The 138635-nt window shown below is 42.2% G+C and overlaps 7 protein-coding genes, 1 long non-coding RNA gene, 1 other non-coding gene and 1 pseudogene across 14 annotated transcripts; 5 read left to right on the forward strand and 5 right to left on the reverse strand.

Annotated features, from left to right (window-relative positions):
- Positions 1-21196: 21196 nt before the first annotated feature.
- Positions 21197-34213, reverse strand: Psmd4 (proteasome 26S subunit ubiquitin receptor, non-ATPase 4). The gene is made up of 10 exons (XM_027953894.2): positions 34113-34213; positions 25473-25613; positions 24610-24724; positions 24037-24123; positions 23742-23810; positions 23365-23580; positions 22855-22963; positions 22576-22707; positions 22426-22493; positions 21197-21481 (listed from the first exon to the last, which is right to left on the reverse strand). Exons 1-10 carry the CDS (start codon positions 34136-34138, stop codon positions 21311-21313), a joined length of 1134 nt encoding a protein of 377 aa, XP_027809695.1. The 5' UTR covers positions 34139-34213; the 3' UTR covers positions 21197-21310.
- On the forward strand, positions 29473-31755 carry LOC114106629 (DNA-binding protein inhibitor ID-2 pseudogene; annotated as a pseudogene).
- An 81-nt stretch (positions 34214-34294) lies between the features above and the next one.
- On the forward strand, positions 34295-49321 carry LOC114106751 (uncharacterized). Its single transcript, XR_003585244.2, has 2 exons — positions 34295-34385; positions 49054-49321. It is a non-coding gene; the product is annotated as an uncharacterized lncRNA (long non-coding RNA).
- On the reverse strand, positions 42180-90080 carry Pip5k1a (phosphatidylinositol-4-phosphate 5-kinase type 1 alpha). Of its 2 annotated transcripts, XM_071618442.1 has the most exons (16): positions 89660-90080; positions 78485-78523; positions 64666-64712; positions 62003-62083; positions 58897-59027; positions 58409-58526; positions 58083-58235; positions 56610-56909; positions 53132-53337; positions 52006-52089; positions 50765-50813; positions 50506-50590; positions 49006-49152; positions 48626-48755; positions 44284-44329; positions 42180-43794 (listed from the first exon to the last, which is right to left on the reverse strand). In XM_071618442.1, the coding sequence occupies exons 1-16, from the start codon at positions 89739-89741 to the stop codon at positions 43792-43794; spliced, it is 1701 nt and encodes a 566-aa protein (XP_071474543.1). In that variant the 5' UTR covers positions 89742-90080; the 3' UTR covers positions 42180-43791. The 2 variants fall into 2 exon arrangements, with proteins under 2 accessions (XP_071474543.1, XP_071474544.1); XM_071618443.1 differs by lacking the exon at positions 44284-44329.
- Positions 79449-79584, reverse strand: LOC114106757 (small nucleolar RNA SNORA2/SNORA34 family). Its single transcript, XR_003585250.1, has one exon. It is a non-coding gene; the product is annotated as a small nucleolar RNA SNORA2/SNORA34 family (small nucleolar RNA).
- A 4437-nt stretch (positions 90081-94517) lies between the features above and the next one.
- On the forward strand, positions 94518-108320 carry Vps72 (vacuolar protein sorting 72 homolog). Its single transcript, XM_027953679.2, has 6 exons — positions 94518-94699; positions 100896-101048; positions 101223-101337; positions 101747-101923; positions 107325-107469; positions 107747-108320. Exons 1-6 carry the CDS (start codon positions 94583-94585, stop codon positions 108132-108134), a joined length of 1095 nt encoding a protein of 364 aa, XP_027809480.1. The 5' UTR covers positions 94518-94582; the 3' UTR covers positions 108135-108320.
- Positions 108321-108396: 76 nt separating this feature from the next.
- On the forward strand, positions 108397-114547 carry Tmod4 (tropomodulin 4). Of its 3 annotated transcripts, XM_027953678.3 has the most exons (11): positions 108397-108538; positions 109353-109445; positions 110416-110578; positions 110779-110935; positions 111240-111356; positions 112036-112125; positions 112308-112438; positions 112533-112640; positions 113342-113485; positions 113737-113881; positions 114433-114547. In XM_027953678.3, exons 3-11 carry the CDS (start codon positions 110456-110458, stop codon positions 114453-114455), a joined length of 1038 nt encoding a protein of 345 aa, XP_027809479.1. In that variant the 5' UTR covers positions 108397-108538; positions 109353-109445; positions 110416-110455; the 3' UTR covers positions 114456-114547. The 3 variants fall into 3 exon arrangements, with proteins under 3 accessions (XP_027809479.1, XP_071474545.1, XP_027809478.2); XM_071618444.1 differs by having other exon boundaries at positions 108398-108538; positions 109353-110578; XM_027953677.3 differs by lacking the exon at positions 108397-108538 and having other exon boundaries at positions 109341-110578.
- A 520-nt stretch (positions 114548-115067) lies between these two features.
- On the reverse strand, positions 115068-118647 carry Scnm1 (sodium channel modifier 1). Of its 3 annotated transcripts, none has more exons than XM_027953671.3 (7): positions 118495-118647; positions 118082-118152; positions 117756-117844; positions 117484-117581; positions 117280-117368; positions 115797-115991; positions 115068-115227 (listed from the first exon to the last, which is right to left on the reverse strand). In XM_027953671.3, the coding sequence occupies exons 1-7, from the start codon at positions 118543-118545 to the stop codon at positions 115128-115130; spliced, it is 693 nt and encodes a 230-aa protein (XP_027809472.1). In that variant the 5' UTR covers positions 118546-118647; the 3' UTR covers positions 115068-115127. The 3 variants fall into 3 exon arrangements, with proteins under 3 accessions (XP_027809472.1, XP_071474547.1, XP_027809473.1); XM_071618446.1 differs by lacking the exon at positions 118495-118647 and adding an exon at positions 118313-118405; XM_027953672.3 differs by lacking the exon at positions 118082-118152 and having other exon boundaries at positions 118495-118589.
- A 144-nt stretch (positions 118648-118791) lies between these two features.
- Lysmd1 (LysM domain containing 1) lies at positions 118792-128821 on the forward strand. The gene is made up of 3 exons (XM_027953673.3): positions 118792-119585; positions 126916-127280; positions 127645-128821. Exons 1-3 carry the CDS (start codon positions 119406-119408, stop codon positions 127781-127783), a joined length of 684 nt encoding a protein of 227 aa, XP_027809474.2. The 5' UTR covers positions 118792-119405; the 3' UTR covers positions 127784-128821.
- Tnfaip8l2 (TNF alpha induced protein 8 like 2) lies at positions 128820-131900 on the reverse strand. The gene is made up of 2 exons (XM_027953674.2): positions 131791-131900; positions 128820-129901 (listed from the first exon to the last, which is right to left on the reverse strand). Exon 2 carries the CDS (start codon positions 129869-129871, stop codon positions 129317-129319), a length of 555 nt encoding a protein of 184 aa, XP_027809475.1. The 5' UTR covers positions 129872-129901; positions 131791-131900; the 3' UTR covers positions 128820-129316.
- Between the last annotated feature and the right edge of the window lie 6735 nt (positions 131901-138635).

Here is a 138635-nt window from a genome sequence, read left to right on the forward strand (position 1 = left end):
TACGTCATCTGGTTGACCATTGCCTCGCGCGCTTCCCACTGCCTACAGCGTTTCATGATCTGGATGGATGAGATCCTCACGCGGACCAGCTCCTGGGCGATGGCGTCACCCGCGCTCCTCCCTCTGCGGGAGGGCTTGGACCGGGCTTGGGCTTTGGAATGTGGAAGGAACTGGGATCTGGGGGCTGGGACGGGCTTGCGGACCGGAAGTGGGGGAGAGGTGACGTTGGGAGTGCTGGCGTGGCCTGGGCCGTGTCCCAAGAGATCTTAGGGTAGCATGCTGATAGGTCTCCTAAGCCCTGGAGGGAGGGACCCCAGAGCGCTTTCCCATTTAGGAGCTCTCTTGCCCCGCCCCCAGCACGAGGCGGGGGTGGGAACCAGGTTGAGCTTTCCCGCGCTCGCTTGCCCCGCCCCCGGAGGCGGGGCAGAGGGAGGAGTTGTGCGAGGACGAGCCGCTCGTGCGCCCTCGAGTAAACCCCGCTGCGGAGCGCGTCCGCCAGCCAAGCGCGCCGTGTGCGCGCCGGCCCTCCCGCCGGTCCTCCCGCGCACCTCCGCGCCCCGCCGCGCGGCAGCTGCTCCCGAGTGGCCGGTTTTTATGAGAGTCTGTTCCCGGACCGTGGGGGCCTGGGCACTGGGCCCCGCACTCTCAGGAGCTCCCTGGGAGTTCCCGTGGATATAAGGCTGCTTCGACGCGTGAATCGACCTGGAGGGAACTTGGGGCCCGCACTTCGCGCGCGGTGACGTCGGCAAGTCGATCGATCTCTCCGGAACTGTTTTCTCGTGGGTAAAGTTGCCACCTGGTAAAGTTGCCACCTGGTAGCCACCTGCCGAGATTATTTTTGTGAAGATGAAGAGTTTACAATGTACCGGTGATTTATAAAGTGATGACAGATGCGATTAACGCAGCCCCGACACACACGCGCGCGCGCGACCCTGGAGTCCCCTCTCTCTGGCTGCCGACAGTTGCCCCAGTTCACAGCGATCTTTCTTGGCTCAACAGCTAATTAGGGGTCCCTTACTGGATGCAACCAACCGGCATTCCTTCTCACCCTCTTTCTGAATCTCCCAGTAGGTGTAACAATCACTACTCATATTTGTGTACTATGCGTGATCTACGATTAGAATTTTATGCATATAAACTCATTGATCTTTATCACAACCCCGGAAGGAGGTACTACTGTGATTATAGCCGTTTTACTTAAAGAGGAAACTGAGGCACAGACAGGCTAGGTTAGGTGATTTATCCAAAGTCAAAGGCAATAGAGTTAATTGTAAGAGTACAGAAATCTGAACACTGAATTTTACAGACTCTCTTGCCATAAGGGTTCTAGATAGAAGTTTGTTCTTCAGTCCATACAGTATTCATTCATTTAGAAATATTTTGCCAGGCACCTTGGCGCTCACCTGTAATCCTGGCAAGTTCAGGCTGAGGCAAGAGGATCACAAGTTCAAGGCCAGCCTCAGCAACTTAGCAAGCCCCTGTCCTAAAATTAAAAAATAAATAAAAGATCGAGGGATGTGACTTAGTGGTAGAGCATCCCTGGGTTCAAACAAATGCCACAAAAATAAAACAACAACAAAAGACACTGGGGCCCGGGTGTAGATCAGTGGTAGAGTGCTTGCCTAGCATGCTTGAGGTCCCGGGTTTGATCTCCAGCACTGGGGGCAGGGGAGACGCAAGGGAAGGTGGTAGTGGGATGGTGGGATGTGAGAGAAAAAACTCAACTGTATGGGGACTGGGGAAACACAAGAATGATGTGCTGGGAAGTCTAAAGGAGAAGCAAGCGTCAGGGATTAGGCCAATAGCTCAATTTCAGTCATGTTGAGTTATTAAATATCCAAGTAGGGATTTGAGTATCATCAGCTTACATATGGTATTTAAAGCCCAAATTAGAGTAGATTAAATCATCAAGGGAGTGTGCATAGAAAGGAGAAAAAGTCCACAGACAGCCATGGTTTAAAGCCACAAATGAGAAGTGCAAGCAAAGGAGACTGAGAGGAAAGGGAGGAGGGAGGAAGCCAGAAGAGAGCCTAGACTTGAACACAAAGTCTTCAAGACAGAGGAAAGAATGATAAACTGCGAGATGCCACTAAGGTAACAAGTAGGATGCGAACTGCCCAATGGCTTAAAACAAAGTTGGGGGCTGAGGTTGTGGCTCAGTGGGAATGCTTGCCTAGCATATGTGAGGCGCTGGGTTTGATTCTCAGCTCAGGGAGTCTGAGGCAGGAGGATCTCAAGTTCAAAGCCAGCCTCAGCAAAAGTGAGGCACTAAACAACTCAGTGAGACCCTGTCTCTAAATAAAAGACAGAATAGGGCTGGGGATGTGGCTCAGTGATAGAGTGCCCCTAGATTCAATCCCCAATGCCAAGAAAAAAAAATTTTTTAAGGAAAGGGAGAAACAGAGAGGTAACTAGAAGGAAAAGAACTCTGATGAAAGGACTTGTATGTATGTGGTGCTGGGGATTGAACCCAAGGGCACTCTACCACTGAGCTATACCCCAGCCCTTTTATTTTTATTTTGAGACTGCTGAGGCTAGTCTTGCAATCCTCTTGCCTCAGCCGCCCAAGTAGCTGGGATTACAGGTGTGTGCCACCATGCTTCACTTAGCTTGTTTTTTTATTGCTATATCATATTGAATTTTATGAGTCAGCTACAATTTATCCATTGTACTATTGGTGGTCATTTCAGTTGTATGCAATTTGGGGTTATTATGAATGGAATTAATTATATACATATATATATAAAGTTCATATATGTAATATGAATTATATACTAATTCTGTATTATATAATAACGTATGTGATATAATATATTAGTTATACATAATTCATATATATAATATGAAATTTTATATATATATATATATATATATATATATATATATATATATATATATATATAAATTATTTTTGGTACCAGGGGTGCTTTACCCTTGAGCTACATCCCCAGCCCTTTTTATTTTTTTAATATATTTTTAATTTTTTTGGTACCAGGGTCACTCAGCCACTGAGCCATATCCCCAGCTCTTTTTTATATTTTATTAGAGATAGGGTCTCACTAAGTTGCTGAGGCTGGGTTTGAACTCATGATCCTCCTGCCTCAGCCTCCCAAGTGGCTGGGATTATAGGCATGCACCACTATGCCCCACACCTTTTTATATTTTTTATTTTGAGACAGAATCTTTCTAAGTTGTTTAGGGCCTCACTAAGTTGCTGAGGTTGGCCTCAAACTTGCTATCTTCTTGCCTCAGTGTCCTGGTACATTCTACCACTGAGCTAAGCCGAGATTCTGTTCTCGCTTCTAAAAGGCTCAGGGGTCACTCTAGATTATTGCCACTTACAGGAAAAGTGAGCCATCAAGACCACCATTACATGAGAAGAATAGAGTCTAGCCAAGCCCCTCAGCCTCCTGCTCCCCACTCCAGAACACTCTCATTCAGAGATACTCCCTCTTGAAAAATGGAAGTCCCATTAGCTGGGCAGATACATGTGGTCCTAGCTATTCAGGAGGCTGAGACAAGAGGATCTCTTGAGTCCAGGAGCCAGACTAGGCAACAAACTGAGACCCTGTCTGGGGAAGAGGGAAAAAAAAGAAAAAAACCCTGCAAGTTCTCACTCCTCGGGAACCCAGCATTCCCTCCTCAGTACACAGTTGCTCCCTGAGGTCGGACAACTCTGAATGTGTGTCACATGAGCCAGATCTCCCACCTGAGCCCCACGGGTCTGGAAATGTTACAGGTCTTCCAAGGCCCTGTGATGAGAACCAGATTCACTGTTTCTACTGTACACTCTCTTGTCACTGGCCCCCACACGGACACCCAGGAGTTGTCTCCTATCACCAGGGTGATCAATCAGACCTTTCGATTCCACCTCCTTAATATTTTTCAAATCCAAGTTCCCTGCCGCAGCCCAGGATCCTAACCCTTGTTCCAAGTCACCATCATGTCTAGCCTGACTGTTTAACACATTTCTAACCTTTGCCCTACCCTAATTGAGGATTTTTTTCTATAAAAGAAAACTAAACATGTATATGCTTAAACCTCTTTATGCTCTCGAGTCGCCTGCACCATGAAGCCCAAACTCCTTGGCATGTCATACCAGACACTCCATGAGCTGTGTCTCTTTTAGCCTCATACCCCACCACTCCCTGCACCCTGTACAGTACCAGACCACTTGGCAGATCCCAAAATATGCTGTTTGATACTTTTGCACTATAGTTCTGTCTCCCGATGGTTCACTTTACCTTTCTTTGTTTGCCTGGAAAATTCCTCTCTTCCTTAAAGCTGTGCTAGTGAGCTCAGGATGCGGCTCCGTGGTAGAGACACATGCCTAGCATGCACGGGGCCTGGTTCAATCCCTAACACCATGCATACAAAAAAAAAAGTTAATTTTGGGGGGGTACCGGGGACACTCATCCACTGAGCCACCCCCAGCCCTGTTTTGTATTTTATTTAGAGACAGGGTCTCACTGAGTTGCTTAGCGCCTTGCTTTTGCTGAGGCTGGCTTTGAACTCGGGTTCCTTCTGCCTTCACCTCCCCCAGCTGAGATTATAGGCATGTGCCACCAAGGCCTGGCTACAAAAAAAGTTAATTAAAGTCATGGTAGCACTATGCTGTATGCACAGCTCTGCTTCTGAACCTATCCTGACATTATGATTCATATTTAGTCATTTTCTTGCTCTCACTGGACTGAAGCATTCTCCTCCTCCCAGTAGTACTGGGGATTGAACCCCGGGTCTCTTACATGCTGAGCAAGCACTTTACCACTGAGCCACATCCTAGACCCTGCTTGTTTGTTTGTTTATTTATTTATTTTTATAATTTTTTTTTTTTTTTTTAGTTGTCAGTAGATCTTTTGTTTTATTTATTTGGTGCTGAGGATCAAACCCAGTGCCTCATGCATGCCAGGCAGGTGCTCTATACCACTGAGCCACAACTCCAGCCCTGGTTTAGTTTATTTTGAACAGGGTCTTGCTAAATTGCCCAGGTTGGCCTTGAAGTTGGGATGCTGCCTCAGCCTCCCAAGTAGCTGGGATTACACAAGTGCTTTGTCTCCCCTACACTCTAAAAAAGTAAATTTAGCTTTGACTGAGAAAGGAAGATTCTGCCAGGTGCTGTGGTGCATGCCTTTAATACCAGCTACTGAGAGGCTGAGGCAGGAGGATCACACACAGATTTGAAGCCAGCATGAGCAGTTCAGCAAACCCTGTCTCAAACAGGGCTAGGGATGGAGCTTAGTGGTAGAGTGGTAGAATGCCTAGCATGTGTGAGGCCCTGAGTTCAATTCTCAGTATGGGGGCAGAAGGGGAATCTGCCCTGCCATTTATCAAGCTGGGACTGAAACACACACACAACTACAAAGTTCACAGGAAGCAATATTTATCCCAACGTATGCAGTAATAAAGTTCATAACAAACCCTTTTATGTGACTACTGCTTTCTTACTAAGAAATTTGGGGGCTACAGTTGTGGCTCAGTGGTAGAGCGCTTGCCTAGCATGTGTGAGGCACTGGGTTCGATTCTCGGCACAACATATAAAAAAATAGATAAATAAAGGTCCATCAATAACAAAAACAATAAAAATATTTTTTTAAAAAAGAAATATAAATAAATAAAATTTTGTTCTCTAAAATCATAGTCTATAAGAAATATTGCCATTTGAAATCTTGTCAGTAAAAATGAATCATTCTACTCTTTGTAAAAATTTTTAAATTTATTATACATGCAGTAGAATGCATTTTGATACATCATACATAAGTGGAGTATAACTATTCATCTGTCTGGTTGTACACAATGTAGAGTTACACAGGTCTATGCACACAGGGTAATAATGTCTGATTCATTCTACTATCATTCCTACCCCCATGCCCCCTCCCCACCCTTCACTCCCCTCTGTCTAGTCCAAAATACCTCTATTCTGCCTCTCCTCATTGTGAATTAGCATCCACATATCAGAGAAAAAAATTGGCCTTTAGCTCTTTGGGATTGGCTTATTTTGCTTAGCATAATATTCTCCAGTTCCATCCATTTACTGGCAAATGCCATACTTTCATTCTTCTTTAAGGCTGAGTAATATTCCATTATGTATATACCATAGTTTCTTTATCCATTCATCTATTGAAGGGCACCTAGGTTGGTTCCATAGTTTAGCTATTGTGAATTAAGCTGCTACAAACATTGATGTGGCTGCATCACTGTAGTATGCTCATTTTAAGTCCTTTGGGTATAAACCTAGGAGTAGGATGACTGGGTCAAATGGTGGTTCCATTCCAAGTTTTCTTAGGAACGTCCATCCTGCTTTCCATAGTGGTTACAGTAATTTGCAGTCCCACTAACAATATATGAGTGTGCCTTTTCCCCCACATCCTCGCCAAGATTTATTGTTGTTTCTTGAATCATTCTACTCTTGCCTAAAGGACCCAAGTCAGGTTGTGACAGAAGCAGCCTTGATTTACCACCCAGGTGCAGAGCCACCAATAAAGGATTTCTGGACACAATATCCTACATCAATGCTACTTCACAATGCAAACATGCTGTCATCCTTTGTTTTTCTTTTTTGTTGTTGTTGTTGTTTTTTGTACAGAGGATTGAACTCCAAGGCACTCAACCTCTGAGCCCCACCCCCAGCCCTATTTTGTATTTTATTTAGAGACAGGGTCTCATTGAGTTGCTTAGTGCCTCACTTTTGCTGAGGCTGGCTTTGAACTAGTGATCCTCCTACCTCAGCCTCCCCAGCTGCTGGGATTACAAATATGCACCACCACACCTGGCTTTTTATTTATTTATTTATTGGTACTGGGGATTAAATTAAATCAAGGGACACTTTATTTTTTTATTGGTTGTTCAAAACATTACAAAGCTCTTGACATATCATATTTCATACATTAGATTCAAGTGGGTTATGAACTCCCATTTTTACCCCAATTACAGATTGCAGAATCACATCGGTTACACATCCACATTTTTACATGATGCCATATTCGTGACTGTGGTATTCTGCTACCTTTCTTATCCTCTACTATCCCCCCTCCCCTCCCCTCCCATCTTCTCTCTCTACCCCATCTACTGTAATTCATTTCTCTCCTTGTTTTTTTTCCCCTTTCCCCTCACATCCTCTTATATGTAGTTTTGTGTAACAATGAGGGTCTCCTTCCATTTCCATGCAATTTCCCTTTTCTCTCCTCAAGGGACACTTTAATACTGAGTGACATCCCCAGTCCCTTTTATTTATTTATTTATTTATTTATGTTTTGAGACAGAGTTTGGCTAACTTGCCCAAGCTGGCCTCACACTTGCTGAGGCTGGCCTCAGATTTGCCATCCTCCTGCCTTAGGCCCTCTAGTTGCTGGGATCATAGTCATGCACCATCATACAGGCTATCAACCGTTTTACACACACCCTTATTTCTTATAAGCCTATTAAAACACTGCTTCATTTAAATTCTACCTAGGCTTGAAATTTTTTCTCTCATGCTTTGTTTGAGGAGGTGCCCTGAAGTACTTTTGGTACAAGATATCCTTCACTTCAACTAGCCAGTCAGCCCATCATGGTGGTTGCCTGTTTGGGCTAAAATAAGCCTTCCAAGAAAAACTAAAGGCTTTGGTTCGGCAAAGTAAAAGAGTAAATCCAGAACGAAATTCGGTGGAATAGAGGAGATAGGATTCAACACAAGCAAAATCAGGGAGAGGGCTGGGGTTGAGGCTCAGTGCTAGAGCATGTGCCTAGCATATGCAAGGCACTGGGTTCAAATCAATCCTCAGCACCACTAAAAGTAAATAAATAAAATTAAGGTATTGTGCCTGGCACAGTGGTGCTTGCCTGTAATCCCAGCAGCTCAGGAGGCTGAAACAGGAGGATTGCGAGTTCAGAGCCAGCCTCAACAACAGCAAGATGCTGAGCAACTCAGTGAGACCCTGTCTCTAATAAAATACCAAATAGGGCTGGGGATGTGGCTCAGTGGTGGAGTGCCCCTGAGTTTAATAACCAGTACCCCCCCAAAGGTATTGTATTGTATCTATTTACAACTAAAATATATTAAAAAGAAAAAAACAAAAAATCAAGGCGAATCTATAGGATGAGATTCAAGAAAATTCACAGGGAAAATGGCAAAGATGATCGGGCCAGAGGCTCCAGGAAAGGTGGAGACTGACTAAATGCTTTCAGAGAAGAACCAGAAAGTTGTAGCAATGTTTTGAGGTAGTCAGTAATAGAAGACAAAAAGAATTTCAAGGAAGGAAAAATATAGTGACTCATCTGCAAAATAATGTAGTTATAATAATGTAATGCTTAAATAATCTTTTTAGCCAAAATTGTATCATATTTTATGAGGGTAAAAGGGGAGGGAGGGTGAATGTGCACAGAACTTGAGCCCTCGTTATTGGAAATGAATGCATCCTATCATAAAGGAAAACTATCAAGGAGCCTCAATGCAAGCACTGTAGTTAGAGACACGGAAAAAGGTCATTGACAAACATCAGGTACAAGATTTGAAAGTGGTTGCTCTTAAGTAAGGAGAGGATGAACTGGGTTGCACTGGGTTTTTTTTTTTTTTTATGTAAATAGACTATATTTAGTCATCCACTCTTCACTTGATGGTCATTTGGGGTTTTTCCACTTTGGGCTAATGTAAATAATGCTGCTATGAATATTCATTCATTTACAAGTTTTATGCACACAGTTACTAATTTCATACATAGGAGTACAATTGCTGAGTACAGTGTTCAACTTCATGTTTAACATTTTGAGGAGCTTTTAGACTGTTTTACTAAGTAGTTGCACCATTTTACATTCCCAACAGGAATATGTGAGAATTTCAATTTCTCTACATTCTCAACAACACTTTTATATGCTTTTTAACATTTATTATTACAATTCTCTTAAATGAAGTGAAGTGTTATCTCATTGTGGCTTTTGATTTATATTTTCATAATAGCTAATGACATCTAACATTGATTTTCTTTGGCTTATTGTTTATTTATATATCATTTTTGCAGAAATATTGGTTTAAATATCCTTTACCCATTTAAATTTTGGTTTATTTGTTTTTTCATTTTGGGGGTATACTTATAAATATTAAGTCTGTGACTATTTAACTCAAAATTATATGCATGTGTACATTAAAAACAAAACAAAACAAACAAAAACAACTCCCATCAGGATGTAGTGGAGCACACCTAATCCCAGCAGCTCAGGAGACTGAGAAAGGAGGATGGTAAGTTCAGAGCCAGCCTCAACAATTTAGTGAGACCCTGTCTCTAAATAAGATATAAAAAAGGCTGAGCAGGGGCTGGGATTGTGGCTCAGTGGCAGAGCGCTTGCCTTTCACATATGAGGCACTGGGTTCGGTCTTCAGCACCACGTAAAAATAAATAAATAAAATGAAGGTATTGTGTCCATCTATAACTAAAAAAATATTTTAAAAAAAAGGCTGAGGATATGGCTCAGTGGTTGTTAAGCACCCCTGGGTTCAATCCCTGGTCCCCAAAACAAACAAACAAACAGAAACTCCCAAACAAGAAAAGATAGAACTAAAATTCTGAATGTAAGTACCTATTATTTGGGAGAGGGTTTGATTAAAGTTGTTTTAATGTTTGGTATCGATTAATATTGATTGCTAAATTCAATGTTCATACTAAAAGTTTAAGTTTATATACTAATAGAAGTAGAATGAATAGTTTCTACACAAGTTGAGAGAAAATAGGAATGAGAGGGGGAGGGGGAAACCTCAAAGAGTACAGAAGGTAAGAAAGGAGAAAAAATAAACGAGATTTTAAAAATCTGGACAGGGGCTGGGGTTGTGGGTCAGTGGTAGAGAGCTTGCCTAGCATGTGTGAGGCGCTGGGTTCGATCCTCAGCACCACCTATAAATAAATAAATGAAAGTGCATTGACAATTAAAAACTATTTTTAAAAATCTGGACAAATTAAAAACACAAAAAAATTATAGATGTAAAACCAATGATATCATTAATCGTGATAATTTAAATAGAGTAAATTCTTCAGTTAATATGCAGGTTGTAAGAGTAAATAAAAATTAAGATACAGCTATACATTGGTTATAAGAAACATTTAAAACATAGTAAGTAGAGAAGTTAAGTACAGAAGCCAGGCACAGAGGCAAACAAACACCTGTAACTCTGAGGCAGAAGGATTACAAATTTGAGGCCAAATTAGGAAGACCCTCTCTCAAAATAAAAAAAAAGGGCTGGGGACATATCTCAGTGGTAGAGCACCCCCGGGTTCAGTCCCCAGTACCACACACACAAAAAAATCCCAGATAGGCCAGGCAAACACTAACTAAAAGAAAGCTACTGTAGCTACATTAATGTCAGAAAAAAATAAAATTTAAGGCTGAAAGTTTTCCCTATACAAAGAGATTCTACATTGATGTTTCAATTTACCAGGAAGATACAGTAACTCTTGACCTATTTACAATGATAAAGTTGACAGAACTTCCAGGGAAAAATTGATAAATCCCCTACAATTGTGAGAAAGTTTACCATATTTTCCTCAGTTAATTGATAGCAAGACTCTGTGTCAAATAAAAATGAACAGAGCCAGGGATATAGCTCTGTGAGAGAGCACTTGTGGGTTCAATCCCCAGTACATGTCCCCCCATGAGCTTTATAAGTCAGGTTCAGTGGCGCACGCCTATAATTCCAGTGGCTGGGGAGGTTCAGAGCCAGCCTCAGCAAAAGCACTAAGCAGTGAGACCCTGTCTCTAAATAAAATACAAAATAGGACTGGGGATGTGGCTCAGCGGTTGAGGGCCCCTGGGTTCAATTCCCGGTAAATGCCCACCCCCCAAAAAAATAGCTTTATAAAACCCTGTAGCAGATAACTGGAGGATAGATATTCTTTTCTCCTATACATGCAACATTTTAAACAACTTTATTGAGATATAACTGATATGCAATAAGTGAAATATCTTTTCCTTTGTGATCCTGGGGATTAAACTGTAGTGCTTTACCACTGAGCTATATCCCCAGAAGTTTTTTGTTTGTTGTTTTTGTGACAGGATCTGGCTAAATTGCCCAGGCTGGTCTTGAACTTGTAAGTTGCTGGGATTACAAGTGTGTGCCACTGCACTGGGCTAAACTGCACATTTTTAAGTCACAATTTTATTAGTTGACTTAGTATCCATCTATAAAACCATCACTAAGGATCAAGATAATGAACATATTCATCAATGTGGAAAGTTTACTCATCTTCCTTTTGTCTTGGGTGACAGGATAACCTGAATAAAGAGTATATTTTGGGGGCTAGGATTGTGGGTCAGCGGTAGAGTACTCACCTAGCACGTGAGAGGCCCTGGGTTCAATCCTCAGCACCACATATAAATAGATAAATAAAATAGGGGCTGGAGATATAACTCAGTTGGTAGAGTGCATGCCTCACATGCACAAAGCCCTGGGTTCAATCCCCAGCACTGCAAAATAATAATAATAATAATAATAACAACAACAATAAAATAAAATAAAAGTTTTGTGTCCAACTATAACTTTAAAAAATATATTTTTTAAAAAGAGTACGTTTTCCATTTCTTGCAGCTAGGTGTAAATATGTGACTGCACTCTAATTATATATGTAAACAAAGAAGATGTGAATGGTGTGTGCAGGATGAATCTTCTAGAAAAGCTCCTTAAAGAAGAGTCAGACAAGCTGGGCACATTGGTGCACACCTGGAATTCCAGTAACTCAGGAGGCTGAGGCAGAAGGATTATAAGTTTGAGGCTAGACTCAGCAATTTAGCGAGAACTTGGCTCAAAATAAAAAGGGCCATGGATGTAGCTCAGGGGTAGAGTTCCCTGGGTTCAGTCCCCACTACTTGCGGGGGAAAGTATCAGAGAGCTGGCATATACTGTCTTTATTTTATTTTTTGGGTGAGGTGAGGAGGTGATTCTAGGGATTGAACTCAAGGCTTTGTGCTCTACTACTGAGATCTATCCCAGCCCCATCCTCTTTAATTCTTTCAACCATCTTCTCCATCTCTCTTCTTCCTGTTTCCTCTCTAGAACACAGACATGATGTTTGAAGGATCTTGGTTTTTTTTTTTTTTAATGTACTGGGGATTGATCCCAGTGGTGCTCAACCACTGAGCCACATCCCTTTTTATGAGTTTTTATTTTGAGACAGCATCTTGCTAAATTGTTTAGGGCCTCACTAAATTGCTAAGGCTGGCTTTGAACTCATGAATCCTCCTGCCTCAGCCTCCCTAGTCACTGGGATTACAGACATGCGCCACTGTATCTGGCAGGATCTTATGATTTTAAGGCAAAGTAAGGATGGAAGCCCAGGGTAAGGATTGTAGAGCAGGAAAATAGAAGCAACCTGGAAATCTGTCTCTGAATTCTTGGGGATACTATATCAGCCCTGTGCTTCCTACAGCCAGACTTCATTACCTTGAGAGAAAAATAAACTTTTATTTTATTAACTTCTGTTATTTCCATTGCCTGTTACAAAAATAAGTACAATTTCAAGTTGATTCATAATTAGTATTGGAAGTGGTAGGGCAAACTACAGTATCTAAAATGTGCCATGCACACCTGTAATCCCAGCAGCTCAGGAAGCTGATGCAGGAGGATTGTGAGTTCAAACCCAGCTTCAGCAACTCAGCAAGATCCTGTCTCTAATAAAATATAAAAAAGAACAGGAGATGTGGCTTGGTGGTTAAGAGCCCCTGGGGTCAATCCCTAGTACCAAAATAATAGTAATAATAATAATAATAATAAATAATAATAGTGCCATTGTCTTAGAAGTAGATTGAAAGTTGTTAGGGAGGATTCTCCTAGGGCAGGCTGAAAAGTTGGTAGCCCTTAGGATCTTCAAATAATTGTCCATGCTACCTTAAATAGCAATTAAGTCAGGCACGGTGGTCACACCTGTAATCCCAGCAGCTCAGGTGGCTAAGACAGGAGGATCGCGAGTTCAAAGCCAACCTCAGCAATAACGAATACTAACCAACTCGGTGAGACCCTGTTTCTAAATAAAATACAAAATAGGGCTGGGGATGTGGCTCAGTGGTTAAGTGCCCCTGAGTTCAATGCCCGGTACCAAAAAAAAAAAAAAGAATGAATTGAAAGGGGCTGGGGTTGTAGCTCAGTGGTGGAGAACATATAAGGCCCTGGGTTCGATCCTCAGAACCACATAAAAATAAAATAAATAAAATAAAGGCATTGTATCCATCTACAACTAACTAAAAAATATTTTTTTAAAAAAAGCAATTGAGAAATTGGCTTTCTGCATAAGCCTAAATTCAAAGTCACCACCCCTTAGAGAGTCACTCATTCTCTGGATATCTTCCCTGTATACATAATACACACATATTAATAAACTTCTGTTTTTTTGTTTTGTTCCAGTTGCTTAGGGCCTCGCTAAATTGCTGAGGCTGGCTTTGAGTTCAAAGTTCAAAGCCAGCCTCAGCAAAAGTGAGGCACTAAGCAACTCAGTGAGACCCTGTCTCTAAATAAAATACAAAATGAGGCTGGGGATGTGGCTCAGTGGTTGAGTGCCCCTGAGTTCAATCCCCGATAGCCCCCCAAAAAAAGCAATTGAGAAAATCTGGGCCTAGCTGCACACTACAATCCCAGCAATTTGGGAGGCTGAGGCAGGAGGATCTCAAGTTCAAAGCCAGCCTCAGCAACTTAGCAAGACTTTGTCTCAAAATAAAAGATAAAAAGGGCTGGGGATGTGCTCAGTGGTTAAATACCCTTGGGTTTAAACCCCGTGCCAACAAAAATGCAATTGAGATTGAGACAAGTTACTGTGTGCTAGCTCTTTTGTGCTGCTGTTAGTAAAGCCTTACATTAGACACTTGAAATCAAGCTTGAGCTGATAAGTAGGCATAAAAATGGAAACAACACTCTATGAGAGAAAGCGTTGTCTGCTTAGGACAACACACAAACCAGGAATAGAAAAGATGATTGTAAGGCCCTAAATAACTTAGCGAGACTCTGTCTTAAAATTGAAAAAGTAAAATAAAATAAAAGGACTGGGGATGGGGCTCAGTGGTTAAGCACCCATGTGTTCAACTCCTGGTACAAAAAAAAAAAAAAAACTCAAAAAACAAAAACAAACCAAAGTGACTGTGAGTTTTATTATTTGTTTTGCCATCCTGGGAATCAAACCCAGAAGCTCCACATGCTAGGCAAGTGCTGTACCACTGAGCTCTACCCCAGCCCCAGATCATTGCTTCTCAGGTTTTGTGTTGTTCTTGGTGGTGCTGGTATTTGAACTCAGGGCCTTGTGCCAGCTAGGCAAGCCCTCTACTACTGAGACGTATCCCCAGCCCAAGCTAACCTCTCTAATCCAAACTAAAATGTCCTTAACATTGCTGCTGCTGGGTATGATGGTTCATGCCTCTCATCCCAGCAACTGGGGAGGTTGAAGAAGATCACAAGTTCAAGTTCAGCCTGGAAAACTTAGCAAGACCCTGTTTCAACATAGAATAAAAAGGATGGGGTGTAGCTTAGTGACAGAGCACCCCTGAGTTCAGTCCCCATTACTGAAATAAAATTAACAGTGTAGTCTTCAACTCCCCATGGGAGAGTTAGAGAGAATGGTCAGAACACAGAGGTCAATATGCAAAACATGAGCGCTTCTAGGCTTTGTATGATGAGGTAATATACACATGCTGAAGGATTTACTGAAAGCCTTCCAATTATTTCAGGAAAAATTGTACCAAAGCAAACTAACAAAAAGTCCACATTTGGTCCATAGCAGCCTGCCACAGCCTATGACCATAGGTTAAACATCTTGGACCCCAAACTTGTCCCTCTAGAAGTGGTTGCCAAACTAATGTAGCCCTTCGGAGGAGTATTATCTGCAGAAGCTTCCTCAGGTTGAGCACCAGGATAGAGGCAGAGTCGGAGGACATGGAGGAAGAGTAGTGATGATTGTCAGGATGCAGAACCTGGGAACCCAGGTAGACTGACCAAGTAACTTACTCCTCTGTGCAGACCATCCTGGCCTTAACCCCCATATTTGAATACATGTTGTTCTGATAATGCTAGGCAACACATCATCCCAAAATTGAGTAGCCTAAAATAACAATTATTTTTTTTATTTCCTAGTGTCTATGGATCTGAAGGGCTTGATTGGGCATTGGGCTCAGGGTATCTTATGATTGTGGACAGGCATGGGCTGAACCAGGAGCAGATGGGAGCTGATTGAGATCTTACTATCTTCATATATTCTGAGGTTTCTCAGTGGCTCTCTATATGGGCTAATTTGGGCCACAAGATGGTGGCTTTAGGGCAGTTGGAATGGTGAGGCCCACAATCCCAGCTGAAATTGCATTGCCTTTCAGGACCTAGCCTCTAGAGTTACGAAGTATCACTTTCCACCATGCTATATTGATCAACCAACCATACACAGGCACATCAAGGTTTAAGGGGCAGAAACAGAGCCTGCCTCTCAGTGGGCTATAGAACATTGGCTAGTGACTGCTGGGTATCTCCTGTGCTCTCCTTTCCCAAATGGGAATTTTGACTGTGGTTAACTTTTCTCATTCCATTATTGTATGTCAGATGTGTTGAGTGCTGATAAATTTGTCTTTGCTTTATAGGCTGCTGAACCACAAATAACCACATGAGGAATTAATAAATCATTGAGTAGCTGAAGGGATGTACAACTTCAGAGTCTAAAACCTATTCTCCTCTTCTTCCTCAGTAAAAGAACCCTTAGCCAGGTGTGGTGGCATACACCTGGAACCCCAGCTGCCCAGGAAGCTAAGGGAGGAGAATCACAACCGAGGCCAGCCTCAGCAACTTAGCAAGATCTTATCTCAAAAAGAGCTAGAAAACGGGCTGAGGTTGTGGCTCAGTGGTAGAGCGCTTGCTTAGCATGTGTGAGGCACTGGGTTTGAGTCTCAGTACCACATATAAATAAATGAATAATTGGGCTGGGGATGTGACTCAAGTGGTAGTGCGCTTGCCTGGCATGCGCGCGGCGCTGGGTTCGATCCTCAGCACCACATACAAACAAAGATGTTGTGTCCGCCGAAAACTAATAAATAAATAAATGAATAAAAGATTCATCAACATCTAAAACATATTTTTTAAAAAGAGCTGGAATGATGCTCAGTGATAGAGTACCCCTGGGTTCGGTCCCCAGTATGAAAAAAATTAAAAAGAACAATAAAATTTAACAGGCATGGTGGTATACACCTCTAATCTTAGCAACTCAGGAGGCTGAGGCAGGAGGATCACAAGTTCAAGGCCAGTGTCAGCAATTTAGCAAGGCCCTAAGCAACTTAGTAAGACCCTGTCTCAAAAGAAAAAAAAAAAAAACTGGAAATGCAGCTCAGTGGTAAAGCACAGCGGGGTTCAATCCCCAGTCCTAAAAGTAAAAAGAATAATAATAATAAAACTTGAATCTAAAACCACTGTAATTTTTGGTCTACATAATTGGCTTTATAATTGGCAGCCAAAATCAGCTGGGCACAGTGGCACATGCCTGTAATCCCAGCTGCTCTCAAGGCTGAGGCAGGAGGATCACAAGTTCAAGTCTAGCCTAGAAAATTTACTGAGGTCCTCTCTCAAAATAAAAAATAAAAAAGGCTGGGGATGTAGCTCAATGGTAAAGCACCCTTGGCTTCAATCCCAGTAACACACACACACATCACTCCTACCTTAAGACAGGTAGTAGGTTTTTCTCACTAGTTGTCCATGAAAGTAATTTTGCTTTTTTTGTGTGTGTGTGGTGGGGGCAGCATTGAGGATTGAACCCAAGGCCCTGTCCATATCAGGTAAGTGCTCTACCACTACTAATCATCATTTTTATCCCATGCAACCCATGTTGAGGGTAGGGTACTCAATAGAGGCTGGATGTATACCTCAATTGCAGAATGCTGCCTGGTACTTATAAGGCCCTGGGTTCAATTCCCAGCATGCAAAATACATAAATTCTTGGCCAGGTGCAGTGGTGCACGCCTGTAATCCCAGCAGCTTGGGAGGCTGAGACAGGAGGATCACGAGCTCCAAGCCAGCCTCAGCAATAGCAAAGTGCTAACCAACTCAGTGAGACCCTGTCTCTAATAAAATACAAAAATTGAGCTGGAGATGTGGCTCAGTGGTTGAGTGCCCCTGAGTTCAATCCCTGGTACCCTCCCCCCAAAATAAATTCTTGTTGCATAAATGTCTAGTACTTTAAATTGTGATTGGTTATTGAATTGTCTGGACTTGATAGAGTACAAAGAGGAGCAGTTCCCCACTCCCGTCAACATTGCCCTCAGTCCTGCTCTGCCACTCAGCCACATATCCAGCCCTTCTTACTTTTTTTTTTTTAGTATTTATTTTTTAGTTGTAGTTGAACACAGCACCTTTAGATATTTATTTTCATGTAGTGCTGAGGATTGAACCCAGGGCCTCGCGCATGCTAGGCAGGCGCTCTACTGCTGAGCCACAACCCCACCCCCTTTTTACTTTTTGAGATAACGTCTAAGTTGCTTAGGGCCTTGTTTACTTGCAATCCTCCTGCCTCAGCCTCCTAAATCACTGGGATTACAGGCATGTGCCACCACACCTAGCCAACAGTCAATTCTTAAAACTTTCATCTTATTGCCAATTCAAAGCCTCCCGTATCCCCCAGCCCTGGCTGCACCCACAGCACATAGACCTGCAGTGGCAAACAGGGAAGCCTTTGCTCTACTTTCACCCTCCCTCCACCTCCTACCTCTGGCTTCTCCAAAGGTGAAATGGTGGGAGAAAAGAAAGAGGTCAACTTTTATGACTGGGACCCTTAGAGTTCTCTGTGGACCTAAACACTGGTTTTCTCCTCAGGGAGTTTGAGGATCTTTAGGGACCCGTCACCTCACACTGTTTCTCACACCATGATCTCAATGTGTAGTGCATTATCTTGCTGATCTCTTGCACAGCACCCTGAGCTTTTTCCCCATAGCATTTATCATTGGGGTCTTCTTGCCCTGTAGGGACCCCTCTTGGGCGGTGACCATTCAGATAGCTAAGCCTGGGAACCTTCCAAGCTATCCTCAGTCCATGGGAAACTCCCACATGCTTACCTGCAGATGCTGGAAACGCAGGAATCCCACAGCACTGACGTTCCCAGTCCTGCTCCAGTCAGCTGCCAGCATGTACATTCTGTGTTCTGTGTTCGTATACCCTCCCCTAATGCCAGTAAATTCATGTCAGGTTCTCTCTCAGTGCTTCACACATACTCTCTGCCAACACTGGGACAAAAATTCTACCACCAGGAAACATCCAGTCAAGGTGTAAGATACCTACCTGTTTCTTGCAGGCATTCCCTGTCTGTATTCTTCTAACTTGGCCTGTGGTCTATGCTCCCGTCCCGAAGAATGAGGGAGGGAGAGTAACAGCACTCCAAAACAGATCATCGTCTCTCCATGACTCTCTTCATTTCCGTGTCAATATTTTTAACGGGTCTCACTATATAACCCAGGCGGGTTCCCCCGGTACTGGGGATTGAATCCAGAGGTGCTTTACCACCAAACCACAACCCCAAAGTCCTTTTTATTTTATTTTTGGACACAATACCTTTATTTCTTTTGTGGAACTGGGGATTGAACCCAGGGTCTTGTGCATGCAAGGCAAGCACTCTACCAACTGACCTATATCCCCAGCCCACATATCTTTATTTTTTATGTGGTATTGAGGATTGAACCCAGTTTGTAACCCGTGCTAGGCAAGTGCTCTACCACTGAGCCACAATCCCAGTCCTCCTTTTTATTTTGTGAGACTTTGTCTCACTGTTTCTTAGGGCCTTGCTAAATTGCTGAGGCTGGTCTTGAACTTGCAATCTTCCTGCCTCTGTCTCCTAAATCACTGGGATTATGGGCATTTGCTGCCATGCCCTATGTCCAGGTTGTTCTTTTCTTAGATCCAAAGGATCCATCTGACTCAGCCTCCCAAGTAGTAAGGATTACAGGCATGTGCCACCATGCTTGGCCTTTTTGTCAAATTTCTAATCTTGCTGCGAGTGATGGTCCACTCCATTGCAAGGTTGTTGTTTTTTTTTTTTTTTTTTTTTTTGGTCAATGGACCTATTTTATTTATTTTTATGCAGTGCTGAGGATTGAACCCAGTGCCTCACACATGCTCAGCACTCTACCACTGAGCCCTACAGCCCCAGCCCCCATTGCAAGTTTAAGGCCAGCCTGGACAACTTAACGAAACCCTGTTTCAGAGTAAAAAAGGCTGGGATGTATGCAGCTCAGTAGTGGAGCCTTGTCTGGCACATGCAAGGCCCTGGGTTCAATCCCCAATACTGAAAAAAAAAATTGACCTTATGTAGGCTGAGGATGATAAGAGGCCACAAATCTTTAGCTGTGCTCACTTGTGTGTTCAATGAAGCCTATCAACGTAAACAACAGGAAAAATCTCCTTTGACCTTCGGTTACACATACACCACCACGTTTAATTTTCACAACCACTTGCTGAGACAGAGAAATAAGGTAATGGAGACCTAAGGAAATAGGAGCTTCTGGTTGACTGACCACACACATTTCTCTCTGCTCCCCTGAGAAACCACACCAAAATGAGAGTACAAAATCACAGGGAGAGAGACTAACACAAATGAGATTTAATTTGAAAACCAGGAAACCAGAATATGAGGTAACTGACATAAGTTCGAAGATTTTCCATTCTACCCAAGAGGTGAGGAGTAGAGTCAAAAACGAACAAAATAATCAGACTTGAAACCTATAAAGACTCAAAACATTAACAGTCCTTATGTGTTCTGAAACGGACACAGTGGTACATGCCTGTAATTCTAGCTACTCCAATGGCTGAGGCAGGAGGACTGTAAGTTCAAGGCCAGCCTCGGCAACTTAGGGAGGCCTTAAGCAACTTAGTGAGATCCAGTCTCAAAATAATAAATAAAAAGGGCTGGAGTTGTAGCTTAATGGTAAAGTGCCACTGGATTCAACCCCTAGTCCTCCCCACAAAAATGTGATTGGGAGAAAGGGTGGTTGAGGGGATAACTCAGTGGTAGAGTACTTGCCTATTATACATAAGGTCCTGGGTTCAATATCCAGCACCCAGCATTCCAAAAAGAGAATACAATTTTTTGTTTTTGATACCAGGAGTGAACCCAGGGGTACTTAACCACTGAGCAACACCCTCAGCCCTTCTTTTTATTTTGAGACAGGGTCTCACTAAGTTACTCAGGGCCTCACTAAATTGCTGAGGCTGGCCTTAAACTTGTGACCCTCATGCCTCAGCTTTCGGAGTAACTGCCTGGCTATATAGTTTTATTGCTTCATCAAGGCCAACTTTTTGGGAGATTAGTATTTTTTAAATTAAATGTTACTTGTAAACTGATAATAATCCCAATGAGTAAAGAGGCAAGAAATGCTCCATTTCACTTAGAACTTGGGAGTCCTTTATGAGTACTGGTCATAAAAATATTAGTCGAGGGCTGGGATTATGGCTCAGCGGTAGATCTCTCGTCTAGCACCTGGGTTCGATCCTCAGCACCACATAAAAATAAACAAAATAAAGATATAAAAAATAAAACCTTAAAAAAAAAAAAAGTATTAGTCGATTCAGCTTTCCTGGGCCTGAATGTAGTTCCCTAAGCAAAGTCATGTTCTGGCAGAGCTGGGACCTGTGTCCCAGTCTTCTGGTTCTTTCCATGTGTTCAGTGATCATAAGGACAAAGAAACCTTCTTCTGAATTAAGCACTTCATGAAGACATATGTTTTATCCTTTGGCTTCACAGACTTAACCGTTAAAGTCAGGCCTAAAGGATTTCTGCTCCTTGGTGCCCTGGGCCAACTGCCAGCCAGTTTCTGAGCTCCTCAGTTCCTCAACTGTGCCTCCACATGCTGTCAGCACACACTGCTCCTGTGGACTGGAATCATCTCTATCTCTTCTTCATCTGCTGATGAACTTTTCACCCTTTTAGAGGGCCTATGGTCACCTCTAGGAGGGTGCCCAGAAGTCACAGCTGGGCTGCCCTAGAGCCATTATAGTTTTCTATTCGCCTCTTGGGCCCTGATTCCTAACTAAAAAGGGCTCTTAACAAACTTCTCTTAATGACAAAGCAAAATAGCCCCAGGGCAGTAGAGCCAGCAGAAGTGACAGGGAAGAGATGGGAGGAAGGTGTCAGGATAGGGAGTGAGTACAGAGAGCTCAAAGGGAAGTAGTTCCTCAGGCTCCTTCCCCTCAGCTCCTTCTTTCCCAAGTGCTAAGCTATCACTACTTGAAGCAAAAAAGGAAAAAATTTGCCAAGCTTTATTTAGTTTGTAATTGTTACAGATAACATATCTAACCCTATATCCCACCCCACCCTATACAGTCCCCTGGGCAGGCTAGCCACCCTTTCCCTCAGTCTCACTTCTTATCCTCCTCCTTCTTGTCTTTCTTGCCATCCTTGGTGGCCTGGGAGGCCAAAGAGCCCATGGCATTTCGAATGGCTTCATTATTAGGATCCACACCTGGAAGGTTCTCTAGGACACTCTGAAGGAACTCAGGGTCCTGCATCACGTCATAATCATCCTCCTCCTGAAAAAAAGGCAGTGTTAGCTCATGCAGTGTGTGGGCTAACAGGGAGCAAGCAGGTATAAGGGACAGGAGCACACAGCTGCTTCAGGCGTGCTCTTCTCTTGACTAGGGGCAGGGGCTAAGGAGCACCTCTAGCTAAGGGAAGGAAGGAGACTCAGTAAGATACAACGCCCCAGATGTCACGTACTCTGCCATGTCCTCCCCAACCCCGTGGTGTGCAGGTGGAACCCACAGGCTCCTGCATGCTAGGCTAGGTAAAGAGAGCCACATCACCAGTCCTCCTCTAGATGGTATGAATTCAAACTTGTTACTGACAAAAAACAGGAGAAGCTTGAGAACTTTGCTAATTGTAATCAGGAGGTAAAAACACTCATCACATGCAGGTTCCCTGTTATAAGACGCCCAGAACGCCTTTTTCTTTTCTTTTTCTTTTTTCACTCTGGGAGGGGGTGATATCCTATAGAACTGGGATTCCATAGGATAGTTAAAAATTTCCCATCAGCAAGGAATTTGAGAACAGTTGGACATTTCTCCAACCTAGACGAATAGCATTCTGTTGCCTTAAGCAAGGTTTACAAACAAGAAATCCATATCCACCAGTGTGATGGCACACGCCTATAATCTCAGCAGCTTGGGAGGCTGAAGCAGGAGGATGGTGAGTTCAAAGCCAGCCTCAGGAACTGTGAGCTGCTAAGCAATTCAGTGAGACCCTGTCTATAAATAAAATTCAAAATAGGACTGGAGATGGTTGAGTCCCCCTGAGTTCATTCAATCCCCGGTACCAAAGGGAAAAAGAAAATCCATATCCATGTGTTTCCTTCTGCTCTTCAAAGGACTCATTTATGAAATCCTGAGGGAAGAATGGCCTTGGGCCAAGAGAGCTGAAGATCTGACTGCAAGGGGAATTTATTCCTGATGGAGGCAGGAGGTATGGCTGCCCTCACCTTGGCTGGCTCAGATGTATCCATGGCTGAGTTGGCATCGAGGTCAGCTGATTCTGCCTGGCCAAACTCTGAGAAAAGGAAGGCAGTCTGATCAGTTCCATTTCCCCATCCCACCCACTGCCCATGCACTATCACCCTGCCCTGGCTTACCTGCTCCCTGCAGGGACATCTGCATGGCATAAGCAATCTGCTCTTCCTCAGTCATACTGCTTAGATCAGGGAGTCCTGTGCGGCCAAATTCCTGCTGACTGATAGTCATCTTCAGCAGAGCATCATCTGAGTCTGGGAAAAGGAAGAAAAGGTTGGGATGGAACTAGTGTCAGTTCCACACAGCCCACATCAGCCATTCCATCAGCACATTCCTTTCACAGATTCCCCTCCCTCCCAGACACTCTCCTGCAGTCAGGCTTCAGATTCCACCTCGCTCACCTTCGGTCCCAGCCGCAGCAATCCCAGCCTCAGCAGCAGAGGCTGCTGCTGCCCGCCGTGCCTCTTCCTCCTGCCTTTGCCGCTGCTCTTCCATGGAAACACGAAGAGCCTGCCAATGGGAAAGGAACGATCAGATGTCTGAAGCCTCGATCAGATGTCCGCAGCCTCGTTTAAAGTCAGCCGAGGATGCAGGAAAGGAGCCTAAATAGCAGCTAAAAGAGCAGCTTGCGGTTTGTCTTATGGGAAAGAGCCGGAAAGGTAAGAACTGGTATGGGGGAAAAGGAAGGACCTGGGGAAAGCATGGGGTTTAATTAGGAGACTGAATGAGATGGAATCTGATGTTGGTGTCCTACAGATAAGACAGAGTTATAGGAAAGAGAGAATAAAAAGGGGGTCTTGGAAAACAAGGGTTATGGGAATGCTTAGGACTGCTAAGCCCTATTATATAAATCAGTAAAGGAGAATAAAGGAAAAACCCCAGGGCTATATTTTGGGTCAACATTTACTTACCAGGGCCAGCTCAGGATCAGCACTGGGATCCACTCCAAATTCAAAGTCACTGGCACCAAGACCCAGCATGGCACCACCTTCACCAGCCAGAATCGGAGAACTGATGAGAGCATCAGCCAAGCTGGGCCCAGGAGGCACTGTCACCAGATGAGAACCAGTTCCATCTTTGCCATTCAATGTGTTTACAAAGGCCGTCAGCTTTTCTGTGTTTACCTCCTGTAGGAAAACATGTGACATTCTCCTTCACACCTTGCTCCTCCTCCTCTGTTACCACATCACTTGTCCATAGCTCCCCTCCCATTCTGGGCCGTTCTCTGGGTAAAATTTGGCCTGAACATAACCAAATCAAGTCAATGCCCCCCCTAGTTCCAGCTCACCTCTTCCCCAAAATTGATAATGTCAACATTCACTTTCTCTTTCTTGAGGCGTTTAGCCAGTTTAACCAACTAGGAAGAAAGGGAGAAAAATCAAGAAATCAATTTCTTTTGAGAGGAAAAAGACTTGCCTCATAGAAGTACACAAAAATCCACTGACTTCCCCAAGGCCCCCCAACAGAAACAGAATCCTGCATATTTACCTTCCCCCAAACCATAAGCTCAGTGCCTCTGCACTGAGCACTAAAAGACCTCATTCCCAAACAGGCTGCCCAAATGCACTATCTCTAGGACTCACATCCTTCTCATTATCTTCTACGGGGCTCCCCACAAAAGCAATGATCCGCATCTTGTGATTCTTGCCCTGTCGGTGCTTCAGAGCCAGCTAGCAAAGGAAGAGAAAGTCCTTAGGGTCAACCAACGAAACTCCCTCGCTCTTCCCTCTATTCTTTTTCTTCTTCACAGTTCCTATGTACTTCATATCTATCATTGTGCTCACACAAGATCTAACCTCTCCCATCTTGCTGTGCATTTCTGTGGATAAAGAAGAGGAAGGGGAATGAATTCTCAATTCAAGGGATCGTTCCCTTCATAATGTTCATTGATCCTGGGATTCATCCCACCATATCCTTTCCCTCCCCCCTTACTCTGGCTATTGTTCAAGATTCCAGAGAAGGTCTGGGATTGTAGCTCAGTGGCAGAGCACTTGCCTAGAACACTGGGTTCAGTTCTCAGCATCACGCAAAAATAAATAAAGGTATCGTGCCCATCTACAACTAAAAAAAAAAGAAGATTCCAGAGGGGAAATGAGTGATGTTTAAGGCAAAACCCAAGCAGGAAGGGAAAACTAAAGGGACCCAGTAGGACTCACATGGGCTACGCGGATGCCAGTGCAGAAGGTGATCTTGCCCTTGGGTTGAACGGTGTGGAGCTTGGAGAGGATGCGGCCGGTGTCAGGGGTGAGTGTGGTCAGCACTTCACAGTCACTGGATGTGGGGAAGAGCATCTTAGTGAGTTCAGGTAAGCACAAGGAGATCCTAACTTGTTTGTAACTCATCTTTTCTTTAAAAACCTCGATAATAACTACAATCTCTTTCCAAATCAAACTAATATTTAATAGACACCAAGCACAAAAACACACGGGTTGGTTTGAAAGAATCTGCCCTTTGTCTTCCAATGTTTTACCCTAACTCTTCTCATCCTATTTTGCTCTCAGGGCCTTGAAAATCTGCCACAAAAATTACATGCTACTTTGTATCTTACCACCCTCTCCATTTCTAGACTCACTTTTCAGCTAAGAGTATGTATATTGAAATGGAAAGTTATTCATTTGATAATTACCAGTCCTGAAACAAGTCATTTTTGGGATAACAGAATGTGTGATGATGTATGCCCAGGAGCTCTGATCACCAAATAATTTTTTATTTATTTTATTTTTCCCCCCTCTTTTTTGAAGCGCTGGAGATTGAACCCAGGGCCTCACAAATGCTAGGCAAATGCTCTACCACTAAGCAATACCCCCAGCCTGACTTTATATCAAATAATTTAAATATCAAAAAGGAGTTACTACTGGCATTTATACTGAATAGTGAAGAACACAGCTGAAGAAGGTAATGGGCAAAAGTAGCCTAAGGGAATCCATGAAAGGGCAGTCATCTCAGATATGACATGCAACATTGTAACATGGGAAGAAAAGCCACCCATCTACCAAGTCCCTCCTCCTGTCTCACATACTTGGCTAGTGTGATGAGGCCCACGTTGTTCTCAGGGTTGCTTCGGGTCTTTGAGTGACATACTATGTTGACAGCATCCTGTTGGGCCTGTAGCCGGGTGGGTAAGAAGTCTCCATTCCGCATATACTCACTGTTGTCCACACTGTCAGATTGGGGTGAAGGAGGAGAAAGAAGTATTTTAGGATCTTTCTGAAACATTCTCTTCAGTTCTGGGGCTCCCTTCAGCATCTTTCATGTGAGATACACTGTGTTATGGCAGTGGATCTCAGCCTTGGTGGAATAGAAAATTAACTGTAAATTTTTTTAAAAATATAGTATATATATGACCAAGTCTTATCATAGACTGACTGACTCAAAATGACCAGAGGAGGAAAATTTTTTTAACATTCCACAATTCTGATGAGCATCAAAGGCTTATGTACTAGTGTTATTAAGCTTTGTCATAGGTGATTTAAAATCTATCATAAAGGGTGTACTCAAAATATAGGAAATGAAGAAAACTTTTAATCCAGCCTTCCACCAGCAGCCAGGAACTATCCCATGTCCTTGGTCACCAGCACATACAGCTCCAGCTGAATGATAGCTAATTGAAAACCTCTTTGGGTTCATTTTTGCTGTTTTGTTTCTTTCTTTGTTTTTTTAAATAATGATATTCAGAAAAGTCTGAGGTTCAAAATGTGTTATTTTGAAATTTGTTCATTAAGCTTTTAAAATCTGGGTGCAGTGGCACACACCTATAATCCCAGCGGCTTGGGAGACTGGGGGGCAGGAGAATCAAGAGTTCAAAGCCAGGGGCTGGGGATATAGCTCAGTTGGTAAAGTGCTTGCCTCGCATGCACAAGGCCCTGGGTTCAAACCCCAGCACCACAAAAAGAAAAAAAAAAAAAGAGTTCAAAGCCAGCCTCAGCAATGGGGAGGGGCTAAGCAACTCAGTGAGATCCTGTCTCTAAATAGGGCTGGGGATGTGGATCAGTGGTTGAGTGCCCCTGGTACAATCTCCAGTACCAACCAACCAACCAAATAAAACATGAAGAGCAATCTTTTTTTTTTTTTTTTTTAAGTTGCCAATGGACCTTTATTTTATTTATCTACATGTGGTGCTGAGAATCAAACTCTGTGCTTCACACATGCTAGGCAAGTGCTCTACAACTGAGCCACAATCCCAGCCCTACAGTAGGATGTTTTAATGGCCTGGGAACTATGTTCATTCCTGACCTAGCTTCACTACATATTCAAAGAGGAGTGTGGTGAAGAATCCTGGGAGATCCAGAAGGCTAAGGATTATTATCCAGACTGGGGTTTTTGGTAGAACAGTCTTTTATTGCAATATGCTAATCCCATTTACAAAGAAAGAATATAAAAGTTACATTGAAAACTTGAGTTTTCTCAGGGAAAAAAAATAGCATCCTGTCTCTCCCCCCCCCTTTTTTTTTTTTGTACTAGGGATATAACCCAGGGGGCAATTCACCACTAAGCTACATCCCTGGCACCCCCGCCTCCCCTTTTAAAAATAACTTTATGTAGTGCTGAAGATCAAACCCCATGCCTCACATGTGCTAGGCAAGCACTCTATCTCTGAGCCACAATTCCAGCAACTGGCCCTTTTATGTATGTATGCATGCATGTATGTATGTTTTGAGAAAATTTCACCAAGTTGTTTAGGGCCTTGCTAAACTGCTGAGGCTGGCCTTGAACTTGTGATCCTTCTGTCTCAGCCTCCTGAGCTGCTGGAATTATAGGCTTGCACCACCGTGCATAGCTCTCCTGCTTTTTACTTTCACATGGATATCAAAGCAGTAGGCTGGGAGCTAGCTGTAGAGCACAGCTAAGACTTCTCACCAAGGTAATGTGCCAGTTGTCTGTAGCAGTGCAATTTCTCTTAGAAGCAGAAACGCTTTTTATGAGCACCTCCAAATCTCAGTGATAAGTTCCAGAACTACCCATTTCCATTTTTATGTAATTTATGAAGAAAGATTGGAGCCATGTTGACTCTTTCACAGCCATTGGAGCTGACTGACCCTTCATTGTGTCACTCTTCCCCAGAGTGAATTAAGTAGAACACAGAGGTTTGATTGTCTAGCTGTCCAGTTTTTATGCCATCATTGTCTTAGATCATTTAAGAATATAACTTTCCCTTTAGTTTGTTGGAGGATATAAATTATTCTCAGGAAGAACATAATAAACTCTATAGTTACTCTGACCTATTAAAAAGGTGTTACCAGGAAAAAAAAAAATTAAAGTACTTACAAATTAGCATATACTAGGCACAATGTAATCATTGTGGTTAAATGTTTAATAGCTTTGGAAGTTGGACTGAACGGCAAAAATTAGGTTTCATTGATTTTGGATCTCAACACTTCTATCGCTATAATTTTTTTTTTTAGTTGTAGAAGAACATACAGTTATCTTTATTTATTTTTATGTGGTGCTGAGGATCAAACCCAGTGCCTCAGACATGCGAGGCAGGAACTTTACCACTGAGCCCCAGTCCTATCCCTATGAATTTTGACAATCTAAAAGAATTCAGTCTGGTATGCTGGTGCCCACCTATAACACTAGCTACTCAAGTGGCTGAGGCAGGAGGATCACAAATTCAAAGCCAGCCCTGGCAACTTAGCAAGACCCTGTCTCAAAATAAAAAAGGGCTGGGGATGTAGTTCCATGATAAAGTGCACCTGGGTTCAATCCCCAATACTGCAAAATAGAAATAATAAATTTCTTTAAAAAAGAGGAAAGAGAGGGCTGGGGATGTGGCTCAGCAGTAGAGCGCACGCCTAGCACAGACAAGGCCCTGGGTTCCATTCTCAGCACCACACAAAAAAAATTAATTAAAGATAATTAATCCAACTACAATTAAAAAATAAATATTAAAAAGAGGAAATAATCCAGATAATACAAAACACAAGTTCCAGTTTTCCAGCGATCAAAAGCAGTTAAATGAGGTTGTTACTTAAGTCCCTGTAGATGATGAATTCTTTTTTTTTTTTTTTATGTTTTTAAGTCATTGATGGACCTTTATTTTAATTTATTTATTTGTATGTGGTGCTGAGAATTGAACCCAGGGCCTCACACATGCCAGGCAAACACTCTACCGCTTAGCTACAACCTCAGTCCCGATGATGAATTCTTTTTTTTTTTTTAATTGGTTGTTCAAAACATTACAAAGCCCTTGACATATCATATTTCATACATTAGATTCAAGTGGGTTATGAACTCCCATTTTTACCCCGTATACAGATTGCAGTATCACATCGGTTACACATCCACGTTTTTATATATTGCCATACTAGTGACTGTTGTATTCTGCTACCTTTCCTATCCTCTACTATCCCCCCTCCCCTCCCCTCCCCTCCCAACGATCATGAATTCTTGATGACCCCTTAGGTCCCTGTAAGCGAGCTCCAACAGTGGATGATTCTCTCTGTGCTAATGGAAGAAAGCAGTGCCCTAGATGATATACTTCATTTCTATTGGCAAGAAAAATACTGGTTTAGGGGCAATTTTTTTTTCTTTAGAATACGCTGTCTAGTAATAAACACACACCAAAAATGGTAAAGAGAGATAATTAAGAAGTTACTGGAAAATAAGCATAGAAAAGAATGTAGGATAGTGTTCAGGCCCAGGTTCAAATTCCCACTCTACTTCTTAGGATCATAACTGTATAATCCTAAGAAAGTTACTTAATTTCTCTGAGATTATTACATCACCTGTAAAATGGATTTTATTGTACCCAATCCTGTGGGATTGCTATATGGGTTAAATACACAGAAAGTACTTAGCAAAGTGCCTGATACTTAGAAGCATAAAACAAAAACTAATCCAGAGTAGGAACTCAACCACACACCTCTAAACAAACTATGTAAAGAAGCTCAAGGTCTAACTTTACTGACCATACCTTATATTTTCCCCCTGATAAATTGTTTCTGATTATTCTCCCAGCAGGGAAGTAACTGCCTCTCAAACTCTTACAATAAAAGTGCCAAGTCCAAACATAAAACACAATGGAGGCCTTGAGTATAGTCCAGATGGAATAGCTACTAAGATTAAGGATTGTGGGCAAGACCAGCAGGTGGATAAGGCTGGGGAGAAAATGGTGACAGGAGAGACCATGAGAACTGACTCTGGAGAACAACGCAGCAGTTTTCATACTTTGCCAGAACCAGTAGGGGGAAGGCTATTGGAGGCAAAAACAGATGCCTTACCACCCATATATGCATTCCTAAGAAACATATTGTTTAGTTTTCTCAATCTTAAACTTGATATGTAAGGAACACTTTTTTTTTTTTTTTTGAGACAAGGTTTTGCTTAGTTGCCAGGTTGGTCTCCTGCCATTCTCCTGACTCGGCCTCCCAAGTTACTGGGATTATAGGTGTGTGCTGCCCACCATGCCTATCCCTAGGCCTTTTACTTTGAAACAGGGTTTTACTAAGTTGCCTCTGCTAGTCTCAAACTTTTGATCCTCCTGCCTTAGCTTCAAGAGTTGCTGGGATTACAGGCAAAACAATATTCTTTCTTTCTTTTCTTTTCTTTTTTTTTTTTTTTGAGGGGGATTGGGGTGGGTGGGAAGGATTAGGAATTGAACACAGGATTGCTTAACCACTGAACACTTTTATTATATTTTAAGGCAGGATCTCACTAAGTCCTTACAGCCTCACTAAGTTGCTGAGGCTGGTCTCAAATCTGCATCCTCATGCCTCTGCCTCCCAAACTGCTGGGATTACAGGCACATGCCACCACACCTGGCATAGAACAATATTCTTAAATGCCATTTTGTATACAGGTCTGCTCCCATGACCCTTAGAACTTTCCTTCTTTCTTTCTTAAGAATTTAACTTTTATTTCTATGTGGTGCTGAGGATTGAACCCAGTGCCTCATCCCTGCTAGGCAAATGCTCTACCACTGAGCTACAACCCCAGCCCCAGTCCTTTGTTTTTTCTTTCTTTCTTTCTTTTTTTTTAGTTGTAGATGGACCCAATACCTTTATTTAATTAATTTAAATAATTAATTAAATAAAGGTGGTGCTGAGGATCAAACCCAGTGCCTTGCATGTGCTAGGCAAGTGCTCTACCACTGAGCCCCAACTCAAGCCCCAGAACTTTCTTAATAATCCTCAATGGAAGGGTACAAGACAAAGTTCAATCACCTCAATTTAGCCAGGCACAGTGGTGCATACCTGTAATCCTAGCACTAGGGAGGTTGAGGTAGGAGGATCCCAGCTAAATGAAGCCCTAAGCAACTTAGTGAGACCCTGTCTCTAAATAAGAATTAAAAATGGATGGGAGCCAGGCAGGCACAGTGGCACATGCCTATAATCCCAGCAGTTCAGGAGGCTGAGGCAGAAGGATTGCGAGTTCAAAGCCAGCCTCAGCAAAAGCAAGGTGCTTAGCAACTCAGTGAGATCCTGTCTCTAAATGAAATAGAAAGTAGGGCTGGATTGTGGTGCAGTGGTTGACTGCCCCTGAGTTCAATCCCCAGTAGGCCCCCCACCAATAAAAAGAAAAAAAAGTAGACTGCGGATGTGGCTCAGAGGGTTCAATCCCCAGTACTTAAAAAGTCTTTTTAATAAATAAAAATCTCCTCAGCTTGATGTTCACAGTATTCTACTTGATTCCATCTACCTTTAAAAAAGAAAAAGAAACAAGTACAGTGTATGTCTGTAATCACAACACTCCAAGAGGCTGAGACAGGAGGATTACAAATTTGAGTCCCTCCTCAGCAATTTAGTGAGGCCATAAGAAACTTAATGAAACACCACCTCAAAAATAAATGAGATTCTGAGCAGATCCTGGTGCCAAGCACAGCCAGCTGGGCAGGCGGCAGCCTGAGCTCCAGGGTAGCCTGCTCCCTTCCTGTCTCTCCTTCCACTGCGGTCAGCATGAAAAGCCTTCAGTCAGTCTGGTGAGGTGCATTAGGAAAAACAGTCTGTCAGACCACAGCCTGGGCATCTCCTGGAACAGACCCTGATGGATGACCCGATGAGCCTGCTGTACAACACAAACAACTGTTACTCCAAGCTCAAGGAGCTGGGCCAAGCATCTCCCAAAACAAGAAGGTGAGCAAGATGGAAATCCTGCAGCACACCATAGACTGCATCTTGGACCTGCAGATCGCCCAGAACTCACACCCCAGTATTGTTAGCCTGCGCCACTAGAGACCAGGACAGAACCAGGTGTCCAGGACACCGCTGACCACCCTAAACATGGACATCAGAATCCCATCCTTGCAGACTTCTGAATTCCCTTCTGAGTTAATGTCAAATGACAGCAAAGCACTCTGTGGTTGAATAAATAATGTTCATGACTTTTTTTTTTCCTTTTTCTTTTTTTCTTTCTTTCTTTCTTTCTTTTTGCACAACACCAACAACAAATCCACAGGATCTTTTAAGGCGCTGAACTTATTTTTCAACCATTTCACCAGGACAAATTGAACAGACCTTTTTAAAAAGAAAAACAAATGGAAGGAAAACTAAGAATGACCATCTTCCCACGGTGTTCTCTGTCCTGGACTGTGATATTTGTTATCTATGAAAAAGACTTTTAAATGCCCTTTCTGCAGTTGGAAGGTTTTCTTTAAATACTATTCCCACCATGGGGAGCGAAAACATTCTAATTACAAGGAATTGCCCAATCGAAGCAGACTTTGCTTTTTTTGTTTTTTTTAATGTTGATGAACCTTTATTTTATTCATTTATTTCTATGTGGTGAACCCAGTGCCTCACACATTCTAGGCAAGTGGTCTACCACTGGGCCACAACTGCAGCCTCCAGACTTTGCCTTTTTTCAAAATCCAGAAGGATTCAGTATTCACTTACTTAAATGAAATCTTTTGGTCAGAAATTACCTTTTTGACTCAAGCCTACTAAATGCTGTGTGTATATGTATATATACAGAGAGAGAGAGAGAGAGAGAGAGAGAGAGAGAGAGAGCGCGCACGCGCATGAGCCCCCCGTTGTGAACTCCTTTAATTAAAGAGTTTTCTTGTATAGTGGCAGAGATGTATATTTCTGCATAAAGTGTAATGATATACTTATTCATGCTAAGTTTTTATAATAGTTGTAAACTTTACCTTTTTTTTTTTTTTTTTTTTTTTTAAATGTTTATTTTTTAATTTTAGATGAACACAATATTTTACATTTATGTGGTGCTGAGGATCGAACCTGGTGCCTCTTGCATGCTAGGCAAGCACTCTACCATTGAGCCACAACCCCAGCTCCAACTTTACCTTTTTATACAAAATAAATCAAGTGTGTTTACTGAAAAAAATATATAATTAAATTAAAAAATAAAGGGCTGTGGATGCAGTGCAGGGATTGAACCCAGGGACGTTTAACCACTGAATCACATCCCCAGTCCTTTTTATTTTATATTTTGAGACAAGGTCTAAGTTGCTTAGAGCCTCACTAAGTTGCTGAGCCTGCTGATTCCCAATCCTCCTACCTCAGCCTCCTGAGCTGCTGGGATTACAGTCTTGTGCCACCACTCCATACAAATAGACATCTTTTATACTAAAAATTACTTACTGTTTGTCTGAAATTCAATTTTGGGGAATAATGGAAATTGAACCCAAGGATACTCCACCACTGAGCTGCATCTCCAGTTTTTAAAATTTATTTTGAGACAGGGTCTAGGTAAATTGCTGAGCTGGCTTTTAACTTGGAATCCTCCTGCCTGGGCCTCCTGAGTTGCTAGGATTACAGGCTTGTGCTACCATGCCTGGTTCTGAAATTCAAATTTAACTGAGTATGCTGTAGCACAATTTTCCACCAGAGAAAAGGAGAAATCTCATAGGTATCTGTTCCTCCTAACTGGAGACCTGTGTACATTTGTGTAACTGTTCTTTATTATATTCTAGGTTCATATTTAGAAGGAACATTCTTGCCTTTGTGGTGCTGGGGATCCAACCCAGGACCTCACACAAGCGAGGCAAGACCTCTGCCACTGAACCATATCCCCAGCCCTAAAAAAGAACTTGAAACCCTGCAAAAGTTTGTTGTCAGCTTCTAATCTGCTTCAGTCCATGCCTGAGACTGATGAAGAGTCTCACTGGATTAAAAAAAAAAAAAAAAAGCTTTATGTAGTCCTGAGTCTGATATCTTGGCGCCACCGCTTAACTAGCTGTGTGACTTAGAATCGCTGAGCCTCATCTGTAACATGGAGAAATATTTCCTCTGAAGTGTTGCTGGGAGGTTTAAGTGAAATGAAGTAATATACCTGCCACGTAGGAAACAATCTGCAAGTGTAACTTTAAAGACGACACAGGCCAACGAATGGGACATCTAATAACAATAATCACCAACATCTTTACCACCATCCTCTCTCTTCCTAATATCCATTACTTTGAGGAAAGGAGGGCAAAGTCGGAGAAGCAGCCTGAGACAGTTCTGGGCTGGTAAGGAGCAGATGATGCTGAAACAAAGCGAGACAGCCAGGATCCCCGGCTCGGAGCTAGAGGGCATACCCGGGCCTGCCGCTCTGGGGCCCTGGGATGACTCAGGGAGTCGACCCGGCTCCTCCTCTCTAGACCCCAAGGCCGCGTCTTGACCTACAAGCCCCGCGGCCCCACCCGGGGCCCAGCCGGCCTGGACGCTGCGCGCACCCCCGACCCAGTCACGCCCCCACGGGCCCCAAGGTAGTTCCTCACCAAACCATAGTGCTCTCCAACACCATCTTGCCACCTTCCTCCCTCCCGGCCGGTCTAGGGACTGCCTTGCAACAGCTCCTCTGATTGGCCCTCTGGTAACCACCAATCACACGCCTGGACTCCACGCACTGGTCCCGCCCCCATCCGCCGCGTTGAGTCCTGGGAGTTGTAGGCGATGCTACGTGAAGGGACGCCTGGGGTGGTGGCGTGGAGATGGTTACCCAGGTAACAGAAGCGCTTCCCCGATGCCTTCCCTGCCGTGCTAGCTTTCAGGTGGGTTTCCCCTCTGGCCGAGCTCCGAGAAACTGTGGAGGAACATTGGAAGTGGTAGGAATGTCAGTTCCAGCGTCATCTCCCCCACCTTTTTCTTTTTCCGGTACCGAGGATCGGACTGGGCACGCACTAGTGAATTACACTCCCAGCCACCGACCACCCACCTTTGCGTTTTTGTGTTTTTAAAATTTTATTTTGAAACAGGGTCTTGCTAAATTGCCCAGGCTAGCCTTGAACTTTGAATCCTCCTACCCTCAACCTACCGGACTACCTGGAAGGACGGGACTACACCACCGCGCAGGCGCAGCAATGTCTGTCTTATTTATTAATTTACTTGTTTGTTTGTTTATTTTACTGGGAGTTGAATCCGGGGGCGTTCTACTACTGAGCTACACTCCTATCCCCGCCCACCTTTTTTGGGGTATGGGGTGGACAGAGGCTCACTAAATTGCCCAGGCTCCTCCGGAATTTGCGCTTCTCCTGCCTCAGTCTCTAGAGTCACTGAAATCACTGGTGTTTGCTACCACGCCCAGCAGCGTTGTCATTTTTAAAGAGGGGCGGATCTCCAGGCTGAGCCAGTCTCAGCAATTTGGCTAGACCTTGTCGCAAAATTTAGAAAAGGTTTTGGAGATGTGGCTCAGTGGTTAAAAAAAAAAAAAGTGGCGCGGGAGCTGTAAGGACCTTTTAGCTACCACCTCTGGTCCCCATAGCACTTCATCCATCTACTATAAACCCTTATACCCCTGAATTGAATTTGTTTACATATCTGTTTTCCCCATATAACTAAGGGGAGGAAAGGTTTCTAAATCATTGCAGTTCTTTTTTTTTTTTTAATTTTTTTATTAGTTGCTCAAAACATTACAATGATCTTGACATATCATACATTTGATTCAAATGGGGTACATAATCTTATTTTTCCACGTGTACAGATTGCAGGATCACTTTGGTTATAGAGCCATGTTTATACATAGGGCGATACTAGTGTCTATTGTATTGTGCTACCAATCATTGCAGTTCTTGAGCCCATTAGTAAACCTGACACACGGTAGGAGTTTAGAAAAGGTTTGACCAAACAATAATTTAATCTTCCAAAGAATGGGAGACAAACTAATACGATTTGGGTTAATAAGAATATTCGAAGTCTGGTGCAGTGGAGCATGCCCATAATCCTAACGACTCCTCAGGTTGAGGTAGTAAGATCTCCACATCCAAAAGCCAGCATAGGCTACTTAGGAAGACCCTGTCTCAAAATAAAAAATAAAAAGGGGACTAAGTGGTAAAGTGTCCCTGCATTCAATCCCCAGTACCAAAAATAAATAATATTCAAAAATGCTTTGTTCAAGAATTATAGGTAACCATTGCAACTTACATACGAGTAAAATTTTCATATCTCTAAAGGAAAAAAGGGGAGGGGGGCTAGGGTTGCAGCTCAGTAGTTAAGTGCCCCTGGATTTAATCCCTGGTACCAAAAAAAAAAAAGCATATGCAAAATTAGTGAGTAGAAGGTGCTGAGGATTGAACCCAGAGCCTTGTGCATGCTTAGTACCCTTTCTACCACTGAGCTGTACCCCAGACCCCCAAATGCTTTTTTAAAAAACATGAAAATTATGTAAAGAATAAAAGCAAGGGCTGGGGATGTGGCTCAAGCGGTAGCGCGCTCGCCTGGCATGCATGCGGCCCGGGTTGGATCCTCAGCACCACATACAAACAAAGATGTTGTGTCTGCTGAAAACTAAAAAAGAATAAATAAATATTAAAAAAAAAAAAAAAAAAAAGCAAAAGCCTGCCAGACACGGTAGTTCATTCCTGTAATCTCAGTGGCTTGGGAGGCTGAGGCAGGAGGATAGCAAGTTCAAAGTCAACCTCAACAACTTAGGGAGGCCCTGAGCAACTTAGGGAGAGCCTATCTCAAAATAATAAAAAATAAAAGGGCTGGGGATGTGGGACAGTGTTTAAGCCTCCTTGGGTTTAATCCCTAATACCAAAAAAAAAAAAAAAAGTGAACAAAAACCACACAAGCCACATAATGTAAATACAACTAAGTGACCATAAAAATTGAAAATAAAGATTAAAAAATCTGCTAATAATAATAAAATTTTAGAAAGCATGTATAGCTGTATTACTATTTTACAATAAGGCTGGGAATGTAGTGCAGTGGTAGAGCACTTGTCTAGCATGTTCAAGGCTATGAGTTGAATCCCTAGCACAGCATAAACTAAAATTTAAAAAATCTAGGGAAGCCAGGCTCAGTGGTGCAAGTCTATAGTTCCAGCAGGAAGGCTGAGGTGGGAAGACCACTTAAATGCAGAAGTTTGAGACCAAGTAGGCAACATAAGGAGAACACTCTCAAAAACAAAACAACAGGGCTGGGGATATAGCTCAGTTGGTAGAGTGCTTGCCTTGTACAAGGCCCTGGGTTCAATCCCTAGCACACACACACACACACACAAAAAAAAAAACCTTTCAAAAACAAAACAACAAATGAACACATTCCCTAGGAAATGAATGTAGGTTAAGAAGGGAAGACTGAACCCTGGGATACTTTGATATTTAGATGAGTGAGGGAGCAACCCTTGATAAAAACAACCAGGAGAAAGTAGTATCCCAGAAGCCTAGTGAAGAAAATGTTTCAGAGAGGAAGTAAACTCAGCTGCTGTTGACATCAAGAAAGATGAAGACTGATATATTTAGCAAAATGAGAGGGCATTAATGACCTTAACAAAAGACACTGTGGGTAGGAGAAAAACCTTGGGAGTTCAAGAGAAATTTGTGGGGCCAAAAAAAAAAAAAAATCCAAAACAAACAAACAATTTGTAGGCACAGTGGTGCACACCTGCAGTTTCAGCAACTCAGGAGATTGATTCCCAAGTTCAGAGCCAGCCAAACCAATTTAGAAAGACCCTGTCCTAAAAAAAAAAAAAAAAAAATGGATTGGAGAAGCACCCCAGGGTTCAATGTCTAGTACTAAAGAAAAACAAAAAGAAACAGAAAATTATTTGTAAAAATTCATTTGTTGGGGCTGGGGATGTGGCTCAAGAGGTAGCGCAACAAAGATGTTGTGTCCGCCGAAAACTAAATAAATAAATATCAAAAAACTCTCTCTTTCTCTCTTAAAAAAAAAATGTAGCCAGGCATGGTGTCACATACCTGTAATTCCAGCAATTTGGGAGGCTGAGGCAGAAGGATTACAAATTCAAGGCCAGCCTCAGCTGGCCTCAGAGAGGCCCTAAGCAACTTAGTGAGACCCTGTCTCAAAATACAAAATAAAAAGTCTCCTCTGAGTGGCTGGGGTTGTGGCTCAGCGGTAGAGCGCTCGCCTAGCACATGCGAGGCCCTGGGTTCAATCCTCAGCACCACATAAAAATAAATAAAACAAAGATATTGTGTGTCCAACTACAACTAAAAAATAAGTATTAAAAAAAAAAAGTCTCCTCTGGGTTCAATCTCTAGTCTCCCCCTGCCCCTGCTGCCCAAGTAAAATAATTTGTAAAACAATTGAGTAACTTTGAAAAGTGATTGGATATTTGATATTAAGGAATTAAATTATTTTTTGAAATAATATTTTTTTAGAGAGAGAGAGAGAAAGAGAAGTTTTTTTTTTTGTTTTGTTTTTTAATATTCTTTTTTTTTTTTTTTTTTAGTTTTCGGCGGACACAACATCTTTGTTTGTATGTGGTGCTGAGGATCCAACCCGGGCTGAACGCATGCCAGGGGAGCACGCTACCGCTTGAGCCACATCTCCAGCCCCAAATAATATTTTTTAAAAAGTCCTTATCAGGACTGGGTTTATCTCAGTGGTAGAGCACCTACTTACCTAGCATGCACAAGGCCATTATATCCCCAGCATGCAAAAAGTAAAAAAATGTAGGTTTTAGTGGTTGGGGGTACAATTGGTGGTAAAGCACTTGTCTAGCATGTGTTGGAATATTTATGGATGAAAGGATATGATGTCTAGAACCATTTTAACCTGATCCTTTAGAAATGCAGAAAGAAAGTAGGGGGTGGAGCATAAAGTATAGATGACTGACTTCCCCCCTTCCCCCAGTACTGGGGATCAAATCCAGGGCTTCGGAAGCTAGGCAAGCACTCCACCACTGAGCTGTATCCCTAACCCCAGACTGGCATTATTTATGTTGATGATTATTGAAATTGAGTTATAATGTACATGGTGATTCACCATACTACCCTTACTTTTGGAAATTTGGGTAAAAAGGAAAAAAGAACCAGCGGCAGGAGGATCAGAGTTCAAAGCCAGCCTCAGCAACAGCGAGGCACTAAGCAACTCAGTGAGACCCTGTCTCTAAATAAAATACAAAAAAGGGCTGGGATGTGGGTCAGTGGTCAAGTGCCCCTGAGTTAAATTCCCAGTACAAAAAAAAAAATGGGAAGAGGAAAGATAAATGGGAACCAGCAATCAGATCCTTATTAATGGACTTTTGAATTTCTTTTGTAGTACTGGAAAGTGAACCCAGGGGTGCTCTACCACTGAATCACATCCCCAGCCGTTTATAAATTTTAACACATTTTAAAAATACCTTTATTTATTTAATTTTATGTTGTGCTGAGGATTTAACCCAGTTCCTCACACATGCGAGGCAAGCACTTTACCACTGAGCTACATCCCCAGCCCCAATTTTTTTTTAAATTATTTAAATTTTGCAGTGCTGGGGATTGAACCCAGAGGCACACTACCACTGAGTTACATTGCTAACCCTTTTCAATTTTTGCATCAGGGTCTTGCTAGATTGCCCAAACTGGTCTGCAACTTGCGATCCTTCTACTTCAGCCTTCAGAGCAGCTGGGATTACAGATGTACATCATCGTTCTTGACTAAGCAGCAATTTTAGAAGATTTAAAATAACCAGATTTTCTTTTTTTTTTTTTTTTTTTTGAGAGAGAGAATTTTTAAAATATTTATGTATTTTTTAGTTTTCAGCGGACACAACATCTTTGTTTATATGTGGTGCTGGGGATCGAACCCGGGCCGCACGCATGCCAGCCGAGCACGCTACCGCTTGAGCCACATCCCCAGCCCCCAAAAACAACCACATTTTCATGTCCCCAAATAACTGAAGTATAAATAGTTTAATCTTGTATCTTATTTCCACTGGAGAGTCTCTGTTCAATGATGAATACCTTTTTGGAATAGCTGAGTCTGACACTCTTAAAACACTAGAGCATATGAGGATTTTCAATTTTACTATGATTTTTTTTTTTTTTGGTGGTGGTACTAGGGATTGAACCCTCAGCCTTGTGCATGTGAGGCAAGCACTGTCAACTGAGCTGTATCCCCAGTCCTTACTAGGATTTAGTGTCCCTTTTTATTACAGAAGTTTTACACAAATAGACCTTGTTTGTATCTGAATAGAAATTAGGGTGCAGCTATAGAATGAACACTAGCTGCCACTCACCACTAGAGGGATCCTCTGACCAGAAAAGGGTATCTACTGCACTCCCTTGACAGCTGTAAACTGAAGAGGGAATGTTAAGGTCAGGGTAGCATAAATAAATAAATAATAAAAAATAAAAACCATGTATGCTTAAAATACATTTAGATACAATTCCTGTTAGCAAAAACTGCTTTCTTTTTATCCAGATTAAATGAGGGCTGAACCTGTGAGTTAAAGTCAAAATTAAACCAAGAATCCCTAATTCCTCTTCCAATCCAATGATTCCATCACAGGGTTTTAGTTTTTTTTGCAGTACTGAGGATTGAACCTAGGGCCTCACACATGCTAGCCAAGTGGTCTATCACTGAGTTAACATCCTCTGCCCTTTTTATTTTCTAGAGACAAGGTCTCCCTAAAAGTTCCAGCTGTCCTGGAACTTTTGATCTTCCTGCTTTAGCTTCCCAAATTGCTGGGATTACAGGTGTGCACCACTGTACCCAGACCCATCAAGTTTTATTTATTTAAGAATTTAACCTGGGGCTCGGGATGTGGCTCAAGTGGTAGTGCACTCGCCTAGCATGCGAGCCCTGGGTTCAATCCTCAGCACCACATAAAAATAAATATATTGTGTCCATCTAAAACTAAAAAATAATTATTTTTTTTAAAAAAGAATTTAACCTTTATTTATTATTTTTTAATGTAGTGCCGAGGATTGAACCCAGTGCCTCACCGAGGCTAGGCAAGCGCTCTACTACTGAGCTACAACCCCAGCCCCAAGTGTTTTGTTGTTGTTTGGTATTAGGGATTGAACTCAGGGGCACTTGACCACTGAGCCAGCCCTAGTTTGTATTTTTTTTAGACCGGGTCTCACTGAGTTGCTTAATGTGCCTCACTTTTGCTGAGGCTAGCTTTGAACTCCAGATCCTCCTGCCTCAGCCTCCTGAGCCACTGAGGCCACTGGGATTACACACATGGACCACCATGCCCTGCCCCATCAAGTTTTTGTTACCATCTCAATGCTGTTAACTTTTCTTTCCAATTGCTCTCACCATCAACCCAGACTCACATCACCTCACATCTGACTTCTAGTCCAACCAGTCTGCTTTTTCTATCCATTCCGATAAAACTTTTGTTAACAGAGTCATGCATGGTGCATGCCTCTAATCCCAGTGGCTCAGGAGGCTGAGGCAGGATCACAAGTTCTCAAAGCCAGCCTCAGCAGTTTAGCAAGGCTTTGAGCAACATAGGGATGCCATCTAAAAAAAAAAAAAAAAGGTTGGGGCTGGGGTTGTGGCTCAGCAGTAGAGCGCTCGCCTAGCACATGCAAGGCCCTGGGTTCAATCCTCAGCACCACATAAAAATGAATAAAATAAAGGTATTGTGTCCAACTACAACTAAAAAATATTAAAAAAAAGTTTGGGGATGTGGCTTAGTGGTTAAGCATCCCCAGGTTAAAAAAAAAAATGTTAACAGATTGTCTTTGAATTATTTTTTGGTTTTGGGTGTTTTGCAACAATGGACATTGAACCCAGGGCCTGGAGTATCCTAGAGGCAAGTGCTCTACCACTGAAGACACACCCTGTCCTAAATTATTTTTCTAATGTTTTTCCACTTTTTTTGGTACCATCTTTCAGAGAATTTAGGCTTAGATATCTCCCATCTATGTTTTTTACTCCTGGATATTATAAACTCCTGGAAGGACAATTACTTCTTTTGACCTCCAACTGCTTTTGGGCATTACTCACTAGCTGCTACATAAATATTTGTAAAATATTCTTACCAGGATAGGGAATAGTAGTATGGAAAGGAGGATTCTCTAAAGCTTCCCTTATCTCTATGCCTTAAAATGAATCTAACTGCTGAGCACAGTAGAGCATGCATGTAATTCTAAGCAATCCACGTGTAAGTGACTCAGGAGGCTGAGGCAGGATTACAGGCTAGAGGCCAATCTCTCAGCAAGTGAGCAAGGATCTAAGCAACTTAGTGAGATAGTGTCTCAAAATAGTTAAAAAGACTGGGATGTAGCTCAGAGGTAGAATGCTTGCCTAGCATGGAACTGAGGTTCCAGCCCCAGCACCAAAAATCAATCAATCAAAGGGCTGGGGATGCTCAATAGTAGAGCACCCTGGGGTTCGATTTCCAGTACCACCCCCCACCAAAAAGTGTTAGGTTGTAGCTTGGTGGTAATACATCACTGGGTTCAATCCCCAGAACCCGCTCTCCCAAAAGATAAAGAGTCCCAGGTCAATACCCAGTAATGGGAAAAAGTAAAGGTACCAAGAGGGGTGGGGTGTATATCTCAGTGGTAGAGCACTTGAATTAGGTGCAAGTCCATGGATTCAATTCCCAGTATTTAAATAAACAAAGAAACAAAAAACACAATAAGAGGTCTAAATAAGTGATGAAAGTTTAATACATTAAAATGATATTTATTATTATCACATTTTGCCATTTCTGAACAATACAAAGTAGAGGCAAATAGTAACACTTCATAAAAACGATGAGTTCCCTATTCCTTTCCCTAAGACCCAGCCCTCCCTCAAATATCCCCTCCCACCCCTTACAGAACTCTGTCCTGAATAAAACATTTAAATACATCATAAATAGTAAATTATGAAAAAAAAAATAGCAAGAATTGTTTCTTTCCGTCTTGTAAAAAACATGGCAGCAAAGACAGGCAGCCAGAAACTGGTTGGAGGCGTCTAATATAGACAGTTATTTGGTGTATGGGTTAACCTACTATCCAGGTACAGTGGGATGGAGAAGAGATATTGTGGGACTTCAACAATCTGCCTGAGACACAAGGCCCTCTTCTTCCCCTGACAAGAACGGACAATTCAGACAGACAGCCACAAACAACTCTTAGAGATAGGCAGGAGAGGGCTTATATAGCTCCCACTTCCAACTTCCCTGCATGAAGAGAGGGGAGAGAGCATGTAGCACAGCAATGACCTTACCAGGAGGCTGCTGGCTCCCCAAGAGTTTAAGAAAACATTCTCAATTCTGGTAGATATGGACTTCCCGGTAGTCTCCCTCCACCTTAGCTCCATGAACAACAGAACATTTTTGGGGGGAAAATTGGGAAGAACAAGAAATCTCCTTTAGAGAATGTAAAGTCTTCAATTTTTAGAAAACAACCAGAATACATTTCAAATTGCAGAACAGTAATAACTTTATGGTCTGGCAGTGAACAGGGTCCTCCCTAGAAGAGCTCTGAAGAGCCCCATACCCACCCCACTGGATTAACAAAAGGAGTAAGATAACCCCATGTTGCACTGTCTCCATTCCTTCATCCTGGAGAAATCAAGAGAGGAGGAGTTAAAGAGGAACTGCTGCTGGCAGAGCAGTCACCATATTTCTGCTTCACCAACACCAGGACTCTTCTGTGGGAAGAGGCATACAAATAGGTCTCTCTCTTTGACACTTCTGGAATTTGATCTGAAACTGCCTTGAAATTGTGCTGTGAACTGTTTGTTCTTTTCCTTTTTTAAGGAAAAAAGAAGATTGGGAGGTGGTTAACACCCTTACTCTCCCAAAAATCTTTACAGAAAGTGCAGGGTCTTATTCAGGGATCAGAGAGAAAGAGCTAAGATGGGGATAATTTGTCAGCCAGTCTGTCCTGAGGAAATTAATAAGAGTCCAGCTCCTGATGAAAGGTAGATGAGGAGGGAAGAAACCCAAAGTCCAGCAACCCCACTTCCAGCACAAAGACTGGGGCTTTGAAAAAATTCAGTTGTGGAAGCCAAGGCAGGCCAGTTGAAAATTCATGCCACCCAACTTAAGTGGAGGGGATACTGCTGTCCTCAATTGTCCAAGGCACTAATGCCCATTCAGAGGAAGGTCAAGGAGAGTAAATTCTTCTTCAGGTAGTGAAATGGAGAGCTCCCCTAGCCTCCAAATCATAACTCCTTTTTTGATGACCAAGCAGAAGAAAACTCAGCATTCCTGGGGCAAAGGCTGACATTCTAGGATCAGAGACAGCAGAATCTTAATTCAGGTCTTCTAGAATTTCTTGCTCACTGAAAGGGAAAAGAATTGTAAAGTTAAATATTTGGAGTGTATTTAATAAGGAAGCAGAAATGAAATTCAAGGTAATTTTGATCTAGCTGCCAAAGTTAAGACACTTTCTTCTATTTCAGCCTCAGTTTCCAAATATAAGGTCCCAAACCCACAAAACTTTAAGAAGCAAAAATTAGGGGAACCCCTCTAACATTGCCAATTAACTTCTTGCTCCATTCCATCCGTGACCCATTTTATTATTGGTACCTCCAGGGATTGAATCCAGGGGTGCTTAACTACTTAGCCACATCCCCAGCCCTTTTTAATATTTTATTTAGAGACAGGGTCTTGCTGAGTTGCTTAGATTGCTGAGGCTGGCTTTGAACTTGTGGTCCTCCTGCCTCAGCCTCCTGAGCCACTAGGATTACAGGTGTGCTGGGATTGCAGATGTGTGTCACTGCACCCGTCAGTGATCCACTTTCTACCTCCCCCACATCCCAAACACTCACATGGCAGAACTCTGACTCTGTAATTTCAAGCTTTTCCAACATTAAACTAACAGGAGAAAAAGAGACAGGAGAAAAATTAGATTAAAAAAAAAAAAAAGACTCTAAGGTCACATCTCAATGCTGCTTCACTTCAGAATCATTTATTTTTTATTTTTTATTTTTTTTAGTTGTAGTTGGTCACAATACCTTTATTTTATTTATTTTTATGTGGTGCTGGGGATTGAACCCAGGGTCTCGCACGTGCTAGGCAAGTGCTCTACCGCTGAGCCACAACCCCAGCCCCAGAATCAATTTTGGATTCAGAAAGATGTTAAGAAGCTACCCAATTTAGAAGTACTAAGTACTTAAGTTAGCACCACATAATGAATAAATAAATAAATAAAAGAGAAACTGCCCTCAGTCCAAAAGTCTTCAAGGAATCCTATAACCAACCATATAAGTAAGTGTGGAAGTAGATTTAAATTATTTTAGTTTAAAATTATGTCGTTTCTTGAGCACTACAAAATATTTCATAGTACTCTGCTTTTCTTTCTTCAATTCCCAGGTATGGAAGGCAGCCTCTAAATGTGCTCCCCAAAATCTCTCCCTCCTGGTAGTCACCTCTTCCTCTTTAGTATGGGCTGAATTCAGTGATTCTCTTGTAACAGAATGTAGCACAAATGAATATGAATTCTAAGACTAGGTTAGGAAAAGACTAGCTTCCTCTCAGTTTGCTTCTTCTAAGGAAAGCTAGGAAGCTGCTATGATATAAGCTGTCCTATAATAGATGGGACAATATGTGACAAGGAACTGAGGAAGTACCATCAGCAAAAAGTCATCAACAGGTGAGGGAAGAACAGAAGGTCACTGGATTAGACAAAGGGGAACGAAGGGAAGGGAAAGGAGATGGGAATAGGAAGGACAGTAGAATGAACTGGACATAATTTCCCTATGTTCATACATGAACACACGACCAGTGTAATTCCACATCATGTAAAACCACAAAACTGTGAAGTTATACTCTATGCATATATGACAAAATACACACTACTGTCGTAAAAAGAACAAATTAAGTTTCGGGGTAACTTGTTACACAATAGATAATACAGATTTGTGCAGTTTTTCTAACAGAAATGTAAAGTTTAGGGATCTAGGCGTATAGCTCATTGGCAGAGTGCTTACTTAGCATGCAAGGAGTTCCTAGGTTCAATTCCCAGCAGCACCACACCACCACACCACCATTGCCACACACACACAAAAAAGATGGCTTTGACTTTAGAAGATGGGAATGGCTTTGAGGAGAGTTTTAATGCAAGTTTAGTGTCCTGAATGTGCTATTTATAGAATTTTGGACTAACTAGGGTTACCAGTGAGAAAAATCTAATTAGAAATGGAATTAGGAGGGGCTGGGGCTTTGGCTCAGCAGTAGCGCACTTACCTGGCATGTGTGAGGCACTGGGTTCGATTCTCAGCACCACATATAAATAAGTCTATCAACAACTAAAAAATTATTATTATTATTATTATTATTATTATTATTATTAATTTTTTAAGAGAGAGAGAGAATTTCAACATTTATTTTTTTAGTTTTCGGCGGACACAACATCTTTGTATGTGGTGCTGAGGATCAAACCCAGGCCACACGCATGCCAGGTGAGCGCGCTACCGCTTGAGCCACATCCCCAGCCCCTAAAAAATTATTTAAAAAAGGAAAAAAAGAAATGGAATTTGGAGATCCTTATAATGTAATGGCACAAAACTTACCAGCAACATCGTCCAGTTAGTGAAAAGCAGAACATGTGCCTAAGTAATGAACTGGTGATCTGGCTAAGGAGATTTCCAAGCAAAGTCTTGAACTGTCACCTGGTTTCTTTTTCTTCTTCTGTTTTGGTGGTGCTGGGATCAAATCCAGGGCTTCATGCACACAAGGTAAGGATTCTACCACTGAGCCACATCTCAAGCCCAATGGAAGACTTAACAAACAAAAAGAAGCCAGGATTTGGAAAGTTTCAAAACTTCTGAACCTTGATAGGGCATGGTGGTGCATACCTATAATCCCAGCCATTTGGAAGGCTGAAGGAGGAGGATTGCAAATTTGACTCCAGACTTAGCAATTTAGCAATTGAGACTCTGTTTCAAAATAAAAAAAGGACTGGGAGCCGGGTGTGTTGGCACACGCCTATAATCGAGCAGCTAGGGAGGCTGAGGCAGGAGGATTGAGAGTTCAAAGCCAGACTCAGCTAAAGTAAACGACTGAGACCCTGTCTCTAAATAAAAATACAAAATAGGGCTAGGAATGTGGTCCAATAGTTGAGCGCCCCTGAGTTCAATCCCCAGTACAAAAAAAAAAAAAAAAAAAAGGACTGAGATATAGCTCAGTGGTAAATCACCCCTGGGTTCAACTCTTGGCACAAACAAACAAAAAATCTGAAACTCTTGAGACAGCAATCAATGCTAAAATTAAGAAATTGCAGCAGGGCACAGTGGCACATGCCTGTAATCCCAGCAGCTCAGGAGACTGAGGCAGGAGGATCACAAGTTCAAGGCCAGCCCCAGCAATTCAGCAAGGCTCCAAGCAACTTAAGACCTTATTTCAAACTTTGTACCCCTGGGTTCAGTCCCTAGTACCCACCACCACTCCCCTACCAAAAAAAGGAAAAATTACTCAGCTGCCAAACCAAGCCAAGAGACATGAATTATTCTCTTACCTTGAGATCTAATCAAAGAAACGCCAACATTTCCTGACTTTCAGAATAGCGAATGCATCAGTTAACTTCTTTCATGCCTCCCATAACTCCTCACCACTTTTTTTTTTTGGAGAGGGGCACATGGGGCCTGAACCCAGAACCTCACCTCATACATTAGCCAAGCCAAGCACCTTACCACTGAGCTGTACCCCAGCATCCCCTAACTTTTGCTACTGGGGATCAAACCCAGGGGTGCTCTCCCTCTGAACTACATCCCCAGCCCTTTTATTTTGAGAAAGGGTCTTGCTATGTTGCTGGGGCTGGCCTCAAACTTGTGATCCTTCTGCTTTAGCCTCCCAAGTAGCTGGGATTACAAACATGCATGACCATGCCCAATTTAACTTGTTTTTGTAGTTTCACAGACTAAGAGCTCTGGTCGAGCAGCTGCGCTTAAGGAACTTAAACCCAGGGAACTCAGTCAATCTGGACCCAACTTGTATAACAAAATTCTGGGCTTCGATCCAATGCTGAAGGGATAACACTTTGGGAGATCTCTGGAGGAAGGAAATGTAGTTTGCACATAGAGAGATGTAAGTCATTTGGAGCCAGGAGCCAGACTGTGATATGCAGTTCCTAAAATAGCTCCTAATGATCCTTGCTCCTGGTATTCACATCCTTGTGTCATCCCTTCCTTTTGAGTGTGGGCTGCATTACTCAGTAAAATGAAGCACAAGTAATAGTATCCTATCAATTCTGTAATTAGGTTACAAAAAGATTATGGCTTCTGCTCAAGCATATAAGAAGCCAACTGCCATGCTCTGAGTCTCCCTCACAGAGAGACCCACATAGCAAAGAAGTGAGGGAGGCCCACAGTCCCTAGCCAGCAAAGAACTAAGACCTTCCAGTTCAGCAACCCACAAGGAACTGAATCATGCCAATAACTACACAAATAAGCTTAGAAGCAAATCCTCCCAGTCAAACCTTCAGACAAGACTCTAGCACCAGAAATAGCTTGATTGCCACCTCATGAGAAACCTTGAGCCAGAAGACCTAGTTAAGCTGCACCTGGTTTCCTGACCGTGGAAACCATGATGTATATTTATTATTTTAAACCATTCAGTTTTAAGGTAATTTATTATGACTCAATAGATAACAAATACACTAGATAATAAAATTAAGTCATGATCTTTACACTGGACCCTTCTGAAAAACTGACTCTTCATTATTTTCATCACCCAGCAAAGATTTTTCCAGCCTTACATTTTTTTTAAAAAATATTTTTTAGTTGTTGATGGACCCTTATTTTGTTCATTTATTTATATGTGATGCTGAGAATCGAACCCAGTACCTCACACATGCTAGGCAAGGGCTTTACCACTGAGCCATAACTCCAGCCCCCAGCCTTAAATTCTAAGTGAGAATTCTCACATTACCACCAGGAGATGAAGGGTTAGTTAGGATATGTGAGTGAATACCAGAAAGTCTGCACACACAGATCTCCCTTATCCCCACACTTTTCCAAATAGCTTAAGATGAGCTCTTAGGAAGGAGAACCTGCACAAATCCTAGTGAAGACCAACTAACAATGATCCACAGAAAAATAGAATTATGGAGGTTCCCAAAGACCTGAAGACAGAAAAGATAAGATACATGGAGAAAGGGGCCAAAGAACCAACCTTGTATTTAGTATCTGCAAAGTCTCTGGAACTACAGGTGAGAAACTGGGGCCAGGAACAGGTGAGCCTTCACTGATTTCTTCCAAAGGTGGAGTCTGAGGTAAAACATCAGGACGACCGAGATGAACATCTGGAAAAGAAAAAGAATATTAAAAAAAGAGAGAGAGAGAGAGAGGGAGGGAGAGGGAGGGAGGGAGGGAGGGAGGGAGAGAAAGAAAGAAATTAAGAAAGAAAGAAAGAAAATGGGGTAAGGGAAAAACTGGAATAAGTTGGCTTTTCCTGGATAGAAATGGGGAGTAGAATTCCTGGCCAAAGATAAGGTCTCAGAAGGGAGGGAAGGCATGCCCAATCACACGGGAAGCCCCAGCCCTGGCGCTGACCTGGCTCCACTTCCGCCTTTGTTGTCACTTGTGCTTTGTGTTCCCCAGAGACGGATGGCTGGGAAGTAATGCAGGAATTGCCGCTGGGGCCTGATCGCCGAGAGAAAGATGAGCCAGACCGAAACTTTTTGGAAGGAGAGGGCTTCACTTCAAAAGGGAAAGAAAGAGCCTACTTAGCACCCACTTCAGAAACCATCACCAAGACACAGATACAAACTCCTAGTGTACCCAGGAGTTGGTACACACAGCCAAAGTTGTTCTTCTGAAGCAAAGGAGGAATAAGGGTTAACATCAATGAAGAAGGCTCTATGAATTACTATTTGGAGTGGGAGGTGTTTCATTTCACTTCATTTAGGAAAGAAGCAGAAAACTTAGAAGAAAGATGACACATACTCATCTCCCTCCCTTTCCCCTATATGCAACCTTGATAGTTTTGCTTCCACCTGATGAGATGTGCTCTTTTCTATAATTCCCTTGTTCTTTAGTAATATTCCCCCCACAACCTAAAAGATGTATGCACCCAACAGTGTAATTTATACTTATTTATGTGTCACTTTGAAAAGATAGGATTTTTCCATCCCCCATAAAACTGTCTGGCATGTTTAGGTCCTCTACATCTCACTAAAGGATTACTGATGTCTGATGAGGTGAAGGAAGGAAGAGCTGGAATTTACCATGGCAACAGCATGGATGGTTGGGGGGCGAGGAGCATATTGGCACTTCCCCCTGCCTTGTTTTACCCCTTGGAACCAAAGATTGAACCCAGGGGTGCTTAACCACTGAGCCACATCCTCAGCCCTTTTTATTTTTCATTTTGAGATAGGTAGGGCCCAAAGTTTCTGAGGCTGGCTTTGAACTTGCAGTCCTCCTGCCTCAGCCTCCCAAGTTGCTGGGATTACAGGCTTATATCACCATGCCCAGCTCTGTCTTTCTTTCTCACACATGTTAGACAAGCACTCTATCACTGAGCTACATCCCCATCCTTTAATTTTATCTTATTTTGAGATAGGACATCACCACACCCAAACTGCAACTTCTAAACCCATAAAGTTGAGGTTTTAAGCAGAAACCAGAAATGCTTCACCCACAGCAACTAGTCTGAGAACTGTCCATGCCCCAGGTACCAAGTACCTGGGGCATGGACAGAAGATATAATACTGGTAACATCTTTGTCTATCACTCCCTGTACATAAAAGCCTGGCTCTGAGACTGCAGCATGGATTCTATATTCATAACTAAACATTTTTTGCAATCCCACCAATTCCCCAGAAAAGGCCCTCACCTCAATGACACATGGAGGGAGAGCCAGGGGGAAAGCAGCAACTCGGAAACGACTGGGACAGACAGAGTGACTGACATAAAGACGAGAAGCAGCTTTCACAGGATGTAGGTAGAGCAGGAGAGGCCTTTGGCCTTTGCAGCTCCCTGACACAGGTGTCCTGCCACCCATCTCTTGGGGTAAGGGAGCCACTGGGGGATCATCTGGTAGAAGCCACTTACAGGGGATCTTCTTGAACACTGTGTTGCACATGAAGCGTTGGAACCGTTCAGCGTAGAAGCCTGGACGATGCACCGATACAGTGTCCTACAGAGCAGAAGAGATGGCTACAGAGTTAGAGAAAGGCCCAATAAAAGAATCTGTAGTCCAAGGACCATTTTCCTTTAGACCAAGCCCTGTCCAAAGGATAAAACCCCAAAATGAAATTGGGAGTGAGAGAGGCAAAAGTGGGGAGGAAGCCTTTAGCTGACTGCTACTCACCCCATCATGTACAAGTGCTTTCCAAGAATGCTCCAATTTCTTAACAAACCTGCAGAGAAAAATTAATATCACACACACTATTTCTGAATGAATGTCTAATAGGTTTTTTTCTCCTCCCCCAATTCTAGGAAGAGGCAATAATATAAAACCTTGAAAAGACAAAATCTGACAAAGTACTCCACTCTGGTAAGCTGGCTTTCCAGAGAAAGGCATGGCAGTGCTTATTCAGATTAGAAATCAATGCCTTTTGTTTTTTTTTTTCACAGGGGGAGGTACTGGGGATTGAACCCAGGGGCACTTTACCATTGAGTTATATCCCCAGCCCTTTTTTGAGATAGATTCTCATTAAGTTGTTTAAGGCCTCACTAATATGCTGAGACTGGCCTTGAACTTGTAATCCTTTTGCCTCAGCCTCCTGAGTTGCCGGGATTGATTACAGGCATGCACCACTGTGCCCAGCAATCAATGCTTTTTCTATGTAAATCAATTATTCCTTCATAGGAAAAGGGCAGTTTATATGTCCTGGCAAATCAGGGACAATAATATTAATTTTAAATGGGCTGGGGATATAGCTCAGTGGTAGAGCACTTGCCTAGCATGCATGAGAGGCCCTGGATTTGATACCCAGCACTGCAAAACAAAACAAAATAATATGAATTGTAAAAAGAGAGCTGGAGAAACAGATGGGCAAAACTGGAAATAGCAGTTGAAAGTGGATAATAATATGAAATCAGTAAGTCAAGTATTTTCCAGTCCCTATTAGTACCCAAAGTGTTATAGGAATAACAATGGGGCCTAACATTTCTAGCTTCTCCCTCATCACCACTTCACTATCTCTGTTGTTCCATAGGCTGATACTTTTATAGAACAGTGATCCTCTTGTTTTTCCTCTGTGGGAAAGGGAATATGCTTCCAGCTATACTCCAATGTGGAGTATGACACATCTCACAGGTTTTCACAAAGAGCCAGGCAGATGGCATGTTCCACTCTGGTGCTTCTGAGGACTGATTCAGCTTTCCAGAGAAAGTATATATATATATCATGTTTGGGGAAGTGGTGGGGTAGGGAAGCCAGGAAGAGAGGTTAAATCAAGGAAGTTTAGAAAACCAATGGGTTAAACAGTCCAACGGCAACTCAATGTTTTTGCTTTAGGAAGGGTGTGATGATAGACCCATCTAAAAAACATGAGTAGCTATCTGCATTTACTCTGTCTCCTACTTTGAGGTCTATATGTTTCTTACCTGTAAGACTGCAGAATATCAATAATGCCAATATAAAGCAGGAGCCTTTCCCCTTTACTGTTCCGGGCAGGGATGCCACCCATACTGGGGAAGACAAAAAGAAAGAATTAGAAAATCTGCTGGCTAGCAGGCAGAGGCTTCTCCTAACCCTAATTCAAATTAGAACATGGAACTCAGACCTAAACATAACTGACTCATTTTTCATAAACTATAAGAGAATGAAATCCTTCCTCAAGTCTTAAGAAACCCGTTTTAGTCTTCTCTACAATCTCCTTAATTATGTCTCCTACCCCATCAGAGACTGTAGAATCCCTATTACATAGCAATTTGGGGAATACTCCCCCAATTAACTAAACTTCCTAAGAACTTTCGTATTTTAACTTATGCCCACTAAAATATTCTTCTTCTTCTTTTTTTAATATTTTTTTATTTGTTGCTGAACCTTTATTTTATTTATTTATTTATTTATATGTGGTGCTGAGATTTGAACGCAGTGCCTCACACACACCAGGCAAGCGCTATAGCACTGAGCCAGAACTCCAGCCCCAAGATACTCTTCTTAACAGTCATATTATAGGATACCTAAAGATACTTCGTGTATTTTACTAACATTAGTTAAATCATGATGCTAAGAAGATGCCTTACATTAAGAAGCCATTATTATAAAGTTATAATTTTCATATATGTGTCTAAGACTCACTCTTTTCATCTTGAGTAGCTCACCTTCCCAGATGTACTATAAACCCCAAATCAAAGACCTCCTCCTTTCCTTTTATATTCTTTTATTTAAATTTTTTAAATTTATGACAGCAGAATTCATTATAATTCACATTACACCTATAGAGTACAGTTTTTCATATCTCTGGTTGTATACAAAGTATATTCACACCACTCTTGTCTTAATACACTTAAGATGGACATCTCATTCCATCATCCTTTTTCAACCTCTTGCCCCCTCCCTCCCCGTCCTGCTTAAGAAAGGTCTTCCTATGGTTCTATAAGCATTAATGTTGCTGGTTTGACTGCTGAAATCAAAGCTATTCTTTCTTTCCAGAATCCAAGTACGTTCCTTAAGGAAAAGTGCTGTGAGCTTGTGCTCACCTCCCTGGTACCCGAGCCTACTCACTGATCTTCTGTCTCCATGGTTCCACCTCGTCGAGCCTCGCCCTGGATGGATTCCATGGCTGTGGAGTAGAGAGCTTTTTGGGGAGCTGGTCTGCGCGTGTCAAATGAGTATTGTGTTTCATTATTTAAGGGCTCTCGTTGTGCATGATCTATGTTGTGGATTGACATCAAAAGACTGTAATCCATTATCTTAAAACTCTGCAGCACCTAATGGAAAAAACAAGCAACCAAACAAATATGATATGAACCTTTGGAGGCATAAGGATTTTTTCAGGATTTCACAGCTTCATGATCTAATTATACTTGATAATGAACCTTCAGGGCTAACCATAAAATTGTCCATTGTTCTTCCTACTCTTTGGAGAAGAGAATATTAAGCTCTCTGGTCAGTCTTTAATTATACCCCTTTATCTTTCTCTCATTTGAGTAATGGAAATTAATTTTTCAAATCCCACTGCCAATCCACAGACACTCCTTGTATTTCTTCATGAAAATAACACTATATTCTCAAGGTAACAAGGAATATGTATTTGTGCTATAAGGAATCCACAATTAAAGTCTAAGTAAAAGCATACTTTATAGGGGCTGCGGGCGGTTGTGGCTCAGTGGTAGAGTGCTTGCCTAGCAAGTGTGAGGCACTGGGTTCCATTCTCAGCATCACATAAAAATAAATAAAGGTCCAGCAACAACTGAAAAAAAGTATTCTTTGTAACAGAGCAGACTTTAACCTATCAGCTTCAATTTGGTTCAAAATTTACTGAATCCCCACAATGTGTTATAGATATACACTTAGATATGTAGATACTTGATGAGTTTCTGGGCTGGGGTGTAGCTCAGTGGTAGAGTACTTGCCTACCAGGCAAAAGGCCCTGGGTTCAATACCCCACACCATGCACACACAGACATAAACACACAAAGGATTTCTGTCTTCAAGCATATTATAAATTTAGAAGGGCTACAAATGTAAATAAAGGCAATACAGTCTAACATATGCAACAAGAGAAGTATTTATGTGACAGAAAAGCACACATCTAATGGATTTATGAAGTAGAAATTGGACATAAAATAAGCCCAAGTAAATAAAGGCAGGAAAGAACGTTGCTAAAACTGGGAGCGCAAAACAGCACATTTTGTGCAGGGAGATATAATCTGTTATTGCTAGAACATAATATGCAAATACCTGGTGTAGAAGATTACGGGCAAGACAATGAGGGCACAATATATGTCATATTAAGAAGCCTGGTCTTGGACTGGGGATGTGGCTCAAGTGGTAGTGTGCTTGCCTAGCATGCGTGAGGCACTGGGTTCGATTCTCAGCACCACATTAAAAAAAATAATATAAAGCTATTGTGTCCACCTAAAATTAAAAAATAAATACTAAAAAAAAAAAAAAAAAGAAGAAGTAGTAGTAGTAGCAGCAGCCTGGTCTCCCAGGTCAGGTGGTACATGCCTGTAATCCCAGGAACTCAGGAGGCTAAGGCAGGGGTATTGCAAATTTGTGGCCAGTTGCAAGTTCAAAGCCAGCCTCAATAACTTAGGGAGACCCTGTCTTAAAACAAAAAACAAAAAAGGGATGGGGATGTGGCTCAGTGGTTAAGCACCCCTGCGTTCAATCTCCTGTAACAAAAAATAAAGAAGCCTGGGTATACTTCCAGTGCTGTGAAAACTCAACCAAGGGTATGCTGATAGAAGGATGAAGTAAAAGGAGAGGAAAACCTAAGGCTAGGATAGTTTTTTTTGTGCACAGTGTGAAAAAAACCTGTCTCCATTGGTTGAGTAAGTCTCCAGTCCTTGCAATTGAAGGATACAATCTAAAATAGACATTATCCTTGGAAGCAGATGCAGACTGAGCAAACAAAGGCAAGAATGGACAATATTCTGGACTGAGCAGAGGAAGATGATTTTGCAAAAGCAGTTAAAACAACAACAACAAAGAAAAATCAGTAGGGAAATGTTGACCGAAAGAAAAAGGAAATGATTTACAGTCAAATGCTGCAGAAAATTGAAAAGTATTCTACTCAGCATGTAGGTGGTCCCTTAAAGAGTAATTCTACTGAAGTAGTGAGAACAAAAAGGGAGGACACAGTAGGTTAGGACAGGAGTAAGAGCTGAGAAAGGAAAAGGAAGCCTGGAAGCATCATTAGTTAAAAGCACTGAAAAAAAAAAAAAAAGTCCTCCCAAACTTAAGATAGAACAGATAAAGCTTACTTGCATGTAGAAAGAAAGCAGCCAATAGAGGTGGAATCTAGAGGAAGTAAAGGAAGGGATGAAGAAGGTCATGAAGAAATAAGAAGAAAAAAAAGAGATTTATTTATTTATTTTTGCAGTATAGGAGCCTGAAAAGAGGGCTTCATAAATGCTAGGCAATCTACCACTGAACTACATCCCAGCCTTTTAAAAAATTTTTTTTTATTTGTTGATAGATGTTTATTTTATTTATTTATATGTGGTGGTAAGAATCAAACCCAGTGCCTCACACATGCCAGGCAAGTGTGCTACTGCTGAGTCACAACCCCAGCCCTCATCCCAGCCCCTTTCATTTTTATTATGAATCATTCATTTATATATTGGTACTGGAAATTGAACCCAGGGTGTGCTTTACCACCAAGCTACATCCCCAGCCCTTTTTAACATTTTATTTTAAAATAGTCTCACCAAGTTGCCCTGATTGGCCTCCAACTTGTGATATTCCTGCCTCAGCCTCCTGGGTAGCTACTATTATGAGCGAGCACCACTGTATCCAGTAAAATTAAGAATTTTTAAGATACACTTATAAATTAGTTATGAGCATAGCACAAAGGGATGAAACAGGATATAAAATTAAGGTGTTGAGAAACAAGTTGGGAATTAGGAATTAGAAATGGTTTTAACAGAATGCAAACATTTGAAAATCCCTGTTGAGAGGAACAGGAAATGAAATGATGAGCAATACTGAAGTTCTAGGTAGAAGTGAATACCATAAATCTATAGATATGCCAGTTTACAAAGTTGTGTGATTCTTCTTCAATAGCACTCGGCTTCTAAGATACAAATTTGGATTTAGCAGACAAAATCAAAATCTGGGGAATGATGGTGCTAGTGTGAAAGTAAGTACAAAGTTTGACTACAAGACCCAGGCTATCTAGAGAAGGCCCAGTGAGAGGATAAACAGAAATTACAAATGGAAAGGCATGGTAAATTTAAAAGTCATTTTAAATGAAGTCTAGAACATGGAACTAAGGAATAGAGTTCCATCTCCCACAGACTCAGTCTCAAAGAACCAAGCTGTTTTTTTTTAATATTTCTTTTTTTGTTGTAGCTATTATTTTGTTTATTTATTTATTTATTTTATGTGGTGTTGAGGATCAAACTCAGTGCCTCACACATGATAGGTGAGTGCTTTGTCACTAAGCCACAACCCCAGCCCTTCAAAGAACCGAGCTGCTTTAATTTCTGAGATTTTCTGATGTCTGAGAGAAAGGTAAATATGGCAAACTCACCAAACAGTCACGCTGCAGGGTCTTACAAAGAGCATTGTACATGTCAGCATCCAAAAAAAGACCATCGGGGATGTCTTGTAGGAAGTCCAGGTCTTTATAGGTGGGGAGAACCTTCTCTCGCTCTTTCTGAGAAGCCCGTCGTTTATATGTTGAGCCCTTGAGGTCATATTTCATATGCATCTTGACTGACCGTGGTAAAAGATTGTTCATCACCACAATTCGTATGTTCTTGCCACCTGCCTGCACACAGTACAGTCCATAGAATTTAGGCAGCAAAGTTCGAGGGTTCTGATTGAGATTCTAAGGGAACAAAAGTAAAACACAGTAAAGCAAGTTAGCTGCTTTCCAGTGAAATTCAAGGGCAAAGGTTGCCATCCATCCTCCCTTTGTCTCCTACATGGGATTCAGGCACAATCTGCTCATAAACCCACATCACATTGGGTCAAAATTTCCAAATGCATCTCAACAATGTGATCACCATCAACCTGAGCAACAGACCTTCCAACAAAGTAATCAGCTAAGATCCCAAACATATAATGGATATACTAATTCAAAAGGACAGTGTTTTTTTTTTTTTTAAAAAAAGTCTTGTATTCCTAATTATAGTATATGTTCCTGGGGGTATTATGCAAAGCATAAAGTGTTTCCTAACTTCTCTAACACATTAGACAAAAAAAAGCCCCCCCCCACCGTTTTTGGTAATGAAGACTGAATCCAAGGGTGCTCTACCACATGAGCTATATCCCCAGCCCCACCTTTTGTAGTATTTTTGTTGTTGTTGTAGATGACAATACTTTTTATTTACTTATTTATTTATATGTGGTGATGAGAATCGAACCCAGGGCCTCGCATGTGCTAGGCTGGAGCTCTACTCTGAGCCACAACCACAGCCCATCCCCTAGCCCTCCCCCCTTTTTTGTGGTGCTGGGGATTGAACCCAGTGCCTTGTGCATGTGAGACAAGCACTCTACCAACTAAGCTATATCCCCAGCCCTCCTCCAGCCCTTTTTAATTTTTATTTTGAAATAGGCTCTTGGGGCTGGGGATGTGGCTCAAGCGGTAGCGCGCTCGCCTGGCATGCATGCGGCCCGGGTTCGATCCTCAGCACCATATACAAACAGATGTTGTGTCTGCCGAAAACTAAAAAATATATATTAAAAAAAATTCTCTCTCTCTCTCTCTTTAAAAAAAAAAAAAGAAAGAAAGAAAGAAAAAAGAAATAGGCTCTTGCTAAGCTGCTAGGGCTGGCCTTGAATTTGTGATCCTCCTGCCTCAGCCTCCCAAGTCTCTGGCATTACAAGTGTGCATCAACATGCCCTTCTACAAAACCCTTTTTAACCTAATGAGGCAAAAGTACAAAAACAAACAACTGTTAAGAAAACAACGCTGAACTGTCTTGGCTTGCTGAAGACAGCTTCATAGCCTTGTCCAGAAGTGTCCAGCAAAGGTGGCCAGTGTTCCTCTCCTCCTTACCATGTAATATCCTGGAAGCAACTTCTGCAGAAACTCCGCTTCTTTATGCTGGACTGTCTTGATGATGAATTCGTCATCACTGGACACGTAAAAAAGGGAACCACTAGCTCCAGAATTGCAGAGTTCAATCAGTGGCTCACTACATAAGGAATACTAAAGTCGAAAGAGAGGACAGTAAAAAAGATTCAAACTATCCCACACAGAAGTCAACTATAAATATATTTCTGTTCTAAGGAAAACTAGAACAAAACTGTGGAGAAAGTGAGCCTTGTTTGGGGAACATCCCTCAAACCTGGAGTCACAGGGTGCTGATACGAGACACTTACCAAGTAATCATCAGGCCGGATGCCAAATAGCTCCCTGAAGTAGCGGAAAGCAACCGGTGCATAGGTTTTGAAACGAAAGTCATTGTAGTGATGAGCAGGGGTCAGGTTGCTCCCTTCACTATGAAGTTAAATAAAAGAAACCTTAGAGGAAGGTCAATTCATCTTCCTGAGAGAACCAGAGGGATTACTCTCTCCTGAGAAAACTGAATGGGACAAAGTCACAAGAAGAAGATCAAGACATAGGAATCAGTATCTCCTGGCCAATGCTACTGTTTTTTTTGGACAGATCACTCCACAGGCCAGAACCTCATGGCAGCATCTGCTCTCCAAATGCTCCAGTATTACATCAGCCTGTTTTGACCAGGCTGAGAACTAGCAGGCTAAGTATTACAAGTGAGTCAGGCCCAATTTCTTAAAATTGCCCTGAGTTGATTTGAAAAACCCACATTTTCAATGATATTCTTATAAATGTTAATTGACCTCTGTACCTGGGGAAGAAGATACTCTCCACCACGTAGAAATCTTGCATGAGGACATCCCGTTCTGGTTTGGTACTCAGGCTCCCCACAGTATGAGTAATGCCTAATTGGATGGCACCTTTCAAGGCTGATGAGGTTGTCTTAAGAAACAGAAGACAAATGACAGAGCTAAGTTTCTACTATTAAGTCTGACCATAGCAATAAGACTAGGAAAAAGGAGCCTGAAGGAATACCCAAAAGCAAATATACCCTCAGTGGTTCAGGCTGAATTGTTATATTTGTTATTAACCTTAGTTACTTTGTAATTACTCCCAGAAAAGAGAAGGACAGTGAAGGTACAGTAGCAAGGTAGGACCATCTGAAACAGACTTAGCTAGACATAGTGTTCCCTTTTTATAGGACAGCCTCAACAAGAATGAATATCTATATGTGGAAGATAGACTGTACTGAAAGAATAATCTTAGGACTCACTTGTAAGATTTCCTTCCCCCTGAGGTCCCACAAACATCAATTCATCTGATATAAAATTAACCAATACTTTGATTTGACTATGTAGTTACATAAGCTTCAGTCCTCTAAAAAAGGGTATGACTAACACGTCAAAGACAATTTATTGCCAAAAAGTTCTGAAGAAAGCATGAAAAATTAAAATTACTTCTGAGGTGGGTTTGGGGATATAGCTCACTTGATAGCGTGCTTACCTTGCATGCACAAGGCCCTGGGTTCAATCCCCAGCACCATAAAAAAAAGAAAACAAAAAAATTACTTTTGAGGAGTATTTAGATTTAAGATTGTTATACTAGGGCTAGGGTTCAGCCCAGTGTACAGCGCTTGCCCATACCATGTGTGAGGCACTGGGTTTGATGCTCAGCTCTACAGAAAAATAAATAAAGGTATTATGTCCATCTACAACTAAAAAAAAAAGAATCATTACACTACAGTCAAAACACATATAGAAGAATAAAGAATTCTAAATCTAAGATTTCAATCCCATTGCAAAATATCATATCATCTATATCTGTGCTACTAATACAATGCTCTCTTAGTGATCACAGTCCTGGGGCTTGATCCCAGGGATGCTCTACCATGAGTCAGATCCCTAGTTCTTTTCATTTTCCTTGAGTTAGATCCTTAGTTCTTTTCATTTTCTTATTTATTTGTTTATTTGGTGGTGTTGAGGATTGAACCCAGCGCACTTTACCACTGAGTGACATCCCCAGGACTTTTTATTATTTTTGAGAAAGGGTCACACTAAGTTGCTGAAGCAGGCTTAAAACTTTTTTTTTTTTAATATGTATTCCTCAGTTCTTTTTTTTTTTTTTTTTTTTTAAGAGAGAGAGAGAGAGAATTTTTAATTTTTTTTTCTTTTAGTTTTCGGCAGACACAACATCTTTGTTTGTATGTGGTGCTGAGGATCAAACCTGGGCCGCACACATGCCAGGCAAGCGTGCTACCACTTGAGCCACATCCCCAGCCCCCAGGCTTAAAACTTATGGTACTCTTGCCTCAGACTTCTGAGAAGCTGGGCTTACAGACTTGTGCCATCACACCTGGCAATATGGACATTTCACTTATTTCCCTCATATGGACCCCCATCAGACATTACTTGTAATTCCACTCAGGCCTCAGCAGACATTAAAATTACAAATAATCTTTCAAGTGTTTGCCACCCTAATCAGATCAGAAACTCACTTTTTTTTTTTAGTTATACATGGACACAATATCTTTATTTTGTTTATTTATTTTTATGTGGTGCTGAGGATTGAACCCATGGTCTCCTACGTGCGAGGTGAGCGTTCTACCACTGAGCCACAAACCCCAGCCCCCAGAAACTCACTTTTTTATATCAATGTTCAGTACATAAAGAGCTCAATAAATGTCCGTTAAGTGACATGAGCCTCAAAGCCTACTCCAGACACAGACAAATGAGAAAAATAAGTCAGTCCACTTCTGTTACTTGGAAAAATGAAATAAAAGCAAAGAACGGACACAAAATTTACATGGACCCCGAGAAACCTGAACTACAAGATATTTTGCAATTTGTATCAGACAATGTATAGATGCTAAAGCATTGACCTTTGGGAAGCCTAAGCTTCTCCAAATTAGTTCAGAACTGAATGAAGAACTGATAAGGAGAGAGGGCAGGGTGCAAAGAGAAGGTTTATGAAGAAGATAGGAAGGAAAGATGAGAAAGATTGATGACAACAGGACAAAATAGCAAAAAGAACAAAAACAAATTTTCGGCGGACACAACATCTTTGTTTGTATGTGGTGCTGAGGATCGAACCCAGGCCGCATGCATGCCAGGCGAGTGCACTACTGCTTGAGCCACATCCCCAGCCCAAAACAAAATTTTTTTAAAAATTACAAAAAAAATAAAGAATCCAACCTGCTTCCTATTTATGGTATTACCAGGTAAAATCTGGCCTTCACTTCATGAACATCCAGCAACAAAGAAAAGACAAAAGTATTGCAGAAACATGGGTTCCTGTGGCAAAGTGAGAATGGCCTACCAGTTACATATCTACTCCTAACAGTGAGACACAGTTTCTTCAGGCTCAGTGAAATAGCAATGAGCTATTTTGTTCATTTGTTCATTAAGATCATAATCTGCTGGGGATGCAGCTCAATGGTAGAGCACTTGCCTAGCTTACTCAAGGCCCTAGTTTCAGTCCTTAGAACTACAAAAACAAAACAAAACAAAATTAAACACATGTATATAGATAGAAAACAATTCACCCTTTGTGAAAAAAATTCTAAAGCTAAGTTACATGATGGTTATTGTCCAAAGTCTTAAGACTATCAAGAAATGGGACAATATGTGGAGAATAGTATTAAGGTGGCAGTGTTGTGCCTGCTGAGTTCTCAAAGTAAGATGAGAGGGTTCAATCCAGACTCACCTTTTTTTTTTTTTTTTGTAATGGGGATTTAAAACAAGGTACTTTACCATTGAGCTACATCACCAGCCAAACTTTTTCTTTTGATACAGGGTCTCACTAGTTGCTTAGGGCCTTGTTAAGTTGCTAAGTCTGGCCTTGAACTAGTGAACCTCCTGTCTCAGCTGCCCAAGTTGCTGGGATTATAGGTGTGTGCCACTGCGGCTGGTGAGACTGACCTTTTTATATGTTGTCTCTCCTGAGGAATCCACACTTCGGTGGCCTATTTTCTTGATGGGCAGTGTAGAGGCACAAGGCACCTAGAAAATAGAGTCAAGATCAAAATATGATTTCCATGTTAATACAACAAATAGCTATACTGATGGTATATTAAAACATACAAAATCTAAACACATCCTTTCTAGATCAAGAACATTTTATAAAATCTTTAGGTTGGGGTTATAGCTCAGTGGAAGAGTGCTTGCCTCATATGTATGAGGCACTGAATACAATCCTCAGTGCCACATGAAAGTAAATAAATAAAATAAAGGTACTGATTCCATCTACAACAACAATAAAAAATCAGAAAGTTCCACCCCATGCAAATACACAGCTATCAAGTTTCTTCCCAATGTATTAACTGGGAAAAAAAAAAAAAATCAGAAGAAAATTCCAAAGGACATATATTTCACCTTTGGCCTGAGAAAGATGACAAGAAATAAAATGATTATCATTAGAGAAAAGCAGAAAGAGCAAAAGCAGGGAATAGAAGCCCCATAAAAATGGATAACTTCATCCACAAAAGCAAGACAGGTTAGAAACAGAGTTTCACACTTTTTTTTTTTTAATTGGTATGGAATTTTGCTATGTTACCCAAGCTGACCTGATCCTGAACTTCTTGGCTCAAGCAATCATCCTGTCTCAGTCTCCCAAGTACCTGTAAGCTGCCACCATACCTGGCTTTTTTGTTTCACCAGCTTTGTTTTAGAAATTACTACTTCTCTAATCCGCAACCCAGTCTCAGTGTTATTTGCTCAAACTGAATTCACCAGCAGAAATTTTATTTTCCACCCACAAAACAGCCCCTGAAATAGGGGAAGAATAAGACAGAGCAGAATCTAAAAGACTATTCCCCAAGAGCCAAGATGCCAGTGCAACAGACATGAAGGTATTCTTCATAATGATAATACTCAGAAAAGCCTGTAGTCCTAATCCAAAGGGTCTGCATTCTGAGGCCTCTGAAACAAAATGTAAGAGGTAGGCAAGAAGTGAGAGAAGGGCTGGGAAATACTCATGGGGAAAAAGTTAAACAAAAATATTCTATACAAAAAAGAAAAAGCTGGGAGGTTATAGAATTCCTAGTGATTAAAAGTGTTTCCTATGCACTGAAGGTATGTGAACAAGAAAAAGTAACAGCAAAACAAAAGAATGAGTTTCAATACCAGACTGCCTGGATTTGAATCTCAACCTTATTAATACCACTTAATAGTTGTGTAATTTTGGGCAAGTTACAGAACCTCTCTAATCCTCACTTTCTTCATCTGTAAAACACAGATAACAACACTTATCTAACAGTTATTCATGTCCTTGGGGGTTGTTTGCAGGATTAAATAAGAACATCTATAAAGGGCACTTAAATAAAGTATTTGCTGTTAAGTTTTAGACACACTGCAATTGGTACATTAAGAAATGTTCAACAAATGTGAGGTTGTTAATATTCATAATGAAATGACAAAAGAAGAATTGTAACAATTTGTAGCCTATCAAATATACAAAAGAGTTAGGTAAAGTGGTATATGCCTATAATTCTGGTGATCCTGGAGGCTGAAAAGGAGGATTAAAAGTTTGAAGCCAGCAGGGTGCAGTAGCACATGCCTGAAATTCCAGCAGTTCTGGATGGTGAGGCAAGAGAATTGCAAGTTCAAAGCCAGCCACAGCAGTTTAATGAGGCCCTAAGCAACTCGGTGAGACCCTGTCTCTAAATAAAATACAAAAAAGGACTGGAGGGCTGGGGCTGTAGCTCAGTGGCAGAATGCTTGCCTGGCACAAATGAGACGAATGAGGCCATGGGTTCAATCCTTAGTGCCACATAAAAATAAAAAATTAAAATAAAGTCATTCTGTCTAGCTACAACAACAACAAAAAGGGTTGGAGATGTGACTCAGTGGTTAAGCCACACTGGGTTCAATCCCTGGTACCCTCCCCACCAAATATTTGAGGCCAGCCTGAGCAATTCAGCAAGAACCCGTCTCAAAATAAAATTAGAGCTGGGCACAGTGGAGACACCTGTAATCCCAGTGACTTGGGAGGCTGAGGCAGGAAGACTGGGAGTTCAAAGCCAGACTCAGCAATTTAGCAAGACCCTAAGCATCTTAGCAAGAACTTGTTTCTAAATAAAATATAAAAAGGGGGTGCTAAGGATATATATAGCGCAGGTGGTAGAGTGCTTGCCTTGCATGCACAAGGCCCTGGGTTAAATCCCCAGTACAAAAAAAAAAGCAGGGGGTGGGTGGTGCTGGGAATGTGGCTAGTGGTTAAGTACCCCTGGGTTCAATCCCAGGCACCATAAAAATCAAGTAAGAAAAGGGCTGGGGATGTAGTTCAGTCATAGAGCACTTATCCAGTGTACACAGGCCTTGGGTTCAATCTCTGTATTATAAAAAACAACATGGGGGTGGGGGTGGGGGAGGAAGCACCTGTCTAGGGCTGGGATGTAGCTAGTTAGTTGGTAGATTACTTACCTGGTATGCTTGAGAACCTGGATTCCATACCCAATTCCACAAAATAAGAAAGAAAGAAAATAACCTTCCTAATTTCCAATGCTTAAGCAGAGGGAAAATAAAGATGCTATAAAGAGACACCCTCTTATATCAGGATTAAAATTTAAGTATATAAAACTTACCTCAGATGCAGATGCCATAGCTCTCTTGATTCCAGGTACTGATGCTGCTTAAAAAAAAAAAGAAAAAGAATTTTAAGTATATATATATATATATATATATATACACACACATACATACACACAATCTCTATCAAATACACTACAAGAATCAAAGTTTGAGGCACATCAAATAAGACCATAAACTCTTGCTCAGTGATACCATATCCTTTTGAATAATGCTTTCAAATATCACTTCAAATGAGAATAAAAACTGTCAAACTGAGAATAAGAAAACCATACAAGCCAGATGTAGTGGCACACAAATTTAATCCCAGCAGCTTGGGAGGCTGAGGCCCTAAGCAACTCAGTGAGACCCTGTACCTAAACAGAATACATGTATATATGTATACATAATACATATATATTTGGGGTGGGGGTACCGGGGATTGAACTCAGGGACATTCAACCACTCATCCCCAGCCCTATTTTTTGTATTTTATTTAGAGACACGGTCTCACTGAGTTGCTTAGTGCCTTGCTGTTGCTGAGGCTGCCTCTGAACTTGTAATCTACCTGCTTCAACCTCCCAAGCCACTGGGATAAACAGGTGTGTGCCACTGCACCCAGCTATTAAATAGAATATTAACAAACAAACAAATAAACAACAAAAATACCCAACACCAAAAATATACATTATGCAGTCCTTACGCATATTTCATTATTGTTCTAGCCCCTTTTCTTATTCAAGTGGTCATATTTTCTCCGAGAAACACAATTTGTCTTCCCTACTCCAATTGTGGGACTTGAACCCAGGACACTTTACCACTGAGCTATATCCCAAGTTCTTTTATTTTTTTGAGACAGGTTCTTGCTAGCCCAGGCTGGCCTCAAACCTGTAGGTAATGTAATTACTCTTAATACATTTAACCATCAGAGTCAAAAGTCACACTGAAAGAGAAAAGATATAAGAGATACCCAGGACCCAATAGAGACCCTGAGGTGTTACCTGATAATTTATTCTTTTAAGGTATATCTATAGTACTTCAGAGCAAATCTATGGTACTTCCCTCCTATAAAACAGGTAGAAAGCTGATTTATGGAAATGAGGAAGATAAAATTGAGAAAATAATGTCAAAATGATAAAGAAGCATTCACATGGAAATTGAAAAATACTTTCTTAAATGAAGAATGGGTCACAGAAGAAATCTAATAAAAATCAAGAAACAATATTGAATGTAAGGATGAGATTTGTGCAGCAAACATATTGTTACATTGAGATTTTTGGATATCAAATTCAATATATTTTATGGCATCTCCTGTATGTTTGAAAAAAAGATTATAACGATTGTTAGATTATCTGAAGTGCCTATACATAGCCAATATCAAGTAGCATCCCTACAAACATGGGTTTTCTAGACACTAAGAGGACAGTTTGGTTCTCATGTAAAGTGTTAGGCACTATAATTATCTTACATTCCAGGCTGTTTCCTCATTTACATGTACAAAGTTAACCATTCAAGTGTTTTGTTTTCTTCATTTAGATCCTAATTTGCAAAATTTTAGTACTAATAAAAATGTAAAAGTTTGGGGCTGGGGATGTGGCTCAAGGGGTAGCGCGCTCGCCTGGCATGCGTGCGGCCCAGGGTCGATCCTCAGCACCACATACAAACAAAGATGTTGTATCTGCCAAAAACTAAAAAATAAATATTAAAAAAAAAAAAAAAGTAAAAGTTTTTAAAAAAATCAAGAAACAAATAATAACAGAGATACAACTTATCAAAATCTCTATGACAGCATGAAAGTAGTTCTAAGAGGAAAAATATATAGCACTAAGTATCTACACTGAAAAAAAAAAAAAAAAGGATCCCAAATAAAGTTTATGTTCCACCTCAAGGCTTTAGAAGAAGAAAAACAAACTAACTCTAAAACCAGAAGACAGAAAATAATTTAGATCAGAGGCAAAAATCGATGAAATTTAGAGTAAAAAAAAAAAAAAAAAACAATACATAGGCCTTGCAGAATGGTTCATGCCTGTAATCCCAGTGGCTTCAGAGGCTGAGGCAGGAGGATCAAGAATTCAAAACCAGCCTCAGCAATTCAGTGAAGCCCCAAGCAACTCAGTGAGACCCTACCACTAGATAAAAATTTAAAAAGGAAAAAAGGGCTGGGGATGTGACTCATTGGTTGGAGCCCCTGGGTTCAATCTCAGGCATCAAAAAAGACAAAACAAATTAAAAAAAAAAAAAAAAAACACTCACACACACACAAACACTGGAGAAGCTAGGGATTGAAGGAACTTACCTCAATCATAAATGCCATTTATAACAAATCCAAAGTCAATACCATACTGAATGCAGGAAGACGAAAAAAGCATTTCCTCTAAATCAAGAACAAGACAAGGCTATCTACTCTCACCACTCCTATTCAATACAGTCCTTAAAACATGAGCCAGTTATCAGGCAAGAAAAGGAAATCAAGGGGATACAAACAGGAAAAGAAGTCAAACTATCTGTTTGTTAATGACATAATCCTATACCTAGAAGACCCAAAAACCACCAGAAGGCTTCTATAGCTTACAAATGAATTCAGCAAAGTAGCAAGATACAAGATCAACACCCATTAAATAATTTTCCTATACTCCAACAGTGATTCAACCAAGGAAGAAATCAGGAAAACCATTCAATTCACAATAGCCTCAAACAAACAAACAAAAACAAACTAACTGGGAATTGATTAACCAATGAGGCAAAAGAGGTCCACAATGAAAATAACAGAACATCCAAAGAAAGAAATCAAAGACCTTAGAAGATGGAAAGACATTCTATGTTCTTGGATAAGCAGAACTAATATTGTCAAAATGACCATACTACCAAAAGCAGTATACAAATTCAAAGCAATCCATATCAAAATACCAATGACATTCTTCACAGAAGTAGAAAAAAACATTTTTAACATTCACTTGGAAGACTAAGAGACCCAGAATAGCCAAAGCAATACTAAGCAAGAAAACTGAAGTCGACGTCACAATACCTGACCTGAAACTATAATACAGAGCTGTAGAAATAATAACAGAATGGTACTGGCATCAAAACAGACATGAAGACCAATGGAACAGAATAGAAGGCACAAAGACAAACTTATATACCTTCAGCCATCTAATATTTGACAAAGTGTTAAAAATATATTTTAAAGATATCCTTTTTAACAAATGGTACTGGGAAAACTGAATAGCTATATGTAGAGTGTGAATAGACAGCCTACAGAAATCTCCCAGAAATGGGAGGAAATCTTGTCCAGCTACTTCTCCAAAATATATAATAACTCAAAAAGCATAACACCAAACCCCCACCCCAAATAACCCATCAATAAATGGGCCAAAAAAAAAAAAAAACTAAACAGAAACTTCTCAAAAGAAGAAACACAGATGGCCCACAAATATATGAAAAGATGTTTAACATCTCTAGCAACTAGGGAAATGTAAATCAAAATTACACTAAGATTTCATCTTACTCCAGTCAGAATGGCAATGATTAAGAAGAAATAATAAATGCTAGAGAGGCTGTGGGGGAAAAGGTGCACTTTTACATTTTGGGTGATGGAACCACCATATGACCCAGCTCTCCAACTCCTTGGTATTCTCCCAAAAGATCTAAAACCAGCGTATTACAGCAGTACAGTCATCTCAATGTTTACAGCCACACAATTCCCAATAGCTAAATTATGGAATCAACCCAGGTGCCCATCAGTAGATGAATGGAATGGGTTAAGAAATTGTGTGTGTGTGTGTGTGTACACGTGCACATGGATAATGGAGTTCTACTCAGCCATAAAAAAAGAATGAAATATGACATTTTCTGGTTAAATGGATGGAAATGGAGAATACCATGCAAAGTGGAAAAAGCCAAACTCAGAAACTCAAAGGTCGAATGCGTTCTCTCATCTGCGGACACTAGAGTAAAATAAAGGAAGGGGAAAGGAAAGATGGGATAACATAAAGAGAAGAATGGTAATGTAGAAGATCAAGAGGCATAGAGGACAAACAGGTAATGGGGGAGCAATGTAGAAAGAATTCTTTAAAAACCATGTTATGTGCATATATAAATATACCACAGGGAATTTTACCTTTATGCTAGGTAGGAAGAACCAATCAAATATAAATAAAAAGATGACTGAATGGAAGTCTAGTGGAGGAAGGAGAATGGGAGAAGTACAGAAGGGAAAAGAGGGAGGGAAAGAGAGTCAGGTGGGATCATGAACTGACTTTGTTTTGTTGATCATGTGTATGATCATGTATCTTCAATGTGATCATGAATGAAGGTTATGGAACAACAAACCATTAAGAGAAGATTTAACCTTTCAGAGCAGATTTTTCTGTTGATATGGTATTTTGGTCACTTTCTAAACACATCTACCTTTTTTTTTTTTTGGGGGGGGGCGGTTACTGGAGACTGAACCCAGAGGCACTTTACCACTGAGCTACATCCCCAGACCTTTTTATTTTTTAAGACAGGGTCTTACTAAGTTGCTTAGGACCTCAATGAACTGCTGAGGCTGGCCTCAAACGTGGGATTACAAGCACATGTCACCATACTTAGCTAAACACATTCACTCTTGAAGTCTTTCTCAAATGTAAGTGGACAAAGGCATATATTAATAATTTATAAGGAGCTGGGATTGTAGCTCAGCGGTAGAGCGCTCACCTAGCACGTGGGAGGCCCTGGGTTTGATCCTCAGCACCACATAAAAATAAATAAAATAAAGATATTTTTAAAAAATAATAAGATTAACTACAGATTTATCTTACACATCTTCAGTGAACATATATTTAATAAATTTTATTTATTTAAGGTGCTGGGGGTTGAATCCAGGGCTTGAACATGACAGGCAAGCACTCTACCCTTGAGCTACATCCCCAACTCCTAATAAGTAAATTTGAAACACCACATTCTTGTTCATGGTAAAAATCAAGATGAGGATGTACGAATGCAGAATCAATTGCAAAATCAACTTCTATCTGTACCAATTTTTTTTTTTAGCTTCTAATTGACTTTAGTGTTGGTGGTATAGTGGTGAGGATAGCTTGCCTTCCAAATGACTTTAGTAAGAAAACTAATCAAATATCTGGAAATTAGAATGATTCACAATCTGAAAAACTCATATAACGATTTGGGCTGGGGATGTGGCTCAAGCGGTAGCGCGCTCGCCTGGCATGCTTGCGGCCCGGGTTCGATCCTCAGCACCACATACAAACAAAGATGTTGTGTCCGCCAAAAACTAAAAAATATTAAAATTCTCTCTCTCTTAAAAAAAAAACACTCATATAACAATTAAATGTTGCAATCTCTACAGTTCTCTACCTTTATTTATTTTTATGTAGTGCTGAGGATCGAACCCAGTGCCTCACATGTGTAAATGCTCTGCCACTGAGCCACAACCCCAGCTCCTCTATAGTTTTTTAATAGATGGCTTTTATGATCCCTGGCTTCATTGTATCATCTTCTTTTTTGAGGGGAGGGGAAGGGTACCGGGGTTGGAACTCAGGCACTCAACCACTGCGTCACATCCCCAGCCTTATTTTGTATTTTATTTAGATAGGGTCTGAGTTGCTCAGTGACTTGATTTTGCTGAAGCTGGCTTTGAACTTATGATCCTCCTGCCTCAGCCTCTGGAGTTGCTGGGATTACAGGCATGCGCTACCGTGCCCAGTTATATCTTTTTTTTTTTTTTTTAATTAGAGCTTTATAGCTATACCTAGTAGTTCTGCTCATCCTGACAAATTGATACATGCATGGAATTTAATTTCAGTTCATCAGGAAAATTGTTCTTTGTACTTAACTAAAAAGAAACCTTTTTTTTTTTTTTTTGGTAGATGGACATAATACCTTTATTTTATTTATTTATTTTCTAGTGGTGCTGAGGATCAAACCCAATGCCTCATACATGCAAGGCAAGCACTCTGCCACTGAGCCACAATCCCAGCCCTGAGAAATCTTTTTTTTTTTTTTTTTTTTGAGAGAGAGAGAGAGAGAGAGAGAATTTTTTAAGAAGTGTACAAATAAAAGGAAAAAAAACCTCACATGGCAACACTTGGCCTGGGAATGTCTGTCAGACAATTTTTAAAGAGAATATGATTCATCATCACGAGGGCTGGGAATATAACTCAGTGGTACAACACTCCTAGGTTCAATTCCCAGTACTGAAAAAAATTACCCTTCTTTTTTTTTTTCAATTTTTTTAATATTTATTTTTTAGTTTTTTTCGGCGGACACAACATCTTTGTTTGTATGTGGTGCTGAGGATCGAACCCGGGGCCACACGCATGCCAGGCTAGTGCGCTACCGCTTGAGCCACATCCCCAGCCCAAAATTACCCTTCTTTAGAGGAAATTTTTCTTACAAAGATTTTGGATTCTGCCATTCCCCCATCTAACCCCCAACTTTTTACTGTCAGTCTATACTTGGAAATGTGTCATATACTGCCCAAGATAAAAGAAACTACAGTCTGACAACCTGGCCATAAATGCTATAGTTAGTCCTACACCAGCTTGTCCTCACTAGATTGATTTTCTTTCTTTCTTGATTACTTTCTCTTTTTGATACTGGGGATTAGACCCAGGGACACTATAATCCCCACGGCCCCCCCTCTCTGAGATGGGTCTCAATAAATTGCCCAGGTTGGCCTTGAACTCACAATGCTTCTGCCTCAGCCTCTACTAGCTGGGATTACAGACATGCTCAACCATGCCCATTGGCCTTTGTACTATTTCTTTTTTTTTGGTGCTGCTGACTGAACTCAGGGCCACGCACATATTAAGCACAGGCTATATTACTGAGCTACACTCCCAGATCCTGCTCTGGTTCATTTGTTCATATTTAATACATCTCTGCCCTAGTTCAAATACTGAATTATTATTTCTGCTTTCTTATTTAGGCATCAACCCCCTCTACTTCAATGTATCACTAAGCTTCAATGCTGATAGATTTTTTTAGAAAGGTTGTTTCTTGTCTTTTGTATCAGGAAATTGAACCCAGGGCACATAACAACAGAGCCACAAATTCTGCCCTTATTATTCTTTATTTTGAGATAAGGTCTTGCTAAATTGCTGAGACTGGCTTTGAGCTCGTAATCCTCCTGTCTCAGCCTCCTGAGCACGGGGATTATAGGCACCATACCCAGTTTAGAAAGGTTATTTATCTTTTTTTTTTAATTTTTTTAAGCTGTAGATGATACAATCTTTATTTATTTCTTTTTATGTGGTGCTGAGGATCGAACCCAGTGCCTCATGTGTGTGAAGCAGGCATTCTACCACTGAGCTACAACCCCAGCTCCAAGGTTATTTATCTTACAATCACACAACTTACACTTAATAATAACACTTTAAAAGCTTACAAATACATTTGGCCCTGAAAACATTACATGGAATGGAACTTCTTTAAGAACTTAAGAAACATCTATCAAATGTAATGGGTAAAACTTACTTGCTGATTGGGAGCAAAAAACTATAAGACAAAAACCCTTAAAAAACCCTAATACAGGGCTGAGGTTGTGGCTCAGCGGTAGAGTACTCGCCTTGCACATGCGAGGCCCTGGGTTCTATCTTCAGGACCACATAAAAATTGTGGGGCTGGGGTTGTGGCTCAGTGGCAGAGCGCTCGCCTAGCATGTACGAGGCACTGGTTCGATCCTTAGCACCACATAAAAAATAAATAAATAAATAAAGATAAAAACTTTTTATAAAAAGGTATTGTGTCCAACTACCACTAGAAAATAAATATTTAAAAAAAACTCTAAGACAGAACCCTTAAAAAATAAATTCAATAATAATTTCATACTAAGGATCAAACTCAAGGTCTCATGAATACTAAGCAAGCACTCTACCACAGAGCTACACTCCTATACCCCCACCATTCCTCCAAAAAAAAAAAAAAATGGAGACTGTCTGTAGAAATACTTTCTGCAGTATTTATTGAATTTTATTTAAAAGATTCCAAAGGGGCTGGGTGTGATGGCTCATTCGTGCAAATTCCAGCTACTTGGAAAATTGAGGCAAGAAGATCATAAGTTCGAGGCCAGCCTTGGCAACTTAGCAAGACCCTGTCTCAAAAATAAAAATAACAAGGGCTAGGATGAGGCAAGGTGAAAGGGAAAAGTCCTGGGAAAGGATACCGGACAAATTATATTGTTACATTATGTGCATGTACCAATATGTAACAAATAATCACACTATTACATAAAATTATAATGTGCCAATAAAAAAATGTGGAGGAGAAAAGAAAAGAATTGGGAATATAGCTCAGTGTTCAATCCTCAGCAATACACACACATATCCCTCAGATTTGTTAAGGATAATATAAATGCAAATTTTTTTCCCTTGAGGTTCTACCTTCTTTTGGGATAAGGGGATCTATCCTTCAATCTTACTGATAGAGGATTAAGAGTACAGTCCTCAGTTCCTCTTGATGAAATTAACAATATTCAGTTCCTGTGGCAGCAAGCATCAATGTCACTGGCAAAAATAGCAGGAAACTTCCAGGAATGGTGGCACATACCTATAATTCCATCAATTTAGGAAGCTGAGGCAGGAGGATCAGAAATTCAAGGCCCCCAAAATATAACAGGACTCAACAGAAGATAAAAAGGGTTGGGGACTTTTGGCTATCATGAATAATGATGCTATGAATATTGATGTACAAGTTTTTATATGAACATGTGTTTTCAATTCTCTTGGGAGATATACTCCTGAAAGTGGTTAAGTAACTCACTTTTTATTTTTTTGTGTGTGGTTCTGGGATGGGACCCACAGACTACTGTATGCTGCTGAGCAGCTGTTGCACCATGGAGCAGTCCTGCGTTTAATCATGTGAGTAATTGAACTGCCAAACTGTTTTCCACAGAGACGGCACCAGTTTATATTCCCTCCACCAATGTCTGAGGCTCCAGTGTCTCTATCTGCTCTTCAATTCTTGTTATTTTCTGTGTGTTCTAATTATAACACCTTACTGGCTGCATGATTTTCATTTACATTTGCCTGAAGACTAACAATTTGGATCACTTTTAATGTGCTTATTGGTCATTTGTGCTCTCTTTTTGAAGAACTATTAAAAACCTTCACCCAGCTGGGCATAGTGGTGCACATCTGTGGTTCTAGATGCTCAGGATGCCAAGGCGGGGAAGATGGCGAGTTCAATGCCAACCTGGGCAAATTGGTGAGACTCTGTCTCAAAAAAAAAAAAAAAAAAAGTGGTGGTGGTAGTAGTGGTGGTTAACTTGGTGGTGGAATGCCCCTGGGTTCAATCCTCAATATAAAAAGCAAAAACAGAAACAAAAACCTGGGTCACTTAAAAAAATTGTTTGGGGTTGTTTTTCTTTTCATTGTTTAAGTTCTTTGTACATTTTTGGTACTATATCCTTAACAGGCATATGATTTTCAAGTATTTTCTCCTGTTACATGGGTTTCTTTTCCCTCATTATAGTATCATTTAATACCCTAAGTTTAAAAATGGGATGAAGCATAATTCATCTGTTCTTTACTTTGTTTGCTTGTGCTTTTGGTGTTAAATCTAAGACACTGTTACCTAATCCAAGGTCACAAAGATCAACCATTTTATTTTCTCCTAAAGGTGTAGAATTTTAGCTGTTACCTTTAGGTCTTTGACATTTTAAGTAAATTTTTGAGGCTCAATTCTTCTGTAATGTGGACATCCAGTTGTCCAACATCGTTTATTAAAAAGATTACCCTTTCTCCAGTGAATAAGTTTGGCACCCTGTCAAAAACAAATTGACCTTAGATATATGGATTTATTTCTGGGCTCCCAGTTCTATTCTATTGTCTATTTTTATGCCAGTTACTATATAACCTTGATGACTATACTTTAGTATAGTCCTCTAACATTTACATCTTATAGAGAAAGCTGACAAGACCTGGTTATTGATTTAATGAGTGGGGAAACATAACCACTTTGGGGACTTTTCTGAACCTTTGCCATTTGAATACTGTGTTGTCCTCCTTCCTGGTAACCTTTTTAGAATTCCAGGAGGTAAGATACCTTTTCCAGGGGACACATTTGCAGACAGACAAGATGAAGATACTATGTATTCTCTCTCCTGTGACTCAGGGAGTTTAAAAAGAGAGTGATTATGTGCTGTAAATATTTTTTTTTAAATAATTTTTTTTTAAAGAGAGAGGGAGAGAGAGAGAGAGAGACAAAGAATTTTAATATTTATTTTTTAGTTATCGGCGTACACAACATCTTTGTATGTGGTGCTGAGGATCGAACCCGGGCCGCACGCATTCCAGGCAAGCGCGCTACCGCTTGAGCCACATCCCAGCCCTGCTGTAAATATTAATTGTTACCCTTTGTTGACAGAAAGTGTCAGAGAGCCATGCATGGCAGTCCTGTGCCCTAGGATTTGTCTAGAGCCATTCTGTCCAATACTATCATCACCAACCATACAGGGCTATCCAGGACCTGAAATGTGGCAAGAACAACTGGGAATTGAATTTTAAATTTTGTTCACTTTCTTTTCTTTTTTTGTTAAATTTCAATTGATTTAAATTTACATTTAAAAACTGAAACTTGATTTGACTTATTTTAAAAATTCTTAAGTATATTTGAAATAATTTGAATCTTATCTTCTTTTTCCAGTGTTAATTTTATAAATTATAACTACAGACCAAGTATTTCTGATGGAAGTTTAGCATCATGAAATTGTCAAATCAAGATAGAATGTCAACTATAAAATACATGGGGGATTTCAAAGGCTTCATATGAAAGAGAAACAAAGAATCTCTCACTAGCAAATTTTGCAATGATTACATTTGAAATGACAATAGTGATATATTGGAGTAAGTGAAATACTTCATTAAAGCCTGGCACAATGGCATATGCCTATAAACCTAGCAACTAAGGAAGCCGAGGCAGGAGGATCAAGAGTTCAAAACCAGCCTTAGCAAAAGCCTGGCAGTAAGCAACTCAGTGATACCTTGTCTCTAAATAAAATACAAAATAGGGTTTGCGGGCTGGGGATGTGGCTCAAGCGGTAGCGTGCTCACCTGGCATGCGTGCAGCCCCGGTTCGGTCCTCAACACCACATACAAACAAAGATGTTGTGACCACCGAAAACTAATAAATAAATAAATATTTAAAAATTCTCTCTCTCTCTCTCACACTCTTTCTAAAAAAAAAAAAAAAAATAGGGTTTGGGAATGTGGCTCAGTGGTCTAGTGCCCGAGTTCAATTCCTGGTAGCAATAAATAAATAAATAAATAACATGATTAATTTCACCAGATGACACACACACACCCCTCCCTCCCTTCCCCCTGTCCTTCTCTCTCTCCCCCTTTGGTACTAAGAATTGAAATCAGGGGAGCTCTAACTACTAAGTGCCAAGGTCTTTTATTTTGAGACAGGGTCTCATTAAGTTGTTGAGGTTAGCCTTGAACTTGGGATCCTCCTGCCTCAGCCTCTGAGAGTCTCTGGAATTACAGGCATGTGCCCCAGTACCCGGCTAGTCAGCTTCTTTTTATTTCTTAAAGCAAGGTTATTAGAAAGTTGAAAATGATGTCTCTGTCTTACATTATCATGCCACCAGACAGAACTGCTTTTAGTTTCTGCCATGATGACACCCCAACATCGTTTTTTTTTTTTTTTTTAAGAGAGAGAGATAGTTAGAGAGAGAGAGAGAGAATTTAAATATTTATTGTTTTTTGGCGGACACAATCTTTGTTTGTATGTGGTGCTGAGGATCGAACCCAGGCTGCACGCATGCCAGGCAAGCGCGCTACTGCTTGAGCCACATGCCCAGCCCCCCAACATCGTTTTGACCTCAGCGACAGATCAGGAACCGTGGTGAACTGGTACATGAGATTTAAGGTTCTAATTACATGGAGGCTATAAAATGAAGCAGAACAAGCAGGCATAGACTGGCCCTTTGCTGATGAAGTGTGCAAGGGTGCCATGCCCATGTCTCCTCCCTCTGCCTGTCCCCTGTACCTTGCTGTCTCCTGCTACCTTACTCCAGCTTTCCTTTTCTAGGATCACTAAGTTCTGGTCTCTTCAGTCCAAACTTATGGACCCTGTTCTCCTTGTGCCTCCCTGCCTGGGGCTCACATCTTCCTACTTCACATATGACCAATCTTTGCTGAAACACAGGATAGAAACCTAACTCTAAAGCAGAGGTTGGCAACCTTTTGCTGTAGAGGGCCAGAACCACAGAGTCTCTGGCCCAACCAACAAACCACCTGAGTGTGAAACAGCTGTAGACAATATGTAAATGAACAGGCAGGGCTGTGTTCCAATAAAAACTGATGTATAGAGACTGGGGGAAAAAAAAAGTTGAGGATGCAGCTGAATGGTGAGGACCCCTGGGTTCAATCCCCAGTGTGATGGAAGAGAGGCAGGAAGGTGGTAGTAGACAGGTCAATACTCCAGAAGAGCAACTGTTAAGTCTGATACTTAAAAAAAGCAGTTTCACAGCTTTATAGATGTTAAAGTCCTCACTAGTAGCACTAGTAGCAGGAGAAAGTACCTTTTTTTTTTTTTTTTCCTTTTTGAGATGGGGTGTCACTCTGTTGCTCAGGCTAGGCTCCTCTTGAACTTGTGGGTTCAAGTGATCCTCCTGCCTCAGCCTCCTGAAAAGCTGGCACTACAGGTAAGTGCCACCATAACCAGGTCAGAAGTACCTTTGCCTCTGCATTAAGACATCAAGCATTTTAATAGGGGGGGGAAAAACAAAGTACTATTTGTCTCAGACTAGAGTTTACTTTTTGATATGTGACTTGTTCTGATTAAAAGTATTAAGACTTGTCACTGCTGTATTTGCAATGGGAAAAAAAAAGTTTATTTTGTTTTCAGTATCTTGGAATTGAATACAGAATTAGCTATCCATCCTGCCACACAAGATGGCACATGCCTATTATCCCAGTGGCTCAGGAGGCTGAGGCAGGAGGATTGCAACTTTAAAGTCGGCTCAGCAACTCAAGAGATTCTATCTTAAAATAAAAAATAGGGTCAGCACCCTTGGGTTCAATCCCCAGTACCAAATAAATAAGTATAGAAATAAAGCCAAGTTAGTTCACACGCAGACTTTCAGATTAGTAAGGGGAGTCAGAGGTATAGTTCAGCGGTAGAGCACTTGCCCAGCATGTGACAGGCCCTGGGTTTAATCCCCAGCACCAACAAAAACAAAACAACCAATCAGCAAGGGGAACAATAACAACACAGTGGGTAGCAATATAGGCTTTACAATCAGAACACCTCAGTTGTTAGGTTTGGATATTAGATTCATCATTTACTAAAAGGCAACCTTGTGCACATTTGGTCAAAACTTCTCTAGGCCTTATTATTACATCCATAAAATTCAGAAATAGCAGGTAGGGATGTAGTTCAGTGACAGCTCTTTGAAGCCCTGTTTTCAATCTCCAGCACCATTAAAAAAATAAATAAATAAATGTCATGTACAGACTTAACATTGTAAGTGCTCAATAAATATTAGCATCTATTATTTTATTAATGGTGAAGTCCCATCAATATGATAGGAAAGGTTAAAGGAAAATGAGAGGTGCAACAGAAAGGGAAACTGAAAAGAGCTGAGACTAGTTTACTAAAACAAGAAGAACTATGAGAAAAGACACCTCTGTTAAGATAGCAACCTTTTTTTTGGAGAAGGCAGAGAGACATGGGAGCTACAGTCAAATAATGTTTTCAAGACATCCACAGCCTTCTCAGAAGATCATGCACTATCACTACAAAAAGTGTGCAACTGTTATGGGGAAGAGGAGCTAGCAGCTAGTTACTGCAAGGAGCTCATGCTTCTTCATCACAGATATACATCAGATCTACCTCTCTTATGGTTGACCCCACAGCACAGAAAGTTGAAACCTAATGAGGAAAAAACAGAAAGTTACCACTTACTTCTGGGATTCTACTTGCTTAACAGCAGATTTTAAGAAAAGACAAAAAAAACTATGAAGTTTAAAATTATGAACACGGCCTGGCTTAATCTCTAGCACCATACTGTGAAATATAAAATGATTTTTTGAAATTCCAGGTAAGTGTCCAAAAATACAGACGGACCAGCTCTAGCACAAAAATTCCTAGAGTAGTCACAAAACTTGTACTCCAAATCATTTTACTCTTGAGTGAATTCAAATTGGCCAAATTTTTCAGATATAAGGCTCCTCTACATACAGGCTTCTATCCAAAGATATATATATAAAGATGTTTACTATAGCACTATATATAATAACTATGAATGTCTAAGTACCATAACTGGAAAAAACCTATATGAACAAGGAGATAGGCATTATCAATTAAAATATAGTTTAACAGAATATTAAAAACTATAATTTTGATGTGTATTTATGGTATCATAATAAATTGTTGAGTAAAAAAGTTTTTTAAAATATAGTATAGTATCTTTTTCTTCTTTCTTTTTATTGGTGCTAGAGACCAAACAGCATCTTGTGCATGCTAGTCAAGCACTCTATCACTGAAGTACATTTCCAGACCCTGATATAATTTTTCATAAAATATTTACATACACTTACACATGTATAAAACACCCAGAAAAATACATACCAAAATATTAAAATACAACATCTCTTTTTTGGGGATCAGATTTTTAAGTTTCTATTTTTCTTTAACTATATAAACTGTAACAAAAAAATTTATTATGTACATTACATAATTAAACAATTAAAGAACATCAACAAGAATGTGTATTGTTATTCTCTTTGCTTTTTTTTCCCAGCAAATGTTTTCATTGGCATACTAAAATATTCTTTTTTTTTTCTTTCCCCCCTTCAGATGTTTCTTTCTATTGAATTGACTATTATACTTCTAAAGTTCTGAAATAGCCAACAGACCATAGAAAGACATTTCTTTAGGCTCCTGCTTGAAACCTCGCTTTGCTTTGTAACCCATAATTCCCAGTATGCCACTACTCAACAGCCTGACCCCCACCCCCACCCTCACATACACATAACTCAAGCTTATGGGATCATGTTATACTGCTGGCAAAGAAAAGCTAGAAGAAAAAAATTTAAATAAAAATAAATGCCTAGAATGCTGTTGACAATCCCAAGCTAAAAATAACCCTAATTCCTATATGTAGTTTTTTTTTTTTAACATCTATTTTATTTGTGTATTTTTATGTGGTGCCAGGGATTGAACTCAGTGCCTCAAGCATGCTAGGCAAGCGCTCTGCCCACTGAGCCACAACCCGGCCCCTCCTTTATGTAGTTTTTCTCAACTATATATTACTTTGGTACATACTACTACAACTTGAATAAAAGTACATTAACACATATAAGAAGTTCACTTTGAAAAAGGGAACCATATTCCTCAAATATCAAATGACTTATTAAAAACAGGGATACCCAATTCCGGCATATCTCAGATGCCAAGACATGGTAGGGGGGAAACAGCCTTTAAATTATGAAAAAAAGTTGGGAAATCACGAATGTTACTGAAGTAATTTCAGAACAGCTGAACCAGTCAAGCCAAATGCCAAAGTAGAGACAACCCAGTCAATTATTGCTAAAATACAAAGCTGAATCATCACACTGGGTTACAGAAAATTTTTCTGAGCAACTCTGTACTAGTTTCAGGGAAGCATTCCATTTTGGTCCTTGGCCCCACCCTACCTCGGGTTTATGATGAAAAAGGTACCGGAAGGGCTGGTTTCTAGTCACTTGGCAAAACACCACTGTGATTCTCCATAAATCTGCTTACTACTTATTGAGCCACTGGAGACAAAAATCCATTATTGAGAGGAATTAAAAAAAAAAAATGCAAAGAAGGACCATGCACAGTGGTGCACATCTGTAATTCTAGCTAAGCAGGAGGCTGAGGCAGGAGGACCACAAGTCAAAGCAAGCCTATGCAATTTAGGGAGAATAAATAAAAAGGATGTAGCTGAGGACATAGCTCAGTGGTAGATCCCCAGCACTAAAGAAAGAAAACATAAAAGGAAAAAGAAAAAACAGTGTAATCCTGAGAGGTATGAAAAGGGCAAACAAATTTCAGAGGGAGAAATGTGCGAACCTTAAAGGAGGAGATAATTTTTGGGGGAGTGGGATGGGGTGGAGGGGTGTTACTGAACTTAGGGGCGCTCGGCCACTGAGTCACATCCCCAGCCTTATTTGTATTTTATTTAGAGAAAGGGTCTCACTGAGTTGCTTAGCACCTCGCCATTGCTAAGGCTCACTTTGAACTCGCAATTCTACTGTCTCAGCCTCCTGAGCCACTGAGACTATAGGCGTGTGCCACAGCGCCCAGCAGGGAGATGATTTAAAAAAAAAAAAATGTAGTTGTAGATGGACAGAATGCCTTTATTTTGTTTATTTTATTTTTTTATATGGTGCTAATGATCAAACCCAGTGCCTCACCCATGCTAAGCAAGCGCTCTGCCACTGAGCTATAGGCCCAGCCCAGGACAAGATAATTTAAACAAAGAGTTACATACTGAATTGCTCTGAAATGAGTTAGTAGGTCTTTCTCCATCTCCAGCATGTGGGACAAAACAGAATTGGCCTTAATGGCAGAGCCTCTCCCTGTGCTTTCAGAGCAGAAGTATTTCCGCCCAAGATAAGATGACATCATCCACCAGATGAGAAACTAAGAGGCAGCATGTGAGTGACTTGAAGGTTTGAAGTACACATATAATTTGGGGATGCTAGAGGCTAGCCGGATGTGCATTCCTCAGACTATCAGGATTTTGCTTCACAGGTCATGGAGGTGTTCCCAGAGATTCAATTCAATGATCTAGCAACATTAATACATAAATGAATCAATAATTCCTATATTAGAGCACAGCTCCTTTGAGCTGGGGGTGTAACTCAGTTGGAGTGGGAGAAAGGGGGGTGAGGTCACACATGCACAAAGGAGCATTTTTGGAAGCAAAAGTTAACCTTCAGGGGACTCTTTGTTGATAAGTAGATAGTGATTTAAAAAAAAAAAAAACCAAAAAACTAAACTCCCTGCAACAAAGTAAAACTAAAACAAAATCAACCCAGTTGCTTGCAGAACTACCTGAAGCACTCTCTCTAGTCCAAGTTAACTTGGAATACTGGAAGCCATTCTAACTATATCCCTGCAGGTGGGAGGCACAATATGTTCTCCAAATGAAAAGATATAGAAATGTGTTTGAAATGTCATCATGCCTTCTGAGGAGTATTATTGAAAACAAGCTCTAAAAAACAATGCTAAATATATATATACACATCGTCACCCTCACTAATGACTAAAAACCAAGCCATAGCTCAGAGAAGACCTAAGTTTTGTTACCCAGCAGATATCAGTTTTTCCTAAGGAACAAAACCCTAAAAGCAGTCCGATCTACCAGTTGTGAAATCACCTTAGCTAAGAGCCAACTAAAAGCAGATCAAGGAATGAGCTACAATTCCATAAGATTCACTTCAGTGGGGCTAGGAATATAGCTCAGTGCTTGCCTCACATGCACAAGGCCCTGGGTTCAATCCCTAGCACCACCAAAAAAGATTCACCTCAATAGCAAATATCTTTGCCACTAGTAACAATCTCTCTCAGCCTGTTTCCCAGTTTGGAAAATGGAGTAGTTAAAGAAAAATAACTCAGGAATAAAAGTAAAACAATTCTATTTTCTTCTGTTGAACTTTTGCTTCCAGTACCACACTGGCAAATTTCATGGTTCTCAGGCCTCAAATATGTACCCCTTGGCACCAACACATTAATTGAATATGAAAAAAATATGAAACAAATCCAAGTCCTTCCTTAAAAGACCTGGATCTACCCATAGCCAAGAGGCATTTGAAATTTTTGGCAGACTGCTACCTCCTCATTCTATGTCCAAATCTGGCTCTATCTTGCAAGTACAGTGAGTCTTGCTCAACTAAAATGCACATATTTCCACAGAGAAAGCTGAAGATAATGAGCACTAACTGTCCCAACAATCCAAGCAATCCTCTTCACCACAGAAATCAGAAATATAGCCAAATTACTTCTCTGCCGTCAGACTTCTTTATTTACCAGATTTGTTTACCTACATTATACACAGAAAAAGCTAATATACTCTAACTATACATTAAAAACAAACAAACAAAAACTCTTCCCATTCCCTCGCCACAACTTCCCTTGCTCACCTCTCTTTAGTACACCCTTCACCAACATCACTGGTCCTTTGGGACAGTGCTCATTCTGGGATAATGACATATTGCTCAGTTAAGTATAAAAGACAATAATAATAATTACATATTTATATAAATATATATTATATATTTATATAAAAATATATATTATATATATTTATATAAAAATATTAAAAATATATATTTTATATATTTTCCCCCCCTACAAGGAACTTGTCCTCTTTTTGCTAAAGTCTTCCTCGCAGTCCAACAACAGGAAGACTTTCCAGGAATCAGATATTTATAAGTTAATATATATTGTATGTAGCCATTTCAAATAAACAGTCTGGAATTTCAAAGGAGGAGAAAGAAAAATGCCTGGAAACAGTTAAAAAAGATGGAGGAGTTGAGTTCACTTCAAATAGAAAACAGTAAATAATAAAAGCTCACAGGAGATATGAACAAAACAGGATGAACATGTGGAAATTAAATGCTTTTTTTTTTTTTACACAATATCTTTATTTTATTTGTTTTCATATGGTGCTGAGGATCAAACCCAGGGCCTCGAACGTGCTAGGCAAGTGCTCCACTGCTGAGCCACAATCCCAGCCCCTAAATGCTTTTTTGATGGAAAAAGGGTGTGAGGAAACAACAGGGCAAATGGGATAAGAAGGGGTTTCCTCTAGGAAATATCAATCCAAACACGCTCATTAGACTGAACTTCGCGCTGGGTTTAGAACACAGAAAACAGAGATTCCCTCTGGCTATCAGGAAACAGCATGCTTCCTGAAATACACTTTTATTCTTGGTCATGAACGTATGTCCAGCACAAAGAGAAAAAAGATACTGCTCATTTTGCTCTTCTTGTTTCTGCCGCCTTTTTCTTTTTCTTCTTTTTTAAAATAAATGTTAGCTGTTGTTAATTTAATGACCAACATCTTTTTTAAAAAAATGTTTATTAGTTGTTGACAGACCTTATTATGTAGTGTTGAGAATTGAACCCAGTGCCTCACACATGTTAGGCAAGCTCTCTACCACTGAGCCACAACCCCAGCCCCATTGTTGCCTTCTTTAGGTCAAGTAATACCCCAAAATTCTAGAAGAGAAAATATCCAACTTAAAGGATAAAAAACACCTTTACTCTTTTCAGTTCTGCCTCTGGTCTAGTGTTATGGTAGTTCACTCCACAGGCTAGTTTCCATTATATTATCAAAGAAAAGCAGGCAAATAAAATATTTAAGCTACTACCTAGCACACATTTGAGCAAAAGTATTAATCAGAAGAGCTCATATTCACAAGTAAAACATACTATTTTGATACTCAAAGCTAACTTGCAAGTACATTTTACCAATTAATCTCTGATGCTGGATACCTATAAGACTAGTTAATTATATCTGATGCTAAGCTTGAGTGGTTCTAGCAAAAAGCTGTAATCCCAGCTACTCGAGGCTGAGGCAGGAGACTCCCTTAAACCCAGGAGTTAAAGGCCTCCCTGGAAAATATAGAGACCTGTTTCAAACACAAATAAAGAATTCTGATGGCTACAAAATGGCATACAAGTATATACAAAGAACAGAGACAAAAAAACTCTACCACTCAAATTACTAGATTATGGCAGTTTACTAGAACAAAGCCACCAGAACAAAGAACTCATGAGACTGGCCCCATTATAAAGATCTCAAGCAAAAAGCTTTAATTCTGTGACCTATGGAGTTTCCCCCCTGCAGTTAAGGGGGGGCGGGGGATAAGGAAACGATTGTAAAATTACCCCCAAATAATTTGTGCTCCTGCTAAAAATTATAACTACTTTTTTTTGGTCCTGGAATTTGAACCTAAGGACACTTTATCACTAAGCTACATCCCCTGTCCTTTTTCTTTTGAAACGGGATCTCACTAAATTGCTGAGGCTGACTCTGAATTTTGCAATCCTCCTGTTTCAGCCTCCTGAGTTGTTGGGATTACAGGTATGCACCACCATGCCTGGCTAAGGGGTTACTATTTTTAAAATGCACTAGCCAGATGTGTGGCACCTGCCTGTAATTCCAGGGACCCTGCAAGACCCTATCTCAAAAAACAGCGAAAATTTTAAAAGATGGGAATGTGGCTCAGTGGTACAGCACTCATGGATTCAATCCCAAGTACTGCAAAAAATAATAATACATATACAGGGAAATACTTTAAAAATTTTTAAAAAATGGCTGGGCACAGAGGCACAGGCCTATAATTGTAGAGCTTGAGAGGCTAGAGGAGGAGGCTGGCAAGTTCAAAGCCAGCCTCAGAAACTTAGTGAGACCCTAAACAATTTAGCAAGACCCTGTCTCAAAATTAAAAAAAAAAAAAAAAAAAAAATGTTGGGGATGTGGCTCAGTGGTTAAGTGCCCCTAGGTTCAATCCCCGATACAAAAATAAAAAAAATTTTTAATGTTCTAGTCAGACTCCAAAACAAACTCTTTATTCTTTTCTAGTAAAAAGAGGACTCAGTGGACTTACATGTCAAATCTAAATTGACTGTAAGAAGTTAAACTAGCCAGGGCTGTAATCCCAGGACCCATGTCTGTAACCCCAGGGTTTTGGGAGGCTGAGATAGGAGGATAGCAAATTCAAGGTCAACCCTCAGCAACTCAACAAGGATCTAAGCAACTTAGTGAAGTCCTGTCGCAAAAAAAAAAAAAGGACTGGGATGTAATTCAGTGGTAAATCTCCAGTACTTAAAAAAAAAAAAAAAAAGTTAAATAGAGATAAGGAAACACTTCAGATAAAGTCTCTGAACACTGGTGTGATAGATAGTCTCACTGTCAACAGCACCACATCAGTGCTGATTTTATTAAGTAGTACCATAGTTCAAATAATAAGGATGATAAAAGGACAGAATACATTTTCTTTACACACCAAGCAGCTGAGGCTAGACAGCAAACTCCATCACCTTTAACAACCAAAGTATAAGAACAAGCAAAAGATAATTTCTGCTTTAAGATGCTACACAGTTAACATCACCCCTCCCCAGTTAACTCCAATGGATGTTAAGCATCTCCTAGAGCTTATAGTTTGCTCTTCACTCCGTATTTCATTTGTCAGCAGTATAAAAGACCAGCTCTAGTTTAATGGTAAAACAATATAGTTAGGGGTTTCCTATTGGCAGGAAACAACTCTTCAAAATAACCTCTTCATCCTAATTTGAATGATAAAAATGATTTTGAGTATTCAAAAGTTTTGAACAGATTATCTAAAACAGTAAATCTGTCCCTAAACTGGGACATTATTTTTTATCCATTTTCAAAACTGCCAGAGGAGCTTATGTTTAGAATTGTAGAGTTTCACCAAAATTTAAGTAAAGTTCAGCTAAACATCTAAGAACAATAAATTGGTTTTATGATGGTTGAAACACACTCACCCTGAATTTCTACAAGGTTAGCCTTCTCTCTTTTTAACAATTTAGGAAACTGAAAACCATCATTTGTTCCTACCAAGCTCCTAATTCCCTGGTACCATCCAGAGAAGAGCTCTCCTACCATTACAAACCCTTTCTACATTAGGCTTTTCTGCATCAAAATCGAATATCTTATCCTTGGGCGTGTGTGTGTGTGTGTGTGTGTGTGTGTGTGAGTGAGAGAGAGAGAGAGACAGACAGACATAGACACCAGTGATCCTACTTGGGACTAGCCTTAATCCCAGGATTTGGGGTGTCTTAAGGCAAGAGGACAGCAAGTTTGAGGCCAGCCTCAAAACTTAGCAAGACCACCTCAAAATAAAAAATAAGAAAGGCTGGGGTTGTACCTCAGTTGTAGAGAACCATGGTTTTGCTCCCCAGTACTGGGAAGAAAAGGGGTGGGGGGAGTCCAAAAAGTAATCTCTAATCTGTGACTTTTTTTTTAATATTTACTTTTTAGTTGTAGTTGGACACAATACTTTATTTTTACGTGGTGCTGAGGATCAAACCCAGGGCCTCACACATGCTAGGCAAGTGCTCTACCACTGAGCCATAACCCCAGCCCATAATCTGTGACTATTTTTAACTTAAGACATTTTTGAACCTTGACTTCACATATGAAAACAGTAAAATCAAGCAAGTATAAAGTCAATTGAGCCTAATAGTTGACTTTCTGGAGAAAACTGAAGAGCATTTATACAATCTGTAATATTAGCTGCTAGCCCTAAGATCTGTCAGAAAACAAAAACCTATAAAAATATCAAATCATAATAATTAAAATAGATATTAGAATTAACTAGGAGTAGAAATGCAAGAGAGAGATGATTTATCAAAAAATGACAAATATTTTCTTGTTACTCCAGAATCTGTCTACCTGGGAAGGTACTTCTATGAGATGATGCCAAATTGAAACCTGGAATATAAACACGCTGCTCTTACTATTAAGCTTCTAACAAAGACTACCTACTTGATAGTTGAGAAGTTTGCTTAAAAAACACATTCAATCATTCCTCTTTCTGATTTGGAGAGTATGGGGAGAAGGTTTTTATATTAAGGAACTACTATATATTAAAAACAGCAACAAAAAGCTGGGCCTAGTGGTGCATGCCTGTCCAGAGACTCAGGAGGCTGAGACAGGACCATAGCAAGTTCAAGATGAGCTTCTGCAACTAAGGGAGATAAAAATAAAAAGGGGGGCTGGGGTTGTGACTCAGTGGTAGAGCACATGTCTAGCACATGTGAGGCACTGGGTTCGATCCTTAGCACCACATAAAAATAAATAAAATAAAGGTATTGTGATTTTAAAACAATAATAAATTAAAAATAAAAATAAAAAGGGCTGGGGATGCAGCTCAGTGATAAAGTGTCCTGGGTTAACTCCCAATACTAAAAAACAAATCCTTGGACTTTGCTTTATTCTTTTCACATTTAGAATGCTATATGACTTGTTCTGGTCCTCTAATGCTTTTACAGGAAAAGCAAAAATCACTTTTCAAAAAACTAAGAATAGATCTTGGCACAGTGGTATATGCCTGTAATTACACCTACTTGGTAGGCTGAGATAGAAGGATTGCAAGTTAGAGGCCAGCCTCAGTGATTTAGCAAGGCCCTAAGCAATTTACTGAGACCCTGTCTCAAAAATTTAAAAGGCTGGGGATGGGGGATGGGGACTGGGGTTGTGGCTCAGTGGTAAAGCACTCTCCTAGCATGTGTGAGGCCCTGGGTTTGAACCTGAGTACCACATAAAAATAAATGAATAAAACAAAGGTACTGTGTCCAACTACAACTTAAAAAAAAAAAAAGCTGGGGATGTAGTTCAGTGGTAAAACAACCATAGGTTCATGCCCCAGAACCCATGCTAGGCAAGTGCTGGCCTCAAACTTGTGATCCTCCTGCCTTAGCCTCCCAAGACAAAGCTTGTACCACAGCACCTGGCTCCAAAAAATAGACAGACAGACAGACAGATAAGCAAGCTGGGCACCACGGGGCACAGAAACTGGGGAGGCTGAGGCAGGAGGATGGTGAGTTCAAAGCCAGCCTCAAGCAAAAAGCAAAAAGCTAATTCACTGAGACCCTGTCTCTAAAAATAAAATACAAAATAAGGGCTGGGGATGTGGCTCAGTGGTTGAGTGCCCCCCCCCCCAGTTCAATCTCCAAAATAAGAATCCCCCCCAAAAAAATCCAAAATAAAAAAAATAAATAAATTAAAAAGGCTTAATATGTAGCTGGGTGATAAAAATGCCCCTTGGCTCATGCCACATACAAAACAAAACACAACACTAAAAATAGATATACATAAATAAAACTGCATCTTACAAGGTAACTGTGACTACATATTCTCTCATTTTAGCTGGAATGTTTAAGGTGGAACCCTCTATTTAGCAGATTCAAAACAGCAAGGATGCAATTCCAGGCCTAAGGAAATGTCAACAAAATCTCAACTAAAGCATCCAACATCCAAGCCTCTCCTGTTCACAGTGTAGAGGCAACAGTCATCTGGGATATGAGACATTTCTAATAGAAGTTCCAGAACGGTTTCTGACTCACCCCCCCATACACACATTTTCCCTCCTACACACAATCTGTTTCTTCTAGGCGTTCTCAGCTCTCTTAATCTTCATTAGTTTCTAACTACTCTCTGTATCGCTGGGTTCAGTTCTCCAATTTCCGGATGCATCCAGCATCCCTCCAGTCTCTTCCCATTATGTAATAGTCCCCCATAGCACTTAGAGCCATCCCCCACTTTTCTTTCCTTCCCGGGCCCAACTCCAAACATCCCTTCCCTCAGGCTCTACTGGAATTCAAGACTCCATTTCATCTTCTCCGTCTGTTTTCAGGATCTTTTGACACGAATTCTCCACATTATTTAGGTTCTCTTCAAAACTTCTAATTCCTTCCCAGAGTAGGGCAGGCCAGGGATGGAAGTCGCGGAGGGAGTTTGGGAAAATATGTGCGCGTGTCTGCGCGGGCGGGGGCGGGGGCGGGGAGCAGCGAGAAGCAATGACGCACCTAGGGGAGTCGAAGACCGCTCCAGGAACTCCCACTCCCAACAAACCCAGCCTCCGACTCCGCCGACTCCAAGGGTCCTGAGACGCGGTGGCGTCCAAGCCCCACGTCTCTTCAACGTTCTGACCCAACTAACTGCACAATCGACGAGGGCTCCACCTGCCTCGCACACCGACTCCTCTCGTTAAGCCTCCCAGAGTTTCCTGCCTACCCCCACCTTCCGTATCCACCCCTCCGCCTGGAAGCCCCCCACTCGATCTCTGGGACAGTCACCATGGTGGACAGCTTCCCTCCTCTCGGTTAAGCTCACCCTTTTCGCGGACTCCCTGCCCACTCAGAAACCCCTACTGAGAGCCAGGCTTCGGACCTTCCCGGAACCCCTCGGACCTTCCCGGCTACAGGTGCCCGGCCGAGTCTCGCTCTACCTCCGACCGCACAGTCCGCACCACCACTCCGCCCACGCCCCGCCTGGCTTACCTGAGGCCGAGTTACTCAAAGGGACCCCGGGATCAAAGGATGAAAATCCGACCGCCGACTGCCCGGAGGAGGCCGACGCCATCTTGGCAGCCCCCTCCCCCTCAACGGCCTCGCTCCTTCAGTCGGGCTCTTCCTCTTCTCGGAATCGAATCTTCCCCACGTCTCTCCACAGAACTCACGTTTTGCGGACCGCCCTCCCGCCCCCTCTGGGGCCTCTCTCAGACGCGTCCTGCTAGCTCTTGGACCAGTTCAGGGCCGAACCATTCGCCGGCCATGGGGAAGAACTCCCGGCTCGCTGTCCCCTTCGCAACTTTAATCGCTCTCCACAGGAGCGATTTTCTGCTCTCACAAAGGAGTAGGCTCAAGCCGGAGGCCTGGACCCCGCGTCCGGACCTAACCTCACCCAAAAGGAAAATAAGGCATTTACTTCCAAAAGCAGTCCCAGAGGCGAGAACGCCCCCCCCCCCCTTCCCTCCTCCCTAGCCGCAGCCTGTTTATCGCCCAACCGCAGGGCTCCACTCCTAGATGGCCAAGGGGGGGGGTGGGAAGAGGCTGTGCGCATGCGCCCGACCTGCTGCCTCAGGGTTCCACCCACTGAATGGGAGGGGAAACAAAACCAATCGGAAGGCTGCTGATGGTCACGTGAGGAGTGTTCCTCACACCCTAACAAATCCAGGAGTAGAAAACTGGCGAGCAGCTAGGCGGCGGACCGCCCCTACAGTGGCCCGGTAAGTCAACTTTGAAGCGGCTCTTTGAAAGGACTTGGGTTTTGCGTGCTGTAAACTCGGAAAAAGTCAGCTCGGGCCGTCCCTCTCAAGTTCACAGCCCAGGAAAGAACAGCGGAAGCGCTGGCACCAAGTCAGAGACGTTAAGCCGTCGAATATACTAAACATCACATGCCACCAAGAACTCTTCCCAGCCCTTTTTCGGTTTTACGACCTTGTTTAATATATGTCTTACCTTCCTCCGAAAGACGTTAGAAATAGATCTGTTTTGTTTGCGTCCAACTCAAAGTTGGGCACAGTGTCGGAGTTCAGTAAATATTGGTGAATGAATCAATGAAGACCTGTAAATAGAGAAAAAGAAAAAGAAAAGAAAAAAACACGGAAGGTGATGAGACCGAATCACAAAGCTTCCCGTGATCCAAAGTCTTTAGCCTCCAACTTTCAATTAGGTATGCCCCAAAGGACATTCGATATACCAAAATCCCCCCCCCCCCGCTCCTAATCTAGTCTAATTCTAATTGAATTAACTGCTCCGCTTTAACAAAAAACCCTGGAGGGTGTGGACCCTGGTGGAGAGCTGAAGACCTGATCACACCAAGCCCCTGGAGAGCAAGGGATGTTTGGTTCACTCTTTTGACCCGTGACTTTGAACGGAGTATTGCTCAGCAACTCGTTGTGGAATGAATAAATGAAGAGGAATGGGAAAATCCTCAAGTTTTGTAGCCCCCAATGTCTTTTGGGTCCTCCAAAGGGAACATAGGACAGGAACGTCCAAAGATTATCCTTTACTCATTTACATCAGCTTCATCGAGATATAAAATACTTGTTTTCTTGCTGCCACCTGCTGGATTATTTGTCTTCTAGGTACTGAAGGTAAACAAACATCAACCGATTGGGATTACTATTCAATACTGTTTACTACTGAAGTATTTTAAGATGGCCTATACCTATACTCTCCACCCAACTAAACATACAACTAGACAGCTTGGACACAGGATTTGACTCACAGGTATGCAGTAAACAAATATCAAACAGAAAAAGTATTTAAGAAAAAAAATATATCAATTGAATAAATTATCCTTGTTTTCAGAAAAGACATTCATTTACTTCCATTTCCTGAGTTACTTTAAGAACCAACTGGTGTGGGATAAGGTATAGTTCAGTTGGTAGAGGACTTAACCTGGTATGTGCCAGGTCCTGGGTTCCAAACCCAGCACCGCAAAAAAACAAAAACACCCCCCACCCCACTCCACCCCCCAAAATAAACCTCAGTGTAGAGGTAAAGCTGTTTAGAAATAAACCAATAAATTCCTGAATGAACAAAGACAGTTAAACAGGAATCTTATCTCTGAGAGTTGATCTATGAATTTGATTTAAGCCCACCTGAAAGAAGAAATCTCTAATTTATAGATTCTTAGAGATCTTTATTCCTACCTTTTTTGCCAGAAGATTACTATTTCACCTGCCACCTTGTTATGTCAGTCTGCTTACCTGTTTGACTCCCTTATGAGACTTAACTTTTCAGGTCAAAGACTACATCTTATCCATTTTTATATCTCAAGCATCTAGACTAGTGCCTGGTACAGAGTAAGTGCCTAATAAATGTTTACTAAATGTCCTAATAAATGACTGAATGAACGTAAAATCCAAAAGTCAAGTTAGGAATGTTGAAAAGGCAGGTATTTTCCAACTTGTACCCTTCAATCTTGTTTCTGTCCCCCTTCCCACTTAACCCCTGGGTGCCCCATGAGTCATAGAGCCATTCTCCTCTAGTAACATTCCTGGCATAGCAGAACTGGGGTGACGTGATGTGGCAGGGTGTGGAAGCAGAGGCAGAACAGTACATGTTGGCTTGGTGCCCCTAAGGAAATGAAAAAGGGAGTTCACCAATACATACTCTGGGAAGGAAGGCAATTTGGTGACCTCAAAACATGTCCACATATTCAGACTTGAACACATCTGAGTATACACCCACAGCTTCATTAAATCATCTTTTGGGGGGCTAAGGATACATAGCTCAGTGGTAGAACATTTGACTGTGATGCACAAAGCCCTAGTACCATACCCAAAAAAAGTCCTTCAAGTCTTATACCAGCTTCTTAGACCAGAATAAAGGGCCTGGGAACTGGCAAGGGCAAGAATAGGAGGATGGGTACCAGACAGGCATGGTAGATAATGCTTGTAATTCCAGCTATTTGAGAGGCTGAGGCAGGAGGACTGCAAATTTGAGGCCAACCTGAGAAACCTGGCAAGACCCCATGGTAGGGGAAGAATGGGTACCTTATTCATTCATTCATTCATTCATTGATCAATTCATTCAAGTAACATAATTTAGTCCCAGCTATATCATATAGCCCATGTACTAAGAGAGTCCCTAGTATACAGATGAAGATAAAGCCACTGCCCTCAAAAAGATCACAGACTAATAAGGGGGATAGATACATAAGTCATTAGAATAAAATGAAATAGGTGCCATCATAGAGGCATACAAGTTCTATGGTTTGACAGGCATATATTCAGAATAAAAAATGAGAACAGAAGTGACACAGTGTCTTGATAAATACCACAGTCTATTTGAGATTGAAACAATTCCAAAATCATGCCTTCCCTAGGAGGCATGATTTCCACGGCTATGGAAACTGCCTGGAAAGAGAGGAATGAGTGTTCAGGAAGACTTCACTCTACTATAAAATTAAAATTATGCCAGACAAAAAGGAAAGGATTTCTAGGAGAAAAACCTCCAGGTCATCATCCAGGGATGACAGAGAATTGGGTGATAGGGAAATAATGCTTAAATAGGATGATGAGGCAGGAGGTGAGGTTAGAAAGACAGGGAGAGGCTAAATTATGAAGGATCTTAAATGTCATGCTAATAGTAGTTATCTTCTACGAAACGTTTATTATGTCTTTACTAAACACCGTGCTAAAGACTTTACAAGGATTATATCTCTTAATCTTTTCAATAATCTTTAAAAGGTAGATATTATTATTAGTCCTGAAATGCAAAAGAACCACAGTAATGCCATTTTATTCTGACCTTACTCCATTTTATGCTTGCTTAAAATGTTTTCTTTTCAGCCTCCTGACAGCTGTATCTATGTTAACAATACATTAGTATCTTCCCACGGCCCTGACGTATAACAAAAATAACTATGAAATGTATAATCAAAACAATTCTCCGGCTGGGGTTGTGGCTCAGGGGTAGAGCACTCACCTCGCACGTGCAAGACCCTGGGTTCGATCCTCAGCACCACATAAAAATAAATAAGTGAAATAAAGGTATTGTGTCCAACTACAACTAAAAAAAATAAATATTTAAAAAAACCAATTCTCACATGTAATCAAAATATCTGTCTCAACAAGGTCTTTCCCACGTACATCTGGCTCAACTGTCCTTGTGGTTTTTCCCTTTATAAACTCTATGCTTCCAAAATTCAAGTGCTGCGAGTTCTAGAGGCGACACCTGTTCCCAGTCGCTTACCTGACTTTCTGATTTAAAGGACTTTTTTTTCCCCTTTCAGTTTGGCTCGATAAGTGTGGTGGTCTGTTAATTCTCACTCACACAGTAACAGTCTCATTTTGCAGATGAGAAAACATATTCAGAGAAGTAAAACTATTTGTACAGTCACATAGGTAGAAAACCTTCCAGCTCAGACGCAAACTGGTCTGTCTAGTTCTAAGGCTGTGTACTGAACCATAATACTGTGCTTTCTGCTTATCCTGTAGATGATGGGGAGACATTAAAATTTTTCAAAGAGAGGAGTGACAAAGTCTGAGTTTTTATAAAGATTCCAACTGGCAAAATGAACAACGGGCTGCAGCAGAGGAAGACCGACCTCTTAAAATCAAAAATAAAATTTAAAAAAAAGAGGGGGGCGCGCTGGAGGGTTCAATCCCCGGTACAAAAACAACAACAACAAACTAGACGTAGGGTAGCGAGGGTCCTGGTGTCACCAAGCAAGCCAGGTCAGAGGCCTTGGAAGCTCTTCGCTAGAGTGGGTGGAGCTGATGAGTAAAACTGGTTTAGAGGCGGGACTGAGTGGGGGGGGGGGGTGCACTCGACGCTCTGCTGCATCTGCCTGCAGACGCCCGACTTCCGTCGTGGGCGGCCGCCCGCAGGTAGTAGTGTCGAGCGCCGAGCTCCAGGAACTGAGCTGGGTGAGCGGGCCCTTGTGGCCGCGCAGTCTCGCTAGGCGACATGAGTTTGGCTGGGGGCCGGGCCCCCCGGAAGACCGCTGGGAACAGGCTTTCTGGGCTTCTGGAGGCAGAGGAAGAAGATGAGTTCTACCAGACGACTTACGGAGGTTTCACTGAGGCAAGAGCCGGGCCTAGGAACTGGGAAGGGAGGAAGCTAAGGGACCCCGGACAAAGGAGGAGGGGGCGGGGAACCCAGAGGACCCCTGAGAGCTGGTGGAAACGCGGGCGCGGGGCGGGGTCAAGGAGGCCTAGAAAGGCCAGCCCTCGACGCGGGGGTGGGTCCGGGACGGAGGAGGCCTCCGCAGGCGTCCCGCGGTCGTGGTGCCTCTGCGCACTGGGACGTCCAGAACCCCAGGCGCGTCGAGGTTAGGCCCCTAGTGTGCACTGCCCGACGGACCGGGAGGGACCCCGGAAAGGGGCCGGGCTCGATAACCCCCTCTTCAGCTTTCAAGTCTCTATGGAAATGTTTTCTTAGATGACCCTTCCTTACCTATCCTAAAAGAGTCCCTCTTCATTTCCTTAGTAGAACATATTTTAAATTTGAAACTTGATTTGGTTTGCTTACTTGTTTTTGCTTTTCCGTTAGATTGTAAACTTTATAAAGTTAGATTTGTTCCCCGTTATACATACAGTGCCTAGATCAGTGTCTGGACTGGGCTGACACTTGTTAACTATATTGACCAAATCTTTCTAATCATTAAATATGTGTCAAGCATCTAGAGCGTGCCATAGGGTGTCTTAGGCTCTAGGGAGACAGTATTAAACAATTCAACCGGCCCAAGCACAATGGCACACAGACTCGGAAGATTGAGGCAGGAGGATCTCAAGTTTGAGACCAACCTCTGCAGCTTTGCGAGACCCTTCTCAAAATAAAAAGGGCTGAAGAGCCAGACGGTGGGGCTGAAGCAGGAGGATCACAAGTTCAAAACTAACTTCAACGATTTAGCGAGGCCCTAAGCAACTCAGGAAGACCCCTCTCTAAATAAAATATATAAAAAGGGGTCTGGGATTGTAGCTCAGTGGTAGAGCGAATCCAGAGCACTTGTGAGGCACTGGGTTCTATCCTTAGCACCACATAAAATTAAATAAATAAAAGGTATTGTGTCCATATACAGCTAAAAATATGTATTTTTTAAAAAAGGGGCTGGGGATGTGGCTCAATGGATAAGCACCCATGAGTTTAATCCCTGGTACCAAAAAATAAAGTGGGAAGGGCTGCTAGGAATACCTCAAGGATAGAGTACCCCTGGGTTCATTCCCAAATACATACACAGTCACATACATACATAAATAAACACTGCCCTGGGGTTGGGAGTATGCCTTAGTGGTAGAGCACTTGCCAATTAGGGTGTAGTGGTGGCACATGCCTATAATCCCAAGAGGCTGAGGCAGGGGGATCACAAGTTGAAGGCTATCTTCAGCAATTTAGCCAGGTCCTAAGCAACTTAGTTAGACTCTGTCTAAAAATAAAAAGGTAAAAAGGATTGGGAATGTAGCTCAATGGTAAAATGCCCCCACCAAAAAAAAGAGCACTTGCCTAGCATGCCAGAAACCCTGGTGATCTGTTAAATATCGCAGACCCCAGTGGGGGAATTGACTAGCTTCACAGCCAATTAAAATACCACGTGATAAGGACTGAAACAAGAGGTAAGCATAGGATGCTGTAATAACTTGTAGGTGCCAGGGTCTTGGTGGGGATAGACATCCCCAAGGAGATGATGTTTCAGCTGAAAACAGTCTAGAAGTAGGCCTTGGCTGGATAAGAAGTGTGGGAGTGGGGGCAGTGGGGTTGTCCACAGAAAGAAGTGGGGTAGAATGTATAAAGGTATGGAGATCCTGGTAAGTTCTACTTTCATTTTCCAGGAAAATAGTAATTATTATTTTTTTTTTTTTAAGAGAGAGAGAGAGAATTTTTAATATTTATTTTTCAGTTTTCGGCGGACACAACATCTTTGTTTGTATGTGGTGCTGAGGATCGAACCCAGGCCGCACGCGTGCCAGGCGAGCGCGCTACCGCTTGAGCCACATCCCCAGCCCGAGAATAGTAATTAGTAATGCTAAAGGGTAGAATAGTAATTAATAAGGCCTGGGTCAGATTATGTAGGGCCTTGTGAGCTGTGTTAAGGAGTTTGCTCTTTACTTGGAGGACTGAGAAGAGTCATTAAAGTTCTATAAATGCACACCTGTAATCTAAGTGGCTCTGAAGACTGAGGCAGGAGAATCACAAGTTCAAAGCCAGCCTTAGAGCCAGGCACAGTGGCACACTCCTGTAATCCCAGCAGTTTGGGAAGCTGAGGCAGGAGGATGGCGAGTTCAAAGCCAGCCTCAGCAAAAGCGAGGTGCTAAGCAACTCAGACTCTGTCTTTAAATAAAATACACAATAGGGCTGGGCATGTGGCTCAATGGTCAGGTGCCCCTGAGTTCAATCCTGATACCAAAAAAAAAAAAAAAAAAAAAAGCCAGCCTTAGCAATTTAGTGAGGCCCTGTCTCAATAAGGGCTGGGGGTACTGAGGTTGTAGCTAAGTGGTAGAGTGCCTGCCTAGCGTGTGTGAGGCACTGGGATCAATCCTCAGTACCACATAAGAGTAAAGTTATTGTGTCTATCTACAACTAAAAAATTTTTAAAAATTAGAAAAAAAAAGGAGTGGGGATGTGGCTCAGTGGTAAAGCACCTTGAGTTCCCTAATACTGGGAGTGAGGAATGATTATGTAATGAGGAAAATAATCTTAAGGGGGCAGTGAAAGTAGAGAAACCATGGAAATATTGGGCGTAATTGTGCAAGCCTATAATCTGAGCGACCGGACGATTCTAAGTTCAAGGCCAGCCTCAACAAGGCGCTAAGCAATTTAGTGAGACTCTTGTCTCAAAAATAAAAGGGCTTAATATGATTAAGTGCCCCTGGGTTCATTCCCCCGGTACAGAAACCATGGGACAGGGGCAGAGGGTATAGCTTTTGTAGAGCACTTTCCTAGCATGTCTGAGGCCCTGAGTTGGATCCCTAGCACCAGAGAGGGGAAAATGTTACATGGACAGTAGTGTTCAAGAGAAATTAAGAAAATAGAATCCCCAGGACTTAGTAACTGGGAGTCATTACTGATACAGCACTAATCAAATAGTTTAAAATAGAACATTCTCATCTCTCCTCCAAGGCCTGTTTTCCTATTCCTGTCGTTTTACGAGTCGTTATTTAATATGTACCCTTTAAGCTTCCAAAAAGGATTTAAGGAGGATTATAATATAAACAAAAAGTAAGAACAGCAAAAATAGAGACAGGTCAGAAGTAATTGTACCAGGAGCCTATGCTAAAATGGTAATAGCAATTGACATTAAATTTAGCTGTGAGCTTCCTGGCAGCCAAAGTCTGAATTTCTTTTTTTAGTAAGAAAGAGGCATACAAGTACTTCAAGAAAGACAACCTTATTCAGCATGAAGGAGAATTTATCATTGCATCCTTATATAAGATATATATATAAAGTAATGGGGTTGGTAGATGATATAAAAACACTGCCTTAACTAGCCATGTCTGTCAATGACTCTTGATAAATGCTAAATGAATGGTAGTAAATCCATAATTTAATGAAAACATTTCTAATGGGAAGTTGAGCTACCCTGTGGTGATATGGCTTAATACTAGATTAAGAGCTGAGGGGATTAATGTGTTCCTAGGCTGTCTTTCACAAACATCAGTTTGGAGGAAATGATGGTCATCAGTGCAGGATTGAACTCTGGCTGGTATAGAGTGTCAACCATCTGTGTTATGTGCTTGCTTTGCAACCTGTGTATCAAGATAAGAACAATCTGCATCACTGATTGAAGGGAGATCCACATGTTTGAGTGGTTTCAACCCAATCAACCCCCCCACACACACTTTATTTCTTTTGTACTGGGGTTGAACCCAGGGCCACTTAACCACTGAGCCACTTCCCCAGCCCTTTTACATTTTTTTTCATTTTGAGACAGGATCTTCCCAAATTGCTGATGCTGGCCTTGAACTTGCAGTCCTCCTGCTTCAGTGCCTGAGTCACTGGGATTACAGGAATAATACATATTTTTTATAGGTGTGTGTCACTGCACTTGTCCCAGTTGACTCCCCTTAAGTGACTTTCCCCCCCTTTCTTTCCAGAGTGACTACCATTCTAGCCTTAACCTGTATCACCTCAGGCCTAGGCTGTACTTCAGATTTTCTAGCTTTTACAGCACATCTAACTAACCCTCAGAGCTTTCTGGAACATCTCTTATACACGCCCCTAAATCTTCAGTGGCTTCCCATTATTGATAATAATACCCAAATATTTTTCCATCCCAATACACCTGAGGAATAATACATTTTTTTTTCAGAAAATTTAGTTGATTTCAACAATGATTATCAATACTGCTATAGGTAAGGAGAGGGAGAGGATTAAAAGTCAGTAAGCTGCAGGTTTAAATCATAGTTATTAGCTTGACATTTAATTTTCTCCATAGACCTAATTTGAAATTTTATAGGGCAATCACTGTTGGAAGGAGGTTATGCTAGAGCCAAAGCAACCAGCTAAGGTTTCTTGCCAGAGATAAACCTGGCTTACTTGGGTCTAAATCCTTATTCTGCCAGGCACAGTGGCATGTGCCTATAATCCCAGCAGCTTGGGGAGGGTACTGCAACAGAATTTTGAGTTCTAGGTCGGCCTCAGCAATTTAGCAAGGCCCCAAGCAATTCAGTGAGAGAGACCCTGTCTCTAAATAAAATACAAAAAAGAGCTGGGGATGTGGCTCAGGGTGTAAGCACCTCTGGGTTCAATCCCTGGTACCCCCCCACCCCCCAAAAAAAACTTTATTCTGTAAGCACTCTATGTACATTCCTGCTTCTGAACCTTTTTCCGTCTTTCCACATGCCTGTGAGTCCCTCTTCCCTCTTGGCTGTCTAAATACTATTTTAAACTATGACTCAAGTTCTTTTCATCCTTTATAGTCTAAATCAAGGTTCAGGGGCAGGGGATGTGACCTAGTGGTAGGGTGCTTGCCTGGCATGTGCAAAACCTTGGGTTCAATTCCCAACATCCACAAAAAATAAAATAAATTCATGGGTCAGTAAACTACAAGTTTTATTCCAAACTGACCCATTCCCTATCTGGCCCTTTACAGAAAAAGTGTTCTGATCTCTGGTTTAAAGGATTGAACTCTAAAGGTTAGATTTGGACCACCAGTCTTCTTTGATCTATAACATTGTATTGCCATTTGGTACTTTATGTTGCTTTGTATTAAAATGTTTTTATTGGGAGGGGCCAAAATCTGAGTAACTGAGAAGCCACACAGTGACAGAGACCCCCACCCAAATAAAAATCCTGAACACAAAACCTGGGTGAGCCCCTTTGTTTGGCAGTATTAGGTACAAGTTATTACACATTGTTACTGGCAGAATTAGTGGAAGAGGAAAATTGGACTCTGCTCTATGCATCTTTTGTCTTTGCTGGTTTTAATCCATATCCTTTCACTATAATAACTTAGTGTAATCAAAAAATATTTTTTTTATGGGCTGGGGATGTGGCTCAAGCAGTAGCGCGCTTGCCTGGCATGCGTGCGGCCCGGGTTCGATCCTCAGCACCACATACAAACAAAGATGTTGTGTCCACTGAAAACTAAAAAATAAATATTAAAAAAATTCTCTCTCTCTCAAAAAAAAAAAAAATTATGACGATGTCCTGTGCTTCACTGGACTATGGGACTATTTTTGGGGGGGAAGAGAGGTACCAAGGATTGAACCCAGGGGCATTTAACCACTGAGCCATAACCCCAGCCCCTTCTTTTTTTTATTTTGAGACAGGGTCTCACTAAGTTACTTAGGGCCTCGCTAAATTGCTAAGGCTGGCTTTGAACTCGTGGTTTTCCTGCCTTGGCCTCCCAAGCCACTGGGATTATAGCCGTGTGCCACTGTGCTCAGCTAGACTATTAGACTCTTGTAGGTAGAGACCAAACCACATTTTTTTTTTTTTTTAGTCGTAGATGGCAGAATGCCTTTATTTTATTTGTTTATTTTTTTATGTGGTGCTGAGGATGGAACCCAGTGCCTCACACATGCTAAGTAAACACTCTACCACTGAGCTGCAGCCCCAGCCCAAGGAATTCTGTTCTTTTTTTTTTTAATTCATTTTTTAGTTTTAGATGAACACAATGTCTTTATTTTGTTTTTATATGGTGCTGAGAATCTAACCCAGTTCCTCACGAATGCTAGGTGAGCGCACTATCACTTGAACCACATCCCCAGCCCCAGAAATTCTCTTTTTTATGAAGGGATATTAATAAGTCTATTGCCAGCCACTCTCATTGTGTTCTCAGGAATCTGGAGATGATGAGTATCAAGGGGACCAGTCAGACACAGAGGATGAGGTGGACTCTGACTTTGATATTGATGAAGGGGATGAACCATCCAGTGATGGAGAAACAGAAGAGCCAAGAAGGAAGCGCCGAGTAGTCACTAAAGCCTATAAGGTACAGGAGGAATCTTGGGTTTTTTGGACCTTCATAATCCCTCTTCTCTCCATCATTGGGTCCCAGTGCTCCCCACACTGGTCCCATTTTCTACAGTGCTAGTTTGTCTGTTAAGATCCTCATCTTTCTCCTTATCTCTTTGTTCTCTGGTATCTAATTGTAATCTGTGTCCAGGAGCCTCTAAAGAGCTTGAGACCTCGAAAGGTTAGCACCCCAGCTGGTAGCTCTCAGAAGGCCCGAGAAGAGAAGGCGCTGTTGCCACTTGAACTACAGGATGATGGCTCTGACAGTGAGTATGGAAATTTTCAATAGACAAAATTAGAATGTGATGATGAATTATTTTATCAGTGTTCAGTTTACTGAAGTTGATAAGCATACTGTCATGTAAGAAAAATCCTTTTTCTTTTTTTTTTTTTTAGGAAATACACACTATTTTTAGGAATAAAGCCCATGATATGTACAGCTTAATTTTCAGATCATTTAGAGAAAACACACACAGAGAATGAAATTAGAATAAAATGGGGCAAAATACTAACAATAGGTAATGTAAATTAAGGAGATACATGGGTGTTTGTACAGTTCTTACAATTTTTTTGTAAGTTTGAAATTATATCCAAGTAAAAAATTTTAAAATATGTAAATAAACAAAGAAGGTAGACGTGACTTCAAAAGATTTCTTCCCATCTGACTTTTTCCAGGTCGGAAGTCCATGCGCCAATCTACAGCTGAACATACACGACAAACATTTCTTCGGGTACAGGAAAGACAGGGCCAGTCCCGGCGGCGTAAGGGGCCCCACTGTGAGAGACCACTGACCCAAGAAGAGCTGCTCAGAGAGGCCAAGATCACAGAAGAGCTCAACTTACGTTCATTGGGTCAGTCTGTAGTTTCAGGGAAAATAGGTAGAGATAGGCTGAGGAGCATAAGAAAAACTTTTGAGACCTGGAGGACCAGAGAACTGTAGAGAGACAGATTTGGGACAAAGGAATCAGAAGACATAAATAAGAATAGGTATTTAAGAGCAAGGGAAAATGCAGTTATGTGGGCTCTGAAGAATAAGGTACATTTAGGTATTTTTATAAAAAATAAAAATTGTATAGAATTAAATTCTAGTTCTAGGGATTGGGAATGTAGGTCACTGGTAAAACATTTGCCTAGCATGCTAGAGCTCCTGGATTTGATCCCATGAACCATACCAAATAGTTCCACTATTCACTTGTGTTAAGATTGCAGGCAAATTACTTCTTCATCTTATTTGCTTTTATTTATTTAACTGTTTATTTTAAGTAGTACTAGAGGGCTGGGGTTATGGCTCAGTGGCAGAGCACTTGCCTTGTACATGTGAGACACTTGGTTCAATCCTCAGTCCATGTATAACTAAAAAAAATAAACAAGTAGTACTGGAGATTGAACCCAGAGGCACTCTACCACTGAGCTATATCCCTGGCCCTTTTTTTTTTTTCAATTTTGAGAAAGGGTCTTGCTAAGTTGCCCAGATTGGCCTTGAACTTGTGACTGTCCTGCCTTAAGCTTCCCAAGTAGCTGGAGTAACAGGTGTGCACCACCACACCAGCCACCATCTTGCTTGCTATCTTTGTTCACAAAATGGGATAATAATAATAATGCCTCTTTAATGATAATCATGAGAATGGAAAATCAGGGTTAGTCTTTTTTTTTTTTTTAGAACTTTAATATTTATTTATTTTTTAGTTTTCGGCGCACACAACATCTTTGTTTGTATGTGGTGCTGAGGATCGAACCCGGGCCGCACGCATGCCAGGCGAGCGCGCTACCGCTTGAGCCACATCCCCAGCCCCAAGGGTTAGTCCTTTCATGAGATAAATTGCTTTACTGTACATATTCTTAAAAATATCTTCAGTTGATGTGGGGGGTAGGGTGCTAGACCACTGAGCTAAATCCCCTTCTTATTTTTTATTTGAGACAGGGTCTAAACTGCCCAGGCTGGTCTTGAACTTGTAGTCTTCCTGCCTCAGCCTGCCAAGTAGATAGGACTACAGGAGTACCCAGCTACTGTACCCAGTCTAAAATTATGAATTCCTTTTGCAAAATAGTCTCAAATCATGAGAGGTAAATGAGAGATAGAGCAAACAGCAGATTCTTACCTCCCATTGTATGTTTTTTTGAGATATACTTATTATTGAGTGAAAACGCAAGTAGAATCACCTTCAGTATTTATTTCTCTTCCTGAATCTCTTCCTTATGGTGTTTTTTGTTGTTGTTGTTGTTGTTTGGGGGGATTTTTTGTTTTGTTTTATTGTTTCAGTGCTGTGGATCAAACTCAGGGCCTCAGACATGCTGGGCAAGTGCCCTACCACTGATTGCATCCCCAGCTCTTTCTCTGTTTTTTGACCAAGGATATATATAGTTGATCAAAAATAAGTCAAATATAATTCTGCTGTGGAGTGGAAGATTATTTACCCTAACCACTTTGTACCGAAGCCATCCTAGTTTAACAATAGTTATGAAATTTAGACAACTTGACTCCAAAAGAGCACAATGATTGAGAAAAGATTTAGTTCAGCCCTAACATCTTTAGAATGTATTTTCATGGATCTTTTCCCCGCCCTATGGTACTGGGATGGAACCCAGGGGCACTCTACCATTCAGCTGCATTCATATTCCCAGCCCTTTCTATTTTTTGAGACCGTCCTTCTGAGTTGCCCAAGCTGGCCTCAAAATTGGGATACTCCTGCTTCAGCTTCCCAAGTAGCTGGGAGTACAGTCATGTACCACCATGCCCAGCTTCATAACTTTTTAAAAATTTTTCATTCTAAACTGCATGCTGTGGCACATACTTGTAATCCCAGCTACCTGGGAGGCTAATTAAGGAGGATCCCAAGTTTGAGGCCAACCTCAAACCAACAAAGCGTAGCTTGTCTTTAAAAAAAAAAAAAAGCTAGAGATGTGGCTCAGTGGTAGAGGCCCCTGGGTTCAATCCCCAGTACCACACACATCCAAAAGAATAATAAATAATAATAATGATAAATAGTAATTATATTGGCTTTAATTAGGATATATAATTATAAACATATGATAATAGTCCAGTACTTTTAAAAGAGTAGGTGCCCTCAAAACATCTAATGATTGAGAAGTATCATCAACCATGAGTGATATCAAGACTCCAGGCTTTGAAATCATCAGGATAACCTAAGATGATAGGAGTTGGAGTGGAGAAGAGTGGAAACTCCTGCCGAAGTCCTTCATAAGAGAATGACTGTGACTTAGAGAAATTATTGTAGACTTTGGTACTGGTCTCAAAAGAGAAGGGTCTGCAGGTAGGTGGAAGAAAAGTGATCTAAACCCTGCATCTGCATTGTAGAGCTCAGTAGGATACAGGTGTGTCCTACGTGGGACATGAGAGAATGAGCAGCCTCCACCAGAAGGCTGCAGGGAGAGCAGTGGCCTCAGTGGATGACCAGGTTTCCAGTAAAGCAAGTTGTGTAAGGAATGCTGAGTGAGGAGCTGAGGATATGGGTGAGTTGGCTGATAATAGAGCAGGAGGTCCACAGAACAGAGGGATGCCTTGGAAAGAAGGCAAGGGATTGAAAGTTGGGTCAAAGTAGAAGAAGCAATATTACCAGAGTTCAAGTAAAAGAGCATTTCAGTCACTGAAGAGGTTTCCAGAGCACTCCTTTCATGGTCAGACGTTAGAGAATTCTGTTCACAGTTCCCACATACAAGAAGGACACAGAAATGTGGAGTTCATTCAGAAGAGAGGGAACAGGAGTATTTTTATTTATTCATTAACAAATACTTTTGAGTGCCTATAATGTGTGGAATGCTTCCTGACGCTGATGACACGTAGGTAATGTGGATCACACTCACTGCCTGTAAGGAGGAGACATGTACCAACTGTGAATTACCATAGAGCAGGGTCATGGGGTCCAGGTAGGTGACACAAAGTACAGCCAGCGCAAGGACTGAGGTGGCTTAGGGAGGAATAGTCTGCCTGATTGCTTCCCAGTGAGAACGTGAACTCAAGGTTGCCAGGTTGCCTGCCTTTCTTTTTCTTTTGTACCGGAGATTGAAGCCAGGACACTACCACTGAGCCACATCCCCCACCCCTTATATTTTGAGACAGGGTCTCAGTAAGTTGTTGAGGATCTTGATAAATTGTTGAGACTGGCCTCAAACTTGTAATCCTGTCTCAGCCTCCTGAGTAGCTGGAGTTTCAGGCATGCACCACCACACTATACTCCCCCCCCCCTTTTTTTGTGTGTGCTTGTTTCTTTGTTTTGTTTTTTCAATACCAGGATTAAACCCAGGGGCTTTTAACCACTGAGTCACATTCCCAGCTCCGCCCCTTTTTAAAATTTTACTATATTGAGACAAGGGTCTTGCTGAGTTCCTTAGGGCCTTGCTAAGTTATGGAAGCTAGCTTTGAACTTGCGATCCTCTTGCCTCAGCTTCCCAGGTTGCTGGAATTACAGGCATGAACCATTGCAACTGGCTTCTTTGTTTTTTAAAAAAGGAACCAGAGGGCTGGGGATGTGGCTCAAGGGGTAGCGCGATCGCCTGGCATGCGTGCGGCCCAGGTTCGATCCTCAGCACCACGTACAAAGACGTTGTGTCCGCCGAAAACTAAAAATAAATATTAAAAAAAAAATTCTCTTTAAAAAAATAAATAAATAAATAAAAATTAAAAAGGAACCAGAAATCTATATTTAAATATCATTTCCCAATTTCTAAATGTCAACAGTTCCAATTTTTGTTTTTGTTTTTTTAGTTGTAGATGGACACAATACCTTTATTTTATTTACTTATGTGTTGCTAAGGATCAAAACCAGTGCCTCATGAGTGCTAGGCAAGTGTTCTACCACTGAGCCACATCCCCAGTACTGATTGAACCCAGGGGTACTCTACCACTGAGCTACACATCAGCCCTATTTATTTATTTTTGGTATAGGGATTGAATCCAGCAGTGCTTTACCACCAAACTATATCTAAACCCTTTTTATTTGCTGAGACTGGCCTCAAACTTGTGATTCTCCTACCTCAGCCTCCAAAGTCACTGGGATTACAGGTGTGGGCCACTACATTCAGCCATTTTATATTTTGAGAGTGTCTCAGTAAATTACCAAAGCTGGCCTTGAACATTCAATCCCCTGCTTCAGGCTCCTGAGTTGCTAGGATTATAGGTGTACACCCCCTTGCCTACCTAGTTACAGTTTTTCTTTAAAACACTGCAGATCAGATGGGCACAGTGGCACGTGCCTCAGCCAGTGTCTCGGGAAGCTGAGGCAGGAGGATCTAGAGTTAAAAGCCAGCCTCAGCAATGGTAAGATGCCAAGCAACTCAGTGAGATAGGGCTGGGGATGTGACTCAGTGGTTGAGAGTGCCCATGTGTTTAATCCCCAGTATCAAACACTTAATGGTCTGCCAGCTTGCAGCCTCTGCCAAAGTCTGTAATAGGTACAGTAATAGAAGAGTGTACTAGGGGTGCAATGACACACATCTGTAATTCCATTGACCAGGAGGCTGAGACAAGAGGATTATATGTTCAAGGTCAGCCTTGACAGCTTAGCGAGACCCTGTCTCAAAAAAAAAAAAAAAGATGCGGGGCTGGGGATGTGGTGCTCACCTGGCATGCGTGCAGCCAAGGTTTGATCCTCAGCACCACATACAAACAAAGATGTTGTGTCCGCCAAAAACTAAAAAATAAATATTAAAAAAAAGATTCTCTCTCTCTCTCTCTAAAAAAAAAAAAAAAAAAAAAAAGATCTTTCCATTTAAAAAAAAAAAAAAAAGATGCGGGGATTGAGGATGTAGCTCCATGGTAGAGGGTTCTTGGGTTCAACCCCTAATATCACAAAAATAATTAAATACAAAAGAATGTACTAGATACAGGGGGATTGAGGTAATGAATCAAAACTGTGGTATGAGGAGTGGTTTAGTGGAGTGGGTATTATGATTAGCCTGGGGAGGAAAGAGTGTAATCCATTTCTTGGCCAGGAGCAGCGTAGTTGACAGCGTATTCATAGAGGAGAGTCCAGCACCCAGGAAAAGGAACCGGCGCCTTGTCACAGAGTCCCTTTCAGCTTGAGGTTCTTCAGTGCTGAGTGCTTGAGAACCCAAGTTACTTGAGAAAGGAGGGGTAGGGAGGATGTGAAGAGGGGTAAGAAGAAAACTCCTGAAGTGGGAGGTGTTAGGGAGCCGTAGGAGTGGCCAGAGAGATAATTGAGAGATTATGGAACAGAATTGAGTGTGGGAAAGGGAAGAGTGACCATCTTTTCATTTCTGCCGGTGACACTGAAGAGACATATGAGCGACTGGAGGCTGACAAAAAGAAACAGGTTCACAAGAAACGGAAGTGCCCTGGGCCTATAATCACCTATCATTCGATGACGGTGCCACTTATCGGGGAGCTGGGCCCCAAGGAGGAGAATGTGGATGTCGAAGGGTAAGTGGGCCAGCCTGCTGAGCTCGCCGCTTTCCTCACAGCCTCCCTGACTTGCACCTTTCAGAATCTGCCCTCCCTTCAGCTCCTTTCTTTCAGCCTCTCTTCTCTCTTTCCTGTCTTTCTTTCTAGCCTCACATTTCTTCCCAGCTACCATCATCTAGGAGGTTCTCTCAGGATGCCCACCACTCCCGTTTTTCCTCATTCCTCATCGGATTTCTTCCCTTCTGACTCTGTTTCCCCTCAGCTCTTGTGTTTTCTCCCTGTCTTTTGTCCTCAGACTTGATCCTGCTCCCGCGGCCTCCTCATTGGCTCCCCGTGCTGGGACTGGACCTGTCATCCCACCTGCTCGCTGCTCGCGTACCTTCATCACATTCAGTGATGATGCGACATTTGAGGAATGGTTCCCCCAAGGTCGGCCCCCAAAGATCCCTGTTCGGGAGGTCTGCCCAGTGACCCATCGTCCAGCTCTGTACCGGGATCCTGTTACAGACATCCCCTATGCCACTGCTCGAGCCTTCAAGATCATCCGTGAGGCCTACAAGAAGTACATCACTGCCCATGGACTGCCTCCTACTGCCTCAGCCCTGGGCCCTGGCCCCCCACCTCCTGAGCCCCTCCCTGGCTCTGGGCCCCGAGCCTTGCGCCAGAAAATTGTCATCAAATGAAGAAATGTCTAGTCCTTAGAAAACTCTTTCCTGCCTGAAAATGGGGCTCTTGATCTTCCCTCTCTCTCTACTTCTGCCCTTAATATCTCTGATTGCCCATTCCTCTATATGTCTTTCCCCATCTTTCCCCCAGTTCCTTGTTCATTTTGTTGTGGTTTTTTAATCTAATAAAATGGAAAGATCCTTCTTGTTTGGTGTCTATTCTACAATTGGGACAAGAAGTATTTGTGAATGTCTGAGTCTATTTGGGTCTTTGTGTTTGTTTGATAACATTTATTATGTGCTGTCCTTTGTATCTCTTGTTTTTTTTCTGACACGGGTTCTTGCTGTGTGTCCTAGGCTGATCTCAAACTCCTGGGCTTAAGCAGGCTTTGCACCTCAGCCTCCTGAGTAACAGACTACAGGTGTGTGCACCATACTCAGCTTGTTTTTTTTGTTTTTAATATTTTTGAAGTTGTTGATAGACCTTTATTTTAGTACCTCACCCATGCCAGGCAAGTGCGCTACTGCTCAGCCATAGCCACAGCCCCTGTCCTTTTTTGATTGTATTCATTCCTCCAACTAGATTACAAACACCTTAAAATTAGATACCAAGGGGCTGGGGCTGTAGCTTAGTGGCAGAGCGCTTGCCTTGCACATGTGAAGCACCGAGTTCGATCCTCAGCACCACATAAAAATAAACATAAAATAAAGGCATGCTGTACAACTACAAAAATATTTTTTAAAAAAATTAGATACCAAGACAAAAGCCTTACATCTGCCAACATTTTTGTGGGAGAAGGGGCTTACCACTGAACCTCATCCCCAGCCCTTTTTTGTATTTTATTTAGAGACAGGGTCTCACTGAGTTGCATGGGGCCCTCCCTAAGTTGCTGAGGCTGGCTTTGAACTCCAGATCCTCCTGCCACAGCCTCCTGAGTCACTGGGATTACAGGCTGTACCACCGAAACCAGCACATTGACCTTGTATTTACTGCTTTAAATGTAACAAACATCAAATAGTAGAAACCATCTGATTCTCATGAACTTGACTCCAGGACTGGGCTTTTATGAAGAGAAGAGGCAGAGGTGCCATGGCTATTCATGGCCACTAGAGGCTCTCAGGGCTGGGCAGGGTATTGGGGGCTGTGTATATGTGATCTCCCACTACCCCCCACCTGGCCAGAGCTAAAATAATAAAATGCTGATCTCACTGTTCCCCCACCCTTTCCCCCGGCAGGGCACCAGGCTCCTCCTGCTGCCGGAGCAGTGCCCCAGTAGAACAGAACTACTGACAGAAGGGGAGGTGAGAAGGAGGTGGCCATCAGGACTGGTAAGTGGGGACAGCAGGGGGCTTATAGTTGAGAACCTGGTGGGAGATAGGAGAAGAAGAGTAGCTCTTAAATAACATGAGTATGTCTCTGTCACTCAGTGTTTGTCTCTGCCATCACCCTGTTCCTTAACTGTGTCATTTATGTTGTCGATATAATTGTCTCACACACGTTTTGGGTCTTTTACCTTAGCAGCAGGGTGTGTATGTGTGGTTTGTGTATGTCTTTACATTGTAAAAGATCATGTGAGTTTAATCTTGCCACAGTTTTAAGAGAGACTTTACTCCATTTAAAAGGCATTTCTCACCCATTGGTCTGGTGTCACCTTCCTGGTGACAGATATGGGGACTCAGTCGCTTCTCCTGAGGCCATACTGCCCTTCCCCCAACTTGGAAGTCCCCTAGCTTCTGAGTCCTTGCTTTCCCTAAGGATTCAGAATTTTAGCAAAGAGGTAAAGTGAAATCTTGATCTCTCCACATAAAAGAGGAAATACGGGTGGGATAAAAAAGTTCGCCTCCCTCCCCCACCAGCCCTCCTCCTTTCCTTAGCCAGTTTAGTAAAACAGACTGAGTAATAGTAAGGAGAGGACAAATTTCCCCGAAGCCCTCTGTGCACCCCACCCCCATACGCACACCTTTCAGTGGGGACTGGGCATGACTCCAGCTGTGCTGGCAGAGCTCCCAGCAGCTGTGCTAGGCAACAGGCCTGATGGGTGAGGGTATGGGGTGCGTGTTGCCAGGATTTCCCTGTCACACGGTGAGAGGACAGACCCAGTTTGGATCCTGGGATCCCCATCCAAATTGGATAGAAGCTGAAGAAGGAGACACCAATTCTAACTCTTAAACAGACTCACCTCCCCTACCCTGCTAGATTTCTCCCCTCCAGTGTTCTACCCCCCGCTTGTCTCTTGATGTCCATACTGTGTCCATGTCCGTCTTTCCATGTCCAACTACTTTTTCCATGTCCCCCCAGGCTCTCAGTGCCACACAGTGGGGAAGGGGTGGGGGTCACCATGTCATCGTATCAGAAGGAACTGGAGAAATACAGAGATATAGATGAAGATGAGATCCTCAGGACCTTGAGCCCCGAGGAGCTAGAGCAGCTGGACTGCGAGCTGCAGGAGATGGACCCTGAGGTAGGGGCTGCAGCACAGGACCAGGAGTGGTCCCCAGGCATTTGGGAAAGGTGCTGGGCTCCCGGGTGGCTGAGACCAGAGCTAACCACAGGGCCTGGAGTCCCAAGAGAGCCAGGGAAAAGCTATCTGGAGATGTTTTAGGGAGCCCTGGAGGTACACCAGAGGGGTACCTGACTTGTTTCCTAAAACTCATCCCTCAGAACATGCTCCTGCCAGCTGGATTAAGACAACGTGACCAGACAAAGAAGAGCCCAACAGGGCCACTGGACCGAGAGGCCCTTTTGCAGTACCTGGAACAACAGGCACTAGAAGTCAAAGAGCGGGATGACTTGGTACCCTTCACAGGAGAGAAGAAGGGTATGGGGACCCTGACTTCCATGCCTCCCAGAGATTCAATGGCTCTCTCAGTCTCCCCTCCAACTTCCCTCTCACCTCCACCTCCTACCTGCCCAGGGTGCCCTGACACCTGCCTGCCAGCTTGCACTCTGAAGTTTTCATCAGGGATCAGGGGATCCAGGAGTCCTGAACTTGTAGAGGATTCAGACTTTCTGGTGTCCCCTAGCAACCCAGCATTATACCTCCTGAAGAAAGGAAGGAAGCTGGAGGCCAGGATCTTGGGAGAAATGACCTCGGCCTGAACCATCCTTCATCTCCCCATCAGGGAAACCCTATATTCAGCCTAAGAGAGAAATCCCAGCACAGGAACAGATCACCCTAGAGCCCGAGCTGGAAGAGGCCCTGGCCCATGCCACAGATGCCGAGATGTGTGATATAGCAGGTGGGCAGTGGTGAGAACTGGAGGAGGGCAGAGGGTCAGGGGCAGGGGTGTCCTTGCTGTGATAGGACACCTATAGGTGGGAAAGGTCTATATTCTGAACTGGGCAGAGATGTCAAAGCCTCAGGCAGTGGTTCTTTAACTTTTCTTAGTTGTTTACTTATAGATGCATTCATTTTTAATTTAACAAGGTAGTATCCCGGAGTAATTTTACAGAGATTATAAAAGCAAAAAAAAAAAGGAGATGTTCTGGCTAAAATCAGCAGGGGTTCTCTGCAGACCCTCATCATCTTCTTATAGTTCCTCAGGGGGACTTCCCTAAGCCCTATCTCAAAGTTTTAGAAACCACTGCCTTGGGCAATTTATAGAAGGGAACCTGGGGACTGAGGATGGGTGGGAAACCCCTATGGAAAAATGAAAGGGGAGCTGGGGGTGTGGCTCAAGCGGTAGCGCGCTCGCCTGACATGCGCGAGGTGCTGGGTTCGATCCTCAGCACCACATACAAATAAAATAAAGATGTTGTGTCCACCGAAAACTAAAAAATAAATAAATATTTTTAAAAAAAGAAAAAGAAAAATGAAAGGGGTTAGGATGTACAAATGCTGCTGCAGAGTAAGGTGAGAGGCGTGCTTGGAACAGGCCCCTTCTCATCACCTGCACCTCCTTTACTTCCCCTCTCTAGCAATTCTGGGCATGTACACACTGATGAGCAACAAGCAATATTATGATGCCATCTGCAGTGGAGAAATCTGCAACACTGAAGGCATTAGCAGTGAGTGTGTTGGGGAAATGGCCCCCCACCCCAGGGCTCTGGGCAGGCAGTCCCAGAATCAGAGAAAACGTGGCAAAGGTTAAAATAGATGAATCTGGGTGAGGACATGGTGCCTGAGTGATAGAACAATGGGGAGATTGTGCGGGACATGTTGGGGTTCCCTTCCTGCTGTCACCCATCAGGTGTGGTACAGCCTGACAAGTATAAGCCAGTGCCAGATGAGCCCCCAAACCCCACAAACATCGAGGAGATGCTAAAGAGGGTTCGAAGCAATGACAAGGAACTGGAGGAGGTGAACCTCAATAATATACAGGTATTTGATGCCCATCTTCCAAACAGTAACATAGGGATAACTCTGCTGACATATGAGAGTCCCTAGCCCATCATCTCTCATGCTCCTCTGACAGGACATCCCAATAACCATGCTAAGTGAGCTGTGTGAGGCGATGAAGACAAACACCTATGTCCGGAGCTTCAGTCTGGTGGCCACAAGGAGTGGTGATCCCATTGCCAATGTAAGACTAGTTGACATTCTCAGCCCTCTCCCCACACCTTGATATGAACCCTGAGCAAGGCTGTCATAAAGGAGTGGCTAGGGGTACTATTCCCATCATATTTTCTTTCTTTTTTTGGTGGGGGGGCACCAGGGATTGAATCCAGGATTGCTTTACCACTGAGCAACATTCCCAGCCCCTTTTATTTTTTGAGACAGGGTCCTGCTAAGTTTCTGAGGCTAGCTTTGAATTTGGGATTCTCCTGCCTCAGCTTCCAGAGCTGCTGGGATTACAGGCATGTGCTGCTATGCCCAGCTCATTGTATTTTCTTCAGACAGACCTCATGGGGGGTGATTTAGCTCAGTTGGTAGAGTGCTTGCCCTGCATGCACAAGGCCCAAGGCCCTGGTTCAATCCCCAGCACCACAAAAAAAAAAAAAAAAAAAAAAAAAAAATCTCATGGAGACCCTGACACATAGTCCTATGGTTTGCAACTCTGAAATCCTGAAATGATTTTTCCAAAAGGCCTCTGTCCTTTCTCATACTCCATCTCCACTGTGTGCTTAATTTCCATTTTTACCTACTACTTACTTCAGTCTCCCTCTAACCCCACTTACAGCTCCTCAAGGACTCTTCAAAAAGTTGTTTCCTTCTTGCTCCCGTTCTTTCTCCTCAGTCATCTGTGAAACTCTCCTAATCTTAACCCAAGTTCCTACTACCTAGGCGGTGGCTGACATGTTGCGCGAGAACCGTAGTCTCCAGAGCCTGAACATTGAATCCAACTTCATTAGCAGCACAGGACTCATGGCTGTGCTGAAGGCTGTTCGGGAAAATGCCACACTCACTGAGCTCCGTGTGGACAACCAGGTCAGCATTCCTTTCCCTTGGTCTTAACCTTCAGCTAATACCCAATGAGTTTCCTCCCTGAGCCAACCATTGGAGCAGTTATCTCACTTGATTTTGTTGGAATTCTCGTTCCTCTCTGTGAGGGAAACCAAGTCAGCACCTTTCTTCATCACCTGGAGAAACGAGCCCCTTGACTTCCCAAAGGCATCGATGGTCTGGGACGGTGAATGACCCAGAGGGTGGCTGACAGCTTTCACCTCTTCCTCCTCCAGCGCCAGTGGCCTGGTGATGCAGTGGAGATGGAAATGGCCACCGTGCTAGAGCAGTGTCCCTCTATCGTTCGCTTTGGCTACCACTTTACACAACAGGGGCCACGAGCTCGGGCTGCCCAAGCCATGACTCGGAACAATGAACTACGTAAGTAATTGCAGACATGGTGCGTGTGAGCTGAAGACAGGAAATGTGGGAACTGATTGATGCTCCCGGAAGCAGACTTAGTGACAAACACCTTGGGTTGTTGCCAGAGATATTCATCTGAGAAGTTCAGATCCCCTGAGTGATGAGAAAGTATATAGAAAGTTCTTCTGCCCCGGATATATACCCATAGAGAGGTGGGAAGGAAGCTGTACAATTTTTTTTTTTTAAACTCCAGAGTACACTACCACTGAACTACATCCTCGGTCCTTTTTATTTATGAAACAGGATCTCACTAAGTTGTCGAGACTGGACATGAACTTGTGATCCTCCTGCCTCAGCCTCCTGAATCACTAGGATTACAGGCATGTGCCACTGTGCCCAGCCATAATTCTAATATTTGGTGTAGTTTCTTACGTTATTAATGTGGCATGGGCATGTCAGGTGGCCTAAGACACTACCATCTTATGATTCTAAGGAACTGGAAAGAAGAGTACCCTTGCCAAAATCAGGAGATGGAACAAAAGCTTGTGTTTGCTTTCTTTCGTTTACAGGTCGCCAGCAAAAGAAGAGATAAGACCACCCTTCCCTTGACCAACTAGAGCTGGGAACCCTGGACACGTAAATTCTCATTTCCCCTCTTCCTGTAAATAAAAGCCCTTTTGTCCATCCTGCATGACTGCTTCTTGGGCTTTTGGGTGGGAATCTTGGCGCTAACCCCCAAGGGTTACTGCCAGTTCATCAGGGGATTATTTATACTCTGGGGATCAGCAGGCAGAGAGTTTCAGGTTACTAGGAGAAGGTGGGGGAGCTTCCTCCTTTGGTGTTCCCCACAAACCTGCCAATACCTTCAGTCTTTCTACTTTCACAGAGTATTTGGCCTCAATCCTGTTTCCAGATTTGACCAGAGTCCCCCAGTCTACCCACAACCCTACATGTGATTTGATCTGGGAAGGACTTTGAGTGGAGGTGGGGAAGGAGGCAGACAACATGAAGGGCAAAGACCTCTTTCTGACAGACTTATTAATAGGGCATTGGGCTGCATGCAGCTGACGCTTGGCATGACTTTGGTAGAAGGTGGGGGAGGGATTAGAAGTATGGGGAGCTGTGTACATTGCAGAGAAGGAATGGCCAGGTTGAGAATGAACAGATCTGAAATCCTGATATAGAAAAGGAAACTCAACTCAAGGAAAGTCAGGCTCCCAGTGCCCACTGTAGTTTATTTGTAAATGAATGGGGAAAGATGGTTTCAGTCTATAGGGAGGTCAGGGGGTTCCTCCTCATCAGAGTCAAACTCAACATTTTCATCTTTTATCCATCGACCTCGTCCATCTGGGATCCATCCAGAGCTGGAAACATCAGAGAAAAGACAATTAGTCAGGGAGGTAATATAATTTGTGACAATAAGAAAAAATATTAGATAGGTTTGAAAAAAGGAGGGTCAGGTAGCATGTGGTGGTACACTTTTATTATAATCTTAGCTATTTGGATCACAAATTCAAGGCCAGTTTGGGCAACTTAACATGACTCTGTCTCAAAATAAAAAATGTTAAAAAGGGGGCTGGAAATGTAGTTCAGTGGTAGAGTGCTCATCCAACATGCAGAAGGTCCTGGGATCAATCCTGAGTACCACAAAAAAATAAAAATTAAAAGATAAAGGGCTGAGGTTGTGGCTCAGCGGTAGAGCACTCGCCTAGCATGTGCGCGGCCCGGGTTCAATCCTCAGCACCACATAAAAATAAATAAATAAAATAAAGATATTGTGTTCAACTATTAAAAAAAAAAGACAAAGGAATCTTGGGAGTGTGGTGGTCAAGCCTAGCATGGAAAAGACCCTAGGTTTAATTCTCAGTACTGTGGGAAAAAAGAGGTCAGAGAGAAAACAGAAAACCTGAGGAAAGTGATTCAGCATATTCACCTTCGGAGTGTGAGGTAATGGTCCAGGGCTCGTCTTCTTGTGGGGCTCATAGGTGCAGGGGTTGAGACAGTCGCTTTCTCCTTGGCCTGTGGGCCAGCCTCTGGCTCAGGTTCCCTATTGATCTTCTTACTTTGGAGCTGGACCTCTGGGGTTGGCAAAGGGGAACAGGAGACAGAAGGACCAGAGGCTTCTGATCTGGGTAGAAAAAAATAAGAGCCTATAAAAGCAGTAATGGAAAGGGCCAACTATCCTATGACTCCCAACCTCTTAAAGCAATGTTTTCTAAATAGTGTTCGTCAAGATATCAATAAATATCTTTCGGGCTGGGGATGTGGCTCAAGCGGTAGTGCGCTCGCCTGGCATGTGTGCGGCCCGGGTTCAATCCTCAGCACCACATACAAAGATGTTGTGTCCACCGAAAACTAAAAAATAAAATATTAAAAAATAAATAAATAAATAAATAAATATCTTTCATTAATATGATTTTGGAATCATGAATTTGGGAAAAGCTAGCTTAACATTTTAAAACTTTTAATCTTTTTTTTTTTTTTTTAAATGACATTACTATTTTTAGTTGTCAATGGATCTTTATTTTATTTATATGTGGTGCTGAAATTCGAACCCAGTGCCTCGCACATGCTAGGCAAGTGCTCTAACACTAAGCCACAATCCCAGCCCTAAACTTTTTATCTTAAAAGACTGTATATTGAGGCTGGGGATGTGGCTCAAGCATGCATGAGGCCCGGGTTCAATCCTCAGCACCACATACAAACAAAGATGTTGTGTCCGCCAAAAACTAAAAAATAAAAAAATAATTTAAAAAAAGACTATATTTAGCAAGGTGTAGTAGTGCATGCCTGTAATCCCAGCAACTTGGGAGACTGAGGCAGGAGGACCACAAGTTCAGTAACTTAGGGAGACCCTGTCTCAAGATAAAAAATAAAAAGGACTGGGAATGTGACTGAGTGGTTAAGTGCCCTTGTGTGCTAGCATATGCCTGTAATCCCAGCAATTCAAGAGGTTGAGGCTGGATCACAGGTTCAAAGCCAGCCTCAGCAACTTAGTGAGACCCTACCTCTAACCACTAAGCCACATCCCCAGTTCTTTTTTACATTTTATTAGAGACAAGGTATTGCTGAGTTGCTTAGGGCCTTGCTAAGTTGCTAAGACTGGCTCTGAACTCCTGATCCTCCTGCCTCAACCTCCCAAATTGCTGGGATTACAGGCATGTGCCACAATGCACAGTTCTATCTAAAAATTGTTTACAAATAAGTAAAAAAAAGGATTGGGGATGTAGTTCAGAGGTAGTGTCCCTGGTTCAATCCCCAGTACTACATAAACAAAGAAGCAAGCAAAAAACCCCAAAACAATTCAAACCAAGTCAAACACCAGTATTCCTCAGAATACATTTTAAAAAACAATAAATTTAGAACCATCTATTTTCTTCTGTCCTCCCTACTTCTGGCTTTCCCATCCCACAGACCTGTATTTCCGACGGCAGCAACTGTTATAGTGGGGAGCTCTATGCAGAGCGTTCTGGGTGATAAGTCGAGTCTGAGTTAACAGAGGAGCCTGGTACGGAAATGAAAGAGTCAGAGCCTTCAGAAACAAAAGTTCTTTAAGCATAATGTATGCAGCAAGGTCTGTCTGTCTGTCTGTATGTCTAAACCCCTCCCTCTCTGATTACCTCAGCTTTGGTCTCTTCCCTCCTCAATTCATTCTGTTGTCTTGGATTTTGCTCTCTTCCTTTTCCTGGCTGCTTCTTGCCATAGAAAAGCTGCAGGCCTGAGGAGAAAAGGAAAGAGAACTGAAAACCTAACACCAAGGGCTGGGGTTGAGGCTCAGCAGTAGAGCGCTCGCCTAGCCCGTGCAAGGCCCTGGGTTTGACCCACAGCACCACAGAGTGGTCTGTGGAAATTTTAAGTTTATTCTCTATCTCCTGACTTCCCCCAAACTTACTAGACAGATGCTTCTTTCCTGAACGATGGGCAGTCAGCATGGCCAGTGTGTCCAATACAGGTCGATGGGGGCAGATGGCACAAGCAAAGCTGGGAAGGGGGAGAGAAGAGGATTAAAAAGCTCAAGGACAGAGGAGTTTCCTGCGGTGGGGAATTTGTCCCACCCTATTCTAGCAATCCTTTCCAAAGCCTAACCCTTAGGTCTCTCGATCTCCACCTTTTCCAGTCCTCACTTCCCACCAAAGAATCGTAGATACTCCTGATTCCTTAATAACAAAAGTTTGTTGAGCCAGAAACCCTTAGGTTCGATCCAATCTTTGCCCTCACCGTCCATCCCGTAGCATCAGAGCCTCATCCTCCGGGATGTAACTGGCCAGCAGGTCCCCAACCCTTCGTTTCTGCAGGGGACAGAAGAAGTTTGGAAAGGATCCGCGGAATAGGAGAGATGGGTGGAAGGTAAATAATAGGGATGAGGAGCCAAGTGGAATAAGGGTCGTGGGGAGAACAGCGCTCATAAGAAGAGCTCCTGGGAGCCTGGCTCCGCACTAGGCAGCTCACACTCTCAACTTGGGCTCCACATTAGGTTCTGGTCCCTCCATAAGAAGAAGGGATCACTCCCATTTCTTCTCGTCTGGATCGCTCCACTACCAACGCAGCTGTTGCCAGGGCAACATAACAGAACTCCTTCACAGCCTTCAGAAGGCAGTTGAAGATGCTCCAGACCCTCTACTAGCACTTACTTTGAGTACATTGAGCTGACTCCAATCATCGCCTTCCCTCTTGAAAGACATCACGAACGTGAGCCCTAGAAATGATAAATTCTCTTGGGCCGGCTTCGCCACTCCTTCAGGCTACCGTAGGAAGAACGGAACATCTCCGTCCCTTCTTCCGGTCTCTTCCGGGTTGGTCTCCGTAAATTTCCGGAGGTGCGCTTCCACAAATGCACCGCGCGATCCCGAAAGCCCGCCTCCAATGTTCTGAGAGGACTGCATTTCCTATGGTGCGCTGCGACCCCTCCGACGCGGAGCCTTTTGGGAAATGAAGTCTTTTTTTCAAAGAGCTTGCCGCTCAGCTGGGTCGAGGCCCTAGCATCTTGACGGACTCCAGGCGTCGGGAGGGACCAGAACCTAATGTGGAGCCCAAGTTTGAGGGTGTGACCTACCTGGTGCGGAGCCAGGCTCCCAGGAGCTCAGTGGAATGTGCCCTACAAACTCTCGCAGTCTTCGAGCGTCTCGTCAGGGGCCACAGCCGACCTAGGGTGGGCCCGAGGTGCTCCTGACCCTAGCAGATGAAACTCAGGACGGCGCCGAGCCGGAACGTGGGGGCCCCGGGAGGCCTGGCCGCCGTACTAGGAGACACCCTGAGGAACGCGGGTTGAGGAGGGGGCTAGAGTTCAAAGGTCAGAGGTCACCGCAGCGAGGCGCGGCGAGGGGATGAAAGTCAGAGGGTGTTGAGACTCCAGGACTGAATACTCGGGACAGATCGGTGGGTGGGCGAGTTGCAGAGAGGAAAAGCGGAGCGGGGGCGCGGAGGGAGGCTTAGGAACGAAGGAGAAGGAATTCCCTGGATAGTCATTCCCTGGGTTGGAGCGACACTGCCTGTCACTTAACCGGGCGACCTCTTTCGCGACCCCAGCTGTCCGGGTGAGGAGATGGCTTCTCCCTCTAGACAGCCCCCCTTGGGAGGCTCTGGGCTGCTGCAGGGCAGCCGGGCTCGTTCTTACGGAAGCCTGGTGCAGTCCGCCTGCTCCCCGGTGAGAGAGCGGCGCCTGGAGCACCGGCTGGAACCCGGAGACACCCTGGCCGGGCTGGCCCTCAGATACGGAGTGACGGTGAGTCTCCCGGAGCACCGTGTGCGCGACCACCCGGAGAGGCCCGCGCCCGGCGCAGACGGCCCCTTCCGCCGTCTCCCGGGCGCGCCCCTGCGTGCGCGGTGGCCTCTCCTATCTCGGGTTCCCACTCGGTGTTGCGCTGCCTGGTGGGGACGGAGCCTGTCCCACGGTGCCGATGCAGAGAAGTAGTTCCAATGGTTATGCCAGACACCGTGCCGGGCGTCGTGTGCAGGAGCCGGTTTCAGCCTCGCATCCCTCCAAGTACACACCTATTGTTTTTTTTTGCGTCGGAGAAACTTGAGACAGCTTGGCTAACCAGTTTGATCAAGGTCAAATAACTGAGCATCAGAGTTGGAATTCAGACAAGTCTGTCTGACTCTAAAGACCATATTATTAACCACATAGAAAAAATTTAATTGAGAGATTAAACATTTACAGCAAATAATGAAGAGATGGTTTTTAGCTCTGAGTGCCTAAAGTGTTTATCTCTTCTCATTCTTGTTTCCTCCTCAGGGCTCTGCTTTCTTTCCAGGTGCAGAACACGTACTCTGTACATCAAGTATTTCAGGTCATGATTATGGGAAATTTGATATATGTAAAAATATATTGCATTAAGATGGGCGTGGTGGTGTGTGTCTATAATCCCAGTGACTACTCCAGAGGCTGAGGCAAGAGGATCACAGGTTCAAGGCCAACCTCAGCAACTTAGTGAGACCCTGTCTCAAAATAAAAAAACAAAAATGACTGGGGATGTAGATCAGTTGTAGAGTACCCCTGGGTTCACTCCTAAGTACAAAAAATTAAAAAAAAAAAAAAAATATATATATATATATATATATATATATATATATATATATATATTTATTTATAACATTAAAGTTGATGAGATTCCGCCCCCCATGTCCTATTCCATCTCATACAAACAATGTTGAATTTAGACAACAGTTTTATACTTTGTATATTTATTTATTTTTCTTGTTGGTACTGGGGATTTAACCCCAGGGCATTTTACCACTGAATCACTTTTTATTTTTTATTTTGAGACAGGGTATCACTAAGTTGCTGAAGGCCTCACCAAGTAGAATTATTATAGGTGTGTATCACCATACTCGGCTTGCTTTGTACATTTAAAGCACTGTGATAACCCTTTTTGGAGACAGAAACATAAATATATGGTTGCTGTGCTCATATAATTTACAGTCTAGTGAGAATGGACAGAGATACAAATAATGATTATAGGTGAAAGAATGTGGTGAGTTTGTAGTGGTAATTACAAGTAGCGGGAAAACAGAAAAGATTAACTTTTACTTGGAAGCAGGCAGGGATAGCCATCAGTGCAGGTTTTAAGGGTGCTATCACATTGAGCTTTGAAAGACTTCCTCTATACTCCCTTCCAATAAACCTATTTAATATAGTTATTTATATCTTTGTCTTTCCAATAGCCTATATCCTATAGAGTAGGAACTTTTTCTTTTCAACTTTGTATGTCTAAAGTCTGGCATTGTCTCAGATACTTAGAAGCTTAAAAGATTTTTTTTTTTTTTTTTTTTGGAATGAAGGAATGAAATTGAGGCTGAGTATCTACAGGTGGAGGGGCTGGGGACGTGGCTCAAGCGGTATCGCCCTCGCCTGGCATGCGTGGGGCACTGGGTTGGATCCTCAACACCACATAAAAATAAAAGATGTTGTGTCCACCGAAAATTAAAAAATTCTCTCTCTCTAAAAAAAAAAAAAAATCTACAGGTGGAGATTGGGAGTGTAAAAAAGGGAACATTTCAAGTAGAGAGAGTGACCTAATAAGCAAAGGAAGTGAATATGAAATTATAGGGCATTGTGTGCATATACAAATATGTAACAAAATATTTCATCAGTGTGTACAACTATAATGCATCAATCAAAAAAAAAGTGGAGGAAAAAAGAAAGTATATAGGACAGCCTCTTGGTCTCAGCAAAGGCTTGCAGGTATGTCAAGGAAATTGGGGGACCATGGGATATAGCTCTCTGGTAGAGCATCTGCATATGCAAGGCTCTGGGTTCAATCTCTAGCACCAAAAAACAAAAACAAAACTCAGTAGATAATAAGTGATTTCCTGGGTAGTCCAGTTTCCCTCCCCTTCTTTTTTAGTGCTAAGGATCAACCCAGGTCCTTGCACGTAGATAAACATTCTACCACTGAGCTACCCCCCAGCCTGATATACCTTCTTTTTTTGTTTGTTTTGGTACTGAGGATTGAATCCAGGAGCACTTAACCACTGAGTCTCATCCTCAACGCCCGGCCCCCTTTCCTTTTTTGAGTTAGGGTCTCAGTAAATTTTCTGAGGCTGGCCTCAAATTTGCAATCCTCAAAAAAAAAAAAAAAAATTGCAATCCTCCTGCCTAGGCCTCTGGAGTAGCTGGGATTACAGGCATGCACCACTACCACCACCACCACCCTCATCCTGAGGGTTTCTTATATCCCTGAAAAAAGATCTGTAGTCTAATGAAGAATTTTAGGTTCTGGTTCTATTCTGCTTAGTAGCTGTGTCTCTTCTCATTTGGAGCCTCAATTTTCCCACTATTTGTAAAATGAAGAAAGTGTATTAAATAATGATATTTACTTAAGTTATTACCTACCTATTAATTAAGGAACACTTAGCATGTGCCAGACTCTATACATATATTATCTGATATTATCTTCATAACACTATGAAATAGGTATAACCATTCTTACTTATTTATTTATTGTGGTGCTAGAGATCATACCCAGGGCCTCAAGCATGATAGGTAATCACTCTACCACTGAGCTACCTTCCTAGTCCTTATTCTCATTTAAAGATGAGGAGCCAGGGGGCTTTGGATGTGGCTCAAGCCGTAGTGCATTTGCCTGGTATGTGTGCGGCCCGGGTTCGATCCTCAGCACCACATACAAATAAAGATGTTGTGTCCGCCGAAAACTAAAAAATAAATATTAAAATTCTCTCTCTCTCTCTTTAAAAAAGAAGAAAAAAAAAAGATGAGGAGCCAGTATGGTGGCATATACCTATAATCCTAGCTACTCTTGAAATTGAGGCAGGAGGATTGAAAGTTTGAGGCCAGCCTGGGCAAAATAATGATACCATGTGTCAAAATTTAAAAGGCTGGAGGTGTAGTTCAGTGCCTTCCTAGTATGTATGAGGCCCAGGATTCAATCCTCTGTACCACAGAATAGATAAAAACATATATCATAAATAAATTGAAAGTCAGACTTAGGAAGGCTACACAGACAGTATAATTGGTATAATTAGGATTCACACCAGGTCATCTCATATTAAAATCCTCACTTTTAAGCCAGATGTTGGTAGTGCCTGCCTATAATCCCAGCAAGTTGGGAGGCTGAGGCAGGATGATGACAAGTTCAAAGCTAGCCTCAGCAATTTATTGAGACCCTGTCTCAAAATAAAAAATAAAAATGGCTGAGGCTGGGTGTGGTGATGCTCTCTTGTAATCCCGGTGGTTTGGGAGGCTGAGGTAGGAGGATCATGAGTTCAAAACCAACCTCAACAACTTAGTAAGTCCCTAAGCAACTCAGTGAGACCTGTCTCTAAATAAAATATAAAAAGGGCTCTGGATGTGGCTCAGTGGGTAAGCATCCCTGGGTTCAATCCCTGGTACCAAAATAAATAAATAAAAATACAATTCTTACTTTTGCCAGGTATGATTCATACCTATAATCTCTGCTTCTTGGGAGGCTAAGGGAGGAGGATCACAAATTCAAGGCCAACTTATCAAGATTGAGGATGAGGATGTAGCTCAGTGGTAAACGATTCAGTTTTATATATATATATATATATTCATATATTATCTGATATTATCTTTATATATATATTTTTTTTCCACAACTTAGACCCTATCTTAAAATAAAAAATAAAAAGGACTGGGGATGTAGCTCAATGTAAATCACCTCTGGATTTAATCCCCAGGTCCAAAAAAAAAGTGATTTTCCAAACTGGTGCCAATATAAAATGAAATTATAATAAAATTGACACTCTGCCTTCTGATAATACTAACATACTCTATCTTTAGTTATTATATTTTATCATCTAGTTTATTCATAATGAATAAGTAAACCCCTGCTGGGTGCCAAGCTCTGTGAGATGCTAAGGTACACCTTGGGGATACAGAGACATCAAGTCACCATCCCTGCCCTTAAGATTCACAGGAGGGCTGGAGATTTGGCTCAATGAGAGTACTTGCCTAGCATGCACAAGGCCCTGAGGTTCAGTCCCCAGCACTGCATTAAAAAAAATAATCATAAAGGGGCTGGAGGTGTAGCTCAGTGGTAGAGTGCTTGCCTCACATGCATGAGGCCCTGGGTTTGATCCTCAGCACAACATAAAAATAAATAAATAAAAATGAAAATATTGTGTTCATCTACAACTAAAAACTATTTTTAAAAATAGTAATCATAAATAAAGACACAGGGTTTGAATAGGTGCTGGGGATATAGCTCGGTTAGTAGAGTGCTTGCCTCGCATGCACAAGGCCCTGGGTTCAATAACACCGTCAAAAAAAAAAAAAAAAAAAAAAATGCTACAAAGACACAGGGTTTGAGTAAAACATTCATAGAAGTAAATAACAATATGGTAAGGCAATGTGTTTTGTGGTTTTTTTCTTTTATATTTTTTCATTACTGGTGATTGAATTCAGGGTCTCTCATATGATATGCAAGCACTCTACCACTGAACTATTCCCCAGCCATTTATTTATTTATTTATTTACTTACTTACTTATTTGGTACTGGGAATTGAGCCAGGGAGCTTTACCACTAATATTTACCCAGCCCCCTCCTTTTTTAAAAATTTGAGACAGGGTCCCCTTAAGTTGTCCAGTCTGGTCTTGAATTTTTGATTTTCCTGCCTCACCTTCCTTAGTTGCTGGGATTACAGGGATGCACCACCACATCCAGCTTGTTTTTGTTTTTTGTGTAGTTCCGTGGATCAAATTCAGAGGCTTGCACATGACAGGCAAGTCCTCTGTTATTGAGCTATCCCCTCACCTCGAAGGACCAGTATTATTACATCAGTTACAGCTGTGAAGAAGGTAACACAAAAGGAGTGTTGATGAGTAAAAATTCTCCAAGCAGAGAAGGGGAGAGTGGGGAGGCATTTCAGGCAGAAAGAGCAGCTTGAATAAGACAAAGTATGAAAGATCATGAAATCTTCAAAGAAAAATGAAAAGTTCAGGATAGCAAAGTTTGTATAGATGGCAGAAGAGAGACAAGGCTAGACATTTCTGGACTGAGAAAACTAGACTGAGAAAACCCTGAATGTTAATTTATTTTTCATTTTTGGTGGTGCTGGGAGTGAACCCAGGGCCTTGTGCATGCAAGGCAAACATTCTTCCAACTGAGCTATAACCCCTGATTTTTACCTTTTAGCCAGTGAGGATCCATAGGAGTTTATAAGCAGGCTAGTGGGTTAATCAGATTATTTTTCTATTTGTGAAGAGGAAGATGAGTAGAAGTGAAAGAGGAAGAGCAACTACACTGTTGGGATAACTCAGATGAGAAATATTAAGGGTTTATTCTAGGGCAATGGCATTAGACATGAAGATAAGATCAGATGAGGCATGTCTGTCTGTCTCTCTTTCTCTCACTCTCTCTCTCTTTATTCATCATTGAGTATTGAACCCAGGTCTTTGCACATGCTAGGCAAGCACTCTACCACGGAGCTACATCCCCAGCCCTGCTAGCCCAGATTTTTAGAGCACTTTTGTTGTCCAGTTTGGTGTGGATGATAAAAGTACATGATAAGGGGCTGGGGATGTGGTTCAAGTGGCAGCAGGCTGGCCTGGCATGCGCAAGGCACTGGGTTCGATCCCTAGCACCACATAAAAATAAATATATTGTGTCCACCTAAAACAAAACAAAAACATGATAAGGATGACATTGAACTGGGTATTGTGGCATTTGCCTGTAATTCCCTGCTACACTGGAGGTTGAGACAGGAGGATTGCAGATTCAAGGCCAGCCTGGGCCACTTAGTGAGAGACTCTATTTCAAAAAATAACTTTGGGGGCTCGGGATGTGGCTCAAGTGGTAGCGTGCTCGCCTGGCATGCATGAGGCACTGGGTTTGATCCTCAGCACCACATAAAGATAAAATAAAGATATTTTTAAAATGAATAAATTTAAATAATAATAATAATAATTTTTTAAGATGTAGCTTAATAGTAGAGCACTTGCCTAGCATGTGCGAGGCCCTGGGCTCAATACCATAAAAAAAAAAAAAAAATCAAAATCAAGCCAGGCATGGTCACTCACGCCTGTGATCCCAGTGGCTTGGAAGGCTGAGGCAGGAGGATTGTGAGTTCAAAGCCAGCCTCAGCAGCTTAGTGAGGCCCTAAGCAATTTAAAGAGACCTTGTCTCTAAAATATATTTTAAAAGGGAAAGGGATGTGACTTGATGGTTAAGCACTCCTAGGTTTAATCCCTGGTTTAAAAAAAAATTAAATAAAAAAATAGGGATATAGCTCAGTGGTAGAGTACCCCTGGGTTCAATTTCCAGTACTGGGGGTGGGGGGGAAAGATGTATTTCCAAGCAGGAAATACCACTGAGCTGCATCCTCAGCCTGACATTGCAAGACCAAGTAGATAGATTGTGATGGCAGTCACTGTGTTCAGTGATGAATAAATATTTTATGAAAGAAATTATTATAGTGTGAAAAGCATTCCCAGGAGGAGTAAAAGGCCAAGGATTCTAGTTCTACCCCAGTTTAATTTACTAGAATTTTTTTTTTTTTTTTTTGCCATAATGGGAATTAACCCAGGACTTCACATGTGGTAGGCAATCACTCTACACTAAGCTATGTCCCCAGCCCTTTTCATTTTATTTTGAGTCTCACTAAGCTGCCCAAGCTGGCCTCAAACATGTGATTCTCCTACTCAACCTCAAGAGTAGCTGGTACTGCAGGCATGCACCACCATGCCTGGTTTATAAAAGCTTTTTGCCTCAATAATTTTTAAAAATGTAAAGGCGGGGCTGGGGATGTGGCTCAAGTGGTAGTGCGCTCGCCTGGCATGCGTGCGGCCCGGGTTCGATCCTCAGCTCCACATACAAACAAAGATGTTGTGTCCGACGAAAACTAACTAACTAACTAAATAAATAAATAAATAAATATTTTTAAAAAAATGTAAAGGGGCCCTAAGACTAAAGAGTATGAAAATGGCTTACATATAAATAGGAATAATGTCAGCCCTATGTATTTTAGATTGGTTGTTATGATACGACTGTACAATTACTTTAAAAAGTTTTAGATACTATGTAAGATTGATCATTGTAACTGTTATTAATCTTGATGGCTTTTTTTAAAAGATGGAACAGATCAAGCGTGCAAACCGCCTTTATACTAATGACTCCATCTTTCTGAAGAAAACTCTCTACATCCCCATCCTGAGAGAGCCCAGAGACCTGTTCAATGGTTTGGATTCAGAGGAAGAGAAAGATGGAGAGGAAGAGGTAGACCCACGTAAGGATGAAGTTCAGCTACACTCAGCTGAGAGGAAGAAACAAGAGACAGGTTCAGGCCGTGCCAATGGTGAAGCTCTCCCTAAAGCTGGCCAGGAACCCCCTACTCCCCTCCATGACCTCTCTGCCTCTGATTTCCTTAAGAAGCTTGATTCACAGATCAGCCTGTCAAAGAAGGCTGCTGCCCAAAAGCTGAGAACAGGGGAAAGCAGGTGGGTCTTGAGTAGTTCCTTGTAAGTCCCTGCATAGATTCCTCCATCTTACCTAAGCATAAACACAAGTGCCAGCAGAAATGAGGTGATACCTTTTCCTTGGTGACCCCAAGACAGTGAGCAGAGCCAATGGCTGCTGGATGGGTTGAGGTGGTGGGAAATTGGGTTCCATGTTATCAGTGGAATAAAATAGTTGACTTCTTCCTGCTCTGATAATCCATGCAGGAGCATTAGTATTGAGAAATACATCTTAGAACAGCTAGTTCAGGAATCAAGAGAGGAAGAGAGCTTCCCCTCTTCTCTTGGCCTATTCTCACGTTCTTCCCTTCATCTATCACTCTTTCCCTGCTTTTCTCACCTGCAGGATACTTGGGGAAGATGCAGGTCTCCATCAGAGCTCCCCTCGGATGCAGCAACGAGCAGTCCTAGGTCCTGTGCCACTGACCCGGACCTCTCGGACCCAGACACTGCGGGACCAGGAGGATGAAATCTTCAAACTCTGATGTTCCCAGAACTGAGAGAAGCAGTATGTTGAAGAAGCAATGTGAGGGGGAGAGGAGCCTGAGGTGAGGCTCAAGGACATGGCTTCCCAGCCTGACTCCCTCGACTCCTGCTGTCTTCTCCAGCCTCCCCGTAGACCAAGAATTCCTTGGCCTGGGCATTTTTCTGGCAGGAGTTCGAGATGGGGCCTAGACCCCTCCCTAGTTCTTGGGCTGAATCTAGAGTTTTCCTTTAGATTCAAAAGGTTCTTTTTATACCCTTGCTACCTTTCCTATCCCTTTCACCATTCTCTGGCCTTAGAGCAGAGAAGCAAAGACTCCCTTTCAACTTCTTCCCTATCTCCACATGTGTTACCTAATTTATTTGGTGCTATATTGAAGTAATATTTATTTGCTGTATCTAACTCTTTCCCACTGTTAGCTGAAAATGTGATTTCTAGAGCCCTGGAATGAGGGGAACCCAGACACAATTAAGTGGTCCGTCAGCTTCCCCACTCCTTGCCCACGCATGTTATCAAGGACAGGGGAATCGTGGTCTAGCGCTGTCATGGAGAACAGTGGGCTGTGCCAAGTCTTTTCCCCAGTCTCAAGGTGAAGGATTTGGGTTCAGTCTGACCAACTAGGTCCCTATACTTCTAAGAAAAAGCAGCAGTGTAGAGACCTGAATTCTCCATTCTTCCAGTTCACCCTTCTGACCTCTCTCTGCTCAGCCTGCAGTGGAGCTAAGGGATAGAAGAAGCATTGCCTTGGGGTGTGAGAAGGACAGTTGTGGGAGTCTCTTTGTTACACCCCCTCCCCACTAAAGCCTGTCTGTGTACGCCTTGTCCCTTACTGCATATTTATTTGCAATTTGTAGCACTGGTTTGCGGTACAGTTTGGTTTTTTGTCTTAAACAGAAGAAGTAGACAAGGGAACCTCAATAATACTGGAAATGTTTGGAAATAGTGAGAGGTGAGACAAGTGGTGTTTATATACCTCCTTTCCTCTGTGATGATCCTAAGGTATAAAAAACTGGAGAGATTAAACATTGAGCCCTATGCACATTTTAATAGTTTTATTTCCCCTGTGAGAATCTCCCTTACCCTAGTTGCTTCTTCCTGCACTCTAAAACAGGCTCTGACATCTGGGCAAACTCCACCTAGAGTTGGGAGTCTAGAACATCTCTAAGGGCCACCTTACCCCCTCCTGTCTTTAGTGTCCCCAGAGGGGTTATATGGGCTGCACCCCCTTCCCTTGATTCATGGGAGAAGGGGCTTCCCTGTTTCAGAGTCCCTCATGGGAGAAAGATCCAAGTTTCACTTCGCCTTTTTCAGGCTGCTTTGTTTCCTGTGCTAGGGCTGGAGTGGGAAAGAGTCCTCACCCCTCAGCATTGCTCCTTCTCCACCAGCAGTTTGGGGGCAGGGTGGTCTCAAAGTCTAAAGCACTCTTGAGAACGAAGGCTGAGGATTGAAAAGCGTTAGTGCAGATGAGCAGGGTTAGAAAGCCTGTTATCTGTTTTCCAGCTGGCCACGGGAGGCGGTGCTGGGTTCAGAGCTTTCAGAGCTTCCCCTCATCCAGCAGCTTCCTGAGCCCATCGCAGATCTTGCCAAGGTGCTGAGTGAAGCCAGGCCCGTAGAGGGCTGTGAGCAGCCCTGGGTCAGAGAAGTGATCAAACACGTGGCGAATGCGGCCCTGTGACTTGGGTGTGAGGTGGTGCTGCACCAGTTCCAGCAGCGTGTCTCGGCACTCAGTGAGCAGGCTTGCTAACACGGCAGCCTCGAAAGTGAAGTCCACCTCGCCAAAGCTCAGTGCTGTCATGGCACCCTGCCGCAGCTTCTGGCGAAAGCGGGTAGCCAGGTCCAGCTCGCTGGGGCCAAAGCTGCCATTGCGGTGCAGCACAGCCACCTTGACAGCCACCTTGATCAGGTCCTTGATAACCCGCTGGGCCTGGGGCCGACTGTGCGTGTACTCTTTGGACACACGGTACAGCTCGTCTAGCACCTCGCTGCTTGTCTCATCAATGAAGAGGTGAACCACAGACCGACCTGCCATCTTACTTAGTAGTTTCTTCTCCGCTTGCAGTGCCAGACTCTTTGAGCTGAAGGACTCCATGGTGTCTGGGAATGGGTATGTGGACAGTCACTAGAAGAGAGGCCACAGGCTTCCTTAGAAAGAGAGAACCGGCTTTTCCCCTTTCTGTTGCTTCTGTGGTTCCTTTGTCCTCTTTCCCCTGGGCCCCTCCATCCTCTCTGCCTTGCTGTTGCTTTTTTCCTTTAGTGCTGTATGAAATCTTGATCTCCAAAACAGCCCTGAAGAGCGTGGGTTACCCAGACTGGAGGACCGAGCACACAGAGAAGCTAGCCTCCAGGAGTTGCAAAGCCTCAGGGGAAGTAGTCTGTTGCTGCCACAGTGGAGAGAGTGGGGCTTACCTGGCAGTTAATTCTCACAGCTATCATTTTTGGATGCTAACTGTATACCTACAGCTGTAAGGTATAGACATCACTCTTGATGTTTTACTACTGAGCAAACTCAGACTTGGGTTAAAGTATTTACCCAAGATCAATCACAACTGGTTTTTTGGTCTCCAAAAGCCCATCTGTACTATATTGCATTTTTATCTTATTTGTTTTCAATACTTGGGATTGAATCCAGGTGTGCTCTACCACTAAACTACATCCCAGCCCTTTTTATTTTATTTATTTATTTTGCAGTGCTGAGGATCAAACCCAGGGCCTTTGTTCATGCATTCTACCACTGAGTCTCATCTCCAGCCCCTCAACCCTTTTTATTTTTTATTTTGAGACAGGGTCTTCCTAAGCATCTGAGACTGTCCTTGAGTTTGCAATCCTCCTGCCTTGGCCTCCCAGATCACTGGGATTACAGGTGTGCACCACCATACCCAGTCACTGCTTTGCATTTGAAAAAGTGACAAACACAGGGACCCAAGGAGTACTAATACGAATACCTAACATTTACTCAAAACCTACTGTGTGCCAAATGCTTTATATGAATTACCTGTCTACCCAACTGTATAAGGTTGGTATCCCCATTTTGCAATGAGAAAAACTGAAGTTAAGAGAAATTAAGCAGTTTGGCTGAAATCACTAGTAAATGATAACAATGGATGTCAAACCAAATAATCCAAAAAGCCCTTCTTCCCCAGAGCTGTCAACGAGGTTGAAGACACTGAGCAAGTCTGAGAAACAAGCACCTCAAGAAGGGCAGGTAGTCGTAAAGCTCTGGTCTGCTGAGCTGAAGTAGAGACCCTCCTAGTGATATATATGATGAATATGTCCAGGGCCCCCCCGGATCCTCGCCTCTGGTTCTTCTGGTTGTTTGGCTTCTTACTTCCCCCTCCCCTGCTCTGCAGGATGTGGTGGCTGTGACCGCAGTGAGGAGCAGCCTGGTCCTCTCCCCTAAATGAATATGGGAGTCTGAAGAGGCAGGGGAGGTGGGTACCTGAAGGGGTTTCTTCCCCAGCTGAATCATTCCAATGGGAACCTTCAACATTGATTTGCTCCTGGCTTGCCCTGGGGCTTTCTAGATGAGGCTCCACAGCCACCGGAAGAGACATTGCTCCATGTGAGCCTTCCTTCCTCCTTGGCCTTCCTGTTACCCAGCTCTGCCTTGCCCTTATTGCCATCTCACATTTGGTTCAGTCTTCTCACCCTCTCCTCCTCACAGTGTCCCCTTTTCTCCCCTCCAGGCTCTGCCTTTAATTCTGGCCGTGGTCTCCCTCTGTCCTGACCCACCTACCTCCATGTCTTTGACATTTCCTTATATCTTCCAATCCTCGCCACACACCCATACCCACCCTCAGCCCTCAGCCCTCCCCACCCACACCCCTCTCCCAAGCCGGGACTTTCTTTCCCAGGCGCCTTGCCCCAGGGAAAACTCAACTTTACTGGGTTACAACCAAGAATTCTGCAAGTGTAAGCTTCACAATATAGAAAGCTAAGGTCTGAAACAGCTAGAGACCCTCTGCCCACCGTCACCCTGAAGTCTACCTTCTATCATTGTTGGTCCCTCACCTGTCACGCACTGGTGCCAGTCTTGCCTTGGATGTTCCCGGAGAGCTGACAGAATGGAGAAGCTCCTAAGTGAGAGGCCCTCTGGCCTGGCCCCACCCCTCAAGCCCCGCCTACCTACTCTGTGCTCTACCTCCGGTTCACCATCCCTGTCGCCAAGGGGGCCAGTGGCCAAATGGTCACCTAGACATAAGACGAAGGACAAAAGGAATAGAAGGTCTCTGATAAAACCGACTTGACTCTTTGAAACAGGCAGAAGGGGATGCACATTCTCCATTCTCAAAATGTTTATCGGCTTCTTTCTTTGCCGTCCAGATCCTTGAGATCCGATTATATTGCTGTGTTTCTAGAGAAGATGTAGAGTGTCCATTGCTGGGTGGGGGGAGTCAGTGGGAAAAGTTCTGAAGAGTGATACCGTGAGTCAGCATTGTCACAAGCAACTTTCAGCTCCTGACAGGTAAGGTTGGCACAGGCCTTAGTACTGGAGGGAGGAAGGTGCTGGGCTCAGGGCTGCTGGGCCATGTGCGACCAGCAGGTGACAGCACTGCACTGAACCACTCTAGAAACAGGAACCCCAAAATGAGGGCAAGTTCTTGAATGAAGCAAAAGCATTTACCATAAAGAATCTTACAGCTGGGCGCGGTGGCGCACGCCTGTAATCCCAGCAGTTTGAGAGGCTGAGGCAGGAGCATCACAAGTTCAAAAGCCAGCCTCAGCAATTCAGTGAGACCCTGTCTCTAAATAAAATACAAAATAGAGCTGGGGATGTGGCTTAAAAAAAAAAAAATCTTACAACCTGTCCAGGGCCATAGATAGCTATAATACAAGTCAAAAGTCAAACAATGCCATTAACTTTGTTTACCATGGGTCTTGCTATGTCAACCAGGTTGGTTTCTGACTTATGGGCTTAAGATGATCCTCCCACCTCAGCCTCAGCTTCTGAAGCAGCTGGGACTACAGTTGTGCTACACCCAGATCATTCATTTTTATATATTTATTTTGGTACTGGGGATTGAACCCAGTGGTGCTTAACCATGTAGCCACATCCCCAGTCCTTTTTAAAAAATATTCTATTTAGAGCCAGGGTCTTTCTGAGCTGCTCAGGGCCTTGCTAAATTGCTGAGGCTGAGGCTGGCTTTGAATTTGCGTTCCTCATGCCTCACTCTCATCAGCTGCTGGGATTATAAGCTCTGCCACTGTGTCTTTTTTTTTTTTTTCCATAGGGGATCAATCTCAGATCTCTGGTCCTTACACCTTACACATGCTGGGCAAGCACTCTACCATTGAGCTATACCACCAGCCTTACCATTAGCTTTAATATAGGGTTAGAGGTTTAAAGAATTAAAGAGGCTTAGCTTTAATATAGGGTTAGAGGTTTAAAGAATTAAAGAGGCTTAGATTAATTCTGATAGGGCAGAAAAGTCTGACTTGCAAGGATAGATTAGACTATTTAGTAGTCAGAGATGGGGAAGAAATACTTCCCAGATGGTGGAGCAACATAAGCATGCATGGGGCATCTTCAGAAGTGGTGATCTATATGTTTGGAGCATAAGTTTTTTGGTTTTGTTTTGTTTTGTTTTTAAAGAGAGAGAGAAGGAGAGAGAGAGAGAGAGAATTTTTAATATTGATTTTTTAGTTTTCAGCGGACACAACATCTTTGTTTGTATGTGGTGCTGAGGATCGAACCCGGGCCGCACACATGCCAGGCAAGCGCGCTACCGCTTGAGCCACATCCCCAGCCCCTGGAGCATGAGTTTTGTGTTTGTTTTTCTGGTACTAAGGACTGAACCCAGAGGTGCTCAAGTGCGTAGCCACATCCCCAGCCCTCCCCCTTTTTTAAAATTTTGAGACAAGTTCTCACTAAGTTTCTTAGGGCCTCACTAAGTTGCTGAGGCTGATCTTGAATTTGCAATCCTGCCTTAGCTTCCCAAGTGGCTGTAATTATGGGTGTGCACCACTTTGCCCCACAGTTTTTTTGTTTTATGTATTAGAGTGTTGTAATTATATGTAGTATTTGGGTTCATTTTGGCAAAATTAGGCATATAAGGAATTTGATTTTAATCTTCAATCTCCCCTCTTAAGTTGCCCTTCTCCCTCTCCTTTTCTCTCTCCTCTACTGATCTTCCTTTCACTTTTACTTATTTATTTATAGTTGTAGATGGACACAATACTTTTATTTTATTTATTTATTTTTATGCAGTGCTGACGATCGGACCCAGGCCTTCACATGCACTAGGCAAGTGCTCCATCACTGAACTACACCCCAGCCCCTCTTATTTTTTATTTTTTTAAAGAGAGAGAGAGAGAGAATTTTTTTTAATGTTTATTTTTTTTTTAGTTCTCGGCGGACACAACATCTTTGTTTGTATGTGGTGCTGAGGATCGAACCCGGGCCGCACGCATGCCAGGCGAGCGCGCTACCTCCCGAGCCACATCCCCAGCCCCCCTCTTATTTTTGATTTGTACTTTCTACATATGCATACAGGTGCAATTCCCTTTGGTACATTTCTATATGTATATAACATGATTGTGTTAAATTTATTCCATATTTCTTTCCCTTCCTTCCTCCCTCTCATTCTCCTACTCCACTGATCTTCCTCTATGACATCCCATCCCTTCCCCCACTGCTTTCTTTCCCTTATTCTGCTCTAGCTTCCATATATGAGAGAAATCACTTGACCCTTGATTTTCTGAGACTGGCTTATTTCACTTAGAATGATGGAATATAGGCTCTTTTTTAAAAATATATTTTTAATTCTCAGTGGACCTTTATTTTATTATATGAGGTGCTGAGAATCAAACCCAGTGTCTCACACATACTAGGCAAGGACGCAATCACTGAGCAACAACCCCAGCCCAGAACATAGGTTCTTTGAGAGATAATTGAAGAAAGAAAACGTCCAGCTCATGGCCAACTTTTTAAAAGTTGCTCGAGAGTTCAGCGGGACAGCTGGGTGAGGTGGCACACACATGTAATCCCAGCAGCTTGGGAGGATCCAGAGTTCAAAGCCGGCATCAGCATTGGTGAGATGCTAAGCAACTCAGTGAGACCCTGTCTCTAAATAAAATTCAAAATAGGGCAGGGTGTGTGACTCGGTGGTTGAATGCCTCTGAGTTCAATCCCTGGTATCAAAAAAATAAATAAAGTTCAATGGGGAAACAGTAAGTTTAATAAGGGGAGTAAAATAATGTGCTCAGTGGGGATGTGTTATATGCTTCAATAAATTTTCAGGTGAGGAAAAGGGCATATTTATAAAGTAATCAACCAGTGATACAACGTGCTTAAGTACAGGTGAGAACCCACAAGAGACCTTGGGATTTGGTGATTTTAATCTATTTATTTACCTAGATGCTAGAGATTGAACTCAGAATCTGACACACATGCTCTGTCACTGGAGCTATTAACCACAACCGAAGGATTTGATGATTTTTAATAACCATCTTGTTTTGTTATTTTGGCACTGGGGATTGAACCCATGGGTGCTTCACCACTGAGGTGTATCTACAGTCTTTTAAATTTTTATTATTTATTTGATATTGGGGATTGAATCCAGAAATGCTTAATCACTGAGCAACATCCCCAGCACTTTTTATTTTGAGACAGGGTCTCACTAAACTGCTTAGGGCCTCACTAAGTTGCTGAGGCTGGTCTTGAAGTTGTGATCCTCCTGCCCCAGCCTCTTGAGTCACTGGGATTACAGGCATGCCCCACCATGGCCAAATTTGTGTGATTTTTTAAGCATATATTTTTTTCTGATAATTTCTTCAACAAGCTTATGTGGCAATAACCTTAACCTTAATAGCAGCATTCTACTTCTGTATGCTCTATTTATACACTGATCACACACTATAGGGACAGTATTAGGTACCATTACCAAAATCAGAGGAAAAGTAAGTCTTTTTATAAGAAATGTACCAGGGCTGTGGGTGGAGGAAGGGAGGGAAGGAGGGAGGGAGAGGGCCAGTGGTGTAGCTCAGCAGTAGACTGCTTTGCCTAGCATCCATGAAATCCTGGTTTCCCATCCCCATCACTGGGGTAAAAATTGTGCAAACTAGTTGGAAAAATAAGGATAAGGACAACAAAGATGCAAATACAGTAATAATTTCTGAATCCTGAATTCTGCTGCCAACTCTACCTGTTCACCTCTGTGCCTTCAACTCCCTTCTATCCCTTGTACTGTGCTCTAGCCATGTTGGCATTCCATGACTTCCTCCAGTGCTTCCTGTGGTAGTCTCTCCCTCCTCCCTCCTGCAGTGTCTTCCTATGCTCTAGACCTTGCCACTTCTTTTCCCTCTGTCTACAACTCACTTCTCTCCCACACCTTTTTCTTGTCTGATGAATTTCTACTTATCTTTTAGACTCCAGCTGGAAAATTCTACCTCCCCTGAAGCTATCCATAACCCCTCAACTTTAGTAAATGCTCAGTTATGTAGTTCTAGAACTGCAAAACTTCCCTATTGTAATGATCAGACTTTGTGTGATGTGTGATTTTTTATAAAATGCTTTTCTACTAAACTGTAAACTCCATGAGGACAGAGATGCTGTTTACTGTGCTCAGTAAGTGTTTGCTGAAAAAATAGATCCAAAACATATTCAAGAATGTGGGGGCGGGGGCCGCTGGGGCTACAGCTCAGGGGCAGAGCGCTTGCCTAGCTTGTGAGAGGCACTGGGTTCGATCCTTTTCACCACATAAAAATAAAAAAATAAAGACATCTGTCCATCTACAACTACAAGAAAAAAAATTTTTTTAATTAGGAGATAAGGGGGAAATAGTGTGAGGTGACAGTCTGATATCATAATATTCATTTACTTCACTCATGAGGAAGGCTTTCTTTTATTTTCTCTTGATCTATATCCATTTCTTGTAATCTCCAAACCCATAGCATAATTCACAGCAAATTAAAAGAGGAAAAGAGTAACACTTAGAAGTAAGAACACTGATATTAAGGAGAATTAACACAGCAAGAGATGACTAGGAAAACAAAAAGCAGATAATTAATTAAAATTGCAGCCTGGCATGGTGGTTCATGTCTATAATCTCAGTTACTCAGGAGACTGAGAAAGGAGGATTGCAAGTTCAAGGCCAGGGGCTGGGGATATAGCTTAGTTGGTAGAGTGCTTGCCTTGCATGCACAAGGCCCTGGGTTCAGTCCCCAGCACCAAAGGAAAAAAAAAGTTCAAGGCCAGTCTTGGCAATTTAGTGAGACTGTCTCAAAATAAAAATAAAAAGGACTGGGGATGTACTCAGTGAAAAATCAGTACTAAGTTCACCTTAGGACCAATAAATAAATTTAAAAGTGGGTTGGGAATGTAACTCAGGTGCACCTGGGTTCGATCCACAGTACCACACACATTATTTTGGTGCTGGGGATTGAACCCAGGGCCTTGTATATGTGAGGCAAGCACTCTACCAACTTATCTGTGTGTCTCCAGTCCCCCCAAAATGACATTTTTTTTTTTTTTTTTTGCAGCCATGTAACTGGGAGCAAACAGTATTAATTACACATACTTTGGGATCTTCACTGTGTTCCTAGATGATTAAGTTCATAGTACTCCCTCTGAGTAAACAAAAAATGGTTAAATTATGATATCTTTTTTTTTAAATGTTTAGTTTTTAGTTGTAGTTGGACACAATACCTTTATTTCACTTATTTATTTTTATGTGGTGCTGAGGATCGAACCCAGGATCTTGCATGTGCGAGGCGAGCGCTCTACCGCTGAACCACAACCCCAGCCCCAAATTATGATATCTTAAATCTTTTGCATATATAAAACATTTCACTACATTTTCTTGGTCCTGTGAGGGAGGCGTAAGGTAACAATGTTTACTTACAGATGACAGACTTAGTCTTAGAGATAAATGGTTTATCCAAAGCCATACTCCAGAGGTAAATCTAGGTCTTAATGACTTCAAATCATGTTTTTTTTTTTTCCCCACTATATAACCCACAGAAAATTAATAGTACCTTTTTTTTTTTAATTAATCTATTTGAAACAGAACAAAGGTCGCAGGCATTGCCTTGCATGTGCAAAGCCCTCAAAGCCCTGTGTTTGATCCCCAGCAATGGGAAAAGAAAGTTGAAACAGAATGAAAATTTCAGAATGAAACAGTCCTACCTTTGGTTTAGCTGAGGTTTGGGTTTTAGTTTGGTTTTTGGTCCTGGAGATTGAACTCTCAGCCTTATACATGCTAAGCATGAGCTCTACCAAGGAGCCACACCCCCGACCCTAGCTGAGGTTTGTATCAGTTCCGGAAGAGAATGTTCAGTATGATTTAAAGCAGTCACGGAAGACTTCAGCCTGACATTGCTGAAAATAGTTTGCAGCTTTTAATCTTTTTTTTTCTTTTGATTTTTTTTATGCATTTATTTCATCCTCTATTTACTGTATGCTAGACATTATGACCAAGTACTAGGGATATGAAAATAAAAGACAAGGGCTGGGGATGTGGCTCAAGCGGTAGCAGGCTCGCCTGGCATGTGTGCGGCCCAGGTTCGATCCTCAGCAGCACATACAAACAAAGATGTTGTGTCCGCCAAGAACTAAAAAATAAGTATTCTCTCTCAAAAAAAGTAAATAAATAAAAATAAAAGACAAGCTTCGACTAAGTGATAAATACATACAAGAAATCCAATGGAAGTATCCAATAAACAATTGTATATGTGAGTTTAGAGCTCAAGAGAAAGATCTGAGTTAAATACCTAGATTTTATGATGAGTAGTATGTAGATAATTTTGGTAACTGTTGGTGTGGATTATCTCGACCAAGAGACTGTACATGAAGAAGAGGTGGCTATGTACATACTTAGGGAACACTAACATTTAAGAAGAGGTCATGGTCTGGGTAT

This window comes from Marmota flaviventris, chromosome 10 (assembly GCF_047511675.1).
Source record: "Marmota flaviventris isolate mMarFla1 chromosome 10, mMarFla1.hap1, whole genome shotgun sequence".
NCBI classification, from domain to species: domain Eukaryota; kingdom Metazoa; phylum Chordata; class Mammalia; order Rodentia; family Sciuridae; genus Marmota; species Marmota flaviventris.

Bases quoted from the DNA above. Each gene is read 5' to 3' on its own strand.
- Tnfaip8l2 (XM_027953674.2), bottom strand. From the start codon at position 129,871: ATGGAGTCCTTCAGCTCAAAGAGTCTGGCACTGCAAGCGGAGAAGAAA.
- Scnm1 (XM_027953671.3), bottom strand. From the start codon at position 118,545: ATGTCTTTCAAGAGGGAAGGCGATGATTGGAGTCAGCTCAATGTACTC. The intron at 117,845-118,081 runs GTGAGGGCAAAG...CCCCCTTCCCAG, and splicing joins CTGATGCTACGGGATGGACG to CTTTGCTTGTGCCATCTGCC. The intron at 117,582-117,755 runs GTAAGTTTGGGG...TTTTCTCCTCAG, and splicing joins AGGAAAGAAGCATCTGTCTA to GCCTGCAGCTTTTCTATGGC.
- Psmd4 (XM_027953894.2), bottom strand. From the start codon at position 34,138: ATGGTGTTGGAGAGCACTATGGTTTG. The intron at 24,725-25,472 runs GTATGTGAGACA...CCCCACATCCAG, and splicing joins GGCCTCATCACACTAGCCAA to TGACTGTGAAGTGCTGACCA. The intron at 22,708-22,854 runs GTGAGCGAGGTG...TCCTTTTCCCAG, and splicing joins TGCTGCGGCTGGGACCGAAG to ACTCAGATGATGCTCTGCTG.
- Vps72 (XM_027953679.2), top strand. From the start codon at position 94,583: ATGAGTTTGGCTGGGGGCCGGGCCCCCCGGAAGACCGCTGGGAACAGG. The intron at 94,700-100,895 runs GCAAGAGCCGGG...TTGTGTTCTCAG, and splicing joins CTTACGGAGGTTTCACTGAG to GAATCTGGAGATGATGAGTA. The intron at 101,049-101,222 runs GTACAGGAGGAA...ATCTGTGTCCAG, and splicing joins TAGTCACTAAAGCCTATAAG to GAGCCTCTAAAGAGCTTGAG.
- Tmod4 (XM_071618444.1), top strand. From the start codon at position 110,354: ATGTCCATACTGTGTCCATGTCCGTCTTTCCATGTCCAACTACTTTTT. The intron at 112,439-112,532 runs GTATTTGATGCC...CTCCTCTGACAG, and splicing joins TGAACCTCAATAATATACAG to GACATCCCAATAACCATGCT. The intron at 113,882-114,432 runs GTAAGTAATTGC...TTTCGTTTACAG, and splicing joins GACTCGGAACAATGAACTAC to GTCGCCAGCAAAAGAAGAGA.
- Lysmd1 (XM_027953673.3), top strand. From the start codon at position 119,406: ATGGCTTCTCCCTCTAGACAGCCCCCCTTGGGAGGCTCTGGGCTGCTG. The intron at 119,586-126,915 runs GTGAGTCTCCCG...TTTTTTTAAAAG, and splicing joins CCCTCAGATACGGAGTGACG to ATGGAACAGATCAAGCGTGC. The intron at 127,281-127,644 runs GTGGGTCTTGAG...TCTCACCTGCAG, and splicing joins CTGAGAACAGGGGAAAGCAG to GATACTTGGGGAAGATGCAG.
- Pip5k1a (XM_071618442.1), bottom strand. From the start codon at position 89,741: ATGGCGTCGGCCTCCTCCGGGCAGTCGGCGGTCGGATTTTCATCCTTT. The intron at 62,084-64,665 runs GTAAGTTTTATA...TCTATTTTCTAG, and splicing joins CTATGGCATCTGCATCTGAG to GTGCCTTGTGCCTCTACACT. The intron at 48,756-49,005 runs GTCAGCGCCAGG...TTTCTTTTCCAG, and splicing joins AAAGGCGGAAGTGGAGCCAG to ATGTTCATCTCGGTCGTCCT.